The sequence below is a fragment of the Lepus europaeus genome, chromosome 9 (genome assembly GCF_033115175.1).
Source record: "Lepus europaeus isolate LE1 chromosome 9, mLepTim1.pri, whole genome shotgun sequence".
Classification (NCBI taxonomy): Eukaryota; Metazoa; Chordata; class Mammalia; order Lagomorpha; family Leporidae; genus Lepus; species Lepus europaeus.
Genome location: NC_084835.1, coordinates 94,860,277 through 94,982,172, shown reverse-complemented (window position 1 = coordinate 94,982,172; position 121,896 = coordinate 94,860,277). Strand labels below are relative to the sequence as shown.

At 55.0% G+C, this 121,896-nt stretch overlaps 1 protein-coding gene across 1 annotated transcript; it reads right to left on the bottom strand.

Annotated features, from left to right (window-relative positions):
* Positions 1 to 3,912: 3,912 nt before the first annotated feature.
* On the bottom strand, positions 3,913 to 107,604 carry ARK2C (arkadia (RNF111) C-terminal like ring finger ubiquitin ligase 2C). Its single transcript, XM_062200271.1, has 8 exons — positions 107,544 to 107,604; positions 19,050 to 19,365; positions 16,998 to 17,108; positions 9,480 to 9,609; positions 7,720 to 7,824; positions 7,360 to 7,455; positions 4,460 to 4,566; positions 3,913 to 4,030 (listed from the first exon to the last, which is right to left on the bottom strand). The coding sequence occupies exons 1-8, from the start codon at positions 107,602 to 107,604 to the stop codon at positions 3,913 to 3,915; spliced, it is 1,044 nt and encodes a 347-aa protein (XP_062056255.1).
* Positions 107,605 to 121,896: the final 14,292 nt, after the last annotated feature.

Here is a 121,896-nt window from a genome sequence, read left to right as displayed (position 1 = left end):
GAGTAATAAAAAAAATTAGTATCCTTTCTAAATAAATAAATTATAATTAAAAATGCAAAACAACTATAAAAATAATTAAATAAGAACCCACGATATCTACAAGTTAGTCATAAATTATGATTGTTAAATATAAGGCATTTAAACTCACAAAACCCTGTAAACTAGCAACGTGCCATGTTTTTTGTTTTTTGTGTTTTTTTTTTTTTCATTTTTGTTTTTCTATCAGCTGAAATCGCTCTAGCATTTGCTCTACGCGCGCAGGAGATGAAACACGAGGGGACCTGACAGACGTTGCTACAGCCCCACGCGGGGAGTGTTTGTCCCGCCAGCAGGCGGGGGGCTTGGGGGATTTTTTCAGGAAAAAAAAAAAAAAGTCTGGTGCTTTTTTTTTTCACCATTGAAAAAACTGTGCTTGTTCATTAGGCGTAGAGTTAAGAATACTTGCACGGAGGCCGGGAACATTTGCAGAAGAGGAGCTGGAGTTATGCCACCCTGGGCAGGGGTGACAGGGCGCCACTGGGGGTCCTGGCCAGGAGGGGGAGCCCGTGGCCCCACCCACGCTCTGTCCGCCTCCAGCCAGGCTCACCGCGTTGGGTTGATTGATTGGCGTCCTCGGTGGACCCGCTGCAGCCGTGGCTGCTGTTAGGAGGCCCAACTTGAACCCTGGGGCCGCTCTCGCCCCAGAAGGCACTCATGCGTCCCAGTCAAGAAGGGGTCTGAGTCCCTTGAGTTGAGCAGAAGGAGGAGTATGGGTGGTGTCCCCTCCTGGAGGTGGTGGATGTGAGATGCTGAGGCCGGATCCTGCCTCTTCTCCACTCCCTGGAGCTCCCAGACCAATGGGGGTGGGTGGGGGGGCGCCTTGAGGGAGCAGAGCCCGAGCTTGCTCCTCTCTTCCCACCCAAAGGGCTGCATGGCTGAGGGAAGGGGCAGGGGAGACTCTGAGCCCACATTCCCTCCAGTCCCTGCCTGCAGGGTACAAGGGCCCCAGAGAGTAGGGCGTGGGAGAGGGCCTCAGGATCTGCCTATCCCCCACCCAGTCCCTAATGTTAGCCTGGGTGCCCAGGGAGCCTGCAGAAAATTGGGAGGGAGGAGGGGACCGGTCCCACTTTCTCACTCACATGGTGCCCTTGGCCTCTGGCACAGGTGTCCGTGCCCAAGAAAGTCCTTTTGCACAGCCTGGTTGGCACACAGCTCTACCGACTTGAAAGAAGATGCGTGGATGTCAGGAGAACCCAGAGTGTGGGTGTTGGAAGGAAGTTTAGCAAGCAGCCAGTCCAACCTCCTTGTGTCACGGCTGAGGAAACAGGCCCAGAGAGACAAGGGGAGGGGACGGGTGCTAGCGTTGCCCTCGCTGTCAGTGAAGAGCCAAGGCTAGAACCTAGGACACCAGCTCTGGTTCCATCCCGGCCTCCCTGCTGCCTTGCTCTGCTGGGCAGTGTTTCAGACCAGCCTCGGAAGCAAGCGGGCTGGGCTAAGATGGTGTGACCTCCCCACACCATCCCAGCTTCCTCGAGGCCAGCGTCATCTTCTGAGGTCCTGGTCTTGACCCAGCCACTGGGGAGGATGGGGGAGAATTCCCAACTTCCTGTGTCTGTTAGCAACTAGCTTCCCCCGAAACCCTGGCTCAGCTGCCCTCTGCTCTCTGCCCGCAGCCCTGGGGACAGCGTTCACACGCTACCGTCACCAAATCGGACAAGGGAATGCTCGCTGGTCCCAGCCCTGACGCTGAGATTGTTCACATTTTTACACCCCTGGATGCGGCAGGTCTCCCCAGCTAGACTGCGAATGCCCGGAGGCAGGGACATTGTCTTCCTCGAGCTGTCTTTCCCAGCACCTGCCCCGGCAGGCACTCAATAAAGATTTTATGAAACACCAGGACACTGGTGCTGGAGAGACGTCCCTCTGAATGCGGTTCAGCGTAGCCTCCTGTCGAGAGCCCACCACCTGTGCCTGCAGATGTGTGCTGCGCCAGCCGTGTGACAAGGCTCTGTCTCAACCCTAAATGAGCTCCCTGTCATTTGGTACCCTTGGAACCCCGGTAGCAGCGATACAACTGAAACTTCCTTTAGCACAAGGATGTCTTCCTATACGTGCTACGTATCCCCAGTCTTACCGATGGAAGGGCTTTGAGACTGGGCTTAGCGGTTGAGGGCAGCGGAAGACCTTGAAGGCAGTGCAAGCCAGGGGAGAGGAGGAGGCGGGTGAGGGGCACAGGAAGATCCCAGAATTCCCTCTGGCCTGGTGTTCTCCACGTGTGGATGAAGAAAGTGGTGTCTGAGTGGGAATCTGGTGGGTTTTCCTCCCCAGTCTTCCATCATCCCATCTCTCTGCTCTCTTTGGGGTTCAGAAAAATCGTTGGGGAGGTGGCGGTGCTGAGAGACACACTGTATATTGTCCCTGGGAACTTTGCCCGTTCCTATACTCTGGGGGGTTCCCAGGAATGAGCACAGGTATGTTGGGCAGAGAGCAGGAATCCTCACAAGGCCAAGGTGAGGTAGCGGGAGCGGAAAAGGGGGGTGCACTGGTGTTTCTCCCCACTCGAAGGAGAAGGAAGCTGAGGCACAGAGGAAGAAAGGAACTGGCCCAAGGTCATTGAAGAATCACAGAAGGAACAAGAGGCCAGGGACACGGGGCTCCCCGACTCAGCCAGTGTGGTCATCTCCGAGGGACTGGATCAGGACATCTCGGAGGGGAGCTCCGGTTCCCCCTCAAGGTCCATGGCGCTTGACCTCGGCCCTGAGCACTAGCCAAGTGCACTTTGGCCAAGACCAATTGTCCATCACCTATGCCATCTCGCTGTGTCTCTGGCTAGTTTTTTGCATAGGGAGGCAGTGGCTACATTGCCTCTTTGTGACAGGGCAAGAGCCCGGCCAAAGGAAGGAGTCGGCGTGAGCATGGGCTCTGGCTGCAGAAGCACAGGGACTGCTACAGCTGGGGGCTGCGCCCTCCCAGGTTCCGTGCAGAACAAGGGGGCAGCCAGGCCCGGGAAGATGAGCCCTGGGATGGGGAGCCCCCGCAGTCACCGTGAGCCCCTCGCCTGTTCCAGCTCTACCTCCTCCCCTCGCTGAGCCCCTCTGAGGCTCCCTAAGTCCCCACTGGCTCCTCTTCCAGGCAGTCCACCCCATTCCCTTCCGTGCATTGTAAACATGAGAAAAACACAAGCCAAGGAAAAAAACAAAAATAACAACAAAATGAGACCCTCCCCTCTCCCCCTACCTCCCAACCTGGGTGAAAAAAAATCCCTTTTCACGGTAAACAGGATTTGGCTTTTTTTTTTTTCACCTTGGATTGCTTTTTCCTCTCCTCTCATAAAGACAGGAAGATTGGGGCTGTCGTTGGTTGGTTCAGTCAGGCACCAAAACAAGAAACTCCATGAGAAATATTTGGTGCGGATTCGGAATAGCGACATTGTCCACCACAAGATGACGAGAGCACCACACACGACATTTCTTAAGCTAACATGCTCCGGCTGTCACCCACAGAAATAGCTAGAGACCCCTACGTGATTTCTACGTGGTCCAGAGGTATATACACAGTCCCACGGAGGAGGGGATCGAGGGGCCGCTCTGTCAGCTAGGACCTCCGGGCTCACAGCTAGGTTCCCAGCAGCCTGGGCGCCCCCTTCCCACCCCGGCTCTGGGCACGGCCAGCTCCCTCCCTCCCGCGCAGCTAGGAGGATGGAGGCCGGTGCCCTTCTGGATGGCGGGGGGAGGGGAGGGGGGAGGAGGGGGAGTCCTCCCCACCCCCTGCTTTCCCTCAAACACGGATACCACCAACTCCTCGGTCCACAAAATGTGCTTGCAGGTTTTTCCTCTACGTCAAATGGCTCAGAAGGCAAAGTTTGGCTGCAAGGGCTATGGCCGTGGGGGGGCCTGGTGAAGGAAACGGGGTGTCCACTGGCTAATTCCTCCCTCAGCTGTCGGCTCCCAGTTGTGTCTCAATGTCCACTCGGCAGATGGGGCATTTCTTGCTCATGGCGAGCCACTGGTCCACGCACAGCTGATGGAAAAGATGCATGCAGGGCAGACGTCTGGAAGAGAGAGCCTGAATCAGGCGCCAGCGGTGAAGCAGGGCTGCGCCAGGAGTGGGGGACCCCGAGGGGACCGGGAGACATGCAACCTGGGACCACCTGCCAAAGAGAGACCCGGAAAGCCTGCTCTGGAGGGAGGAATGGTGACAAGTCACAGAGCCTCAGGATCCTCCTCCACGAAGCTCTTTCAGATCAGCCTGGAACAAAGCCACAGCTTTGTCTTAGACCCATCCAAGCCAAACCCCATCCTGCCCTCCTACACTCGGCCTCAAGCCCACACAGCGAGCCCTGGGCACCAGGCGGCTTCTCAGAGCAGCACTCACAGACCCATGCAAGCCTGCACCCCCGGCCCTGGGCACCCAGCACAGTGGTTGGTCTTCAGTACCCCCAGGGGGAAGGGAGAGAGTCGGTCAAAAGGGCTTCTCCTACCGCACATCTTCTCCATCCTCCAGCATAGACAGACAAATTGTGCATTTCTCATCGGTGTCCGACTCCTCCCCCTCGTCCTTCTTGCCCTTGCCGTCCTGGGGTCTTCGCTACGGGAGGCAGGGAGAGGAGGCTCGGTTAGCCGGAGCACACCCACCTGGCGGCCGGGGCTCTTGTCTTTCCCTGGAAGGCGTTCTCTTTCTAAGTTCTCCTTCCCAACCCCTGCCCCTTGCTGCACCAGTAGGAGACCCTGAGACAGAGTTGGAGCCAAGGGAGGAAGAGGCCACGTAGACTTTATCTTTGCACACCAGGCACTTCCCAGGGGCCCAGAGTTTGGAAAGGAACTGAGCTCCTAAGGAACCGATCCTTTGCAAAACTGTGCCTCGTGCATGGACAGCTCCCTGTCCCCCTCGTGCTATCCGCTGCACCTGGCACACTTCCCAGGCTGGGAGACTCCTGCCTCACGGCTTCTCCCTTCACTCTCAGGTCCAGCAGACTTCATTCAATCATTCACTCACTCAACTAATGCCCATTCACTTAGCCACTAAGCACTCGATGAAGGCAAACTTCCTCCACTTGGTCTCCACTCCTGTCCCTTGCACCATACTGCTATGAATTACTATATATGACTGGATGCCTCTGTGTTTCTAGAAAGTTCCTTCAAGCTAGGCCCCAGCTCCAACATGAGGTTCGATACCATGCAGGCACTCTGCGTATACTTGTTGATTTCAATATTCCTGTTTCTAACTCTAGGATAATTATCTGAGAATAGTTCATGCCTCTGTAGAAAATTTCAAGTTCTCGAATGGTGTGGGCAATGGCTTCCCTTCTTGACACACTGCCCCACACTTGGCCAAGTGTCAGGCACCTCACTGTTGCTTAGTACATACTCTGGAGAAGGAATCTAAGCAGTGCACGAGATCAGCCCATCACAAGTTCCCGTCTCCATGCTGTGCAGTCAAATAGTCTGACGATAAGCATGGAATCAAACTGCCTGTGCTAGCCCCTCTCCGGGTAAGTGGATTTAAGGCCAGTTTGCAAAGAAAGAAATGCAAAGAGCCACAAAAGGAGTTCCACCCAGAGATGCCCTTGGTGCCAGGCTCAGACGCCAAGTCTGCCTACTCTGGTCCTAGCTCCGGAGTCCCTGGGCCTGATGTAATTTAGGGAGTACGGCAACCTTGCTGGAAAGGACAAGACCAACGCTTCCCTCTGCTCTCAGCCTCGCTGGGCCCTATACACTGCACTGCAAACCACGCCACACTTCTGCAGTAAGTTTCCCCTTGTCCAGAACTCAGGAAATCAGAATCACATCTATAGCCCCACGTCATTTTAGGGATTTCAACTACGATGATGGTTTGCCTGCTAAAGAGTTCAGCTATGCTTAATGGAGGACTGGTCTTCTCTAGTTGGCCATGCTAAAGAAAAAAAAAAAAAGAGGAAGTCTAATGCAAGACACCATCAAGACTCAGCCACTTGCTTGCTTCCTCTTGATTTTCCTCATCAGTATTCGTGATTGCCTCTTACTTAGTAGTTTCAGCTTAACACTTCCTGGTTTGCCTATGTGCAATCGTTATTTCTTTAAACTGTTTTCCCTTTTCAAGTCTTATCCTAGCTTCTATTTTGTATTTTTAATCTTTTAGATCTTCTGGCTTTTCCTCTCTTTTCATTATTTATGTAACTTTTTTTAACTTTAAATTCTTTTAGTATGTTATTTAATATTTTATTCCTCTTGCCATTACCTTCTCACTTTGTTAATTTTCCTTTTTAACTTTGATGTGGGGCCAGCGCTGTGGTGTAGTGGGTAAAGCTGCGGCCTGCAGTGTTGGCATCCCATATGTGTGCTGGTTCGAGTCCCAGCTGCTCCACTACCGATCCAGCTCTCTGCTGTGGCCTGGGAAAGCAGTGGAGGATGGCCTAAATCCTTGGGACCCTGTACCATGCGGGAGACTCAGAAGTAGCTCCTAGCTCCTGACTTCAGATCTCACAGCTCTGACCATTGCAGCCAAATGGGGAGTGAACCAGTGGATGGAAGACCTCTCTCTCTCTCTCTCTCTCTCTCCCTTTCTTCCCTCTGTGTGTAACTCTTTCATACAAATAAATAAATTAAAAAAAACCCACTTTGATGTTTTACATGCTATTTTCAAGTCTTTTCCCAGTTATTCTTTTCATATTTTTCTATTCTAAGTATATATAGTTTTCTGTATTTTTATCCTTATATCATTTTAATTTTCACTTAGTAATGCACACTGAAGATTCTTCCATGTCTTTTCATGGCCTGATAGCTTATTACTTTTTATCATGGAATCATATTCCATTTTACAGATTTACCATGTTTCATCCTTCACCTATTGAAGGATATCTTGGTTGTTTGAAAATTTTTTCATTTACTCTCATTTAAAAACGTTTGTAAAATCTCAGATTCCTGGGCAGTAACTCTCAAGAACCTACCTCTGCAAGCTTAGGCTAAAGCCTGTGTGGCTCTGTGGCTTTAAAAGCTCCCCAGATAATCCTGATGCACAGTCAGGTACATGGAAACTCCTGCTTGGACTTGGAATTCTTTTTTAAGGCAATTCCAGCCTTCTGTGCAGGACTCCCTCTTGCTGACCTCATTCAGATACAAACATTTACCTGCCTGCACACCTACACGTGCACACATACACATATGCTCACTAACACATCCACATGCACTCACACACGCAGCCCTTCTCCTTTACTGATGAGAGGCACCTCTTCTTCTCTCTTGACCGTACCTGGCACAGGCAGGTAAGAAGACCCTGGAAGGGTGTCACAGCTTCTGGATGGTGGACTGTGCCCCTCTGCAGACAACCAGGCCAGGCCAAGCAGACAAACGGACCCACAGCCCTCTCCCTCTAACTGCAGGACTAGGCTTCTGGCAAACCCACCTTCTTGTACTTGTGGGGGAAGGTGAACCTCTCAATGGTGTTCTGTACAGCTCCCCGAGTCACGTTTCCCAACCTGTCCTCGAGCTGAAGTAGCTCCTGCAAACAGGAAAATACAGACGTGTACTGAGCAAACACACAAACACACAATAAAGACGAAGGGCCCTGGAAGACGCCAGCAGGAAGAATTTCTCTGAGGCTGGAAGGCTGTGGTACCTCTACGCATGCCCTCTCCTGATTTCCTACATTCACCCGGGGCTTCTGCCACCCCTGTCCTACCCACCAGCAGGAGGAGGGGAGACAGGACCATGAACCATCATGGCATCTCCATCTACCAAGGTGGTACCCGACAAAGCAACATACCTCGTAGCTCTCCCGCACGGCAGAGGTGTGTCTGCTGGGATTTAGTCCCTGGAGAGCAAGGAAGTGAAGCTGAGGGTAAGGGTAGTTTCGAATTTCATGGACGACCTGTTGGAGGGAGAAAGTGCTTTGGATAGGGCAAGGATTCCAGGCTTCTGGGTGAGCCATGCATGCAACTCCTCCTCCCACAACCAGCAGCCAGCACGCCCTGAGATGCTGCAGGTAGAAGGGTGTCTTTCCTGCTCTAATGTCCCCTGCTCCTTATCTAGAGCCAAGCCTGGGGGGCAGGCATTTAGCTCAGCGTGTAAGATGCTAGTCAGGACGCCCGTGTCCCCCATTGGAGTGTGTCGGTTCCATATCCTATTCCAACTGCCGACTCCAGCATCTTGCTCTATCTGGCTCCCAGCTTGCACCCATCCTAGTCCTGGCCATTGCAGGCATTTGGAGAGTAAACCAGTAGACAGGAGGTCTCTCTCTCTCTCAGATAAATTTTTTTTTAATGAAGTAAAATTGGACCCTTACTTCAAGGCAGCCGCTGTTCTAAGCCCATCACATGACTGACTGAATTATCTTGCTTGTTCTAAAATGCAGGTGCAATTGCTATCCCATTTGGCTGATGGAGTAAGTGAGGCACAGACAGATCAGGGAATTAGCTGAGTTATGTGACCTAGAGACATAAGCAGGCAGCTGGGCCCAGAATCTATCCCTTTAACCCCTACGCTGCACTGCCCCACTGAGCAGCACTGTTAAGGGCTTGGGCCAGGGCCAGGGTGAATTTAAAGGGGCACTGAATAATAGAAATAAGTCATATTATAAAGCAGTATTCCTTTAAAGTCAAAATGAATGCCAAAAACATCCACGCTGAGCACAGTATCAGTATCTGAAACAAACTCTGGCCTGTGCTTGTGTGGGCCTGCCTAGGGCTCCTCTCCTGATCCTGAGGGGCCAAGGTTTCCGTCATAGCCCCTTAAGCTACCACATGTCCCAGGCCCAGTTACTTAATCTCTCTATGCCTCAGTTTGCCAATCTGTATAATGGGGATAATACCCTTTCCTGTAAAGTTACTGAAAGAATGAAATGACCGTATCTATGTGAAGCATTTAGATCAGTGCCCCGTGTGTGGTACACACTCAACGAATGTCTGCTTCTTTAATTCGTAGCAGGTGGTGCTTCACACACCAACCATGGGACCCTAAGCCCCTCATTATACAAACAAGGAGATGGTGTGGGGGGCCAGTGGTTAAATGACAGGGACAACGTTAGGGAGGGTGGACCGATGCTCTAGAGCAGCAAAGCAGGAGTGTCTGGAAATAAAGATTTCCAATCAGGCTTTTGCCGCTTTAATGGACCTTCTTCATTTTTCATTCCACGTGGCCGGCAATGCAGAAGCCCAAAGGCCCCCACACCCAACCTGGTCTTGGGGAGGTGCTCACTCCAAGAAATCGGCTGAAGGAGGTCGTCGGAGGTATGAGAACCGCCCTTGCCGACGCAGCCCCGAGCCTCTCCTGCGCCGAGACCACGCTGGCCACACTGCACGTTCCAGCCCAGCGCCCTTCCCTTGCACTTGCTACTAGTCCAGAATGGGAGTAGGGCTGCGGGGAGGAGAGGGGAGCAGGTGGGCTGCCCAGGAGCCAGGACACAGGGGATCTGGGACACAAGACAGCCGGGGGTCCCGGGGCAGGGGGAAGCCGCAGGCCTCAGCCCACCTGGGGCACCGATGGGCAGCCGGGGAATGGGCTCCCTGGCAGAGCCCTGTCACTCACCATCTGCGTGGAGGAGGAGTTTCTGGGGAAGTGGTGCATTCGAGGAGTTGCCAGGTAATGCTGATAGTGCTGAGGGATGGGCCGCACCTGGAACTGAGCAGGACTCAAGCCGGCGTCCACACTGAGATCCCTGCAGGGACACAGCCCCAGTGAACCACGGGGATGGGCCGCTATGGCCCGACAGGCTGGGAGACCCAGCCCTGCCCACCCGCACCCCTCCCAACCCACTCCTAAAAGCACTGGAAAACTTTCACTTCAACATTCATGGGTTACATCGTAGAGGAGCAAATGGCTCATTTCACACCTGGGGAGAAAGTATGCAAGGTGAGAGCGAAACATCCTATCAAACTGAGCTACCAAAACTCCACTGGAGCAGGAGCAGCACCGTGGCGCATTGTGGTTGCCGCCTGCAACGTCGGCATCCTGTATTGGAGCTCTGGTTTGGGTCCTGGCCACGCCACTTCTGATCCAGCTCCCTGCTAACGCGCCTGGGAAAGCAGCGGAGGATGAACCAAGTGCCCGGGCCCCTGCCACTCATGTGGGAGACCCAGATGGGGTCCCCGGCTCCTGGCTTCAGCCTGGCCCAGCCCCAGCCATTGCAGCCATTCGGTGGATGAACCAGTCATGGAGGAACCACCATGGAGAGGAACCACCGTGGAGGGGCTCCCAGCGGGCGGTTAGGACAGTGGTTAGGACAGCGTGCCGTCAATAGCCAGCATTCCATCGCTGAGATGCAAAAACAGGCGCGAATGCATGGGCGTGAAATGACGCTGGGGAAAGTGATCCTCTCAGAAGAATGCGGGGAAACCACACTTCATTTCCAAAACTAGTAAATAAAGGGAAAGAACCAAACATTTATCTTGCCGCTCCTTTATTAACTGCACTTCAGTGTAACTAGATGGTTGATGAGGGGACGTGTCTCTCTACAAAGGTTTCCCAGCTAATAAATGAAGGCGCAATGACTGAATTATTTGTTAGCAATTTGCAGTCCCTGAGGAAATAAAGGACCTAGGCAAAGATCATCAATTGATGCCAACCTCACAAAAGGAGACAGCCGGGCACCGCGTGCCTTCCGGTAGAAGGACACACCACCACGTCTGGAGGGTTTTCACCGAGAATCCACGCTGAACCCAACGGTGGGCACTGCAGTACAGTGGGCTAAGCCCCCTCCTGGGACACACGCATCCCACACCAGAGCGCCTGGGCCCAGTCCTGCCTCTGCTTCTCATCCACCTTCCCACCAGCACGCACGCCAGGAGGCAGCAGATAAAGGCTCAAGTACTTGGGTCCCTGCTACCCGCCTAGGAGACCTGAATGGAGTTTTTGGTTCTTGGCTTTGGCCTAGCCTAGCCCCAGCTATCGTGGGCATTTGAGAAGCTAATAAGCAAATGGAAGATTCTCTTTCTTTCTCTCTGCCTCTCTCTCTCTCTTTTTCCCTCCCTCGCTCTCTCTTTCTCTCTGCCTTTCAAACAAAAATAAATACATTTTTAAAAGGAGTTCAGCCTGAATCTGTTCGACCTTTGATCTAAGTGCCAATGCACAGGGAGCAGAGTTAACCCAGGGAACACCTTAAATGATGCCACCAGAGTAAGACAATAAAAGGCAGATATAAGAAGATGCTACAGGAAGAGCAGCCTGCTTTCTGCAACGAATACACTTATTAAAATAGAAATTAAAGGAATTTCTGCCTCCCGCTGTGATGGGGTAAACAGGAATTAGATTTACTCTCCCACTGCAGGCCCCCAGAACACAGAACAGCATGTATGAAATATCTGTTTTCAGACATTGTGTAATAAGCAGTGCAGAGCTGTGATTCCTGGGAGAAGGGAGACATGAGATGAGCCCACAATCACCCCCGCCCCGGGCTTTTGGCATAAAGGTGCATTCTAGCAGGAGCAGGAAGGGGATCAGCAGAGCACGGCGGTCTCCATCACTTGAGGACTTGTTTCAAGGAGGCTGAGGGTTCTGTAAGCTGTGCTGCAGCGTTTTGAAGAGGAGGAAGGTGCACAGCCTGAGAGCTCCAGAAATCTGCATCCGGGGCTCCCTTGAGTCTTTATTGAATGCTGAGACAAACGTGCAGGGGGGTGAAACTCCGCCAGGCGGAGGGAGCCACGAGCAACCGAGGACTCGAGAAGGGTGCCCAGAAGTTAGACAGGGTTGGGTCGCAATTGCATCCCAAGAAAGCAGCGTGGAGAGTCCTTGGTGGTCGCTCAGGGACTTGAGTAGAGACCCCGGAAGAAGATTTTGAACCTTGATTAGGGGAGGAACAGGCAGACGTTGTCCTAGCGATGTTACAGACCTGCTGAAAGAACAGGCCTCGGAAAGATCACACAGAGCTGCAAGTGCTGCTTGCCAGAAAAAGCCCAGCTTTGTCGAAACCAGGGCTGGGAACCTTTTCTCGCCCAAGGGCTGCTTGGATATTGATGACATCTTTTGCAGGCCACACAAAATCATCGACTTACAAATCAGCCTGTTGTGGATGTACTGAATTTTGAGTTCCATCTGTGGTTGCCTTGGCAAAGCCAAACCACATGATTTCCTGGCCTGGAGGCTGGACGGTCCCCGTCCCTGCTACATGAATCTGACAAACCTAACTACTCAACAATGTCCAATTCATGATGTCCATCATTTAATGAAGAATTACGGGACAAGTCAAGAAAGAGAATGATATTTCCCTTAATCAGGTGAAAAGTCAAATAGTAGAAACACCTCAAGACACAGAAATGACAGGTATGGTGGAATTAGCAGAGAAAGATGCTAAATAACTATTATAATCATGCTCAAGAATGAAAGAGAAAACACAAATGGAAGAGACTTTTAGAATGACGCAAATGGAACCTCTGGAGATGAAAAATGCAATGTCCAAAATGGCAAATTCATGGCATTGGATTAGCAGCACATTAGATTTTACAGAAAAAAAATCAGCGGGAGGCAGCAGGTGACGGCTCCATTACTTGGGTCCCTGCTACCCAAGTGGGAGACCCAGATTGGGTTCCTGGTCCCTGGCTTTGGCCTGTTTCAGGCATTTGGGGAGAGAACCAGTGGATGGACGAGCTCCCTCTGCCTGCCTCTCTCTTTCTCTTTCTGCTTTTCAAATAAAATTAAAATAGATAAATAAATAACTTTAAAAGCCACCCCAAGGTACATATAATGAAATTCATGAAAATAATAATAAGGATTTAAAAAGGACTCATTAGACACAGAGGAACATTGCAAAGACATAGAGTTCTCGTTAGAAACAAAGCAAGCCAGAAAATACCGGAACACCGTCTTTAACTGCTGAGGGGAAAACTGTCAATTTATAAGTCCATGCTGAACACAAGTATCTTTCAAAATGAAGGTGAAATAAAGACTTTTTCAGACAACTCAAAGTTGAGAGAAAGTGCTGCCAGTACTTGGAATGTTAAAAGAAGCTCATCAGATGGAGGAAAAAGAACACCAGATAGAAACTTAGATCCACTCAAGGGAAGAAAGAGTGCCGGAAGTGATAGCTATGTGGGAACAGAAAAGATTCCTTTTCTCCATTAAAGAAATTCTTTGAAGTTTAATTAATTGTTTGAAGTGGAAATTGGCAAACTTTCTCTGTTAAGATCAGATACTAAATATTTTATGCTTTAAAGCCATACAATTTCTGTCCTAACAACTTGAATATTCCTTGTAGTAAAAAGGCAATTATAAACAATATGGAAACAAAGAGGTGTGGCTGTGTTCCAATAAAACTTTATTTACAAGAACAAGGAGTAGACCAGATTTGACCCATAGGCCAGAGTTTGCTGGTTTAAAGCAGAAATGAAAGCAATTTTTTGTGATCATTATAACATAGGTAGAGGTAAAACCTACAAAATGAATAGCAAAAATGGAAGAGAGACTATGAAAATGCACTGGTCTAATAGTTTTACATAACAAAGTGGCAGGATTCTATTTTAGCGTTAAGTATGATAAACTAAATATGTGTATTATAAGCCTCGTGTATTTACAAAATAAAATGTTTGCAATGATTATTACATCAATATATAATCCTGAAAACACTGAACTGATCCAAAATTAAAAAGTAATTTCTTTAAAAATGGGACCAATGGAAAACAAAGAGCAAGATGGTGTGTTTAATATAAACCATATGAATAATTACATTAAATGAAAATAATTGAAGCACCCCCAAGTAGCAAAGTTTGACAGCTGGAAAGCAAGAGTCAATGATATGCATTCTGTAAAAGAATCAAATATATAGAGAGGAATGGGTTAGAAATAAAAGAAGAAAAAGATACAATATGCTAGGAACAAGGGAGACAACACAACTTTCCGGGTCAATATTAGAAGAGGGGACATCACTACAGATTCTACAGAAGCTAAAAAACAATAAGGAAATATTATAAACATCTTTATGTCAATAAATCCAGTGGAATGGGAAAACTCCTTGAAAGACATAAATTACCAAAATTAACTCATATAGCTAGGAAAAGCCTGAAGAGTATTACACTTTTAAAGAAATTAAGTTTGTAATTTGAAACTTGTCATGCCAAGAAATCTCCAGGCCCAGATGGCTTCCCCTAGTGGATTCTCTGAGACATTAAGATAAGAAAAAGATGTCAGTCCTGTACAAACTCTTAGAAAACAGAGTAGAAAATACCTGCCAACTCTTTTAATGAAGCAAACATTGCACTGATTAAAAAAAGACAAAGACATTTCAAGGGAAAAAATAAAGCCCCAAATGATAGATCATTATCACCCAGGAACAATGATGCAAAAGTCCTTAACAAAATTTCAGCCATTTAAATCCAATAACGAGACAAGTGACAAATCAACCAGTCACAATGTAGGAACTTTATTTGGATCTCCATTGGTACAAACTGTACCAATCAGAGAAATTTGAACATTGATTGGATATTTGATTATATTAAAATAGTTTTTAATATTCTTCAGGTTTAATAGTGATACCATAGTAAGGATTTGCACAAGAAGAGAAAATACCTCTCGAGACACATAGCGTAATATTTACAGATGAAATGACAGGATATCTGGATGTGTTTCCAAATAATAGCAAGGAAAGTCACATCCGCGAACTCCAAGCTAAATAGGCACACACCTGCAGAAGGGCACAAGAACCAAAGCGCATGCGAATGCCTGACCGACAGCACCACTGGCAGTGTGCTGAGTAGGTCCACACCGGAAGTGGGCCCCGGCCAGCAGGACGTCGCTTCCTCTGGGATGAGAAGGCCCGGTCTGGCCCTGGAAGCACCCAGACAAAGGCCAGAGTCTCAGATGGGACAACCTCAGATCCTGAAGGGGCAGAAGGGCAGGAGGCACTGAGACTTTGAGACTTGCCTGCCTCATCCCGCTTCAGGCAGGCTCGGACGATTAATTGTCCATGCTGAGCCTGGCCCCTCACAGCCCCGCTCATCGTCTCATCAGAAAAGTCCTCCCTGCACACAGGATCCCCAAGAATTCTAGATGGGGGGGCTGCACTGTGGCGTAGCAAGTGAAGCCCTCGCCTGCAGTGCCAGCATCCCAAATGGGCGCTGGTTTGAGTTCCTGCTGCTCCACTTCCAATCGAGCTCTCTGCTGTGGACTGGGATAGCAGTGGAAGATGGCCCAAGTCTTTAGGCCCCTGTACTTATGTGGGAGACCCGGAAGAAGCACCTGGCTCCTGGCTGCGGATCGGCTCAGCTCCGGCTGTTGAGGCCATTTGGGGAGTGAACCAACAGAAGGAAGACTTTTCTCTCTGTCTTTCTCTCACTGTCTAACTCTATCTGTCAATAAATAAATAAATAAATAAATAGAAGGAGGGCTTGGGTGCAGTGATGGTGACCACAATTACAAAATCAAAAGCCCTCATCCCCGCTTCGCTGGCCCTTGCTGGATCAGAGCTAATGGCAGGAGGGGAGGGGGAGACACTGTCACCTCCTGCCCTGGCAATGGCTTCCTATGTGGAAAGTGGGGACAGGACAGCAGTCAGGGCTGGGGGCGGGACTCCCATGGGACTCATGGCCTCATTAGGTTTCTTGGGGCCAGCAGGGCCAGGAACACAGAGGGTTTGAAATGAGGGAGAGGGGGAAGGAAGTCTGGCTACATGAAGAAAAGCCAGAGACAGGGCTAGCCTGGGCACTACTGTGTCTCCAGGATGGTTCCGCCTGGGTCGCCTCGTTGGGCCTGTGTGTGTGTTCAAAGCCCTCAGCCACATGAGGGGCTCTCGGTGCTCCGTGCCCAATGAACTGAATTAGATGGAATTGACTTGACTGCTGAGGGACAGAATTTAATCCAAACTGCAATTAAATCTTCCTAATTTGAATCTGCTAATTAGAAAAGGCTGGGCTCAAGTTGGCAGTGGTGCAATTTACCTTTTAAGGGGTTGTATAGCACGGGCAGGGGCTGGAAACAATGGGACGCTCTGTCCGTACCTGGAGGCACCCAACCTAGCATTCATGGGGGGGGATCTTTTTTCCCATTTTCTAAAAAGCATTTTTGATCTAAAGGTTGCAAGAACAGCATAGAGAATTCCTAGATGCACTGCACTCAGATTCCCTAAACGTCACCATTTTACTATCTCACTGCATTTGTTTCATCCCCACATAACAACAAACATACATATACACGTGCATCCATGCATATTCACACCCACGCACACATACGAACACATCTGCACACATGGACACGTGTGTGCATACACATGTGGGTGCACAGTTACACAATGCACACACGTACACACCCCGTGGATGTAGACACACACATGCAAACAGACACAGATAGTTTTTTCCATTGAACTATCTGAAAAGAAGCCGCAGGCATAATGCGCTCTCTCTCCATCCATCCGGTCACCTGCACACCACTTAAAGGACTGTGGGGTTCTGATTAGACCCTAGTGAGATCCACTGAACCAGAGAGCTGGTGGGACCAGCTCTGTGAAACCAGCAACCCTGCATCCCAGAATGACAAGTGCCTCTGTCCCCAGTAAGGACATCGTAAGAGGACTTCACAGGGCCCTTTGCCCACAAAGGTGCATCAACCATATGTTCAACAGAACCTTCATCACCTGCTTGTCACTAATGTTTACCTCTAACCCATCTGGGTTCTTCAGGCATATGAGAACTGGGGATTTACTCCAACCACCCACCCCTGGCATGCCCTGGTGCTTCTCTGTGGATCCCTCAAAAAATACCCCCTCCAGGAAGCCTTCTCTGATCACTCTAGTTCCTGGGCTTTCTTCTTTCTCCTCTCCCCCTCCCTATCCCAGGAACCACTGGTCCATAGCCCTCATTGAGCTGGAGAAATGTTTTGTGTCACTGTCTCGCTCTCCCCTCTGCAAGGCCATGAACACTGAGCCCTGGGCTGGGCACATGATGCTGCCAAATTATATTTGAGCCGATCACTGGAACCAGGCCAGGCGAAGCCAACTGGGCCTGAGAATGGCTAACAGTAGGGACAGGCTGGGGGCTGAGGACCAGGCGGCCGACATCAAAGTAAAGGAAACCAGGGGCTCCATGGATCCGGCGCCCTTCTTCCCCAGGGACCCCGAAGACTCACCAGTCAGTGCCTTCAGCCAGATACCTGGGCTGAGGCGTCTGCAGTTGGTGGCTGAAGTCGAAGCTGGGGTGGAGGCGGTGGGGGTGGACAGACACGCGCTCCTGACTCCGCCTGCGGAGAGGAAGGAGGGCCTACCACATCAGGGGCTGCCTGGGTGAGCCCTGCCCCCGGGAGCTCTGAGTGCCCCCAGCCAACCCCAGGAGGCTCCACTCCCGCGGACCCCAGCCCCCTCCCCCGAGACTGAACCCACAGCCCACCCGGCATACTCCAAAGCAGCACCACAGACTGCAGCAGGTGGCAACCCAGACCTGGCCACTGTCTCTGGCTAGCCATGGCAGTGAGGTCTTTCCTAAGGTGTGTCTGCTGTATGTGTGTCACCTGGCCCCAGCCAGGCTCTGCTCCTGCCCTGCCCTCCTCCTCCTGTCCCTCTCTGTCCTAGGTGGTTCATCTTCAAGACACACAGCCTCGTGTCGTGTCCTGCAGGCTGTTCCACCTCTGGGCATGTCCTCTCTCCTGCCACGCTCTTCTCTTCCTCTTTTTCACATTCTCAGCAGCTTTCACGCCCCACATCAAAGCCCGCCTCCTCCAGGAAGAGCTCCCCGAACACCCCAAATGAAGGTAAGCTCTCCTCCCTCTGACCTCCTACAGCCCTCAGCTCCTGTCTCAGGCACCAACCTCCACAAAACCATGGATACTCTGGGCCCTAGAGCACCCTTGGGGTCCCTGATACCTTGTCAGGTGGTGGGAGAGGTCCAAACCATCTCCCGTACAGTACTAGGTCGTTATTTGCCTCTCCACTCGCCTCATCTCTCAGGTGGGCAGCGGGAATTTCGCGTGCCCTGTGGTTCTGTAAGACTCAGTGTGGAAGCAGACACAGCAGAGCGACCTTCTATGAAGCCGTGTAGTAGAGAGAGCTGGAAATACGCTTTTTTAGAAAAAGCCTTGCAGGGCTCGTGCTATGGTGTGGTGGACAAAGCCGCTGCCCCCAGTGCTGGCATCCCATATGGGCACTGGTTTGAGTCCCAGCTGCTCCACTTCCAATCCAGCTCTCTGCTGTGGCCTGGGAAAGCAGTAGAAGATGGCCCAAATGCTGGACCCCTGCACCCACATGAGAGACCCGGAACAAGCTCCTGGCTCCTGGCTTCAGATAGGTGCAGATCCAGCCACTGTGGCCAATTGAGGAGTGAACCAGTGGATGAAAGACCTCTCTCTCTCTCTCTCTCTCTCTCTCTCTCTCTCTGCTTCTCCTTCTCTCTCTGTGTAACTCTGACTTTCAAATAAATAAATAAATCTTAAAAAAAAAAAGCCTCGCTCCTCACTAAATTTATGTTGGTTATTTCTCATGAATTAGATTACTGGTGCCAACATACAGTGAGCTTGCTATTTCTTAATGAATTGATGATACTTGGAAATTTCTCGGGAGTAATTTCTCATATGGCTCACATCCATCATCACAGCCCACAGAAACAGAATCTCTTTGTGGTCCTCATTGATTTTGGAGGAGTCAAAGGGTCCCAAGACCAAGAAGTCTGAGACCCACTGGTCTTGTGCAACTCAGAGAGGCGTCGAGAGTTGCCCAGGGTCCCCCAGCTGCCTCAGACCCCTCTGGTGACTGCTGTCTACTTTTACCCTCCCTGTGTTTCTTTGAGCAGGGCTGGCACCAGGCACCTCCTTTCTTTGGGGGCCCCGGGCATTAGAATCAGGTGGTCACGAAGCTGCAGGGGACAGGAGGGGTCCCCTAGTGAAAACTCCTTCCATGCAAAAGTCCACTGTGAGCATCGTGGACCACCAGTTCCTCAGATGAGCCTGCGTGTGGGTGATGTGATGTCGACGCATCTTCGAGGGGGCTGCAATGGGTCAGGACAGCGCTCCCTGTCTGAAACAAACGGGTCCAATGGAGGTGAAAAGCACCTTGTGAGGGGACCCTCTGGGTGAGTAATGATCCAGCTTGAGTAGAAGCCAGGTGTCCTGGCCCGCGGCCCAGCCCCATCCTGGGCTCCGGCCCCGCCCCTACTGCTCCCCCCCCCCACATCAGCTACAGGCTGCACCCACCTGGGGTGCGAGACGAGCCTGCGGTGCTGGGCTTCCAGGAGCTGCTGCTGCAGGAGGTATTGCTGGTGCAGGGCCTGAGGTAGGAAGGAGGGACCTGTGACGTCCTGGAACTGCAGGGTGGGCAGCGGGGTCAGCGACTGGTGCAGGGCGCCGCTGTGCTGGTGGGCCGGGGCCATGTGGGCGCTGAGGCCCGGCTGCGGCTGCACGGGGTGGGCCAGCGGGAAGTCGGCGGTGAGCGGCTGCGGCTGCGGGGGCCCCAGGTGGAAGTGGCGGCAGGAGGTAGCGTGAGGATGCTGAGACCTTTGAAAGGGGGCACCTGCGGGGCAAGGACAGAGAAGGCTGGGTGAGGACCCGCGCCCCGTGCCAGCCGCGCTCCGAACTGCGCTGAGGCCATGGCCAGCCGGACCCCACCCACAGGAAGTCTTCATGTGCCGAGAGAAGGCAGCGGAAGTCGTTTTGCATGCAGTTTTAAGAAAAAAAAAAATCACACAAAACATTTTTTAAAGAATTAAATAACTTATTGTAATATCATAATTTATTTAAAAGCAGACATAGCCAGGTATAAGCTGGGCTCAAGCTACATGTAATTCAGGCCCCCATACTTTCCTAAATGCAGTTGAACTTGATGACAAGAAGCCTTCTCTGTAAGCTAAGATCCAGCCCCAGACCTTGGCGTGGAGTCCAATGAGTCTGATGTCTGGTGTGGAGTCTGGTGAGTCCACAAAGCAGAGCCCGCACTAAGAAGGATGTACGGAGCACATTCAATGCCAGGTGTGCTGGTCCCCAACAGGAGGCCAAAGAATAGAGGAAGATAAGCAGACGAGATGCAGGGAACGGAAGTGACAACAGCAGGCAAGCGATGACAGGAGACTCCGGGAAGGTGGAAAGCAGACGGAGGAGTTAGGGGAGCTGAGACTGGCAAACCAAGCTCCCTGCACAGGGCGGGAAAGGCCAGGGGCCAGGGGACCTGAGAGGAGGGAGACTGGCTGCCAGTGTGGGTAGGGGGCAGTTACGCCCAGGGCTCCTCCCCCTCCCCAGGCTTGGCAGTGATTGTCCCTCCCAGAGAGGCTCCCATGGGGGATGTGCCGGGAGACATATACAGGTGGGTTAAGCAAAAGTCTGGGTGTGGAACTTTGGAAGCCACCGTCTTCTTCTGCCACTTGATTCCAAAAACAGTCACCGGTGTGTGTCCCTGCCCTGCCTGCTCCACAGCCCTGGCCTAGAGACTGGGGGGAGCTCTTCAAAGGACCAGCTGTGGCTCTAGGAAGAAAGCTACGTGTCCTTCGGGTTGGGCGCGCACCAGGAAAATGGCCAGCATTGTCACACGTGCACCCAGAGCTCTGGCCCACACTTCTACATGAACACACAACCCCAGGGGATAAGTCTCTCAGGGAGGGTTACAATGTGAAAAGACACGGAACAGGGAACAGATTTTTAAGAAAACCCAGAGGAGAGACAACACAAGGATGAGAAAAATAAACTTCAAAACACTTTAATTAATATCCTCAGAGAAATAAAGTGTTGGATATGGGAAACAGCAGAAAGCTCTTTTAAAAGGAGCCATGAGGGATTGGTGTGGTGCAGTGGGTTAAGCCACTGCTGGCATCCCATATCAGAGCACTGGACTCCCAGCTGCTCTGCTTCTAATCCAGCTTCCTGCTAATGCACCTGGGAAGGCAGCAGAGGATGACCAAGTCCTTGGCCCCCGCCTCCCATATGGGAGATCCTGATGGAGTTCCAGGATCCTGGTTTTAGCATGGCCCAGGTCCAGCTATTACAGGCACTTGGGGGACTGAACCAGCAGATAGAAGACCTCTCTCTCTCTCATGAAATTAATAAATAATTTTTTAAAAAAGGAACAATAGGGGCTGGTGCTGTGGCTTTCCCTTATGGGCGCCAGTTCATGTCCTGGCTGCTCCTCTTCCGATCCAGCTCTCTGCTATGGCTTGGGAAAGCAGTGGTAGATGGCTCAAGTGCTTGGGCCCCTGCACCCATGTGGGAGACCTGGAAGAAGCTCCTGGCTCCTGGCTTCGGATCGACACAGCTCCAGCCATTGCGGCCAATTGGGGAGTGAACCAGTGGTCGGAAGACCTCTCTCTCTCTCTCTTTCTCTCTCTCTGTAATTCTACCTTTCAAAATTAATAAATCTTTAAAATAAAAAAGGAACAATGAGAAAATAAGAGAGAGCTCTTGGAAATCAAAAGCACACAGGTGCGATCTCAAATCCAACAGCAGGGTTGAAGGCAGAGCTGGGACCATTTCCCAGGGAGCAGGATAAGAAGACAGGGAATGTGCAAGAGAGGAGAAAAGATGCAGACGTGGAAGGACCCGGTCAGACGAGGCCACCAGTGAGAGAGAGAGAATGGAGGAACAACAGGAGGGAAACTATGGGAAAAGATTGCGAAAGTGTCCCTCAGCATTGAAGTTCTGCATAGCTAGACAGACAGGACCCTTGAGTGCCCAGCAAAAGATGGGGGCAAAAACCCCACCCCCAGGCACCTCCCTGTGCAAGTCCGAGCAGGCAACTAGACAATTCCAGCACCTTCCCGAGAGAAGGCCAACAGATCACGTCCAAAGGGTCAGAAATCAGAATAGTGTGAGATCGTTCAAAAGCAACACTGGAAGCTCAAAAACTAGGAGTGACCCCCTCCAAGGCACTGAGAGGGGAGAATGATTTTCAGTCTAGACTTCCATGCCCAGGCAAACTTTGAATCAAGCGTGATGGTAGAATAAAACCGTTTTCAAACAAGCTTGGGTCTCCAAAGAATCAGCCAAGAATGAAGAGCAGTGACATAGGGGCCTGCACCCAAAGAGGTGGGGGATTCCCAAGCACCCAACCCTGCAGCGACTTTGGCAGAGGAAAGAGCTGTAGGAAGATGAGAGAAGTGGCAGACAGAAATGACTTCCCAGGAAGGGAATGGGGCGAAAGGGGGAATTGGAAAGACTGAACTCCCACTGCCCACTGGCATTATAATGTGAGCCATTTAGGTCCTGCTAAATTGCCTGGTAGACACAGGTGAAATTAATTGAAATACCTGGCTTCTGTAACTCAGTATATCAGGAATGTTATATGTCAGCAGGTACTCCACATAAAAGATCATTGACTGACATTCCTTTTTTCATGCTAACTCTTCTATATCCGGTGGGTATCTCGCGCTTGAACACATCTCAGCATAGACCAGCCACGTTCCCCGTTAGTGGCTTCCATGTTGGACAACACCACTCTAAAGAAGAAAAGCCAACCGCACGCACAGAGCAAGCTTTGTGCCAAGTCCCCTGGTTGGTCTGCCTTCAGAGGGGAAGCTCACCGCTGCTTATGGGTGAAATCCAAAGCCCGTCACCTCCTAGCGCAGCCCCGTCGTCTTTCTCCCACTGACACCATCAAGCCACCCACAGGGGTCTGCTTGAAACCAGACACCCACATGCACCCACAGGGGCCTCTGCTGCCTTCTCCCCAGCTGCTTTACTCATCTTCGAAGGCCCGTGTCACCTCTCAGCTCCTCCAGAAATGCCCCCACTGCCCACCAGCCCCAGGGGTGGCCTCCTGCTCTGAGCTCTGCAGAACACCCTCTCTCTCCCACGCACTCGGCACCTGGCGGTGGCTACCTTGAGCTGTCTCTTCACGCTCATCACCCCGCCTGGCTGAGCTCCGTGCCTCTGCTGTTTTTCCAGACACCCCCACCCACCCACACACACACTCCTCGCTTGGAACTGGCATTGCAGTAAATACCTGGGTGTGTGACTGTTGGTGGGAGGGAGGGAGAAACAGGGGCTCAGAGGGACCCAAGTACTGAGGCTGGCTGACGGCCCACTTGTTGGCACTTGAATAGGAAAGAGTGGCACGTAGAGCCCAGGCGAGCTCTGAGATTTCGTGCTGCATTGTGGCAGGGATGGGGCAGGTGGCACTGATCAATGTCCTTCCTCCTGCCCCAGGGTGCCCGCTGTGCCCAGGGGAGCCTACAGGTGACACGACACAGGTGCCCCTCGCCAGGAGGGGCAGCAAGAGAAAGGTAGACAAAAGTGTCTCTCTGTCCCCTGACGTCCCAGGCAATGTCTACCCGCAAAAGTCCTTTGACTTCCGGTCTGACACTCTGCAGCCCTGCTCTGTGATCCCCATTCCCAGAGTGGCCCACGGTCTTATCACACTGCTCAGAAGGGAGCTGAAGCCCTAAGACACCCGCCCTGGGCCCCCTGGGCCTCTCCTCGGCCCCACCAGGGGGATTCCAAAAGGCCCTGGAAAGTGGAATTCAAAGAGAAGTTTATTTTGGTGGCCACAAAATTCTTTGGGAATCCATGTATAGGGAAGGGTCTTCAAAGCATTCAGGGACAAAATGTGTGTTAGGAAAAAGCTATTCATGGATTTCAATGTTTTGCACCAAAATCAACTTAGGTGTTAATTCCTCAAAGTGCCTTGGGGTCTCAGGTGGGCTCTGTGTCACATCAAGGAACCGGCTAATAGCTGCTGTGTTTGGGATCCAAGCACAGCGAAGTGGAGCTCTCTGGGGAGAGTGTCTGTCTGACCAGCGCCGACGGCCCTGTCAGTAGACAGCCTGCAGTTTTCCCACCAGAGTCCCTCCTCCAGGTTAAAACACCATCTCCAGGCGCCTCTGACTTGTTCTGCATCTCTCACAGCTCCCCAGGGCCACGACACCATCGTGGAAAGATTCATCATGCACTAACTCGTATTTCCAGGGAGCGGGGAAGAAGATGCTCCCGGAAACAAATCAAGTACTTCATTCAACAAACTTATCCGTGTAAAACTCAAATTAGTTTCAGAAAAAAAAAAAAAAAAAAAAAAAAAAGAACATGCATCTAAGAATACTAGAAATTGATGCTGAGGATTAGTGCCTCCTGGGAGTTGGCTGGGAGCAGGGCTGGGGCTGGGGCCTGAGCAAGGTGGGCATAGGGCTGGGGGTGGGAGGCCCAGGTCTAGCTCTGCACAGCTGGCACAGGGCGAGTCTGTAGGTACGGGGCTCACCTGGTACCCACCTGGCAAACACAGACACACAACAGGTGCTCCACGAACACTGGGGGCTAGTGGCCGCTTCATTGCCTTGTGGGCAAGGAGCCGGATGAGGTTGGCAGTGAGGAAGTTGGTGGGTGGGAAGATGGCAGGAACCACACAGCCCCGTGGCAGGGGGTGGGGAGAGGGAGAGGGAGAAGCTGAGAATGCAGGACCGAGGGCTGGGGGAGGCTGGGAGGGCTTGGCAGCCCTGGGTCTCCGAAGGGTCACGGGCTTGCCTCGAACACTTGTCTGCCAAGGGACAGTGTGCAGATTTGAACCTGGTTGTGCCCCAACAGCCAAATGTTGATGGGAGGGAGGGGATAGGGCACAGGCAGTGGGACACTTGGGAAAGCCAGGGCTGGCCCTTGGGACTGCTGTGGCTGACTTGTCCATGTCCTCCCACCCCGCCCCCACCCAGTGTCCATGCTGAATCGAAACCCCAGGATGATGGGACCAGGAGGTGGGCTTGGGGGTGATTAGGCCAGGGGCAGAGCACACGTGAACAGCCTTGATCCTGTAAGAGAGACCCTAGGCAGGACACAGCTGGGCGGCACAGAGGCCCCCAGGCCCTCAGTCGGCTAAGGCCTTGACCTTGGACTTTGCAGCCTGCAGACCCATGAGTGGTAAGTGTCTGCTGTTTGTAAGCCAGCCCGGCTCTGGTGTCTGCTCATGGCAGCTCCGATGGTCCAACACTGGAGGCTTCCCGAGATGGGAAGGGGTCTGGAAATGGGGACACCAAGGACACACCCGACACAGGCTGGGGTCTCCTCTGGCCTGCTGTCAGAGCTGGGCATGAGCAGAGAAAGGTGTGGCCCAGGTGACAGAATGGCAGAGACCATGAGGCCTGCAGAGGCTGCCCCAGAGAAGGCTGGGCTCCTGAGCTAGAGGCCCTGACACACACATACACACACAGACACACACTCACAGACACACACACACTCTGCCCTGGGGAGAAGTGGCCTGTCATCATGTCATCCTCAAGATGCCAGGCCTGGGTCCTGTGGCACAGCAGGTTAAGCCACCTCCGGTGATGCTGGTATCACCTGTTCAAGCCCCTATTGCTCCACTTCCGATCCAGCTCCCTGCTAATGCACCTGGGAAAGCAGCAGAGGATGGCTCAAGTGCTTGGGGCCCCTGCCACCCATGTGGGAGACCTGGATGGAGTTCTAGGTTCCTGCCTTCAGCCTGACCCAGCCCTGGTCATTGCAGTCATTTGGGGAGTCAACCAGTGGATGGAAGACCTCTCTCTTCCTCTCTCTCTGTAACCCTGTCTTTCAAATAAACAAATCTTTAAACAAGTAAATAAATACATAAGCTGCCAGGCCTGTGAGGCAGCAGCTTCAAGCTCAGACTGGGAGGGCTTGGAAAGGGACAATAGGCAGCATGGCCGGGTAGCCTGCCCCAGTGGGGCCTCAGGCCCAGGCCTGCCTACAGTCCTCGTGGCACACTCGCCAGCAGCCAGGGCCAGGCCTGCCCTACACCTCCTGGGAGCTGCGAATGGGAGCCAGACCCTCCTGGCTTCCAGGGAAGGGAGACCAGTTCTCAGAGTGTCCCTTGGGGCAGAGCAGAAGGCAGGGGGAGGGGAGGGGTGGGGTGGGAGGAGTCAGAGGAAGGGGAGGCAGCAGGGCTCAGTGAGGAAGAAGGCCAGGCCAGACCTCTGCGTTCACTCCTTTGCGGGCAGCCCGGCCAGCCACAAGGAAAGCAGCCTTTTGGGAACTGGATGTCTGCCCCCAGGGGCACTGAGGAAGGCCCACCTCCAAGGGGCACCAGGGCTGCAGCCAGGAGGCCGGGACAGGGCCCCTCCTCCCCCACCCTGCCCCAGCCACCATGCACTCCCACACTGACACCTGATCCTGCACACCTATTGACATCTCTGCTGGCAGGGGCTTCAAGTGGCTCCAGCCCCTCATCTTATTCACAGGGAAGCTGTTTGTGAACTGCATGTTGTGACTGCCCCCAGGGCCCCACAGCTGAACAGGCCAGGTCCCTGTCCCCTGCTCCCAGTGGCCGAGGAGATAAGCATTAAGTGCGGCGCCACTATGCCCAGCTCCAGAAGTGGGCAGGCACCCAGGAGAGGCGACACAGACCAGTACTGACCTTCGAAGTGCTGCTTCCAAACGTGCCATGTTCAGGTTCCTAAAGCAAGGTTCTGAGCAAGCCGTCCCCTGCCCATGCTCCCTCCCAGCCCCTCTCCCTCTTGCTGCCCTGGTGGCCTCCCTCTCACCCGTCCCACACCTTGCACGTCTGCACCTGCCAGCAGATGTGGGTCCTTGGCCCAGCAGCCCCTCCCCCCTCGCAGACTGTCACATCCCCTCCACCTTTGACTGCCCTGCGCACATGTTAACCCCTCTTGGAACCCTCCAAGTCCATCCGAAATGGATGAAATTCCACCTCCCCACTTGATGTGTGGCATTAGCCTATTACACTTGGCATTTTATTTGTGTACAAATTTTATTTCCTAGAATAAGCTGTGAAGTGAGTGTTCGCAGGGAAAATCCATGTGGCAAACGTTCTTTGTTCTTAGGAGGGGCTTAGAAACATTCCAAGGGAGGATCGGTAGTGGGAGAATGGGGGGAAGGAGGAGAGGGGAGGGGAGAGGGAGGAGGGGAAGTGGGGGAGAGGAGAGGAGGAGGGAGGACGGCAGGAAGGAGCGGGGGAAGGAGGGGGGAGGAAGAAAGGCCTTCGTTATCTTAGACAAGCTAAGTATTAAATTATTTGCTAGTAAGGAGATTGAGTTCTTTAGGGCATCATCAAATATTCAAGCTCACCGAGCTCAGAGACTGTGAAGGAAGCCTTCATGCTATCCCCCAAGGACAGGCACTCCATGACGGCTTGACCAAGGGCCCTGCAGTAGTAATGGCGGAGTTGCAGCTGGAGGCCAGGCCTCCTGGGCCCCAGCGTGCTCCCCGCTGCCAGGCCCGTCACCGAGCCCCCGCTACTCCTTCACCCATACATGGCCACACATGGTCCTCCTGGAGAGAGCCCACTGCCTCAGGGGGTGCTGAGTGGGAATGCCAAGTCACAGCACTGGGGGACCCCTCCCCCCCTCCCAAGGAATAAGCCCGTTCCTGCCCCAGGAAGTAGCCACGAAGCAGCGAGGCAGCCGCTGCTGGCATCAGGGGAGTGTTTCTGACTCTCATCTGTGCTGGTGTGGCGGACGGCCATGGTGAGTGGCAGTGGATGGCCACGGTGAGCGACAGTGGACGGCCATGGTGAGCGACAGTGGATGGCCACGGTGAATGAGCTTGCTTGGCACAGTCTGGTCTGCCTGGACTGATAGCCTCAGGCCCCTCCCTGCTCTAGGAACAAGTCAAGGAGGTGCCCCAGTTTTAAGACTGGGCTGAGGAGGAGCTGGTGCTGTGGCATGGCAGGTAAAGCTGCCTCCTGCAGTGCCGACATCCCATGTGGGCACCAGTTTGAGACCCGGCTGCTCCTCTTCCGATCCAGCTCTCTGCTATGGCCTGGGAAAGCAGTAGAAGATGGCCCAAATCCTTGGGCCCCTGTGCCCATGTGGGAGACTTGGAGGAAGCTCCTGGCTCCTAGCTTTGGATCAGCCCTGCTCCAGCTCTTGCAGCCATTTGGGGAGTGAACCAGCAGATGGAAGACCTCTCTTCTCTCTCTGCCTCTCTCCTTCTCTCTGCCACTGTTACTCTGCCTTTCATATAAATAAATAGATCTTAAAAAAAAAAAGTGGGCCGAGGTGCTTCCAACCCACCGGGGGCTACTGTGGTGAGACAAACCCTGCAGAGTCGGGGGAAATGTCTGCTTGAGAGGCTGTGCATCTTGTGTTCCACGGGGTTAACCTATGAGAAGAAAGGAGGAAACTTCCGGGTCCCAAAACCAATCGGGGACACCTTAGGACAGATGCTGGCAACCTGGCTGCTGGTGATGGGGAGTGGGCTGTGACATGAGGGACAGCCGGGGAGGCTGGGAAGAGCAGAGGGGACCAGGGACAGGCTCTGGGTTCTCCTCCACAGGGCCCCGAGGAGCCTCCCTTTCCCTCCGGCCCCGTACAGCTCAGAATTCCACCTCTGACACCTCCCCCATCACACCATGGCCCTCGCTGACCTCTGCAGCCTGGGAGCCACTGAGGCCCCTGGGACAAAGAATGTGCCCTTTGTGCTTCATTCAAGAGGCTTAGGGAAGGGATACAGGAAGGGTGGGGTAGGGGATGCGCTTGGGGGGTCTTGAATGGCAGAACTGGGGGCCCGGGGTGCACTTCATGAGCTAACTGGCAGGCTACAGACCTGGAAGATCAGAGAGGAAGGAATGGAAACTGGGCCGCCCAGAGCCTAGCTTTCTGGGCTTTTCTTCCTGCTTTCCTTACCTCCTCCTGGTAAGTCTGTTTAACCTCTTTTGTACCAAAAGACCTGGTCCCTGGCTTGGGTGTGGAGTGCCATACCTGCCTGCCTTCCTATCTCTCTGTATTTTGGTTTCATCCAGCAGAGGACACGCAGGCCTAGGCAAGACAGGATAGGCACAAAGGGGTCCCTTACAGCCTGGAGCCCCTTTATCAGGCTTCCCCAGGGCCAGTCTCTGATCTCTGGTGAAAAGTCCTCCAAGGAGCTGAATTCCAGTTCTCAGAACTCTGATGGGAGGGGGCTTGCACCCTGAGGAAGTCTCCTTGCCCATGGGCCTGAGCCAATCAAGCAGCCAACAAAGGGCTGGTGTTTAGCCACCATTGCCCACGTGGACCAGGAGTGGAGGAAGTCACCTGGAACAGGCGCTGGATAGACACAGGGTGCAATCCTAGCAGAAAAGCCCTTGGCAATGGAACAGACGTCCGGGCATCACCCATCCCAGAAGATCCCTTTTTCTCCAAAGCTAGCAAGGCTGTGATAATATTCCACCAGGGACACAGGGCTTTTTGTGAAAGGATCTGAGAGCAGAAGCCCGCATACTCAGGGCAGGAATTTGGTGTAGTTGTTCAGACGCTGCTTAGAATACCTGTCTCCATATCGAAGTGCCTGGGTTCAAATCCCTGATCCACTTCTCATCCAGCTTCCTACTAATGTACACCCTGGGAGGCAGCAGCGATGGCTTAAGTGCTTGAGTCCCTGCCACCCCCAGGGGACCAGATTGAGTCCCAGGCTCCTGGCTTCTGTCTACTGCAGGCCTTTGTGGGGGGGGGGGGGGAACCAGTGGATGAGAGATCTCTTGCTCTTTGAAATAAAATAATATGTCAATAAATACAACTTTGCAAAAAAAGACGACCACACCCTCTACAAAGCAGGAGTCCATCTCATTCGCCCCTGGTGCTGGTGCTGGTACAGAGACCTCACTAAATGGATGGGTGCACGACCCAGGTAGTGTGCCAGCAGCAGCCGGCCAGCCCCTGAGCACTGGGCAGCTTTGCCTGGAGGCAGAGGAACAAAGGAAGCTCAAGCTGTAAAGTGCGAGGTGGAAGAAGAACCCGAAAGCACTGCCCACAGGGAGGCGGAGAATGCTGGCCGCGAGGACAGGGCCCAGTTACAGGTCCAGCACGGACCGGGGAGGCCCAGCACACGGGAGGTCAGCTCGAGCCACCACCTGCAGAAGCAGAGGAGATGGCCATGTCTGACCCAGCGCGTGCCCTCCTCCTGGCGGCCCTGCCCAAGGGGGGAGCCTCTCCTCCGAGCCCGGCTTTGGTTAGCGTCTGTAAACCACGCCTACTTCCTCTTTGGTCATCAGCTCGGATATCCACCGAACGTTGCACCCTTTACATAGAGACTCAAGTAAATACATTAAAAAGTTCAAAATCAAACTCGCAAACCTCAAAGACTTTCCAGAAATGGTCAGGTGGCTCCCTGGGTGCTGCTCGCATCAGCACCGCCTGGTGTTGCAAACGGGCAGCCCAAGTTCAGAAAGCCGCTCCCTGGGCCCCTGCCTCTGGGGCTCTGCAGGGTACACAGAGAGCCTGGGAGCGCTGTGAGCAGGGCAGAAGCTTCCTCCTTCTGCCAGCGTCGCCCTGGGGGCTCCTGCCGACCTCTTCTCCCTGTGCCCAGCCTGCTCCCAGGCCCTTCCCTAGGGGAAGAGTGTAGAGTGGACCCCGGCTTTGCTCAGGGGCTGGTGTGAGTTCAGGAGCCGAAGGTCTAGTGGTGGGATTTCAGCCGGCAGCTGAGTCGGGCCCTGGGGGCGTCCTTGACCGGCCCATACCCCTGACATCAGAGCGCATCAGCGGGTGGGGGTCTGCTGGCCTTTGGGGGGCTGCAGCCAGTTCAACTCCATCTCCCACCATAGCTGCTCCACCCGTACCCAGCACTCCAGAGTGTGGAATGTGCCTGTGTGTGTGCCTGTGTGTGTGTGTGTGTGTGTGTGTGTGTGAGAGAGAGAGAGAGAGAGAGAGAGAGAGAGAGAGAGAGAGAGAGAAAGGAAGCTGGTAGAAACATGAGTGAGGAAGGAAGGGGAGAAAGAAGCTTGGAAGAGAGAGAGAACCGGAAGGGAGACAGCAAAGGGGAGACAGAGGAGGGAGGAAGCACGGTGAGAGGACAGCAGGCGGGGAAGATGCCTGGGAAAGGCTGAGCTGTAGCCTCCTCAAAGCTGACAGGTCCCAGTGCCCCACAACCAGCAAAAGCCCCCTCTCAGGTCACTTTCTGTGATCCACTGGTGCCTCAGCTGCCCTGGCTTGGGTGGTGACAGCTCCTGCCTCCCCAGCCCTGTCCACCTTCCCTGGGGAGGTCTGGTCCAGCAGCGTCCCGACCCATGTGTGCAGCACTGAGAGTCCTGCATGGTTATTTCCGGTCAGTGTCTCTTCGACCAGGTCACCCCAGCTGGACAGAGAAGCCCCACAGGCCACGCCTTATGCATGCCCCCAAGGAGGCGAGCCCTGGGCAAGCCCTCAGGGGAGCAACTGGGCTTCCTATTGGGCTTCAGTTTTCCAATCTGCAAAACAAGCAGGTCGCACCCCACCTGCTCACCCAGCTGCAGAGAGGGGGCGCAGTGACTTGCTGCAGTTGGAGACACTGCCACAGTATGCGAACACCTGCGCAAGCTCCCACTCTTGGGAGACTCCAGCAGGGGAAGTAGCCAGGGCACCCAGCACCTGGCCACCCGAGAGCACGGTGCCCACAGCAGCCCCTGGCCTGAGCCCTGTGACAGCAGAGAGCTTCCTGGTCCAATAACTTCATTCCTGCCGGAGCCAGAAAGGCACCAGGAGGGAGTCGGCGCTTTGGATACAGTGTTGCTCTCGTCCCCTTCTCCTCCGAAAGTGCAAGTGCGCACAAAAGGCCACTGCGAAGTCCAAACACTCAGTGTGCATGAACTCATAAGGCTTCCTGTCTGGTCAGAGAGACTGGGAAGCCGTGCAGGTGCTGCATGAGTTGGCACGGCCAGGAGAGAAAAGCTAACCTATGCCCTTCAAGTTCTGCATGAGCAGCCCAGAGAATGAGCAGGGCCAGACAGCAGCTCTTTGCTGGGTCTGAAACTAATTCATTTTTATTTGATAGGTGTAGACACACACACGCACACACACACAGAGGGAGGGAGGGAGGGAGGGAGGGAGGGAAGGGTGGGGGAGACAGGGTTCCCATCCACTGGTTCATTCTCAAGTGCCCGCAAAAGCCAGGCCAAGAGCTGGGAACTCAATCCAGGTCTCCCATGTGGGTGACAGGAACCCAGTCACTTGGGCCATCATTGCTGCCTCCAGCTCTATATTAGCAAGAAGCTAGAGCTGGTAGCAGGGCCGGGAACCAAAGCGAGGCACACCGATACGGCATGTGGGCTTGTTAGGCTGACTGCCCACTTGCAGGGTCTGAAGTCTTCTTGCCATAGAGTTTCATTTGATTCCTATCTGGATGTACTCGTTTACCTTCCTTTCCCTACTATGCGCCACCATGGTGCCAGGTGCCAGGGATGTAGAGTCGTGGATAAAACATGGAATGGAACTGGTCTGGCTGTGCACTGGCCAGGGTGGACACCATCAGCGTTAGCTGGGCAGCAGGCTTCAGAGACTTCATACGAAGCAATTCAAAGATAAGGAGACACTGATTAAGTAATAATTAATTAAATGTTGGAGTGACACAATTTTGGAGATAGTGTATTAAAGTACATTTTAGGTTAGATTTCACCTGTTTCTTTGTACCTTTTTAGTGTGAGATTAAATTACATATGTGTCATACATGACACTTCTATTGGACAGCCCTGGTCTAGACAGTGAATCAGCAGATATGAAAATATGTCATTCATTCATGACAATGATAGAGCGATGGATTAACTGAAGCAGGAAGGAAGGATGGGTGTGGAGAGGGACAGTTTTTATTTTAAAATAGGATGGCTGGGAGGGCCTTCACTGTGAAGATGGCTTTTGCATGAAGAGCTGAAAACAGCCAAGCAGGCGGATATCCAGGCAAAATGCTTCCTCTGCAGATGGAACTGCAAATGCAAAGGCCCTGTGGTGACAGCACTCCTGGTCTGTTGAGCGACAAGTAGTTGGAGTTTAAGTGAGACAGAGCTTGGGGGATGGAGACACAGGTCACGCAGGATCTCAATGGTCATTATAGATGTTGACTTGGACTCTGAGTGAAACCAGGAGCCAAAGGAGGATATCTAACCTGAGAAATGACAGAATTTGACTTGCTCTGGCTGCTGTGTGGAGCAAAAGCCACATGGGACAAAAGGAAGAAACCAAGTAAGAGACAATGGTTTCTTAGACTAAGGTGACAACAGGGAGCGGGGAGGAAGAAATGGTCAGGTCCCAAAGATACATCATTTCAAAGGTAGAGGTGACCCAGTCTGCTCATGGATTGGCTGTGGAATGTAAGAGACGGAGCACAGAGAGGCTTCCAGGTCTTCTGTGCCGAGCTACTAGGATGATGTGGTTGACAGCTCACAACAAATGGCCACACCCCTCCCCTCCCTGGATGCTCAGCCTCCGTAAGGTGGCAGTGCAGCGTCATCAAGGCATCTAAAGGCAGAGTCTATTTTCTCACCTCTTGAACCTGGGCTTGGCCCAAGGAATGTAGCAGGAGTGGCATCATGGAAGCTCTGCACCTAGGCCTCAAGAGACCTTGCAGATCCCACTCTCTCGCTCTTGGTCCCGTGCCTCTACCGTGGCACAAGCCCAGGCTAACTAACCGGAGGAGGGGAGGCCATGCGAAGCAGAGATCAGCCATCCAAGCCGAGGCCATCCCAGGTCATCTGTCCCAGCTTCCCCAGAGGAAAGCAAAAGGACTTCCCAGCTGAGCCCAACCCAAGTGACTAACCCACGGAACTGTGAGCTGAATAAAGAGTTATTGTTTTAGGGCCAAGTTTTGAAAGGGTTGTTAGAAAAAGCTCACTGATACAGATGGTGCTGCCATTTGTTGAGGTGAGGACTCAATTCTGAGTTATGCTGTAATTGTTCTGAATGTGAGTCTGAATGCTTAGGGAGCAAAATCCTTGTCTTCACTTCCCAGAACCCTTACAGCACCCTCAGGACAGGACTGGATGGAACCTGGGTCCCCGGTGAACACTGGATAAATGGATGGACAGATACAGGGGTGAGTGTATGGATGGATGGGTGGGCGGGTGGATGGATGGATGGATGGGTGCATGAGTGGGTGGGTGGATGGATGGATGGACAGACAGATGGATGGATGGATGGATGGATGGATGGACAGATGGACGATGCATGCATGGATGAATAGGCAGTAGGTAGATGGATGGATGAGTGAGTGGCTGCACAGATGGGTGGGTGGACAAATGGATAACCTATATATTGGTTCCCAAATCGTGAGCCATTTCCTCGTGTCACCCTTCTCCTGACAAAACCTGAAGGGTGTTAACTGCTCCCCCTCAAGAACTTGCAGGTGCACCTTGATTTCCTAGAGCTGTCCCCAATGATGGTAACAGAGCCTTGAAACCCACACATGTGTAGCACTACATTTTAGCCTCAGTTTCGACCTCTCACACCCAGCCTTTTCCCAGATGTGCTGGCAAATAGACAAATCGATTGTGTTGAGTTTTTCTTCCTCTCCACCCCCTGACATGTTAATTAGCAGTGGAAATGCCAGCAGCAAAGTCAGGAAGGCTGAGGACGAACCCCACTGCTGAGCTGCCAGCTGGCGCTGCGCTGGGCATCCTAACTCTTCCGTCCAGAGCGGCTTTCCATTTGCAGAGCCCCAGGCATGCATTCCTGCCTCCCTGGTCACCTTTCCTCCCTCGGCAGGTGCTCCAAGTCGCCCATGAACTCTACCTGGGCCCCGCGGCGATGGTCTCAGTAACGACTGTGGGCCACTTCAACCTCTTACAAAGCTTCTCCCAAATTCAGCCCCACAACTCTCCAATGCAGTGAATTATGGAAACTGTCCCCATTTTACAGACAAAGAAACAGAGGCCCAGGGGGTTAGAAAGATTTGCTCAGTCCCACTTGGCCCAGATTGGGAACCTGGAGTCTGGTTCTCTGATTCCAGGTCTGTGTTTCTTTTGCTGTCAGCACCATCAAAACCCAAGCTCCATAAAGGACCAAGCGTGCCCCTGAGGACGGAAGCTCCCAAAGCAAATTGCTGACAAGGTCACCCTGGTAGGTGTCACACGGGCATTCGTGTTTAAGAGGTGTCGGTCGAACTCTAGCCACAGTCATCCAGGCGCAGGCATGGGACAGCGAAGAGGCCTCTCCCAGGCACTGAGCCTGCTGCTGCCCACAGGCCAATTTGGCTTCTGCCCTGTCCTGGGCCAGTCTCTGGGCTGGAGGTCCAGATGTCCTCCGAGACTAGCAGGGGGTCCAGGAGCTGAGAATAGAGGCCCAGCAGGACTTGGGCTTAGGCGAGCCTCGGATCCCACCACCCCTGCTGTGAGTTCATGCTCCCCATTCACAATGCTGCCATGACACAAAATGAAGATGTGTCCTGGGGACACAATGGCCCCTAACAAAGCTCAAATGACCTCTCCCATGCCCTTCCCAGCTTGCCACTGGGGCAAGGGGAAGGCCTGGGGATCAGAATTCTACACGCTGTGCCTGCGCTTCTGAAATCTGAGGGCTGTGCACAAGTGCACGTGTGTGATGTGTGTGAATGCATGTGTGTGGCATGTACATGCACGTATGACTGTGCGAGTTCAACTGTTGGGCTCGTGTGTGGTACAGTGAGTGCATGTGGGTGTGCATGTGTGTGGTGTATGCACAAGGGTTCTTGGGTGTGCCTGTGTGTGTGGTGTGAACATGTGTGTGTGTACATGTAGAGGGTAGCTACAGCCTGAGTCTCCACTTGCCCCATGGCCTGATGGGATTAGTCAGGCCCACAGCTGGCAATGCCTATACAGAGCCCTGGTTTTTTTCATCAGCAATGATTTTTTCATCAACACTTGCTCAACACAATAGAGGGAAGGCGTAGCATTTTTCTTCGAGGATGCCCTGGGATGTACCTGCCTGGGGAGTCCAGTCTTACTCACTCAGCTGCTGTGTGACTTTGGGCAAGTACGCTAGCCTCTCTGGGTGTTCAAAAGAAGACTGAGGATATAGCCGTCCCCATCTCCAGGACTGCCGTGGATTCAGATGCGAGGTGCTGCAACAAAGCGCTTTGAGCATTGGTCAGTGATTGACACATAGATCTGGTGTTGCTCTCACAGACATGCAGAGAGGAAGCCAAGAATGCTAGACCAGCTTGAATTAAATAGTGTGGTTTAGACTCGTGTGTGTGCAGCCAAAGCAAATATTCAGGTGCCTTCTGGAAGGATCCATGAGACCTGACCACAGTGGTTCCCCAGGAGGGGAGAACCTGGCAGCCAGAGGTGGGGGGGGGAGTGGCTTCTTCTGTATTTATATCCATTTGTATCATGTGGATTTGCACTGTGTGTTTAAATTATGCGGTTTTTGCAATACATTAAATGGCTTTTAAAGTAAAATAAGAAAGCAAGGACAGCAAAAATGGAAATGCTGGTGCTCCCTGCCCTTTCTCATGCCCACACCCCTCACCCCAGGTGCTCGGGCTCCTCCCACAGCCTCCCTCCCCCCTCCCCAAAGCCCAGCTCTCTTCTCCCCAACTAAGAGATGAGTAAACTGAGGCTCCACAGGAGGCAAACACCTGCTGTGGGGTTTCCCAGGTCCCAAGAGCACTGAGCAGTACCAGGTGGAGTTGGGTCTGCTCTATGACTCTATGGGGCTCCAGAGCCAGAAGTGTCCCCTTGCCTGCTCTGACCTCACGGCAAAGCTAAAGGACCCCGTGGGACAGGCCAGCGCACGTGTGCTTAGGAGTGGGAAGTCTCCGCTGGGTCCTCATGCAGAGAGCTGGGCTCGGGTAGCGCTGGAGCATCCTCCCCAGGGGAGGGTCGCAGTGCCTCATTCTGACTGCACTGGACAGGGAAGCGGTCCTGGCAGTCCCTGGCCCACAGTGTTTCCAGTTTTGAAAATTGAGTTCAAGATCTGTCACCCGATCACCAATCTGAATGGAGTCTAGCTCCCCAGCTTGTGAGCCTGGCCCAGGCAGGAAGGCTCGGGGCCACCCGCAGCTCCTCTGAGAGGGGCACTGGCTGTCGTTTCGAGACACAGCTGCCCCATTCTTTGCATCTAAAGGCCCTGAGAATTCTGCAGGGCCTTGAGGGTCCCGGGCAGGAAGAGAGAGAGGATCTGCCAGTGACGCTGGCCAAGGGCTCCGCTTTGGGTCTCTGTGGGCTCCTCTGCCCTGTGGTGGCATCTGGCCTACAGGTGTGCCATCAGGAGCCCGGAAGGGGCTCACTCCGAGCTGGCTGCTGGCACCTCCACTTCCTGCCTGAGGCGGCCTTGTCCTCCAAGAGTGGTCAGGACCACCAGGAATTGCCCTCCTATCTGCCCTGACCGCCTGCAGGGGGAGCACTTCTCTGGCTGGGAGCCGGGCAGAGGAAGGAGCAGTGGGAAGAAACAGACCAGCTGGGCAGCCTGGCAGAGCACTTGCCACCCCAGAGCCCTGGTCACCCCCTGGGATGGCACTCGGTGAGGGGCTCAGCTCTCAGTGGGACATTGCACAGGAGGGTGGCCGCTCTGTGCTCTGCTGGAAGCTGCTACCAGCCACCAAAGACTGCAACAGAGGGGAAGGCACACGTGTGTCTGCAGGCCTAGGGGTGAGCCCCGGGGGGCTGTGGGCCTGCTTCTGGCCAGCTGGATGGCCACCCCCGTCCAGGACACGCCCCCTCACCCCGCAGCCCCTGGAGTGGTCCCTCCCCAAACCAGGACAAGTGGTTGTGATGGAATCCATGGGCAGTTGCCCCTCTGGGGTCTGATTTTGAATGAATGGGGGAGGGGAAGGGCACCCTTTGGGGGAGGGGCTGTACTTTGATTCCCAGCGCTCCCTCGGGGCTGGAGATCAGCACTCTGGGAAGAGAGGGTGTTTAAAAATAGCACCGACTGACTTGAATACCTCTGCTCCCTGCCTGCTGCAAGTCAGATCCAATTACGCTGCTGACAGGAGGCTTTTAGCCCAGGGAGCCTGGCATCACTGATGCCACTCCAGGCAGCTGGGCTCCATGGTGCCTGGCCCCTCCTCCTCCCAGCGGACGAGGCCCAGCCCCAGGCCCTAATTCTTACATGTCCAGCCACTTGCCCCTTCGCTCCCTTTCTTTGTGACAAGGGAGCCATCCCCAAATATCTGACCCATGCTTGAGATTCCGCCCGGAGAGTCCCAGTTCTGCAGAATATGAGGACTTGTTTAAGGACACCAGCAAGAGCCAAGTGCCCTTCCCTAGGGTGGGTTCCTGGTCGCAGGTGTGGACACACACATCGAATGCTGGCTCTATCACAGTAGGAGCTTAGCAAGCATGTGATGAAATGAATCCATCAGGAGTAAAGGGGACTTGGCAAGACTCAAATGGCTCCATGCAGTTCCCTCAAGTGCAAGGGTGGAAAGATAACCAATTGACTGAGAAGCACGAATCCCATTAATGAAGTTCACATCATTGCGTCAACGAAGGCCTAGTGCCAAGGCCCCCAGGAAATCTGTCTCTTCCCTTTCTCCAGCCAACGCTGCTGTAGTTAGCCTTCAGCAGACTTGGCCAACCCAAAGCCACTTGTCCGTGACCCCAATCACCAGCAAACACCTGGAACTGGGGCTCCCTCCTGCAGCCCTCACCCTCCTTCTCCGTGGAGTGGCCCTCTCCTCTCTCCTCTGCCGCCTCCCTTTCATTAAACTCTCAAAATCATGGGATGCTCTGGGAATGCAAACTAAGAGAGCTGTCACACGGGGGTGCCCAACTCCATCAGGCAGGTGCCACTGCCTTGTTATGACACTTGTCACTTCCCACTCTGTGTTTTGTCGCAGGAGCCTTGTCATCCGGGGGCGGAGGCAGGGTTTGGTCATCTGCCACCCATGCACAGCCAGCACCTGGTGTGCACAGGGGGCCGGGAGAGGTTTGATGAATGAATAAGCCTGGGGGCGTGGGCATGTGTGAAGAATCCAGGGATTACTTGCAGACCACTCTTGTGAGCCCGGACAGTTAGGAATGTGATGCATGGACCAGCCCCATGGGTGGTGAGGACCAAGCGGCTCTCCCCATCACGGAGCCATGCTGACACTCCCATTGTGTAGAAATTCACTTGTTTGTCATGGAGGCCTTGTCCCTCAGCTAAACCCACAGATGGATGGCTGTTAGTCATAGATTTCAGTGTGTCCAGGCACGGTGCCAGGTCACAACCGAGGTCTGGTCCCCACCAGCACCTTCCTGGGGGTGAAGTCACCATCAAGAATGAGGAGCCTTGCTTCCACGGGCAGAACGCTCTGGGCAAGGCTGCTCCATGGGGGTTCTGTCCCTCCTGGGACACTCGCAGCTGGCTGGCCTGGCTGGCCACTACCACCTCCGCCACCCTGACTGTGGGAAACCTGTTCTGTGCGTGCTGAAGGTGGAGTAATGACAATTACAGACATAGCACTGGTAAGACCCTGAACACCTGCATTTCTCTCTCTCTCTCTCTCTCTCTCTCTCTCATTATGGGATGTTAGCGAGCAGAAAAGAAAGGGTCAGCAGAAGCAGCAGAACTGATGTGCAGGGAGAAGGACAAGAAGCCAAGCCTGTTAAGTATTTGGGGCCTCAGAAAGGGAAGCAGAGCCCTGTGCCCGTGAACCTCTAACCTGGAGGTTCTAACCTTAGAGGTGGAGCCATCACCAAGCCAACCCACTCCTCATCACTGAAGCGAAGCAGCAGGGCCCACGGCTTGGCAGTAGCATCAAATTGGGTGCAGCCTCCGGGGAGACTGATTTGACCATGGCCATGAACATCACAAATGCACAACTCCTGTCAACTGGCAGCTCCACTTGGCATCTTAACAATACCTGCATGCAACTCTGTAAGGAAATACGTGCAAAATGTGCACAGGGGCTGCCCAGGGCAAGAGCCTGGAAACAGCCAACCGTCCACCCGGAGGGAGGGTGCCTTCGGCAGCCGTGGTCTCCAGGACGCCGTGGAGTGAAGAAAGCTCTGGAATAGCATCTACTGCAAATCACCCACTTCCTGGAAGGGGAGCTGAAGATCCAAGGGAGGAAAAGAGGGCAGAGAGTGGCCGTGGTGGCTCAGGCAAGTTCAGTGCCAGGAGTGAGGCTGCCTGACTCCTGGTTGCAACGTCCCTCCTTGCTTTAGTCAGTTTCCTCCTGCTCTTCCCTGGCTGAAGCAGGGGAGAAAGGGGCACCCTCTGTGCCTTGCAGATGTCAACATCGAAGCACCCAGCGAGGCTGCCCTTCCCTCTGACGATCCCACCCATCAGGAAGGACTTGTTAATTCTCCACCACAGGGCCTCTCCCTCCGACAGTGTTCTGAGCTGGTCAGGGCACCTCACCTCTTTAAATGGAAAATAAACTTTCAGGCTGTCTTCTCTTTGAGCCATCATTCTTTTTCTTGCTGTCAAAATCTCAAAGGTATAAGAATGGCTAGCACTTAGATTGCACCCACGGTACGCAGACACCAGTAGGTGCTTCGTGTCCATCAGCTCATTCGAGCGTCAGCTCTCCCTGGTGTAGCTGCCATTGTTATCCTCACTTTCCTAAGGAGAAGTCCAAGGCCCTGAGAGGTCAAGTACCTTGATCGTGGACAAACTTTAAGAGGAAAGTGGCCTTATGGACAGCCAGGCAGTGGATAGGGAACAGAGACTAGACGCAAACACCAGAAGCTGCAGCAACTATGCGGTTCACCCGACATGATCTGAGCTCCAACTCTGACACCAGCTCATCCTCGCCCATCTGTCCCAAGATAAGGCCCCAGACGAACAGATCTGACAACAGTTCTGTGTGTGCTGGTGTGTTCTGAAGATAGGACTCTGTTCCGGCAAGCCCCGCCCCCAGGTCTACAAACTCTGCCATTAACTCTAGTCCCAAGCCCTATAAGTGGCCCCTGCTTTCACACCTGCACTGAGCTGTCCCTGTAGTTTCCATGGTGTGTGCTGTCCCTCACTGTAGCTGGCTAAAACACCTAACCCCACTTGGCTACGGGTGTGCTCCTGCTGGCCCTGGGCTGATGGGCTTCCATGGATCAGAGATAGAATCTGAATCTAGCAGTCTGCTGCTGTGTGCGGAGTGTCTAGGCTCTGTACTCTACTGCCTCCATGCTGTCATCATAGGTGCACGTACTGAGCGGACACCATGGAGATGGGCTCTGGGTGGAACAGAGGCAGGTGCAAGAGATACCAGCAAGGACGGCCCCTTGGCAGACTCCTTCCCTTCCCAAGGGCCCCTTCACTGTTCCTTAAATGAGACCTAAGACCCTGCTCGCCCACCTTCCTCTAAATCCACAGCCTCGGTCATGCCATCTTTATCTGCCCCCTCCACAGTCCCCGCTTCCTCCAAGGCGCACCCCCAGCTGCCAGTCCCAGCTGACTCCACCCGCTTGAGCTACTTCAGGCCTCCAGATATACTGGGGCTCTCCTGCCTCCAAGTAGCTCCCCAGCCTTTTCCTTACCTGAGACGCCCTCCCACCCCCATCCATCTTGCCCAAACTGACCAGGACTTCAAAGCTCAATCTACAGGCCACCTGCCCCAGGAAGCCTTCCCCAACCATCTCACTAGGTCTTTGCTAGTCTCAATTCCTGAAGACACCAGCAGCCTCTGCGCTTCAATAGTGCAGGTTCCCCAAGCAGCCTGGCGGCATTTGTGATGATGTAATACCTGCGTGGGTGGATCTTGTCACCCCAACTTGAATGCAAGCTCCTTGCAGACAGGAGCCACCTGACAGGCCTCGAGGCACCCAGCCCAGTGCCAACTCCCACCAAGTGCTTCCCGGCTCTTAATGTTAAGAATCTGATAAGGAACAACTCTTGTGATTAATTTTTCCCATGGGAGCCACTGTTAGGGTCTAGAAATGTCTTCTGCACTAGTAGGGATTCACATCCAACTTCAAAACAGTGAGCGACACATTCGGCCTGCCGGTTAAGACACCACGTGGGGTGACCACATCTCATAGCAGAGCACCCAGCTTTGGTTCCTGGCTCCAGCTTCCTGCTAATGCGGACCCCAGTAAGCAGCAGTGATGGTTCGGGTGATTGGGCTCCTGCCTCCCACATGGGAGTCCTGGTTGTGTTCCTGGCCTCCAACTTTGGCCCCTGCTGAGGGCTACTGCCAAGCATTTAGGAAGTAAGCGATGGAAGGGAAGTCTCCCTCTGCCTGTCTGCCTCTCTGCCTCTCAAATAAATAAATAAAAACTACAGGAGAGAGAGAGAGAGAGAGAGAGAGAGAGAAAGAGAGAGAGGAGGGAGGGAGGGAGGGAGGAGGGAAAGAAAGAGAGAGAGAGAGGAAGGAAGGAGGGAGGGAGGGAAAGAAAGAAAGAAAGAAAGAAAGAAAGAAAGAAAGAAAGAAAGAAAGAAAGAAAGAAAGAAAGAAAGAAAGAAAGAAAGAAAGAAAAAAAGAAAGAAAGAAAGAAAGACCTCATCTGCCTAGGGGGAAGATCTAGAAGGCAGAACCCAAGCAGACTAACATGGTCCTGCTGGGTGATCGAATTGGAAGCGGGATTTTCCAAGTCTCTTATTCCATGATTTTATAATGGGAGAAGGAACAAAGCTGTATAATAATAATAATAAAGTTCAAAGACAGAGTGCACATGAGAGCAGCAAGGAGCAGTCAACCCCCAGTGTGGCATCCTCAGCCATGCCAGCGGGAGGTCAGAGGCCTGGGTGGGGGAGGAGTGGCAGCTCCGAAAGACTTGGTGAGGGCGACACTGGACTCTGAGGCCATTCGTGGACTCCCACGCTGCACGGCGGCGACTGTACTGGGCTGGAGAAGGAGGCAGCAGCTCTGGCCATGGATCTCAGGGCTTCACAGAGATCTCAAACACAGGGGAACGCAAGGCACATCAAAGGAAGCCCCACTTGGTGCAGCAGGATGTAATTTATAGTGCTCGTTCGGTTTCCCCCAAGAGGTGGTAGAGGCAGGAGCAAGAGTCAAGTTCAAGAAGATGTTGGATAACTCTTAAATAAAAGCTCCATAAATAGACACACACAAGGAAAAAAAAAAAAGGAAACCAGGCTGTTGGGAGAGGCATGACAAAGATGACGTCAGGAAAGATAGCCACCCTTTGCCCCTGTCCTTGTGTGTCCCTGACAGGGTCAGAATTTGGAGCTGGAGAAGAGAAAGCCCGGGGCTGCCTGACACCTGCCCTCACTGTCCACTCCCAGCTGCCTGCCACTTGCCCCAGTATAGGCCAGGAGCCCTCAGGGGCCCCCAGGCCACATCCGGCTACGTGGCTGGTGGGGCCCCTGTGCCTGGCCCTCACCACTTGGGCCCATACCTGATCCCTCTGCGGGCCAACTTGCCAACCACACTGAGGCCCCTGCCCTGGTGTTCCAGCTCCAGCCTCCCACTTCCTGCCAGAGTCCCCCAAGCCTCAATGTTCTCATCTGGGCAATGGGCCAGAGGAGAGGCTTTCTTGGAACTCTCCTGATTCTGAAATTTGTGACACTGTAAGGATGTCCTGGCCTGATGTGTTCTAGGGCTGGGATGAAGAAGACTAGGGGGGCTTCAGGTTCCTCGGGGTCTGCCTCTGGTCAGCCAGCCCAGGCAGCACCCATGGGGTCTGCGGCAGTGGGGGCTGGGAGCCAAGGCTGCCCCAGTGCATGTGGCTCCTGGCGAGGACCCCTGACTTTAGGCAGCAAGGACTGTGGAAGAGGGCAGTGTATGCCGTGTATCAGGGTCCGAGTGTGTGCACACACGGGCAGTGTGGGGGTGAGCCCCGGCATACGTAAGGGAGTGAGCGTGTATGTGTGAGGGGAGAGTGCACACGGATGCGTGAAGGGGCACACGTGGGTACAGGTGTGAGCTCGTATGTGAGCACGTGTGGCACACCCAGGTGCAGAGTCTCTGCATGACAATGCGGTGTGCGTGGCCCCTCAGGGAGGGTTCCCACAGGAAGGACTGACAGAGCCCTGGAAAGTGGCTCCCCTCTCGGCCAGAGCCCCGCAGCTCTCTTGTCTTCCCCAGATCTGCAGGGGCCCTTTGCAAAGACGCCCCCACCTATGCAGGGGACTCTGCCAACCCAGAGCAACAATGTGTCCCCTGCACCTGCTCCTCTGGCCTTACCACTAGGGGCACACGGAAGTCAGGTGAGAGCCTTGAGACCTCTCCTGGCATTTTCCCTCTTGTTCTCTCTTCCCTTCACCCTTTCGGCCCAGCCCTCCACCACTTCCGCTGTTCCCATCACAACCCCTGGTCCCATCCCACTAGCTCAGCTGTGTCTACGGCCCTCACTGGTCCACCTCCTCACACACGGCATATTGCAGCTGGGCCACCCTCTGAACACTAGTCCTGTTAGTCATGGAGGGTCCCTGGCTCCCAGCGGCTGCCTGGACAACCTGTCTGGCCACTCCCACCTCCCACAGGCCCTGCTATTTCTGGGGAGTCCTCAGAACTGAAGAACTGCTGAGCCCTGAGCTAAAAATTTTGCCATGGGTCACTCCTGGGAGCCTACATAAGAGAAATCATACCATGAGCCTTCGCCAGCCAAGCTGGGCAGGAAGGGAGTTGCGGAAGTATCCACACCCCAGTAAAAGGAAGGAGAGGAGCCAGAGTTCAGCCTTCTCTGAACTTCCTCAGCCTCAGTTTCACCAACTCTAAAATGGGGCTAATAATCCCTCCCGTACTGAGTTTATGAAAGTGAGATGACAGAATGAATACAGCTTGCACCACATGCTTGACACAAAACGAGTGCTTCAGGCCTGCTAGTGTCTTTCTGTCACCCTTCTTCCTGTCCTTGACACACCCCCATCAGAACTGCTCAGTGCAGGGGCCGGTGCTGTGGCGTAGCAGGTAAAGCTGACATCTGCAGTGCCAGCATCCCACAAGGGTGCCGGTTCAAATCCCGGCTGCTCCACTTCCGATCCAGCTCTCTGCTATGGCCTGGGAAAGCAGTGGAAGATGTTGGGCCCCTGCACCTGCATGGGAGAACTGGAAGAAGCCCCTGGCTCCTAACTTCAGATCGACACAGCTCCAGCCATTGCAGCTATCTGGGAAGTGAATAAGCGGATGGAAGACCTCTCTCTCTCTCTCTCTCTCTCTCTCTCTCTCTCTCTCTGCCTCTGCCTCTGCCTCTCTGTAACTCTGCCTTTCAAATAAATAAATAAATCTTAAAAAAAAAGAATTGCTCAGTGTGAATTCACTAGATGAGGTGCCCAGGGCGAGCGAGCCACCCGGCACACCAATTGCACCCATATCTCCTGCTGCACCGCCCTGGGAGGGAACTCACGCCTGGGACCCCAGAAGCACTGAGGGGTTTCAGACCGTACAGTGTAGTTGAATTCTCCTACATGGAAAAATGGTGACAACTAGAGCCTTTCCAGCGGACCAATCTGTGATATATTTTTTTAGTGCTTCGGGATCACTTGGAAAGGGGAGGGCGAGCCGGAGGGAACCCACAATCAGCTGGGGCCAGGAGATCTCCCGACATGTGAGCTACGGGGAGGCGTGGCCTGGGCCAGTGGATGAGTAGCAGCTGAGCGTGGTGGGCCTGGTTTGCAGCAAGCAGGCAGCGCACGGCATGCGGAAGCATGCAGGAGCCACTGGAACAGACAGGTCAGAAAACTGAAGACAGCTGCTATGACACGAGTGTAGACAGAGATGGGAAACGCAGCCGAGGCGCTGTGACGATACGCAAGGGGACTTCGACAAATTCTGGGAAGATGGACTTAAAAGATAATGTGTATTTTCCACAAATTTTTGGAAGCATCCAGGTCTCTATCACACTTAGGTAAGCTGGCCCAGTAAACGCGGGTTGCGGGAGGAGGAGGCTGGTTCTCCCTGGGAGCACAGCAGGGGCTACCGAGCGTGGCCTTGTGCGGGTCCACATTTCCACCAGCTGCGTGACTGGTTTGTTTGCATATATGCTAATATGAGAGGGAGAGACATCTTGCTAGGTGGCAGATTCTGGCTTCCATGGGACTCCAATGACCTAGAAACACAGGCAGACCAAGATGAAATATCACAGAGATGGAGAAGCCGAGAGTTAGCCAAGTCCTGTGCCTAAGGCCTGCCTGACCGCAGCCTGAGAGGGAGTCGTGAAGCTTGAGAGTGACAGCTCGGCCAGAGCCGTGAGGGGCTAGCACAGTCCTAACGCCATTCATTAAACTCCAGGCACTGGGACCTGAGGCGGCGCTGGCTAGCACCCTGAACAGCAGCCAGGGGAGGTGCGGAAACCTGCCTCCCACACCTTGCCAGAGAACCTGAGTCCCACACGGCTCAAAGGAGTGCGCGAGGCATTGGCAGAGGCACAGGATGAGGACAGGAGTTTGGCCTAGCAGTTAAGACATCCCGACCCCATTTTGGAGTGGCTGGGTTGGGGTCTCAGCTCCTGACCCCAGCTTCTTGCTAACAGAACCGAGAAGGCACAAGTGACTGGGTTCTTGCCACCCACTTGGGAGACCTGAATAGAGTTCCCAGCTCCCGTTTGGGTCCTGGGCCAGCCCAGGCCATTGCAGGCATTTGACGAGCAAACCAATAAGCGGAAGTACTCTCTCTCTCTCTCTCTCTCTCTCTCGCCTGTCTGCCTCCCAAAACACATCAAATGTCCTGTTAAATTTGAATTTGGCATAAGCAATGAATAATGTTTTTAGTGTATGTCCCACAGAATATTTGAAGCATAGGCTTACTAAAACAATCATTTGTTGGTTTTCTTTGAAATGAAACTGTACTGGGGCGTCCTGTATTTTATCTGGCAGCCCTGTTGCAGGGAAGTGAGAATCAAATATAGGAGGCAGCTTTCAATGGAATATAGGATTGTTAACAGTTCCCAGCATACAATAAGTAGTTGATCTAATAAATCAGTTCATAAATGGGCAAGAAAATAAGCCCACAGGGAAGAGATATGTTCACAGGTATATAATTGGGTCTCAAATCATCCAGAAGCACATTTGAAATGTGTACACTTTGTGAAACTTCAAACCTACCTCCATAAATCTATTAAAAAAACAAAAACAGAAACCAGAGAGATGGACAGCACTCAGAGAAAGCTCATTCCCAGGCTTCTTGCGAAGGCAGTGAGAAGAGATTCTCTCTTGTATCAGATTTGGAGTCTTCCTTTTCAAATTTTTATTGATCTATTTCTTTTTATTTGAAAGGCGGGGAGACAGAGACAGACAGAGAGCTCCCATCCTTTGCTTCACTCCTCAAATGTCCACAACAGCCAGGGCTGGGCCAGGCAGAAACAGGAGCCCAGAACTCCATCCAGGTCTCCCGCGTGGGTGGCAGGGGCCCAAGTAGTTGAGCCACCAGCTTCTGCACCCCACCCCACCCCAGGGTGCACTCTAGCAGGAAGCTGGACTCCGGAGTGAAGCCGGGACACAGAGAACACGACCGACATAGGATGTGGCCATCCCAGGTGGGGTCTTCACCACAGAGCCGAACACCGCCCCAGATGTCTAATTCTCCATTTCTTTTCCTGTAAATGCATCTTCCTGACAGAGCCCCTGCCTGAAGTGATGAGAGCTGATGGAGCCCCCCCAGCCCCCGTGCCCAGTGTGGAGCCCCTAGGCCTACAGCAGAGGGTGCATCTTGTCTGCCAGACTCCCAGCCCCCAGATGCGCTGTCGCAAGGATCACCAAAGGCCACACCCCTGAGGCGGCCTCAGTTCTAAGGTTCCAGGCCCCAGCAGCTCCAGGGAGAAGCTTAAGCCTCACACGACTGACTACAAGATTTACATTCACTGGACAAGCAGCCCTAGGCCAGGCTGGAATTGGTTCATGAAGCCTTAGTGGGATGGCCACAGATGGAGCGAGACTGGCTTCATCCGTGAGCTCCTTTGCTCTGTGCGGTGACCCCTGTGGGGTCCAGGCCTAGCCAGGCCAGCGCGTTCTCCAGGGGCAAATCACTCTGTCTCTCCAAGAGAATGAGGCCTTTGCTAAGGCCCTTGTGTGCCCTCACGTGCTTGAGGCCATTGTAGAACCTAAATACACGGAACCTTCCATCTTAATCGAATGAGAAATTCCACAGGGTGCAAAAACATGGCCTTGCCTGACAGCCAATGAGGGGAGAGGGGGCTAGGCTGAAGGGTGCATCCCCTGCCCGGGTCAAGTTTGCACTGCCTGGGAGCTCACTGGCCACAAGGCTGTGCCCCACCTCCCCCTGGGTCCTAAGCTCCTGTCCCACCTATCCGGGCTCTCCTGGCCCTCATGGGAGGGTTTGGCCTCCCTAGTTTTCCCGACACTTGGCCCAGCTCTGGCTACTCCTGGATCCTGTCTCTGTCCCCCTTCTAGCTGTCTGATCAAAACCCAGTGAGCTCGGGAGCTTGGGCTGTCAGTGCTTCCGTGAGGCCTCACCCTGGGTCCCTTCCCAGAGTGCTGCACCCCGACAGAAGACCCTGGGGGATGCCAGAGCAGTGCAGCAGCTGGTGTGAATCAGAGCCGAGGTGAGGTGAGGGTCCCAAGGGGCCTGCAGAGCAGAGGACACAGGTCTGCTCCCAGGTAGCACCTTGCTAACCCCGAGTCTGTCTGCGCATCTGTGAAAAGGACTCAGGTCACTTGCCCTGTCTCCTTTCGGAGACGGTGCAGGCTGGTGCGCTCTGGCAAAGTCAGCTGCAGTGTGGACGTGAGGAGGGGAAGACGGGGAAGGAGTCAGAGACGAGGGGGAAGAGGCCCGCACAGCCATGCTCCGGAACCCAGCCCTGAGTGTGCGCCCTGAGTCGGCCATGCAAGGTGGGCGTGGCCTCCGGTGAGCCTCCGCTCCCTCCCGTATGAAAAGGCTTCCATGGAAAGCACCTGCAGTCCAAGGGCTGGGCTGGCCCTCTGAGCAGACAAAGGGAACGAAGCCAAGATGGACCCCCGGGCCTGGTCACGGCAGCCCTGGACGTGGGCATTGCCAGCCAACCCTTCCTGTCATTGCCTCCCCCTTCTCTCCTGTGAGAGCCCACCCATGCCTGTCCTGGTCCCCCAGGACTGGACAGCCCTGCTGTGCATCACGACAGCAGCACGGGCAGGTGCGGGGATTTGGGATATTTGGCCTGTGTGGTCACTCGTGTCAGATCCCTCCATGCTGGCAGCCTTAAGACCACGGGGGCTGGACCATGTGTGCCCTCAGCTCAGCAGCAGGCAGCTCACACCAGGACCCCCAGACAAGTCAAGACCCTGCCTGACTCCCCTGCTGTGTCAGCTTCTAGCTGCCACGTCCATCCTAGCCAGGGGGCTCAGCTGTGCTGCACCACCCACAGCTCAGGGATTCAGGGCCCCAGATAGACACTGGACATTTCACACCTGCCTCCTGGATTGGCTCCTCCTCACTCCCTGCTCCCTCACCGCGACTGCCCCCGACACACACACACACACACACTCACACACACGCTCACACACACACTCCACCCTGTCCCAGGGACTGACAAAGCAACCTCTGCTCCATCACTCCCTGAGAAACCGCACACACTGGTCTGACATTTCCTGATCTGATGGGAATCCCACTGCACCTCCCACTCCTGACTCTAGGAAGGCTGAAGAGGGGGAACGAAGAGAGACAGAGAGACAGAGACAGAGAGAGAGAATATGACATCTAAGTAAGGCAGGAAGAGGGCACCTCCAGCCTGCTCGCCCCACCCATTCCTCCACCACCAGCGGATGACTCAGCCCCCTGGGGACTCTTTGGCCACAGCCAGAGACATCTGCGACTGTCACAGCTGGGCCAAGGGTGCTATTCAGCAGAGAAGTCAGCAGAAGAAGAAGGGATGATATTCCAGCCTGGCTGGGGTGGGGCTGAGAGCAAACCTCACCGAGTCCTGGCAGGAGGCAGCTTCCTGTTTCTAAGAATCTGGGGCTTTGAAAGACTGCTCAGCACCCCGCCACCCTGACCCGACAGCACTGTGGGTGATTTCAAGACCAGTCTCAGAGTTCCCCTCCAGGGCTCTCAGGCTTGCAGAGGGGAAGGGACCTGCTGCAGGGAGTCGGGGGTTGGGGTGGGGGTCCAGAATCAGCAGAAAATCCACCCACCCCACACCATGCCCACATGTTGGAAATTCACAGAGACTGGCCTCTGCCACGCCCTCCCTTGATGGCTCAGGCTGTCACGGCACAGATGTGGTTTGCACCTGCTGGCATTTCCCTTCCCTCCCTCACGGATGGGCCCTGGGCTTCCAGGGGCTTAGCAGAAGGCAGATGAGCACTGTGAGAGAACAGACACAAAAATGGCCTGGATCACCCCCTCGATGTGACATTGCAGCTCCCGCCATCAAGAGGGAGAGTCCTTCCCCTCCCTTGAATCTGGACTGGCTCGTGACTTCCTTTGGCCAACGGAGGGTAAGGCAGAAGTGACTGTTCTTTTTCCAGAGCACCTTGCACGTTCTTTTCTTTCAGATCCCTGCACGCCGGGCAGCATGAAGCAGGCCAAGTCAGCCCAGTTTTCCTGGCCAAGAACAGCCAGCTACACACGCATGAGTGGGCCCTGATGAGCCCAGATGAAGCCTGAAGAACTATTGAGCATTTCCTGGCAATGGTGAGCAACAGTAAATGATTGTGGTGCTCAGCCACTGGGTGTTGGGTGCCTCATTACCTCGCATTATGGTGATAAGAGAGATCAGTACCAGCCCCCAAACCAGCCAACCTCCTGCAGGAGGGAAGCAGGCTTGCGTGCACCCAACTGCTTCCTCCTGTCTGGAAAACTTCGGAGGGGAGAGAAGTCACAGGTTGTGACCCCTGCGTGGAACACCGTGGATTAGCTCATGTCTCTCAAACCCAAGTTCAAGTGTTTTCCCAGGAGAGCACCAGCTGGGATCCTGGACCCTGCGGAGCTTCTAAGACTAAATGAGATCTTATTCTTTGCAGCAGGAATCACGGCGCTTGGGCTCAGACAAGCTCTGCCGTTTGCTAACTGAAGATCAACTTACTGAACCTCATTCAGCTCTAGCAAGTTCATGGGCAAGGCAGAGACAATCACCAAGCTGTTTTGGCACTGGGCTGCTCTGAGGACTCTGTGTCATGATGAATGAAGACAGCAGTCCTGGGGTGGGAGTGACTCAGCCCCCTGGGGACCATTTGGCCATTGCTGGAGACATCTTTGACTGTCATAGTGGGAGCAGAGGAGAAGCCAAGAGTGATATTTAGCAGCCTACAGCACACGGGGTGCCATGCCCCCCAGGCCCACCCCTACCTACACCCCCAGCAAAGAAGTATCCAGCCCAAAATGCCCACTGTGCCAAAGTGAAGAAATCCAGCCCCTGCCACACAACAAGCAGCAGTGGAGATGGCCACATGGTCCCCTGAATTCCCCCTGTGACAGTAAGGCTCAAGGACCTTGCACCCAGCCTGGGGAGGCCAGAGAAACATACTCATAGCAAACCTGGTGCCGACCATGGCTGACTCATCTTCCATCCTTCCATGCACCTGCCCCATAGCTTGGTGAAGGGGGCGTGCAGCTAATCTGGGCAGATTTCAGCTGTAAGCTTGAATTCCAGCCGACTGGGTGACACTTGAGCCCCTGGCAGCCAAGAGGGAGTCGACCCACCAGCTAAGGGCAGCTTCGCACGGAACTGCTACCCTGCTGCGAGCAAAGACCTACACGTATAAAAATTCACGTTCATCGAATGTTCCAGATCCACAGAGTTAGCCGGCATCCTCTCCCAAGGCATCTGTTTACAAAGGACGAGTCTGTAATGATGTACACTGCACCTTCCTTTGTTGACTCAGAAAGCCTTTGGCTTGGCACAAAGCCCCCTGGGGCCATTATTAGTGTCCACAGCTGTCCTTGCCTAGTGGTGGGGACATGGAGGGAAGCTCTGGATTTCCTGCTTTTGGGATTTGGGGTACTACAGGGAGGGGCCTGGTGGGGCCAATTTAGAAGTCACCCCACCAAGATGGCTTCTTTGCTATGGTCATACTTCAGAAAGTCAGCTGACACTGTGTCCCAGTCGATCAACTGGACAGCCCCGGAAACTGCGTGAGCAGCCATGAGCTGAGGGCGAAATGAGCAGGAGGGCCAGGCCTGCCCTGGAGGGAGGTGGAGGATGGAGAGGCAGAAGTCCCTAAGGGGCACGCGGGAGGGAGGGGAAGGGTCGGGCATTTCCACAAGTGACCTCATCACAATTTAACTCCAGGGACAGCTGGCAGCTGAGGGGCAGGCAGCTATCCCAGGCCTGGGCAGGGGACGTGCCCTGGGAGTTGGTGCAGGGGCTGGGACACAGCTGCAGAACCCCCCCCCCCACCTGGAGCTCTTGCTTTGGCCCAGGGAAGATGACACGTCCACAGTGAAAACCCTTCAGGCCCATGATTTCACCTGCTCAGAGCCTGCCCTCTGCCAGGGGGCCCTGTCTGACTCACTACCTCTAGTCGCTTGCCCCAAGAAGGAGGTTCTGGAAGAAGAAAAGAAGGGAGAGTGCGGTCTGCAGTGGCGTGTGCGGCGCCCAGCAGCGGCAGGATGCTAGCAGAGAAGGTACAGTCGCCTAAGGAAGCTCTTCCCTCTTCCCACGATGCCAGGAGCCAGTCCCGGAGTCCCACCAGATGGTGGCCACCTTATCCCTTCTTTTTGTAAAGATTCATTTTATTTATTTGAAAAGCAGAGTTACAGAGAGCAAGGGAGAGACACAGAGAGAGATCCACTGTTCACTCCCCCAAATGCCCACAGTGACTGGGAACAGGCCAGGTCTAAGCCAGGAGCCTGGAGCTCCATCCAGGTCTCCCATGTGGATGGCCGGGCCCAGCGTGTGGACCATCTTATGTTGCTTTCCCAGGTGCATTAGCAGGCGGCTGGATTGGAGGCGAAGCAGCCAAGACTCAAACCAGCTCCAATATGGATGTAGGCAGCAGCTGAACGCTGCCCCACAATGCCAGCCCCACCTGTTATCCCTTCTAAGCCTCACATCAACCAGGATTGGGAAGGAATAGGTAGCCACTCAGCTGGGAGGTGGCAGAAGCAGGCCGCAGGACCCAGCTGAGCCGGAGCTCTCATGACCCGCAAGCTCCTCCAAAGCCTGAAGCCTTGTCTTCTCCACGTAGTGGACCACGCCCTGCTGGCCTCTGCAGAGCACTGGCAGTGGGTACAAGTCTTGAGACCCCTGGTGGGCACACCAGGCTTTGACTGGGGGTGGTCAGGATGAACCTAGTGGCCATACCTCCTTGCTGGGTGAGGGTTATAAATCCAGACCCAAAATGTAAGCAAATCTGACCCCTGGGTCCTGGAACTGGAGGAGCTGATGCAGCAGGACACAAGCCCCTACGTCCCCAGGGTTTGTCCTGCCTCTGAGTGGCCGTGGGACTGTAAGTCCCTGCAAGGGGGGCTCTTGGGGGCTCTGGATTGCCCCAGCTCCTGTGTGGCGTTTCTTGGGTTCTCGGAGGCTGGACACAGAGAAGGCAGGATTAGGAGACCCTCCCTGAAGGCCAGGAGTGCATCTTCTCGATGTCAGCTCACATCCACAAAGGCACAGTGTCCTCCTGAATGCAGGGACAGTAGCACTGGAGGCCTGACCCTCACACGGGCCACCTCCAGAGCTGGGTACCTGGCAGGGGCGCAGGAAGTACTGAAGCCAGGGCACTGGTGCTCAGAGTGGGGGCAGGGAGGGAGAGCCTGAGAGGCAAGGGGACAGTGTCACTCTCCACCCTGAGGCTGGGACAGCATCCACCAGCTTGACTGTGGGTCTTCCCCAAGAGACTGGCCCATCACTGCTTCCATGGACTTCTGAGAGCCGTGTCTCAGTAACTGGCCAGCAGCTGGCAGGAGCTGGCAAGCAGTACAATACTGAGTCCTGGCCCACTTGCACCAGATATAGTCAGCAAGTGACCAGAGCAGGGCACTGAGGGCCCGAGCTGGAGGAGCTGAGAGCTGCACACCAAGGGCTGCTCCAGACATCCTGGAACCCCAGCCAGATCCCGCCAACACTCCCCAGGTTCCCCCAGCACTCCCCGGGTCCCCCCAGCACTCCCCGGGTCTCCCCAACACTCCCTAGAGCGCTCACTAAGGGGGCACCTTGGGCCATAGCAATGCCAGCACCTCTGGGAAAGAGGCAGAGCTAAGTGAAGGGAGTGAAGGAGGTGATAAAGGAACAGCACAGGGAGCAGACGGGAGGCAGAAGTGCACAGGTGTCCATGTATGCCCAAGGGCCCGTGTGTTACATGCATGTGTTGTATATGTCATGTGTAATTCCATTGTCTATCACTGTGAGGAAATACCCGACACAGGCTACATACAATGGAGGTTTGCGTAGCTCACGCACTGCTCAGTTCTGGTGAGGACTTCCTGGTGGGTGGTACGTGGTGGTGGCAACAGTGAGGGTGTGTGTCGGTGCCAGCCGTCACATCTCCAGCCAGGCGCTGAGAGGACAGTAGAGGCAGGCTTGTTTCTCTGTCAGTCCTCTCTCACAGGCTCACAGGGTCTCCCAGGAACTACCTACCAAGAGCAGTCCTGTGGGTAAGGGCTGCCCATCTGCTACTACTGTCACCCAGGGCACCACGCCTTGAGCTACAGTGGACCCTCAGGAGACACTCAGATCACACCGGATCCTCAGCGGCGGGTATGTGTGTGTTGTTGATGCTTGTGTGGAGTGGGAAGGTGTTGTGTGTGTTGTGGGCTGGGTGGAGGGGGGACAGGCCTGGGAAGGGAGTGGAAGCAGAGGAGGCTGTCTGGAGGAGGACATGGCCCACGCTCTTCCCCCGTCACACTGCAGGGAAGCGGCAGGCAGCTCCTGGTCAGCAGTGTGCACACCTGTCTCGACGTGTCACAGAGCAGCCTGCCCACACTAGCCAGATAGCACAGAGCACAGCAGGTGGCACAGGGCGGGTCCCGCAGACAGAGACAAATGAGGGTGCTGGGGATGGACCAGCAGCACTCACACCAGCCGTGTCACTTCCCTTCACCCAGAACGTGCCGGGAGCCAGGCACCTGCTCAGCTGCTGAACCTCGCCACTAATCCCCAGGACAGCCTGACCGAGCCATGCTCCCCACCATTCCTCTTGGCAGGCAGGCCAGGTACAGACCTGCTCCGTGTCACACGCAGCCCGTGGGGCTGGGTCTAGACCCCCAAGCCCTGCCTCAGAACTCAGCACATTCTTGTGGAACACAGCCCACGAGGAAGTGCTCTCTGGGCCGTGGACTGCAAACAATGAGTGAAGAGGTGGTGACCCGCCCCCCTTTAGAGCCACACAAGTGGCCACCATGTTATCCTTCCCCAGGGGAGGCAGGGACCCCTCCCACGGTCACGCTGCTGGCAGTCTCAGAACCCTCTTCAGTCGGGCTGGCCGGATGTTCAGGTCACTATAGAGTGTGGAGGATTTCCATGTTGCTCACTGTTTTCAAGAAGTTCCGGGCTTATCTCCACTATTCCGAGAAGGGCTTGGGGTTCCATTTCACAGAAGATGAAAACTCCACAAGCTCCAAGTTCAAGTTCACTGACAACAGAGCACATAGGCCAGAGCGTCTATGAAACCAGCCACAGCACCACAGGGCACAGAAGCAACGTGAATCTCCAACCACTGTCCTCGGCTGTCAGGTTGGGGTTGCCAATGGCTTTGGTCAAGTAGCCCGCGAGCCCCCTCCCCGGCTTCACCTCCACAGTGCCCCATTGCTGTGCTAGGGCCACCCCAGGGACAAGAAGAGGAAAGTGTCGCAGGGTCTGGCGATGCATCGTGGCCGGGGGAGATGGGGACGATTTAGGCAGCAGTGGGAGGGAGGACCTGGCAGTCTGGGTGAACACCCGGGCAGGAGTGATGCCAGCCTCGCCCAGACTCTGCCAGCCTGGCTCAACCAGCCAGAAGGGATGAGGGGGGTCAGGTGGGCACAGGAGCAGGGAAGCCTGAATAGTTTCTGAAGACCCATGGAGATACCTGTGAACCACATGGTCACAGGGTAGAAATGGCCCTTTTACTGTCTTGGAAGGGCTGCTCTGGCTTGAAGGAATGGCCCCAGGAAGCCCCCACACCCGCTGGATCCCACACCTGCAGCCTGGCAGTCTGTGTTTGGAGCAGCATCAAGGGCTGGGATGCGGCAGGTGTGATGATCCACACCTCACAGTCACCTTGGCCCATAGCCAAGGCCAAACCAGGAGGGGGACTGTCCCTGTCCGCATTGGTCAGGTCCTTTGGGTGGGGGGAGGCTCCCTCCCACCCCCACAGAACGCTATTTGCCTACAAAACGGAGGGGTTGAAGCAGCTGACTCTGACACGCTTTGTTTCCTGTAACATACGATGTGTCTCTCCCACAGGACTTTATCCAGAACACTCTGAACCTGCAGCGAGTGCTCTTTCATTGATTGGCATTGTTGGGGGAGATCCACACCAGTGAATTTGCTGAGTAATGGGAACATAACCACGGAATCTCATCCTTAGGTATGGAAACCGTTCCCGGATGCTCGCGCGCCTGCAGGGACGCCATGCAGCGCCTCCTCGCTGCTTTCCTTGTGGTCCCCATCACCTCACTGAGTTAAGAAGTAGGCTCGCGCTGGACCCGGGGCTCCCACGCATCAGTGCCGTGGTCCCTAAGCCTGTCCTCTTTCCAACGGTTTATTGCCAATCGGTTGGCGACCTTGAGCTACGACAGAATGAATTCTGGTTCTGGTGGAACTCTCTGTAAACGAAGAATCGGGAAACTATCACAGAAATTCAACACACGCCAGGAGCTGGGGGCAGGAGCTTCCGGGCAGCGGCGCCAGCGTTTCCCGTGTCCACTTCACCTCTGCACGCTCAGCTGTGGTTTTGAGCACCCTGAAGCAGGTGTTAGAGCTTCACTCACAACCCCCTCTCCACACAAACACGCCTCTCACAGTTCTCTGGGTCCACCCCTCACTCTGAGAAATGAGATTTTCTTTTGGCTAAAAACCGTTCTCCCAAAGAGCCACTTTTTCTTGTGCACTGGGAATTGGTGAGCAGGGCCAGGCCCACCTCACCGGCCCTGCCCCTCTGAGACCCTAAACCCGAGTGAGAAGCAGCACAAAGGCCCAAGGCTCCCCAGACCCCAGCTGAGGGCAGCTTTCTAAATGTGTATTCACTTATTTTTAGTTATTTGAAAAGTAGAGTGACACAGAAAGAGAAATTATGTATCCCCTGGTTCACTCCCCAAAGGCCCACAAGAGCCAAGCTGGGCCAGGCTGGAGTTGGGGTCCTGGGATGTCCCAGGTGGACGACAGGAAGCCAGTGACCTGGGTCATCGTCAGCTGTGCTGTAGCAGGAAGCTGGATTGGAGGTGGCGTTGAGACCCGAGCCCAGGCACTCCAGATGTGAGATTCAGGTGTCTCCAGTAGAGGCTTAACCTGCTGCGCCACCACATCCGGCCCTGAGGGCAGCCCTAGTGCTGAGCCCGTGCTCTTCCTGTGCCCTTGATCTTAGCCGGGGCAGACCCTGAACGGAGACCGAGGGCCTCTGGCCTCCTGATGCCCTGCTCACTGTTCAGGCCTCAGGGTATGTTTCAGGAGCAAACTGTTCTGCAGGACTGAGCAGCGTCTGTGCGTGTCCCCGGACCAGATGCTGAAGGGAGCACAGAGTCTCTAAAGTTAAGCAGGGGTGGGCGTCTGGCAGAGCGGTTAGGACACTGGTTAGAACGCCTGCATCCTGTATCAGAGAGCCTCATTCAGTTCCTGGGTCTGATTTCCGCTTCTTGCTAACGGGGACCCTGGGAGGCAGCAGTCATGGCTCTCAAGTCTTGGATTTCTGCTACTCCCATGAGACTTTGATTGCATTTTCCAACTCCCAGTTTCAACCCTAGCTAAGACCCAGCCCAGCCCTGGCCACCCAGGGTGTGAACCAGCAGTTGTCTGCATGTATGTGTGTGTGTGTGTGTGTGAAGTAATTTAAAATAAATAAATTAAACAGGTGTCTTTCCTCTCCTCTCTCTCTCTTTCAGATAAATTTAAATAAATAAATAAATGAAAATTAAACAGGTTTCTTTGGGCTGATCTTTCCTGAACACTCACAACCCTGTGTGAGTGATGAACCTACAAGATAGTAGGGTCTTCCCTCACAGGGCCTGTGTAAGTTACCTGGCTGGGAACCCAAGGTCCCTTAGAAAGTGCAGCCTCCAGTCACCTCCCAGCTCTGTTCTAAGTAACCATGCGATCTTGAGCAAGCCACCGTCCCTCTCTCAGCTTCACATTCTTCCTGCGTCAAATAGGGAGTCAGTCCAGATCAGGGATAGCAAGGAAATTTAAATGGAATTCATATGCCAATTTGAATCTGGAAAGTTCCAGCCCACAGGGATGTGAATAAGAGAATTCTGTTGCTGCCTGCAGGCTTCGGGAAGAAGCTGCCGTGGCTGATCGGGCATGTCGGCCCTGGTCCTAGGATCCAGGCTGGCAGCCCACGTGCCCCATCATGGCCATCCTGTATTACATGACCCCTAAGGTCACCTCTGCTTCCGAGTCTGATTCAAGTGCCCGCAGATCCCTGGCCTGACGCTGGCATTTCAGAATTCACAGGGGTGGCGACTGGAGGCCTCTCCCCTCTTGGCATCTGCTTCCACAGTGGAAGTTGATCTGCTCCCATTCAGTGGCACCCTGGGGCCCTGGGACTCTCCGTCACCTGTAGTTTGGTCCTGGATCTCCACTTTGGGGATGCTGTCCTTGCTTCCCACCCTCCCCTGAACTCAGCGGGTCCTCAGGAGCACAGGGATTCCCATACTTCGCACAGTCTGGAGGGGAATCTGGCGTCAAGGTTTCAACCAGTTTCTCTCCTAGGAGATCTGGAACACAGCAAGTTCCATCCACGTCCGGGTCCCCAGAGCCAAGTGCTGAACTGTCCTCATGCTGGATGCGTTCCCGAAGACCGGCCCATCCTGAGGACAGACCTCTCCTTACCTGAGAGTGGTCCCTGAGGCCCACACAGGGATCTGGGAGAGGTGCAGACACCCCCTGCCCACATCCACTTGCTAGGCGGGGCTCTCTGGAGGAGGACCCTGCTGAGCCATTTATTTTCACAAATGCCTCGGCTGCTTATTGAAGTTTGAGAACCATGAGGCATGGAGAAATCTGTCTGCCGAGCTGGTCAGATCAGGACCCTCTGTTGACAAGGCACGTCAGGGCCTGAGACCTGAAGGAAGTGTCGGTTCCCCCTACCTGCCCTCTCTCCCGGCTCACCTGTCTGTGCACCCAGCCGGCCACCCCTCCACCTCCCAAATCTGCACATCGTGCCACAGGTTCTAGAAATCAGAAGATGGAGGACACCCAAAATGGCCTAAATCCAATCTGCTAGGGGCAGAAGGGAAGAGGCAGCAGTGGGAAGTGAAAGCAAAACGTCCAGGCCTCCTTTTCACTCTGGCTCTTCCTGTCACTATAGCTTCAGCCAGAAAGAACCTCCACTGGATGCACGGCTCCTAGGGCCAGGGAAAAGCTCCTTTGTTGTTCATTACTCTACCATTACCCACGTGGCTGGGGTGGAATGGACACTGCATAATCTGTTGGTTGGTTGAATGCATGGATGGATAGATGGTCACGTGGATGGATGGATAGCTGAATGGATAGATGGATGAACAGGTGGATGGGTGACTGGAGAGAGGGATGGATGGATGGATGGATGGATGGGTGGATGGATGGGTGGATGGATGGGTGGATGGATGGATGGGTGGACGGATGGATATGTGGGCATGACAAATGGCAACTTGGAAAGAAATCTGGACTTTCATCCTGGCCTTGGAAGAAAATTATTGTTAACCCCTCTGAGCCTCTGTTTCCTGTGAAGTGGTGACTGCTACACCTGCCCCAGCTCCATCAGAGGGAGCATATGGCACAGATAGAATGACTACGAATATGACGGTACTGCTTGCATGATTGTACAAATGTCAGAAGTGATGATGGTGGGGAGAGCAACGCTGAGGATGAAGGAGTAGCCAGGATGTTGGAGAGCCCACGCATGCTTGCACACGGATGAGAAGGCTTTCCATTTAGGCTGCCTTACAGTGAGGCAGCCAGGAGGAGGAACACCCTCAGCACAGGGGCTACCCAGCAACATCCCCCCCGAATGATGGGCCAAGGCCTGTGGGTGGACCCCAGAACCCCCTGAGAAAGGGGCCCAGATGGCCTGGAAGCAGCCCCTCCTGCAGGCAGGGGGTTCATGGAGCCCGGGCATCAGAGCTGGCAGACACCACCGTGAGGTCCTGCAGCGCCACCCCCTCATTCTACAGAGACAACATTGCAGTCTTCTTGGCACCACTTAATGAAAGCAACTCCTCCAGCCCCAGACACCTCACCAGGCTCGGCTGAAATACTTATCACATACAAAGGAGGGAAAATCATTTTTCCAAGAGGCAAGCGCACAGAGATGTATTAATTAATTACCTCGAGGGGTCCTGCCTAACCTGCAGGCATGGAGCGAGCACCTGGGGGAGGTGCAGGGAAGCGCTGAGAGGAGCAGGGGTGCCCAGCTCATGCTCCAGCCTGAGCGCTGACACTTGCAGAACAGGGGCCACGGGGCTGGTGTGAGATTTTCTCTCTGCATTTTAAAGCAAAGCTTGTTCTGCACACAGAAGCAGAACTGAGGAAGCTGGAGGCCCCAGAGGCTGCTCTGTGTCCACTGGGAGCAGCAGAGCCACTGTGGACAAGGTGCCAGTGGCAGCCTGGTTGTGCCTGGGCAGTACCATCCCCTCCCTATACATGTGTGTGCACACACGTGCACACACACACACGCACACAGAGTCTGCTTGGTGCCCAGAGCTCCCCAGGCAAGCCAATCTGTGACCAGTCATTGACATCCACTTTTGACCATGAACTCCCCACCCCAGGCTACTTTCATCTCCCAGGAGAACTTACAGTGGAACTCCCCTTCCTGTGCACTTGGATTCGGGGCCTAGAAAACAGCCCTGCTATAGATGGGGCAGGAGGAGTTCCCCCGGCCCCTGATGTCACTTCCACCAGGCAACCACATTCTCCCACCCCAGAGCCCAGCACAGGCGCCTGCATGGGGAGCAGGGTCTAGAACGTGCACCAGCACAGGCCAGCCTCCCTTCTGTCAGGGCCTTTCCCACCTTCAACTGAAAGACTGAACGGAGCCCAGGAGACCACCCTGGACAAGTCTGGGGGCAGGGACTGGGGACCACCATCCATATGCAGCAAGGGGTGACGGGGCTGACCCAGTCACACGTGGGCCCTGGCTCTGGGCTGCACCTGTTGGGGCAGGAGGATCCATTTCCCAGTTCTTGCAAAGGAGCAGAACGCAGCAGCGGTGGTCTCACAAGGGAAGAGCAGAGATAGGGATGAGTCCTTTTCTCCCGGGAGGCTCTGTGTCTTCCTCAGCACATCTGAATGTGTGAGTTTGCTTATGTCGTGTGTGCACCTGGGTGGCAGGGATGGGGAAGATTCTAGGGGGAAAATTCAAGCAAAGACCAAGGGATTTGGGAGAGGATAGACAACAGAGGCCAGGGGTATTTCAAGAAAGAGGGGGCTTGAAAGTCCCTATGACAGGCCGGCGCCGTGGCTCAATAGGCTAATCCTCCACCTAGCGGCACCGGCACACCGGGTTCTAGTCCCGGTCGGGGCACCGATCCTGTCCCGGTTGCCCCTCTTCCAGGCCAGCTCTCTGCTGTGGCCAGGGAGTGCAGTGGAGGATGGCCCAAGTGCTTGGGCCCTGCACCCCATGGGAGACCAGGAGAAGCACTTGGCTCCTGCCATTGGATAAGCGCGGTGCGCCGGCAGCAGCGTGCCTACCGCGGCGGCCATTGGAGGGTGAACCAACGGCAAAAGGAAGACCTTTCTCTCTCTCTCTCTCTCTCTCTCTCTCTCTCACTGTCCACTCTGCCTGTCAAAAAAAAAAAGTCCCTATGACAAAGAGGAAGAGGAATCACAAGTCACAAATATACAGGCACCTATGCACACATGCGCACACGCCACAAATTCACACACACACACACACACACATCCTGCAGGTCCCCAGCAAGATGGCCCCCATAGAAGCCCCAAAGGAGGTCTTAGGCATCTCAGCCGCTGGGACTCAAGTCCACCCTCCAGTGCCCAGGTGGAATTCTAAGCAGGAGGAGGGGTCAACCAGAGGGGTCAGGGCTGGAAGCTGGGCCCGGACAGTGGCCTTGGACGACAGCTCTGCTCAACTAGCCCTGCCTTGAGCTCTCTCTGGCAGGAATCTCTCAGTTTCACCCCAGCTGCTTTTGCCAGCCGTTAAGAAAACAGCATCGAGAACTTTGGAACAGGGCAGAAGGGGATCTGTGTGACCTTCCAAAGCCAGGCTAGCACACTGCCTCCCGCCAAGTGTCAAGAGCAACATCACTGCCGGACTTCCTGCCTAGCAGGGCCCAATCTGTCACCACGGAGATGTCATCACTGGGAAGCCGACTCAGCACCCGATTTTTGTCCAGTGGAGAACATGACACCCAAGATTACAATGTACTGCCCGGCTGGACATTAGCCAGCTCTGTACCTAATGGAACAACCTTACCCCGGCATGTTTTCCCATTACCGCTGTTTGTATACAAACAGCCGCGTGTCGCTAATGATGTGTACCAAGGAATTCGTGTTAGGTGATCCTGTCATCGTGCGAACACCACAGAGTGCACTTACACAGACCTAGGGGGACAGTCCTCTACACACTCGGGCTCTCTGTTATACACACATGGCCTAGCCGACTGCTCCAAGGGCCCCAGTGACCAAGGTGGCAGAATAAATCAAGCAAAAGAGAAAACGATGCATTCAAGAGACATTGTCGCAGTCGTTAGAGGTGGACCAGTTCCTCCCACCAGCTCCTCTCCCTCGGGAGGGCCCTGGCAGCAATCTGCACAATGGGCGAAGAGCAGGAGGGCTGGGGTGGGGACACGCCAGTCTCCCACCAAAGCCGCCATCCCAGGCCCCTCCTGGGACCTGTAGCCCTGTCATCAACCTGCAGGTGCAGAACCACTTTCAAACCAGCTCTCTGCTATGGCCTGGGGAAGCAGTAGAAGATGGCCCAAGTCCTTGGGCCCCTGCACCCACGTGGGTGACCCGGAAGAAGCTCCTTGCTCCTGGCTTCAGATCAGCACAGCTCCGGCCATTGTGGCCATTTGGGGAGTGAACCAGCGGATGGAAGACCTCTGAGGCCGCTGCTGCAATAAAGCACACAGCCTTATAGTCAATGTACTTTATAATTAGGAATAACGATAACGATGAAAGTATAGTACAGTAACTTCACACGTAAACCAGTAACATAGATGGCCATTGGCATCACCACCACCAAGGCTCAGCAGCTAGGCGTGACTGTACGTGTCTCTGCTATGCTTCTACGTGACTGAGAGCACAGTGCATTCCACATCACTGCTAACACGTGAGCAACGCACTACGCTGTGACGTCATGAGGTGACACCATGGTGGATGACAGGAACTCCTGGGAGCTGTCGTAATCTCACGGGACCCCTATCCTACATGTGATCTGTCACTGACTGTAAGTCATTGCGTGGTGCGAGACCATACTCCCCACCCCCGTATTCTTTTTTGAACTAGCTGTATGATCCTGCTGGTTCCCTCATTAGCAGTTTAATAAAGCACTATGTGTTTGCAAGGAATTACGCTTTGGCTGTTTTTGGAGTGCTGACATTGCTGCTGTCTTGGACAGATCCCCACCGTCCACTTCCACCTCTCTGGATGGAGCCTAATGCTGTCTCTGTCTTGGACACCTAACATCTGGCCCGCATCCAGCTCACCCAGCCAACATCTCTCTGAGCCTGGCCCAGGCCTTCAGCCTGATCTTGACCTCGCACAGAAAGAAGAAGAAAGGCGTGAGGTGGGTCACATGATCCAGCCCAGCTGACCCAGCAGGCTGGGATGTGCTTAAGGTTCCAGATCTGGGGTGGGAGGTTGCTGGGAGGGAGGTGTCTCAGGTTCTGTTGTCTCCTCCCCACACAGAGCCAGCACACATGCTCCATGGGCCTCCCTTTCTCTCCCTGCACACAGAGCAAATGACACCTCCGTGGCCTCATGGGACTGCAGTGGCAAAGGGAGGAGACAGCTGAGCGATGGAGGCTGCTGGGAAAATCAGGAAGCAGAAGATGCACACGCACCCACAGGATTCATGGGAAAGGCAGGTCTTCACCTTCTGCAGCACGTAAAACAGTCCGTGGGAAAACAGGACAGACAGGTGGTGAATGTACTGATTTTTAAAACGTCAAGTGCATGTGAGGGGAGGGATTCCTTTGTTAAGAAAAGGAGATAATAAGGCTGTCTGTGAAAGCCACAGGTGTGCAGACCCTGGTCCAGCAAGGACCCAGGGGGAGCTCTGACCGCTGGAGCAGCCCTGAGCAGACCCTGACAGCATCGAACCCAGGGCAGGATCCTGCAGGGCCCAAGTCCCTGCCCAGCCTCCAGGGGGCCACAAAGGATCATGCTGCCAGGGACCAAGCTACCCAGTCCCCAGAACCTGCATGGTGACACCCTATAGCCCCTCCTTTAAAAGTTAAGCCCTGCCCTCCCAAGCCAGTCCCGGCTCTTTGGGATGCCCAGCACCACCCACAGCTGTCTGTCTCCCGCCGCTGGCGCAGGGCTCCTGGGGAGGGACGCTCTGCTGGGGCTGGGCTAAACCATGGGCAGAGAGCACGGAGAAGTGCCTGTCTCCAAAACACCTTCTCCCTGCTGCAAGCCACCATTTGAGTTTTGTTCCTGAGTTTTGAAAATATACTCTCCCTGCAGCCCAGGGGGGCTCTCTGGAATAAGGAGGGCCCTGAGTGCAGCCAACACCTCTGGGAACCCCAGGGCGGGGAGGGGGTAACCCTCTCTGCCTGGCTGGACAGGCGTGGACGAGATCCCTCTGTGTGACATGCGGTTAGTGCTGGCCAGGCATGGAAGGTTCTGGAAGGAGGAAGAAAGCGGAGAGCATGGAGTGATCCTGGCCTAGGTCTGTTTCCAGGGGCTGGGCCTGCCTGTGGCTTCAAAGGGGAGACCACAGGGAGAGCAGAGTCTGGATGGGAACCGGGCCACGGCCACAGTCGACAGGACGTGCCTGGCTCCCCACTAAGTCCAGTGGGCAGGAAGGGCGACCCTTCCTCACCTCCGAACGTTGCTTCCCTGTACTCAGTCTCCATTTTACAGATGGGGAAACTGAGACCTGGCCCACGGCCACAGCTGAGGCTGACATCACAGCTTTCAGTTTCTGCTCAGTGAACCCAGACACAAGTCAGATCCTGAGTCAGCCAAGGAGAAAGGCAGGCAGCCCACCTCCAGGCCCTCAGCCACACAAGCCCCAGGAGAGGGCCCCGGCAGAGCCAGCCAGCAACAGAGCCCCTCAGCCCCAGATTTCCCACGTCACGGTGGGGGTAAAGGGAGGCAGAGGTGAAGCGGGCGGGGGAGGGCAGAGGCGCAAGGCCCTCCCCTCTGCTCCTGATGCACGGTGAGCCAGTTGCTTAACCCAACAGCACAGCTCACTGAGGGAGGCAGCGAGACAAGAGGTCAGCAGGGATCTGGGACAGGGACGGCCTTGGCCTTGGGAGCCTCATGTCTCTTCTCATACTCCCGTGCTACTGAGAGGAGTACACCAGGCAGGGGTGAGAGCAGTGGGCCAGGGACCCCCGAGCAGGGCAGGCACACAGATGGCTTCTCCGGGTAGAGGTTTTATCACTGATACTCAGAGAGCCTCAAAGCTTCTCAGGAAGGGGCCCTGAAACACAGCCTTGGCCTCAAGCTCCTGCTCCCCCGTGTAAGGAAGCCCCGAGTGGCTTTGGACTTGGAAAGGCCATGAATTTCCCAGGTGGCTGGCTAACCTGTGGCCACCTCTGGAAGGGCTGTCAGTTCACAGTTGGCAGGGAAGCACCCAGGGAGAATCCTAAAGTAGCCGAAAGGAGGGGCAGGACAGGGAGCCGAGGGCAGTGCTGTTGGCCAGGCCCAGAGCCCAGATCACTGTGTGAGCCCAGGCAGGTCACTTGGCCCCTCTGGGCTTATTCCTTCATCTGCATGGGGCAGGGTTGGGGCAGGGGGCGGGAGGTGTGGAGACCAGCAGAGGCCTCTCCAGTCTGGGAGGGGGCGGCAGGCACAGGCCTGAGGAGAAGTGGCCCTTGGTCTTGGGAGACTGAGTTGTTCTTGGGAGTTTCTAGCTGAGTTTAAGGAGAGGGTCTTGTGTTTGTCAAAGCAGGGATCAGAGGGCCACCTAGCTTAGAAGCTTCTGGATGAGATGCCCCCAGAAGAGCATGCAGAGGGGTTCCCTAGACTCGGCGGCTCGCCAGGACAACAGCGTCTGGCAGAGGGGAAACCAGAGGTTGGCTGGCCGGGTGCTTCCAGCAGGGACACCTGTGCCTCCAGGCCTCCCTACACCATGTGTCCCGGGGACCACATGCCATCTCCAGTCCCCTAATGGAGCAGGGGAGCCCTGTGCGGGGCCCTGGGGTCCCTCCCTGTCCCTGTGACGAGTGTCAGTCCCAGCTGCTTTTCAGCTGAGCAGTGCTAGGGGACAGGTGGGTGGCAGGGTAGGCACCCAGCTGCAAAGTCACCTCAGCATGCCACCCCAGGCCCCCTAAATAAACCTTTCCAATCTAGGTGGGGATTTGTACAAGGGGGTGTACAAGCCCACCACTCACCCGGCCCCTCCCATGGTGTTCAGGGGGACGAATGTTCTGGAAGCTGTGCCCCAGGCTGCACAGTCCAGAGCCACTTACGGCCCTGATGCTGGTCCTAACTGTTGTGAGGCTGCAGCAGCTGCCCAGCCTGCGTCTTCACCTGTAGAATGGGCAAAGGGAGAAACCACGGTGTGGTGCCGTGCAGATTACAGGCAGGCCACCTAGGGGACGGTGTGAGGGCGTCAGCTCACTGCTAAGCACAATGACCTTGAGCTTGCTCCTCCAAAGCAGTTGATTAACGCCGGGGGAGTCACTGGGAGCATTAATGGAACCTGCACTGGGATCCGGCCAAGAGGTTTGCCCATTGCCAGCCCCAGCACCATCCTCCTCTCTCATTAGTTGCCAAAACCCACTGCCATCTTCTTACATGCCCCTTGACCCCAGCCCTCTCCCCATTGCTGGCCCTTCCTTGGGCAGCCGCCTGCCCAGAGCTTCCTCTCCATGTCTGACCAGGCCAAGTCCCACCCCCTCGTACCCATGGCCCTAGACCCGGGAGCCTGGATGCCACGCCCTGCAGAGACTGGGCATTGATTGGTTCATGCCCTTCCCTCTGCCCAGAATGTGCTCAGCCTGGGCTCAAATTCCTCCCCAGCCCACAAGGCCCCCGGTGGCAACCCCCTCCCGAAGCCTTTGTCTATCCCCCGTGCCTCTGCCCTCAGGGTTTCCAGCCTCCGTGGCATCCCCGACAGCTGGCTTCATCCAGGCCTCTCCCTCCACCCGAGACCCCTCGTCCACCCCCACCTTCACCTGACACCCACTGTCCCTCCAGTCCCCTCGCACAGTGCTTTGTCCTCTGTCACCGCCTGCCCAGGTCCCGGGGAAAACAGCCTCCTGCGGCTCTCACGACAGGGACTGCCTGCCCAGCCTCTCTGGGGCTGTGATGACATTGCCTTCTGCTTGCCTGCCCCCATACTGCGCTGAAAAACACACTCCTTGTGGGTCTAGCACAACGCCTGGCGCACGGGTCCAGTAAACACAGCTGGAGGGAGGGACGGACGGATGGAGTTAACGATAACCCTCAAACGTCCTAAGCTTTATGAAACACTCATTTCATTAGAAGCTAGACTGGAGATGTAACCTTAAAAATGTGACTCATTTTATACCTTCTTAAGGTTCTTTCTAGAAACACGGTCGCCATTTAGCATAACCCGAAGTCGGGCTGTGGGCTGCTGAGGGGTCCTGACACCACGCAGCGTCTCGGTACCCGTGGACTGCGCTGCTGCCGCCTCCCGCCACCAGCCTGCTCCCTGGCCAGGGCCTGGGGTTTGCCTCTTTGACCCTTGCACAACCCCTGCAAATCGATGACTTAACCGGGCTTGCCGGGTCAGCTTCCAATGAACTGAATGAACCCCAGGACACATGTGCTTCCAAGCCCCAGACAAACCCTCGCAACACCCCTCACCATGTGGTCTACCAGTCCAGGGCACAGGTGGGGACTGGGACCCCATCAGGGGGACTTCAAGAGACCCACAACCAAAAATGCCATCAGTCTGCACCTCCCCCACCAGGAACTCAGGTCAGCACTCAGCAGGCCAGGGCCAGGATGTGGCCCCAGTCACATCCTGACTGTGTTATCCTGGGCATCCTCCTTAACCACCTTGCACCTCAGTTTTTTCATCTGTAAAGTGGGCGTGTGAACATTTTCTCTCATCGAGATTCTTGACACAGAGAAGGGATCCAACCCACGGCAGTCCCCACCATGCTGTGCGTTTAGTTTTTAGCGAGGACAGGAAAGACAGGTGACCACCTTGCTGCAAAGCCAGGGCCTGCCACGGGCACAGAGGGGCACCTGTGGGCCCCTGAGCCACAGGTGAGGGTGGCACTGAGTATCCTGTGCTTCCTGGGCCTGCTCTCAGCGAGCAGCCAGGCAGATGAGGAAATGGGAGCCAAAGCAAATGCAGTAAGTTGCCCCAGATCAGTCTCGCTGCGGGCTGGGACCAAGCCAGTGTTGCTGCCAGGGCTTTCTTAGCGCAGGGCCCAGAACCGCGACCACTACAGACGCCTGATGCACGCAGACTCCATCGCTACTACGGCAGATCAAGGGACACCCAAAATTCCTCTGCCTGCCGTGTGACTCCGCCCTGTAACACGGTCCCCCCCTTGCCTGTCCTGTGCGCTGGGCCTTCATGGAAAGCGCCTGGGCCCCAGGAATTGCCCTCCAAACACAGATCTCCCAGGCTGCAGAAATCCATGCAGCCACTCACACAGCAGCGCCCTTAACCCCAGGCAGTGAGGAAACGGAACCCAGCACGGGCCACTCGGATGAAAGGGAAAGGAAGTGTCCCAAGTCAGTATGCAGACAAGGCTGATGGGAGCAGGACAGCGTGGGGCCGGGGCAGCCTGGAAGCAGCTGGGGCTCCGAGTGCAGGCAGAGCGGGGGGGAGGCAGGAGGCGAGCCAGGGGGACTTCCACAAGTGCCAGAAGAGACGGGGATAGACGCAGACAACCAGCCTGGCAGAGCAACCCCAAATCCCCCAGGCCAACCGGATCGTCCTACCTTTCCCTGGACCTCCAGGTGGATTAGAAGTCCCTGGGGGTCTCACTGGGGTCCAGAGACCGGGGACATTCAGGAGGGAAGCTGAGGGGGCAGTGGTGGGGCGGCGCGGACCTAGGCAGACACCGGGCTCTCCGTGCCAGCACAGGGACTCAAGGGACTTCCGGCCCACGGCCCAGCACCAAGCACCTGCCCCCATTTCCAGGCCATGCAGGTCCACTGGGGGCCCACAGCCCAGGAGGACCTGGGAGAGGTCTCCAGTGATGCCAGAGTTGGGGTGTGGGAGCCCCAGACTCACCCAGCTCTGCCAGAGGACTTCTACTTTTGTGTGCCCCCTGCACTGGGGGAGAAAAGGCTGGGGAGGAGAATTCACATGTCCTATTTGTTCTTGCTGTGTTTTCAGTTTTAAAAATTGAAGAATTAGAGCAAAAGAGACACACACACAGCCCTGGCTGGGGAAGGGGACTGACATGTGCAGCTTTGTGGATAAACTTGCAGGCTCCGTGCTGAATGGAATCCAGCACACACAAAAGACACCTGTCACACGGCTCCCCTTCCACAGGGGCCAAGGGCCAGAAAGGGGAAGAATGGCCAGGGGCTGGGGGCAGAGGGGAGTGCGGAGTCCCTGTTGACCAGGGACAGGTTCGACTGTGGAAATGAGGAAGTGCTGGGGAGATGGCCGGCCATGACTGTGGTGCCGCGAGGGTGGCAGCCTTGAACGCCACTGCATTGTGTCACAGATGGCAAGGGCAGATTCTACCTTCTACGTAAATGGCCACAGTAAAAATTAATTAAAGCTCCTTTAAGAGGAACAAAGTCTCCTGCCTGGTGCCCGAGGTTGTGCGTGCCCAGTGCAAGCTGCCTGGGGCCTGGGGGTCTCGTTCACGAGGATGACCCCAGAAGCAGACCCTTGGTGGGGAGGGGAGGCAGGGAGAGGAGGAAGAGGAGCCCCGCCAGGCTGTGCCCGTTGGCACCGTGGGAAGAAAAGAACACCAGGAGTAATTAGACACACGAGGCCCTGCGCCTGCCATGGGAACCGCAGCGCGGGCGCCACACAGCCCCTTTGTGGGAGCAACTGTCCTGCTCCAGAGAGCCTTCTGTGGCTGCCAGAGGGCTCCCGCGGGGGCACCACGTGGGAGGGGTCTGCAGGCCGAGCCAGCCCCGGCTCCACCTCGCTCGGGCGCTGAGCCACGCTGCTCTGCTTCCCCCACGTGTGCGGTGCAGATGACAACACCCCTGCTCCCTCAGGGATCCCCGGAGGGCCACATCCTGGCCTGAGCCACAAAGGGCCGGTTCCCCATGTGTCGGCCCCAGGCTGTGCTGTCCCTGGGGCTCCTGGGGGAGCCGCTGCTGCAGTGCGCAGCCCTCTGTTCGCAACAACAGGGGTTTCCGAAGCTCTGGGAGCCCACGTCCAGGCCTTGTGCTGTCTCCCACTACCACGTTTGCTGTCAACCGGGCCATCCAGGGCAGAAACACCACTGCGGGCACCTGCTCTCTGGGATGTCCCTGGCTAGGCCAGTTCTTCTGTCCAGGACCGACACAGCGGCTCAGGAGGCCAGGAGAGAACCCACTTCCTGCAGGCCGCTCGAGCCCAGTCCCTCAAGTCCATGCTGACCCTTGGCTCCCTTATCCGCCTGGCAGGCCAGCCGTCTCCCCGTGACTGCTAGGATGAATGACAGAGACGGAGCCTTGGAGAGCAGGGGCCAGGCTCGGAGCGCGTGAGCCTTGTCATTGTCCCCCGCCCTTGCTGAGCACTGGCTGTGGCAGGCCAAGTCCCTGGAGGCCCTCGGCGGAGACGGCGCCTTGCAGGCTGTGGGCCCAGGGCAGGAGGCTCCTCTGCTCACCTGGGTGTGCGGAATGCGGGTGAGGGAGCCCTCTCTGTACCCCTGGCGCACACACACACACGCGCACACACGCACACACGCATGCACACACCCCTTCTGGTTCCAGAGCAGATGGTGCATTCGGAGACTGAGGGAAAGAGGGGAGAAGAGGGGGTGGGGGGCGCAGGAGTGGAAAAGCCCCTGGAGGCTTCCTGGACCCCACACGGCCCTTACATAACAGCGCTGACAACATAACAACCCTGACCAGTCGCGGAAGCGGGCCAATTAAGGCCCTCGCAGGATGTGCCAGGCTTAAGGGTTAGGATAAGACAGCTTGACCCAAGGCAGCAGAAGCTCTTGGCTCAGTCCCTCCCCACGCCCAACAGCAGACCCCCAATACCAGCCCCACCAACAGCCTAGCAGGGTGTGGCGTCCAAAGACCTCCTGTTAACCCCAGTAATGTGGACTTAGGGTCCCCACAGGGTGTCCCCTCCCCCAGGCCTGCAACAAACTAGACTGAGGGGCGAGCTGGGAGTGAGCCTAGTAAGGAGGCCCCACACAGGGTGTGACAGAGACCCAGGTGGCCCCTGTGTCACTGAGCTCCGGGGATGCTCTCCCAGTGGGACGGCACACGGGCCTATGGGAGGGGCCGAGGGGAGTTCATTGCCCACAGCTGAGTGGTGGTGGAACCGAGACGGGAAGAGGGGAGCAGCTTGCCTGAGGATGCACAGCAAGTAGACCCTCAGCACCCACATCTCCACCTGCGTTCTCACCAGAAAATGCCACTGCCGCTGCAGTGAGCTCCCTGGGAAGGGCCCACGTGAGGACTCTAGTGGGCCCTGGGGCTTGGCACTGCTGAGACACGGCACAGTCCAGCCTCCAGCACTGCCATCCGGTGCCCTTCTGTGTAGACACCAGGCCGGCCAGGTCTTCAGGATGGCTCCCGACACAGGGCCCCGTGCTCCGATCTCCGAAGTGACACATGACACGCTAGGTGCAACTAACCAGCTGTTGGTCTAACAGGTGTGAGAGAACAAGGAGCAGCTGGGGAGCCGGCCGTCTCTGAGCGTGTGTCTGGGAGCAAGGATGCCATGGATACGGGAGGAAGAGTCCAGACACAGGCAGACTCCGCCCAACACCTCACCGCGTGTGGCTTCAGTCTCTGCTTTCCCCATCTGAGCCACTGGGAAAACAAAGCTACCCACAGTGCAGGAACAACGGTCAGGTAGGGACCAAGACTTCACAGCGGGGTCCCACCCGTTGTCTGGGCTCCTGTTTCCCAGGGAAGTCCCCCATCAACACTAACAGCTGCTGTCTGCTGGGAGCCAGCTTTCCGCCCCCACCCCCATTCTCCAACCTCCACAAAGACCCTGTTTGGGTGGGAATCTTTCTGAAATGTTGCACCTTCCTTAACCACAGGACGTCGCTGAGTCGTCCTGGGGGGGCTGATTCGGCCAAGACCTAGGTCACCCCTCAAAAGCGGTTCCTTTTTTTTTTTTTTAGATTTATCTGTTCATATGAAAGGCAGAGCCACAGAGATGCCGAAAGGCGAAGTCAGAGGCAGAGAGAGAGAGAGAGAGAGGTCTTCCATTCGCCAGTTCACTCCCCAGATGGCCGCAATGGCCAGAGCCGAGCCGGTCCGAAACCAGGAGCCAGAAGCCTCCCCCGGGCCTCCTACATGAGCGCAGGGCCCAAGGAGTTGGGACATCTTCCACTGCCCTTCTAGGCCATCAGCAGGGAGCTGGATGGGAAGTGGAGCAGCCAGGACCCGAATCGGCACCCACACGGGACGCCGGCTTTAACCCGCTGTGCCACAGTGCAGGCCCCAAATGCAGTTTCATCATCAGATCGCTGTCTCTGGCCCAGCTGGGGTGACTCTGCCCCCTCGGCAGACCCCACATCCCTGCCTGCAGTGGACATCTTCCTGGCCGGGGACATGTTGGGTTCATGCCAATCTTCCCTGACCATCTCTCCCCCAGAAAGTGCCCCTCCTCTCTTTACCCAATTTCTCACTCCCTGAGCTCCAACAGGCCCTGTGGCTCTCTGGGATGGCCTCCTGCCTGGGGTGAACCTCTGTCTCAGCACAGCTGACCACTGAGTCTTACCCCCTGAGGGTGACTCACGGGGACATGGACAGAGACCGCTTCTTCTCCTATCCTTGGACCCTCTGCGCTCTTGGTGTGGCTCAGGGTCTGGGAAAGTCCTTGCCGACACGGATTGGCCAAGCGCGGCGGTGGGGAAAGGGTGGCTGAGGGGTATGACGCAGCCTGGGCCTGGGCACACCACGATTTTCCCCTATGGCCAAGGGCACACTCATTCCTGTCTCTAAGGGCCCTGATTTGAGGTAGAGTCTCCGCACACGGCCATCCTTCCTCCAGCTCAGCTGCTGGGACCAGGGCTGTGCCAAGAGCTGCTTGAGGCACGTGCTCTGTGCTCTGATGTCCTTGACCAAATTCTGGCTCAGCACCTTAGCAGTTGCCCTGTCTCGGACCAGACCACCCTTCAGAGCCTCAGTTTTCTCATCTGTCAAATGGGGAAAATGGTATCTCCCCGCCTCTCCCCATAGAGATGGTATAAGGATAGCCCATGAAGCTCTTAGCACAAGACAAGGCTGGTCCAGTATAGTCCTCACAAATGCTAATTATGATGTGTTATTTCTTTATTTCTTCCTTCTAGCAGAGCAGGTGAGGAAGGGTGGACCCCAAGGTCCAGGTAGATGACCCTGGACAGAGAGGGTCCAGGAGAAGAGGAGCAGAGAGGCCTTCTCAGCTCCATCACCTTGACGGGGTCTCAGGCAGCCAGAAGCCCCTCTGGTCCCCAAGGGCCCTGCCAGAATCATTGCAAGTCCAGGGTGTGTGTGTGTGTTGAGAGAGAGAGAGAGAGCGCACGCATAGGGCCAACAGCTCTCCCAGGAGAGGTTGCTTGGTGTTCGTTTGTAGCAGATGGGCCTAAGAGGTCCTGGGCCACCCCACGATACCCAGACCGCAGGAGGAGACACAGCAAAGCCTGTCCCAGCCTCTCGAGGAGATGAGATGAGTGTGCAAAGTTCCGCTTCATCCTTTGGCTGGCTGGAAAACGCCCTCACTGCCCGCAGGCCAAGACTTTCTGGCTAAATTGTGGGTTTGGGAGCAGGGGAGGGACTCCTGCCCTGCACTCTTAAAGCAGAACCTCCCCAGCCAGCTGAGAGCTGGGGGGCATCCACCCCTTCCCAACTCCCTTCTCTTCGTGAGGGCCCTGGTCTATCTCACCCCCTTTCCCACACAGCTTCCTCCCCATCCTCTCCACCTCCACACACACCCTCTTCTCAGCCCCACCCTCCTGCTCCTCCTACAAGTCCCTAACTCAGTCCAGCCCACGGGATGCCACCATCCTGTATCACCCTCCCAATGGTTCCTGAGTCTCCATAAACACCCACACACTGCTTCTAGATACAACTGTTCCTTGTTTTTGTAGAGTATCCTTGTGGGGGGTGAGGGGCAAACCTGGATTTTCAGGTTGGGGAGGCCCCCACTTTTGATTATTTGACTTGGGAAAATGGCTGTGGGTCTGGACTGTGGGTCTTTGGTCTCAGTATAACACTTAAGCTGCACGAGAAAATGACACCAAACAACCTAAGTATCAGTGCACCTGGCCCCTGGAAATGATGATCGTGACCATTTACTCAGCAATCCTACATGCCATGAACAGCTGCAAACTTCATTTGTATTAACTCTTGTAAATTCTCCCAACAACCCTAGAAAGTGGTACATAGTGGCTGGCGCCGCGGCTCACTAGGCTAATCCTCCGCCTTGCGGCCCCGGCACACCAGGTTCTAGTCCCGGTCGGGGCACCGATCCTGTCCCGGTTGCCCCTCTTCCAGGCCAGCTCTCTGCTATGGCCAGGGAGTGCAGTGGAGGATGGCCCAAGTGCTTGGGCCCTGCACCCCATGGGAGACCAGGAGAAGCACCTGGCTCCTGCCATCGGAATGGCGCGGTGCGCCGGCCACAGCACACCTACCGCGGCGGCCATTGGAGGGTGAACCAACGGAAAAGGAAGACCTTTCTCTCTGTCTCTCTCTCTGTCCACTCTGCCTGTCAAAAAAAAAAAAAAAAAGTAGTACATGGTACATATTATAATCATCCCATTTTAAATATGAGGACATTGAAGTTCAAAGAGGTTAAATGACTTGCCCAATGCCACCCAGTTAGTGAGAGCAGAGCTGGGGTTTGAACACAGGTGCACTCGCTGTGGACTATGATCTCAGCTGTCGCACTGGACTCTAGGTACGCGCCAGGCTGCCGTATCCACAGACTCTGGCACACGGCGAGTGCTTCACCACCTCCCATGCAACTGAACAAGACTCAGCTCCGTGGAGTCATCCAAGAGAGAATGGAATTGAGTGGCCTCAGGATGAGGTGTGGCTGGCTTCACCTAGGTGGTCGATAGGGACAGGGACAAAGCCCAGGCTAAACTGTGACCAAGGTGACCTGAGTACCCTGGCCCACAGAGAAGCAGGGGACACTCGTGGACTTCGTCCTACCCTTCTTTGCCACGACAGAAGTCCTGGTTCCCACCCAATAGCCCTGGGGATCAGGGTAGTGATGGACCCAGGGTGGAAGAGGGAAGAAATGCAGATGAAGAAAAGGTGAATTTTTTAGCTAACATATGGAATTCTTTTTTTAGCCCTCCACACCATAAACCAATTGCACACAACACTAGGTAAACTCAGCCTCTCTCTGGGAATGAACTTCGACCTGGGAAGGATTTCTTTGCTCAAGCACAAGGGCCCATGGGAGTCCAAGGGAGCAGACAAGGTCTAGAGCAGTGGTTCCCACCATCAGTGTGCAGCAGAATCACCCATGCACAGGCCAGCCCGAGATTCTAATTCAGTAGCTCTGGGAGAGGCTCTGGGATTTGACAAGCTCCCCACAGAAGCTGGGGAAGTTTGACAAGGAGCACACACAGAGATTCACCGGCCTTAAGCAGCTGTTCTCAACCCTCAACAGGCATCAGAATCACAGAGGTGATTCGGAGTACTGGTGCCGGCTCTCTCCCCAGACCAGCCGCAGCGATGATCAAGGAGCAGAACCCAGCAATCGGAGTTGTTTAAAGGATGGAATAGATCTCCACGCCACAGAGGCTTTGAGGGCCATGCCTCTCACCTGATATTCGGAGACGCTGGGGCACGAAGTCCCAGGCTGCTGGTGGAACCGAGAGCAGTGAGGTGGGGCATGTTGCCCAAGGTCATGCAGACAACTTGCTCCGTGCAGGGAGCTTTGTACAATATGGGTTTTAAGGCCCAGCTCAGGGTCCATCTTTTTCACTGAAGCTGCAAGGGGTCCAACAGCCCTGTCATTGAATAACCAACCCCACCCTGCTTCAAAGAGTGTCCACGCAAGGCTGAAGGGAACAGGGGCCACGTGGTGAAGGTGACTGAATCCAAGCCCCTTTTCCTCCAAGCAGGAGCCCACTTGTTCCAGGTCACCATCAAGCACAACTTGTTCCCCACCAACCACACTAAGCATCCATCATTCATGCAACGCTCCAGTTTGAGCTCAGTTCCCAGAGCACCCTGAAAATCCCTGCATTGCTGAATTGTAGATCAGATGGAAACCTCAGGAGCCATCTGGTCTACACAACATCTGGAGAGGCAGGTGTGGGAGCCAGGGTGGGAGGGGAGGCAGGGCTGAGCCAGTTGAATGAGAAGCTAAGGATCCCATCAGGCTCTTGGAAAGCCCTCAGAGCTCTGTAAGAGGACGTCCCTCGTCCTCGCCCCTTGCCCCTCGCCCCTCGGCAGATGGGCAGCCTGGCAGGAGCGCCTCATCCTCCCGGCCCCAGCGTCTTCCTGTTGTGTTTGCATTACAGGTCCACAGTGTTGTTTTGCTTGGTGATTTATCTCCTTTTTCTTGGAAATTAAGTATATGATGAATTTCCTCTTGGTGTGAATCCCAGAAGTCCAACCAGAGGATTGGGCCCTAAGCCAAGTTAGAAAATCCATTCTCTCCAGCAGGACCCAGAAGGCCTTTTGCTAGACTTAGCTTTTCACTCTCTAAGAAGACTTTTTTTTTTTTCTTTTTTGCTGTTGTTTCCCTAGCACCTAGCACAGTGTCCGACTTCTGCCGCCTCCCACGCCATGCACACCCTGCCCCCCACCCAGCTCCAAAGAGAACTCCGCTCCCCATCACCTAACAGGAAACAGGAGGCCACCTGGGGAGGACAGGGGAGGAGAGACAGGGAAAGGTGACAAAGCAGGAGTGATGGGAGATGCAGGCACACAGGGCATTGGAAGCAGGCAAGTCTCAGAGACCCTCAATCCACTCTTCTCCTGTTCAGGAGAGAAATACAGACCCCTGATAGCCTGGAAGGGGTGCAGCCCAGACCACAGGGCCCAGTTCTCCTAACATCTGGGTCAGGACTCCTTCCCCCGCCCCCAGAAGATCCCAGAAACTTGGTTGCAAGCCTCAAGCCCATGGAGGAGCTTGGAGGAGCCCTCTGGGCCTCATTGCCTGACTGTTATGTGCTCTCTTATGACCACGTGGTCTTCAGGAAGAGCCACCAGCAACCCTCACGGATGATCAGGGGGATCTCAGGGGTAGAAGTGGCCCAAGCAGGGTGGCGCTGTGGCATAGTAGGTTAAGCATCTGCAGCGCCAGCATCCCATATGGGTGCCAACTCATGTCCCGGCCATTCCTCTTCCGATCCAGCTCTCTGCTGTGGCCCGGGAGTGCAGTGGAGGATGGCCCAAGTGCTTGGGCCCCTGCACCCATGTGGGAGACCTGGAAGAAGCTTCTGGTTCCTGGTTTCAGATTGGCTCAGCTCAGCCCTTGCGGCCATTTAGGGAATGATGATGGAAGACCTTTCTCTCTCTCTCTCTCTCTCTCTCTCTCTCTCTGTGTCTCAAATAAACAAATTCAATCTTTAAAAAAGAAAGAAAAGAAATGGCCCAAGCAACCTGTGAAATCACCAAAGGAGCTGCCCCAGCCTCTCTGGCCACCTCTGAAGACAACAAAAGCCAATTGTAAAACAATCCGACAATGGCGGCATTAAGCAGTGGATGGAGAGGAGGCGTCTTACCATTAGGGGAGGGGATGGCCTGACACTGCATGTCCAGGTGGTCATCGTAGCTGTGTGCAAGGCAGGGTGATGGGGGGAGGGCTCTGGGGACCCCACAAAAGAAGCGTCCTCTCCAGTTACATGACAGTCAAGTTCTATGTCTCTCGGACCACACTGAAAGACGTCTTGTTTAACGTTCTTAACTTTTGTGAGTTTCTGATCCAGGCAAATGTCCAGTTGGGGAAGAAGTGCACCAGGCAGGGTGGGCGGAGGGAAGCGGAGGAAACTCTGGGAGAACTTTGTTCCCTGGAAAAGCAGCTCAAGGAGCAGAGCCTGGGCCCTAGGCCCTCTGAGAGCTGCGTCTCGGGGTCACACTCTCCATGGAGGCCCCATTGATTTCGCGCCACCTGTTCAATTCTGCTCGGAGAGTTCAAGGAAGACACAAGCCAGGGAGGGATGGTGCCTGCCCTTCTGGAGAAGACAGTAGGCTGGGCCGACAGTGAGGCTCATCTCTCAGCCAGCCCACACTCACCCACAGGCAGGGCTGTGACTTCACCACCTGCTGTCACCCAAGTCCCCTTCCCCGGGCCCAGGACAGGGCCGCACACAGAGTAGACTCCACCAGCACGTAGGATGGAGGTTTGTGGCATGGAATCAGGGGCCCAGAGACCCCAGGGTGAATCCCAACTCATGGATGCCTGGAGTGGAGCTCCAGTTCGGCTGCTAAGAGAGGCTGGCCCAGGCCCCAGCTGCGGATGGGGCACGCTGGCAAAAGCTACAACTTCGCGAGCCACGCAAAGGCGGCGAGCTCCTTTTGCTACGCGCTGAACATCTGGCGCGGAGCCGCAGGAGGCTGAAGTATCTGGCATAGGGTGATGAAGCCTCGGGCTCCGTATCCTCTGCAGCCAGACCGAGGCGGAAGGATTAAGAGCGCTCACCTTCAGGGCCTCACCCAAAGCCCAGAGAGAGAGGGGGCGTGCTGGGCTGACACGGCAGCAAAGCGGCACTCATTCAGCCTGAGGCTGGGCCGCAGCCCCCACCCTGAAAGCCCACGAGTGTTTATCTAGCACTTCCTACGGGACCGCACCGCGCCAGGCTCCCGGGGAGATGGAAGTGAAACAACCAGGCCAGCTGCGGGCGCTCTGACGGCAGGAGAGGCCAGCCCGGGTGTGACTCCACCACACCCCCTTGCTTCCTGCAGGCGGGAGAAGTTCTCTCTGTGGACTCAAGGGTCCTGGGGTCTGGCTTCGGCTTTGCCGCGGTCTCATCCCCTTTGTGACTCAGTTTCTACATCTGTAAAATGGAAAGCCTCAGCAGACACGGCTCTGAGTCTGACTCTAGGTTTCTGCTGCTGAAGGAAAAACACAGCAAAGAGGGCTGGCAGAAAGCAAGCATCGGGCAAACGTGGTGTGGCTGTCTCGGTCACTGTCACTTGTTCCTGGGATTTCGCTGGCCAAGGCTGAGATACCCTATGCCTGCAAATAACAAAGCTTGGAGGCTTGCTCAGTGCACACAAGAGAGGCGTGGCCATGCCGCCCTCTATTTGGGCAGCTTGTATGTATGCTGCTTTTCAGGGTTTCAGGAGCAGAGAACCCCAAGGCACAAGGGAGCTGTCCAGGGTGCAATTCCAGGCTTTGCCACACCGCACCGCAGGCACTTCGCCCCCTAAACACACACCTTCCTTTGGGCAAGCATCCTGTGAAAATTCTGTCATTCTTTTTCAGGAGTGCCTTGAAGTCCTCCCCTTCCTGACTGACAGTGAAGTTGGGCCTCAGAAATTTCAGATAGGATCCAGCTTCCTGAAAAGCCCTTAAGGGAAAACCTGGCCTCCCTGAAAAGCCATCCCTAGGCCTGTGGGAGAAAGCCGCCACCTGCTGAGCCTCTTGTCACCTTGCACCTGCCCCCACGTCTAGAGGCTGGGGCCTCCCTGTGGCTTCCCTGCATGGGGGTGGGAGGGGGCCCCTTCCCAGAGCTACAGCTGAATTGAAGCTCTCTTTTGCCTGCAATCTGGAAATGCCTTTGAAATCCTTCAGGGACATAAATGAGCTATTATCTCCAATGCTGCCCTATTTCTTAATTTCTTTAAGTGGGGAAACGGGGCATGAAGTAGATAATAGGATCATGGAAATTTGAGCTAAAAGGGATCCTCGAGAGCATACCGCCCAACCCCCTCATTTGCTAGGGCAGGAGATGAAGGTCCGGGGAGGGCCAGAGAGGCGTTCGCTCAGGAGCACACAGCTGGCAGGGGCGGGAGTCAGCGCTGGCTCCCAGCACGCCCTGGCTTGCTTGCACCCGATGCCCTGAGCAGGGCGGGCTCCTCCCCAGAGGGTCAGCTTCCTTCACTCTCCTTCCATCATCATGAATATTTAACGACAGTCCTGAGAATAACATCCACAGGGATCAAGAGGAACGGATGGGATGAGCATGACAGTCTTTGGAAGGATCCAGAAGAAACTGGAGGGCACTTGGGTGACTGGGCACAGGGGAGAAGGGAGCCGGGCACCCTGCTCTGCCCTTCCCCTCGGGTACCGTATCACGTGCCTGCAACACTCAAACATTGCTATGCCTATGGGTCATGTCTAAGCACACATACACACATGCATACAACGACACGAGCTTCATAATCTGAGTACTTGCAAGTTCCCCAGGGGATCAAGGTGACATTTCGCTTTGGCAAGCAAGGCCAAATTCACCCTCCTTTGTTTTCACCCATGGAGATGGCTTAGGGCAGCCAAGTGTTGGCGGGAGCCACAGAAGCCAACCAGCTGGGGGACAGCAGGGTATGGGGGGGGGGGCACCAGGACAACATATTCAGAGCCCAGCTCTGCTGCCCAGCCAACAGCATAGCCTTGGGCACGTCTCCTTCCTCTTCCCACTCTACGGCCCAGCCCCTGCTCACTGCAAGGCTGGCTGGCGGTTTATGCCTTTTCCAAGTGCAGGCAGTGTTCTGTGGGAGCCCACTGGGAAAGTGAATGGAAAGTTGCCTGTGGCAAGGCTGAAGTCCCAGCCCTGGGACCCATGCTGCACAGCTGTGCAGTGCCCAGGGCCCTGAGAGCGGCTGAAACCCCTCGAGGCTGGAGAGAGCTTGGTTCCTCCCCCACTGTAGGTTCTGTGACAACACCTGGGGCTGCACCTGTGGGTATAGAATTCTGCACCTCCACCTTGTGGGCTAGCGTAGGAAGGGACAGGTACACCTGCGGGGGCAAGTGGTGAAAGCATTCCTGGGGGCTGCTGGAGTTCTCCCATAGCACCCCCATCTCCTGACCCTAGTGCAGGGGTCTTTGTCCCGGTGCTGTCTGCTGCTTTGACTCACAGTAAGAGGAGGGACAGACTGGAAAGCAGGGGTTGCCATTGAGAAAAGAACAGAAGGGTTTGTTTGTAAATGAGATGTTTGGAATTCCAATCACGTTTTCCTTAGGAACCCTGAGTTCCCAGGCTAGCCCACGGAGACACATGACTTCTCTTCCCACTCAGTAGTCTTTTTTTTCTTTTTCTTTTCCCACCTGTAGTCTGCTGTCTATAGGACAGCGCCTGCTGTGTCCGCCATGGCCAACCACACACACATTATCACTGCTTCCCTTGTCCCAGCAGCAGGAGTAGAGAGACCCTCAGGGCCCTTGGTGGGGTATGAGGGTTGGAGGCTAGCCCTTGAATAAACCACACCAGCTATGGAGCTGGGAGGCCCTCCATGGAGCCAGTGCATGGACTCACTGTGCATCTCGCAGTACTCAGGACCACAGTACCCCTCATCAGCTGACAAACTAAACAAGGTAGAGGCTGGGAGCTGCCAGACAGTATGCTTCTCTACCTCTCTCCATTATAATAGAACCCCTCATTCTTAGCTAGTACATGGATATCCAGGATCCAGATATGTTCCCAGCATCCCTTGCAGCTACCTGTGGCCACCTGCCTAAAATCTGTCCATGTACATGGAAATGGAGCATGCAGTTCTGGGAAGCATCTTAATTTCAGTGGGCATTCCCACTCCTTCGTCCCTTAGATGTGCTGGAGCTTCAGCAGCTGTCCTGGGCCATGAGTGAGTTTAGGAGCAGAAGTCGTGAACAGCAGAGCAGTAAGTAGACGCAGCCTGGGCCCCCGGCACAGAGGCTCCACGCCAGCCCTGGATCACTACGCCTTTCCTAACAGATGAGAGGAATACGCTACACACTTGCACCCAGTGGAACGCCACCTGACATGATGAGGTTTCAAACGGGGCCCTGCTAGTCCCTGTGGCCTCCGTTCTCCATGCGGTCACCCCCGGCTGCTCTGCTCCTAGGTCAGACCCTGAGCTCTGGCCTCCAAGATGCCCATCCTTTGGCTCCTCCCTTTTGCCTGACACGTGTCTCTTCGTCAACCAGCCAGCTCCCCTCTCACGTGCCCCCTCCTCAAGCCAGCTGAAATCCTTTCTATGCCTTTCCGAGAGTGGCCTGCACATCCCCTTTGCAGCATTCGTCACTTGGTAAACTCCCTGCCATTCTTCCCAGGAGATGGACCCTCAACCCTGCAGCAGGTGGCAGCCTGCGTGCCTGCGCTGGGTCCTTGAGCCCCGGCATGGTGTGCACCTCACTAAGCGGGAGCTCAGGCTGTGCCATTCCAGCTTTCTCGGCAGCTGTTCACGTTTTCCTCTCATGTAAGCCCTGGGAGACAACTACTTCCTCAGGAAGGGGAAGTGACAAAGGGATGGAAGACCTGCAGCTCTGCAGGGCCAGGGTCCCGGCGTCATGACCGACAGAGTTGCTCATCTCACTGGGCTCTTTGTTTAAGTGAAAACCAAGTTTTTGGGGAGTGTGTTTGGCACAACAATTAAGATGCCACTCGGGGCCAGCATTGGATTGCAGCAGGTTAAGTCACTACCTGCAGAGCTGGCATCCCATATGAGCACCTGTGTGAGTCTTGGCTGTTCCACGTCTGATCCAGCTCCCTGCTAACGGCCTGGGAAAGCAGCAGCAGATTGCCTGAGTGCTAGGGCTCCTGCCACCCATGTAGGAGACGTGGATGAAGCTCCTGGTTCCTGGCTTCTGCCTGGCCCAGCCTCATTTGGGGAGCAAACCAGAGGATTCTCTTTCTCTCTCTCTCTCCCAGTGTGTGTATGTGTCTCTCTGCAGCTCTGCCTTTCAAATAAATCTTAAAAATAAAAAAGATGATGCTTAAGACACCTGCATCCCACCTGCCTGGGTTTGAGTCTCAGTTCTGCCTCTGATTCCAGCTTCCTGCTAATGTGCACCCTGGAAGACAGCAGGTGCAGTTGGGACCCTACTGCCTACGTGGAAGACCCAGATTGAGCTGGAATGGCGCAGTTCAATTCCATTCAACAGCCTGAGCTCCCGCTCAGTGAGGTGCACACCGTGCTGGGCTTGAGGACCCAGCATGGGCACGCAGGCTGCCACCTGCTGTAGGGGTGAGGGTCCGTCTCCTGGGAAGAATGGCTCAAGTTTACCAAGTGACGAACGCTACAAAGGGAGCGTGCAGGCCACTCTGGGAAAGGCATAACAGGGATTTCAGCTGGCTTGAGGAGGGGGCACGTAAGAGGGGAGCCAGCTGATTGATGAAGAGGCATGGGTCAGGCAAGAGGGAGAAGCCAAAGGATGGGCATCTTCCCAGATGCCAGCTTCAGCTTGGCCCAGCCCTGGCTGTTGGCGGGCATTTGGGGAGTGAGTCTGCTCTAGGCCCCAAAGACCTAGTGATAAATGAGGCACATGCCATTCCACCTACTGATTTCCCCCTGAGCACAAGGAAAGAGAAGAGACAGGAAGAGAACTGGTCAGTGCGGGGACAAGCAGGAGGGGAGGGGACCGTGCTGGGTCTGCAGCCTGCCATAAAGGACCAGGTTCTCTGGGATGGGGGACACGTGTCAGCTCATCCCACAAGCCCAGGTGACAGTCACGCCTCTTCCTCTGCAGGCACCGCACCCGGCCTGGGGGAGCTGGGATGGTCACAGAGGAAGCTTGGTCCTCCCTCCCCCGCCACCAGAGCCCCATGGCTTCCTTTCAGGAAGGAACAAATTGGTTACCTGTAGGAGGCACTGCAGGCCTCCTAATTGCCATGGCCATGGCTCACTAGACTCACAGAGCCAGAAGGCGACCCTGAGCTCTGTAGAACCAGCTCCTGCGGCTGCGTGGGCTCTGTGTGGCTCTGCCACCACCATCTTTGACTCATTCGCTCGCTCACACACTGCCCTCGTCCCCTGCGCCTCACTCTGGGGAGGTCTCCCCTTCCTGGAGGCTGCTGCCCTGCCCACCCAGCCTGCTGAGTCCTGTGGCCCTCACAGGCTGTCCCGGTACCTGGGCCTGCAAAAGTCATCCTTGCTGCAGGCTGAATTGAGTGACCTAAGAGATAGGTCACGAAGCCCTAACCCCCAGTACTTGTGCATGTGGTCTTCTTCAGAATTAAGGTCTCTGCAGTTGGAATCAGCTAACGATGAGGTCACGTTGGAGTGGGAGGAGGGTGCTGTGACAATGACCGGTGTCATGGTAGGGTCAGGTGGAGCAGACACCACGTGATGACAGAAGCACAGACCAGAGTCACGCATCACTAAGCTTCGGAGCCCTGAGGACTGCAGCCATCACTGGGAGATAGAAGAGGCAGGGAAGAGTCTCCCCTGGCACCTTGGGAGAAGGCATGGCTCCGCCCACACCCTGATTCCAGTCTCCAGCTTCCAGACTGGGCGAGGGGCGGAACACAGTTATGCTGTTGGAAGCTACCTGTTAGTGGTATTTTATAACAGCCACAGAAAACCCTTACAGTCCTCGTTACACGTCCCATGGCGACCCCTAAGCATCAGGTGGGGTCTTGCTCCCCTCTGCACCCCATGCATCGAGCCTGGTGCCCCTTGGTGCAAAGTGAAGAAGAGGGACTGGCAGCTCAGCCAAGGGCTCTGAGGCCCACGGGGGCTCCTGCCTAACCAGCTGGGGTTCTGGAAAGGAGATTCAGAAATCTTCACCCTGTCCCCCTCCCGCTCCTCCAGCACCGCCCCCTAAAACCAGGCCAGCCCTGCTGGTCCCCTCCTGACACCTGCTCTTCTCATTGCTGACCCCGTCTCCTTCCAACTTACATATTTGCCTGCAGATCACCTGTTTACTCTCAGCTGCCTCCACTGGGTCTGAGCTCCCAGAGGGCAGGGGAGTCGAGGCACTGCTCAGCACAGAACATTCCAGACCCACACAGTGCTCAATGCTTCAGCGACGGCTACCTCTGGGGGAGAGGCCTGAGGGATAAAGGCACACAGGACAGCAGGAAGATAAGACTACTCCTCAACCACGAGGCTTCCGGCCGGTTTCTGCTTTCCTCTGAGCATTCTCCTTCTTTGATGATGAAACAGTGAGTTCATGCTTAAAATTCACAAATCCAGGGGACAAGCACATGGCCTAGTCATTAAGATGCCACTGGGAATGCCCACATCCCACATCAGTGTCTCTGGGTTCAAGTCCTGGCCCCACTCCAGATTCCAGCTTCCTGCAAAGGCACACCCTGAGAGGCAGCAGGTGCTGGTTCAAGTAGTTGGACCCCGGCCACCCATATGGAAGACCTAGACTGAGTTCCTGGCTCCCGGATTCATCTGGACACCCCCCCCCCCAATTATTGCAGGCATTTAGGAAATGAACCAGTGGATAAGAACTCTCTGTGTGTGTCTGCAATAAATAAAATGAATAAATCAAAACTTTACACATTTCAAATACAGACTCCTGCCTCAGTTTGGAGTCTGCGAATGTGGACTTTGCAAGCTCCTCGGGCAGCTCTGATGACAGAGGTGAGAACTGGAGCCCCCGCTGGGCCCAGATGATGTGGCCTTCCAAGCGGGGCTCTGTCTGGCTCAGGAGGAAGGCTCTCCAAACGCTGGGGTCTCACTGCCACCAGAATGTAGACAACCTTTCACCTGCACCCTGGCGGGTAGTGACCAAGGTCTGGAAGGTAAGGTAGGGACAGTGAGAGGAGGTGACACGGAGAGGAGCAGACAGGCTCGGGGCAGGGGCCCTGGAACTCAAGCCTCAACTGTCTGTTCTTGAACTTGACGCATGGGAACCCTGACAGAAGCTGAAGCCATCTAAACACAGTCGTCCCCTAGGATCTGCAGGGAAATGGCTCCGGGAGACCCCCACAGGTACCCAAATCCAAGGAGGCTCAAGACCCCTCCAGTGTTTGCAGAGAACTGCGCACTTCCCTTCATCCCCTCTAAATCATCTCTAGGTTACTTACAATAACTAATACGATGCAAATGCCGTAGAAATCAGTTACATTGCATTGTTTAGGGGGTGACAAGAGAAAAAAGGCCGCCCATGCCCAATGGAGACCACGTTCGCCTGGTAAGTATTTTCCAGCCACTGTTAGTTGAATCCATGGCCAGGGAAGCTATAGAGATGGAGGCCACCTAGACCATGCTCTCAAGTGCCTTGGTCAGCGGAGGGGAAACACCCACGCCATGCTGCACCTGTGATGAGGAAGATGCTGCTCCACCACCCGCATCTGCTGGGCTCCCTCTCCCACTGCCCTCCAAAACTGCTGGGCTCTGGGAAACCTCACGTCAATGCCAAGGATCTCCTGAGCGTCCCTTGCAAAACAAGCACCCCTCCCCGCCGCCCCCAGCAGCAACCCCTCCCCCTGCACTGCTCGGCACCTGGCATACGTCGACCTGCTGCCTTGTGCAAGACCTGCCTGCCCCACGGCATCGTTAGCTCCATAAAGGCAGAGCGCCGCTGCTTCCCCAGCACCCAGACCACGCCTTGAGCCAGTCGGCTGGCCCCTCAGTTGCAGGAGGAAGGGAGGAATGAGCACACGCGTGGATGAATGAGCAGTAAGGCAATTTTTTCCTCGGCTTCGGCACAGTTCCTTGCACGCGATGGAGGTTTCATTGGTGAATACGGGAGAGTAAGGGAGGAGTGGTGGAAATTTGGACCAGGGGCCTGTGCTGGGCCAAGCTTGTCCTGGCCCAGGGCCATGGCCCAGGGGGACTCTGCCAAGGACCAGAATGGCGTCTCAGCAGCCCCAACACCCGGCCACATGTCCACCCCCCCACAGAGCCCTTCTGTGTCATTGTCATCATCCATGGAGGCCACATACCCAGTGTGGCAGAGCTGTGCTGGACACTTCGCTACAGGGACACAACAGGGCCATCAGCTGAGTGAGGGATGGCCTTGGGGCAGGGGCAGGGCAGCTAGGCACAGGAAGGGAGGAGAGATGGAAGTGGCAGCCAGGGACCCGGAGCCCTGATGGCGGTGGGGGCAGGGGACATTGAAAGCAGGGGGCAGCAGAGGTGTGAAGGGACATCCGGGGAGGGGCCTTGGAGACCTTGGCTACTGGAGGAGCCAGAGTAGCAGGGGTCCGCCTTCCTGAAGGGGCGCTGAGAGGAGGAACGGTGTCCAGAGACTGGAAAGGGCCTGCACACAGCCAGTTTGGAAAGAGAGGGAAGGTGGAGGAAGTTCGTGCTTTTTCTAGAACCTTAGCTCGAGGGCACTTCTGTATTTCGGAGCAAGTATCCCCTGTGATGGTCTCCAGGGCCCAGAGAGAGGAACAGAAAGAGATTCCTCAACCCACGGGCCACTGAGGAGCCCCAGGCCCTGCACAAGGAGACCCCAGGGCTCCAGAGCTGCCCGTGCTCACTCCTGCTTTTCAGAAGCGCTCACACCTGCGCCCTTGGACGCAAGCAGTCTCGCCACGAATCTTAAAAACAAGATGGCACAGAGAAAGTCTACAGGGAGAAAGAGACCCAGATCTTGGACGGCACAGAGCTGGCACTGGTGTTTGTCTTTACGGATTCTCCCCACTTGTTGATGGCCCCCAAAGCTTTGTTGTGTCGAATCCATTACAAAGGGATGCCAGATGTCATTCCCCTAAGAGGCCATCAATTGCACCATCACTTTAAGAACCACAAAAAGATCTCCTAGAGGCCATTAAACTAAAACACGCTGTCGTTTGTAAGGTGCATCCCAGTTTGAAACGTGAGCGTGTGATTTTCAGAATGGTGCTGAGGCTGCGGCTCGCAGGGGAGGCGTGTCCTTGGGCCCTGGGGACTCTACCACCTATCGAGTCTCTTGCAAAGTTGCCCTAGCTGGACCTCTAAGAGAGAAGATGGTGTTTCATCTTATCAATAGCACTGTCGTGTTGGGCACCTCCAGACCCCGGTCAGGCGCCTTCCATCCTGCACTTTCAGTGTGAGGACCTTGTCTTCATGGTCTGACCGTATGAAGGTCCCTGGCCATCCCAAACCTGCATCAGTTCATCTCCACCTCACACTAGCAGGTGTAGCCGACGTTGCCCATCCTCACCCTTCGGCACACACCAGAGAGCTGTGGAGCTGGCATCGGAGCCCAGCCCGCTGTTCCGTCACCCTGCACAACTCCCGCCCCATCACTGCCACCTCTCTCAAGAAATGGTCTCCCTTCACCAGGTGCTCCTGCTACCCTACGAGCCCTGCTCTGGGCCTTCCTGGACTCTGTAACTGTGGTGTGGGAGCCGACAGAGTCATTCAACATTACAAGCAGAAGGAAGAGGAAAGAAGCTGGGAACACGTGCCCTTTAGCTCCTGCCCTTCTGCCTTAGGGGTGAGTGGACACTGAAATGCGAGGGCCAGGGTTTTCGTCCCAGTTGAGTGTCCTTGGCCACATCCCTTCCCTCCCTGTAAAATGAGGAGGAGGGCGACAGGCCACGTTTCTCCAGGGTCCCCTTCCAGGTTTCCAACAAAAACCCTGTGAGTTGTGTCTTGGTGGACAAGGAGACAAATACCTGGTCTCAGCTGGGCCACCCTCCCGCAAGAGTCCCTGCTCCACCCATGCTTCTCACTTCCTGCTCGGGATTCTGTCTCTGCCTGGTTGGGTGAAGGCACGGAGGGTGTGCGAGCCCCATCCGTGGTACCACTAAACTGAGCGGGGAGAACACAGGGCAAGGATTAGCTAGGTCCATGTCTTTGCACGTCTCTTCTGCAGAGTGCATCTCATTTCCCCCAAGAAGGGGGGGACCAAGGCTGGAGCATGGGCTCTGGGCCTGACGTTGGGCTAGGGGGCTGCAACTCTGATCCTACACCTGCCAGCAGCTGTGTCCCTGCCCTAAGACCCTCAGAGACCTCCCAGATGCTTCCATCTGTAGAGGGATAGAGTGGAATTCGGGGATTTTTAGGTAACTTCCCTTACCCATGGCAGTGGGGTATGAGACTGGAGCAAAGTAGAGCTCACGGAATGCCGAAGACTCGCTGGGCATCTGTGTTAAAAGCTACCGGATCCCACTTCCCTCTCCCAGCAACTGCCCAGGGGGTTCCAGACACTGAGCAGACGCTTCCTATGGCTCGCACTGCATCTCGTCCAGCAGCCGAAGGGCAACATCACGATCGCATCCCCATTTCTCAGCTGAGCTCACGGAGGCACCGAGATTCAACACCCTGCCCAAGAGCGTGCAGCTTTTGTTGAGGGTCTGCTGACATCACTCCTGGGCTGGGCGCGTCACAGCCATCGTATTTTTAGGTCTAACATTTCTGCTAGAGTGTTGTGGATGAGATGGGGAACGCAAGCTTGTCACAAGGACAGGAGGATGTGCAAGCAAATGAGTGGTCCCCGGAGGTCAGAGGAAGACGGCTTCTCACTTCCCACTCAGGATTCTGTCTCTGCCTGGTTGGGTGAAGGCACGGAGGGTGTGCGAGCCCCATCCATGGTACCACTAAAGTGAGCGGGGAGAACACAGGGCAAGGATTAGCCAGGTCCGTACGAGGCCGGATGTGTGGGTCCTAAGAACCAGCTGAGGCAGAGATGACTGGTTCTCCCCATCTATGTAGCAGAACCCCCAAATTTGGCTGGCTGGGCCTTCCCGAATACAGAACACACCTCCCCATGTTCTTGTCAACCAAGCATGGTCAGATGACGCTGTTCAGACAAACAGCATGGGAGTGAGGTGACCTGTGCAGTGTTGGATCTCTGCTCCTTCCTGGGCCAGGCAGGCAAGGGTCACTCTCCAGGAGGCGCAGGAGGACACGAGAGGAGGCCCCTAAGTCCCTGACGCCAAGCACCTGCTGCTGTGCCAGTCCAGAACCAGCGGCTCTGGGCTGTTTTGGGAGCCGATAAGCCCTAAGCCACTTTTGCACTGGGTCTGTCCCCACAGCCAAACTTACATCCTAGCCGATAATCTGACCATGAGCCTAGGACATAAGCGTCTATGTGGCAGGCGTTATCAGATTTGGTCACATGAATTAGCTTAACAGCCGAGGGAGGTGTGCCCAAAACACCCTAGGCAAACTTAGGCCACATTCATGGATGTGCAGACCCCTGACAGGGAAGGGGGTCTGCGGGTTCTGTTCTTCTTCCTTATGGGTCTTGACCAGCTCGAGTTCATCAAGGACTCCTGAGAAGGAGCCGAGGACAGGTAGCCTGGAGGATTCCCAGATGTCCCCAGCAGGTCCTGCAAAGGCTGCTGAGAGCCAAGGGAGAGAAAGAGAAGGCCAAAGCCCCCAAAGGCTGAGGACAGGGAGTCCCCATCCCTGGGCACAGGCCCATGTAATGCAAGATGGTAGGCAAGGGGCAGGGTGGACATCTGGGCCGGAGGCTGCGTGGGAGTCACACAGGCCCTCCTACCCCCACAATCACCTCTCCATTGAATCTCAGCGAGGGGCCTGCCAGGTCCCCAGTACAGAAAGATTCTGTTGCCTCAGAAGGCCACTCCCTCCAGAGCCCCTGGAGAAAAACTGCTTAGGGTCATGGGGCAGGAGGGTGTCCTCTACATGTCGCCCTCGCGGGGACCCCATCCCAGCTCACCCAGAGTTTTACTGCCGGCAGAAGGGTGCGGTGTCTGTGTGCATGGACTCCTGGCCCGGCGTGGCCCCCACAGCGGGAGCACCGCCCCAGCCATGGAAGGACCACGAGCCGATCTAAACCCCAGCTTTGGGGCAGACGTTCAGGGCAGCCATGAAGACGCCACTCGGGACACCAGCTTCCCATTTCAGAGTCCCTAAGTCCAAGCCCCAGCTCTGCTTCCAACCCAGCTTCCTGCTAATGAACACCCCGGGATGCAGCAAGTGGTGACCCCAGGACCGGGGCCCTGTCACACAGGTGGGAGCCCCAGGCTGAGTTCCAGGCTCCTGGTTCCAGCCTGGCCCAGCCCTGGTTGTTGCAGGCATTTGGGAAGTGAACCAACAGATGAAGACTTGTGTGTATGTGTGTCTACTTTTCAAATAAATAAATAAGAATTTAAATAATAACAATAGATAAATCAACTCCAGCCTCAGTTTCCAGACCAGGTAACAGAACCATTTCTTGCACTACCTCATTTCTTTTTCCTTAAGATTTATTTGCTTGGGGGCCAGTGCTGTGGTGCAGTGGGTTAACTCCCTGGCTTGAGGTGCTGGCATCCCACATGGGTGTGCTACAGAACATTCACTAGGGGCCAGCACTGTGGCATCATGGGTAAAGCCACCACCTGCAGTGCATCCCATATGGGTGCTGGTTCTAGTCCCGGCTGCTCCTCTTCTAATACAGCTCTCTGCTACGGCCTGGGAAAGCAGTAGAAGATGGCCCAAGTTCTTGGGCCCCTGCATCCATTTCGGAGACCCGGAAGAAGCTCCTGACTCCTGGCTTCAGATTGGCACAGCTCCAGCCATTGTGGCCAATTGGGAAGTGAACCATCAGATGGAAGACCTCTCTCTCTTTCTACCTCTCCTCTCTCTGTGTAACTCTGACTTTCAAATAAGTAAATAAATATTTTAAAAAGAAAGTCAGAGTAACAGAGAGGGAGAGACAGAGCAAGTGATCTTCCATCCGCGGGTTCACTCCCCAAACCAGGAGCCAGAAACTTCATACAGATCTCCCATATGGGTGCAGCAGCCCAAGAACTTGGGTTATCCTCCACAGCTTTCCCAGGTGCGTTAGCAGTGAGCTGGATTGGAAGTGGAGCAGCCAGGACTCGAACCGGCATCCACATGAGATGCCAGCATCACAGGCTTAACCCGTTATGCCACAATGCTGGTCCCTGAAGCCTCACTTATATTTCAGCTGAGTTTACTAAAAATGAACCCAAAAGCCATCGTGGGACAATAGATGATGCCTCTAATGCCCCCAGCATGACCCTCACTCTCACGGCAGCTGCTTCTCTCGTGCATGGCAGGAAGGGACCTGCAGCCAACTAAGGGTGGACAATGGCAGGCTGCGCCCCGGGTGGAACCTGACAGCCTTCGCAAACCTTACCACTTCCGCTCAAAGACACAATTCCCTTCCGCCTTTTGCTCCAGGTCTGTGCTGTGCCAGCCTTTGATCTCCCTCGCTCCTCAGAGAGCCCAGAGAAGGGAAGCACTGGCTTGAAGAAGGGAGAACCTGGAGACACCGTCCGGCCTGCCCCACGTGCCAGCCCTAACCCCTACCCCTGCCCAGGCCAAGCCTCTGGGAGGCAGGTGGCCTCCAGTCAGGGAAGCCTGAGCAAGCGCCAGGCGCCCAGAGTGGGGGACGCTATGGGGGCTGAGGGCAGTCTGTATCCAAACAAGCTTCTGCGTGACTCTCAGGGTAGACTCCAGAGCGGGGCAAGCCCTGGAAGGCGGGTCTCCAGGGTCTCTCCGCGCATCCTCGCCTCCCTCCCTGGCTCTGCAGAACGGCCCAGCTGTCAAGACACCTGCCTCGCGCACATGCGCTCTGGGGCCTGCCACTCAGGGATCCCCGGGCCCTCTGGTCCCAGCACACTGCCAGTATGGGCTGTGATTTATGGCTGTGACTCCACACACACACGTACTCCAGGAGCACAGGGGCCCGCACGCTGTTCGCAGATTAAACCCGGCCCTCCTCTCCTCCCAGGTGATGGGCCCGGCTGATGATGGAAGAGCTTATAAACAGCTATCGTCCAATTAATCTCGATGTCGGAGAAATGATAGCAGCCATAAATAAGACCGAGCGTGCCAGGCTCATCAGCTTGTTAGGACGTTTTATAGAACGGCGCAGCGACGTGAACGTCATACGGTCTCACTCGCCCAGTGCCTGGATGACAAGCTGAACAGTAGCCAAGGGCTCTCCCAGCTACTGATGCCCTGGGCCAGTGGACAGGGCCACTGCCCCACGTGACCAGAGGGGACATGCACAGTGCAGGGCTGCTGGCCCCTTCCTAGTCCTGCCTCTTCTTCTGCCTCTACCTAGATTGTCTCCCTAAGTGACACTTGAGGCTGGGGCTACCAGCCACCACCACTCTTTTTTTTTTTTTTTTTTTTTTTGACAGGCAGAGTGGACAGTGAGAGAGAGAGAGAGAGAGAGACAGAGAGAAAGGTCTTCCTTTTCCGTTGGTTCACCCTCCAATGGCTGCTACAGCCGGCGCGATGCGGCCGGTGCACCGCACTGATCCGAAGGCAGGAGCCAGGTGCTTCTCCTGGTCTCCCATGTGGGTGCAGGACCCAAGCACTTGGGTCATCCTCCACTGCCTTCTGGGGCCATAGCAGAGAGCTGGCCTGGAAGAGGAGCAACCGGGACAGAATCCGGCGCCCTGACCGGGAGTAGAACCCGGTGTGCCGGCGCCGCAAGGCGGAGGATTAGCCTATTGAGCCGCAGCGCCGGCCACCACCACTCTTGATGCCCCTCATACAGCCCCCACACCTCCACTGTGTCCCTTTGCTCACCTCCCATGGACAGAGAGCCCTTCCTTCAATCCCAGCTCAAGACCACCTCCTGCAAGAAGCCCTCCCAGACCACCCAGAATCCAAAAGGGAGCTTGTGGTGTGTTTTATCCATCAGAGTGAAGACTGTACCAGATCATTTCCCCCTCATTACCCACTCCCCGGCCGCTGAGCCTCAGGAGGGGCCTGTGGAGACAGCAGAACCAGCGGCGGCCAGCCTGGGCACACCGGCAGTCTCAGACCTCATGGCAGGACTCTGGCTAAAGGCCCGTGGCAAGGCGGAATGTCCTCACGCAGAGTTCACGTGTAAGAAACCGAATCCAAGCCTGCAGCGCTATGAGTCTTGAGACGCATCATTATCCTGGGAGTGGGTTCCTGATGAAAGGAGAGTTGGGGCCCCTTTCCCTCCCTCGCACCCTCCTTGCCCCTTCGCCTTCTACCACTGGGATGATGCAGCCTCACCAGGTGCCACGCCCCAGCCTCCCGAGCATGTGCAGAGCCAGTGTTGCACCAGCATCTAGCAGGTGCATGGGACTCCCTTAGAATAGCACAAAATGGATGGACAGGGCCGGCCTCCACCTCCCTGCTGGTCTAATTATTTTATGAATGCGGTGACACTGCAGTGGGAGCCCCACTGGAGACAGGTGACACATCAGGAGAAGACAGGGGAGTCCCACGTGGAGACATTTAAGCTTGGGTTTCTGTGGACGGTGCTGCCCGGAATCATGCAGTGCACGTGTGCATGCAAGTGGCCCATGGTGTGCATGTGCATTCATTTGTATCTGCAAATTGTGTGTGTGCACGTGTAACGTGTGCTGTGATCTAGGGCAGGCACCTGTGTGTATGGGGCTGAGTGCTGGCACCAGGAATGCGAGTGGGCTGCACGTGGTGTGCAGACATTCACAGGGGTCATGGGCAGACAGGCGTGTGCACTGGAGTGTGAGCATCAAGTGCGGTGTGCATCCAGCAGGGGAAGAGAGAAAAGCCAGCCCAGGATCACCCACAGAAGGTAGAATGGGGGCCGGCGTCGTGGTTTAACACGCTAATCCTCCGCCTTGCAGCGCCGGCACACTGGGTTCTAGTCCAAGTCGGGGCGCCGGATTCTATCCTGGTTGCCCCTCTTCCAGGCCAGCTCTCTGCTATGGCCCGGGAAGGCAGTGGAGGATGACCCAAGTGCTTGGGCCCTGCACCCCACGGGAGACCAGGAGAAGCACCTGGCTCCTGGCTTTGGATCAGCGAGATGCACCGGCTGCAGCGGCCATTGGAGGGTGAACCAACAGCAAAAAGGAAGACCTTTCTCTCTGTCTCTCTCTCTCTCACTGTCCACTCTGCCTGTCAAAAAAAAAGGTAGAATGGGAGCGGGAAGCCCTGAGCCGAGCAAGGCTCTAGCACAACACCAGGCTCCCAGAGGCACTGGGACTGAGCGGCCATCTCTCCCCTGACCTCCAACCCTGGAATCTTCTCTTGAGCAGCCACTGTGGTCTGGCTGGCTGTGTCCCCCAAAGTTCCTACACCGAATCATAACCCCACAAGTAACGGGCTTAGGCAGTGATGTCTTTGGTCATGAGGGCAGGGCCTTTAAGAATGGGCTCAGGGCCCTTTTAAAAGAGACCCTCTCCCCTTGCACCAGGCAAAGCGACCTGCAAGACAATGACCACGTGGGAACCAGACCCTCCCCCGACACTGTGTCTGCGGGGCCTTGGTTCTGACTTCCCAGCCTCAGAACAGTGAGAAACAAATTCCTGTTTACGTGAGCTGCCCCAGGCCCTTGGAGGTCTTTTTCCTGTCTCCCTCCCCCTTGGTGCAAAGGGAGCTGCTCTGGGCCAGTCTGGAGCTGGGTGACCCAGTTCCCAGGCTGTGCTCCCTGTACCAAGTGTAAGAGGTGTTTCCAGAAGCTTCTCTCTAGCTCTCTCTCTCTTTGGCTCTCTCTCTTTGGCTCTTTCTCTCTCTCTCTCTCTCTCTCACACACACACACACACTTCATGGTTCAGATAGTTTCAGGAAACACAGCTAAAGCAAAATCAAAGGGCTTTTTTTAAAGCAGGCCTTATCAGAACCTTTGTGGAGCTAATATGCGTGGGGACTCTTCAAGCCGGGGTTGACTGCACAGCACTGCCAATCGTTGGACTGTGCAGCCCTTGGGAAGAAGTAACATTCAGCAGCTCAAGGGGACCTGATGTATGGCTGGCCAGCGTGGGAAATGCTGCCCCAGGTCCCTCCTTCAAGGGTCGGCCCCAGGAGGTCTCCCACAGGACTCTCCACTTCCCCTCGTCTCCCCTCCTCCCACCCTCCCACCAGCACCCAGACAACCCTCTGACTATTGGGGTTACGGCCCTGTCACTGCTTCCTGCAGTGTTTTGGGACTCCCACCTCGTTAGCACCCAAACTATGCCCTCAGCCCTTAGCCCAGGACAAGCCAAGGCTCTGTGAGCTTGTGCGAATTTTCCTCTCAACAGAACCATCCAACCAGCAAGGCTGAGCAGTAGGCAATACTGCTACATTGACCACTAGGGTTGACCAAACCCCACTCGGCCACAGGACATTAGCCCTGAAGTTCCTCCTCTCGGCAGCCCTGCTGCATTTGGCCGGGCAGCCGCTGGGCCTGAGACACCCCTCCCCCACCTCCTGTCCTGGTCACTCAGGCAGCAGATCCCAGGCCTCACCATCTCCAGGATGTGTCCCCGGGAATAAGCACACCCCCAGCACATACCTTAGGGCCGCACGTTCAGATTCCACGCATCGGCTTCCCACGAAGCTCAGTTTCTTTATGGCAAGTAGACTGTTTAGGTGAGTGCCACGTGTGCACCTGCTACTCCTCCTGCCATTGCTACCATTATCCTGGTGTCCCCAGGGCCCGGCACAGGCCTGGTCCAGGGCAGGTGCACATCTGAGACTCGAGCTGATCCGTGATCACGTCCCAGCCTCATTATAACAGCATCGGGGGGTTACTATGATCGCTCCCACTCTGCAGCTAAGAATGCTGAGGCTCCGAGTTCTCCCCCTACCCTTCGTTTCCCTTCCCAGGTTCTGGGCGCCTCTGAGGAGCAGCAGAGAGATTCTGCAGGTGGCGATCCCCACTAGCAGGTAGGCACACACAGGAAGAGCAGCCTGGATCTGTGCCAGGGCCATGGTAGGGTATTGTCTCCCCTCTCCCACTTAATCTTCACTCAACTTGACAGGCAAGCAGCAGCACCCTGAGCTTCAGAGAGGGGAACCCAGGCCTCAGGAGGGCTGTGCACTTTGGAGGGGGGCCGTGAAGCCCCAGCTCCCTCGGGCAGCCTCACCCTCCACGTGGCTCTTCCAGCGACTGGTGCATCTGCCCATCCAAGCATCGGAGCAGAGGGGTTAGGAGAAGAGGCAGAGGGTCACAGCGGACACGGCCAGGGCCGGGGGAGGGGTGGGGAGGAGGGGATCTGGAATGGGTGGGATGGCGATGAAATGGGAGGGCCCAATGCTCCAGAAAAGAAAAAGGAAATTCAGAGGAGGATGACAGCCACAGGACTCTGACATTCACCTCTTGGATCAGATCTGGGCCGAGGTGGGAGCAGGCAGGGGACAGCGCAGACCCGGCAGCTTCCACGGGCAGTGGAGTTGCAGACCTCCCTCCTCGGGAGCTAGCTCCAGTCCCACCTCCTCTAGGAGGCCCTCCTGATTTCTCAGGCCTCAGGGACCTCTCCCCATCCCGTGTGCCAAGATGCCTCCGGGCACGGCCGCATCCATGGGCTTGGCCCTCGGGGAGCCATGTCTGTGCATGCTCCACCCACTGCAGGGGTGTCCAGGGGGCTTCCCCAGCAGGTTGCGCCCCAGATGCCCCCAGCCCCCCGTGGAACACGCTGGGCCCTCCCCTACCTCCCAGGCTCCGGTCTACCCCCTGGTAAGAGCCCTGAGCAGGCAGGGGGTGTGTACGTATGCATAGGAAGAGGGGTGGCAGGTGGGCGGGAGTGGGGAAATGACCTGCTTTTGCTAGGCATTGGCCAGGATTTTGTGTGTGCCCTGTACTGCGTATGTGTGTTAATTCGGTCACTTCACACCCTTGTCACACTGAGATTAATGTCAATCATCACCATCTCTGAGCCTGAGCCTGAGAGGTCCAAAGTCAAGTGGCCGGGAGGTGAGCAAGCCAACGATGGCAAGTCTGATGGCAAAACTGGGCATCCTCTGCTTCTCACCTCCATCCTACCCGGCCCCTCCAGGGCCGAATCTTGCTCCAGGGGACTCAGCAAGTCCAGCCTTTGCTCTGCTTGGGAGCAGGCCTCAAAGGCAAGAGAGCACTTAGTTTTCATTTGAGGTTGGGGGGCTTGGAAAGTGGTGATGTGGCCACACAAAGCTGTGCAGGCAGGCAGGCAGTGCCACTGGCCTGTGCGTTGGACAGTAAATATGGCCCTTAGCAAACCAGGGGCAGCCCAGGCTGGGTATACCCTTCCGGAAGGCTCCCCGCAGCCCTATTCCAGGGGTCCATCTGCACCCGCCCCCGACGCCCCCAGTCCTGGCCTCAGCTCTGCCCTCCAGGGTTCTGAAATGCCATCCTCCTCTGCCGTGCTTGCCCACAGAGCGGCCCCCGGCTGCGTCAGTGGCTGCTGCCCGCTCAGTCCACATCCCACGGCCCTGAGTCAGGACCCAGGAAGGCCACCGGCCCTCAGAGCTAAGAGACCCAATGCCAACTCTGCCCAGGCTCTCGGGGCCAGCTCTGCAACTCCAGGCGCCCTGGGCAGCTCAGATCTCCAGGGCAGGGAAGAAGGGGTCTTGGGGTGGAGGTGAGGCACCCAGTGTGTCAAATGACCTGGGCAGTGAGGCCGTGGCCTGCCCTGAAAGTGACCTCCAAGTTTTTGGAGTCTCACTCAAAAGCTCACATAGCAATTGCAGCTGGAGCCCAAGAGCTCCCCATTGGAGGGAATCCCGGGAGTCCCACTGTGTCCCCTGTGGGAAGTCTAGACCCTTTGCTGCTGCACTGGCCTTCGAGCACATCTCTGGCCCCCCAGAGCCTGAATGTGGCAGAGAGCAGGTACCCCCTCTGGAGACCCCCCACGTGCCTCCTCTTCCCTCTTCAGGCCCCCTCCTTCCTGCCTCTAGCTCACCCGGAGGGGAGCTTGGGCTCATCTGGGGCCATTCAGGATGGGACAGGGTGGGAACAGGGCAGGGCAACACTGCCCCCGGTTGATGCCTGGGCCCCTTCTGCCTTCTCAATCCCACCCTCACCTCGCCTGCCCAGCAGACCCCAGCACCCCTCACCCCAGAGGACCTCATCCCTCAGGCTTCCTGCCACTGCCCATTCTCCCCCTGGGGGAAGGCCAGGTGCCCTCCCTCCTGCCGCCCCTGGCTCTGTGGCAGCGCCCGCCGGGGTCCAGCTCCCCTCCCGAGCCAGCCCTGACTGGGCCTCCGCTCACAGGCCTGAGGGACCCAGCAGGCCCCGGCTGAGGCCGAGGCCTTGGCATCCCAGCCCAAGGGAGACGAACGTTGATGGCACTGGAGCCCAGATAGCGCCACCTCTGTGTGGCCTCCCTCAGCAGGGGCCGGACACTGACATGGCCCGGCCAGGGGCAGACGGGCAGTGCAGGGGGCCTCGAGAAGGGGGCCAGCTGGCAGGTGGAGGGGGTAGGGAGACAAGAGCAGTGGCCTTTCCTGCACGCTCCCTGCCCACCCTCCAGGACCTGCCACAGAGGCTGGGGTGGGAGGGGGAGCGCTAACCCATCAGCCAGCACAGCACGTGGCAGCAGAAGCCCTTCCAGGAGGCCGGTGGGTGGTCTCTCAGGAAGGAGGTGGCATGGGGGCCCTGGCAGCGAAGGGAGGGGAGCTGGAACCCAGCCAGGGGCTTGGGGGGTGGGGAGAAAACAGGGAGCGGGCCCCGCCCCTCCCTCCCACCAGCCCAGAGGGAGCAGCAGCTGTTGCAGCTTCCTGCCCCTTCTGGAGACAGGTGTTGGCTGAATTCTCACTTCCTCCCCGGCTCCTCCGCCCCCCTCTACCGCAGGCGGCAGTGCTGACTCAGCAGCCCCACTTCCGCTCCCAGGGACGTGGAGAGGCCACCCTGCGATCTAGGGGATCCAGCAGGCCGTGTGTGGGGGTGACCGTCACCACCCCTCCTCATGGGCTGGGAGGAGTCACGCAGCTCAGGGAACTTCCTGTCTGCAACGTAAGTTTGGGGTCAGGAGCCCGGAGGGCTGTGCCCACTGGTGTCACCCATGCCCCAGAGAGACCCCCACCCCACCCCTGGCCACACACACACACCCCCCTCGGGCACAGGCTCAGTGGATGCGGCCAGGAGAAGGTCAAGCCCTGAGTGCTAAGGGGCCTCTGGCTGCTGTCCCCATGAAAAGACAGGCAGGCAATGGAAATGAACTTCTCATCAGGAGGAAATCACAGCTCTTCAGAGCAGGAAGGGGCAATTAGTCCAATTATCTCCCTTGGCAGACAGGAAGTGAAGCCTCGAGCCTTGCACAGGGGTGTCAGAGCAGGACTGGAAGCAGGGCTGTTTCCCCTGCACTGCCTGGCCTGTGGGTGACACTAGTCACTGCCACTGCTCTGGCCTTGGGCTGACTTCTCGGGCCTTCCATGGACATCACTTCCTGGGCCAGGTTCTGCGAAGCACTAACCACGGCCGAGCCATTTGACTGGCAGGGAAACTGACCTGCTCAAGGCCCCAGGGGAACCATGTGGCACAACAGGGAGCAGAACCAGGGCACTGTTCATCTTCCTCCTCCCCCAGCCCTCTCCAACCTGCCTCCCCCACGCCTTAGCCTCTGCTGTTGGAAGGAGCTGTCGGAGTCATTCCACTGACTGCCTCCCCCCTGCACAGAGTGTCCTGTGACCCGTGACAATCGAGAGCATCAGGCGCCACCCGACCTGAGCAGGGAGCCCCCCCAATTCGGGCAGACCATTACGCAGCCGTTGAAAATGGTGTTTGTGGAAACACTAGCACAAGGCGAACACGCTGTGACATATGTGAAATAAAAAGTGGAGGAGCGAGGGTGGAAGCGCGCGTTGTTTGAGGCTCTTGAGACAAACAGCACATGTATGAACAAAACGTGGACACCACACGCTTTCCTTTGGTTTAAGTTTCCGAACTCCCCCAAATGTGATTCTATCACCCCCATGAGAGAGAATTTGTGAAGGCATCAAGATGACCTAAGAACAGGTGCACAAGGTGTTCATGACCTGGGAGGCCAAGTCCATCGTCTCTGTGGCAATCAGTCCTCCCCCAAGCAAGTGATGGCCTGGGCGCCTCTGAGCTGCTACCTGTAGCTAAAAAGCTCAGCACTGGCGGAGGGGGGAGGGGCTTGCTCGTTTCCTCCTCAGGGGGTCCTCGGTCCTCCAGGCACCCTCCCTGTCCCTCTGAGTACCCCCTGTGGGCTGTGCAGAGCTCCCCATTGGGAACTTAGACCCCATGGTCGCTGAGCAGGCCTCGAGCTGGACAGAGGCCTCTCCCAGTGTGCACAAGGAGCCCAGCATTGCAACTCCTCAGAACTGGAGGCAGGGATTCCATTCTATGGCTTGTCTTGATCTTGTGTTCCTGACAGCCTGCAAACCATGAAGCATGGAGTAGGGGGCGTGGCCGAGTCCCTGGTCACCTGGGCTCCGCGTCTGGCTCAGACACTTACTAGCTGGGAGGATGGCCAAGGCTATCACCACACTAGACCTCATTTCCCCGCTCTGATCCTGGGATCAGAGCCCTCACCACCATGGCCACACTCTGACCCTGTGTTCCCTACCCCCACTCTTCTCTCTGGGAGGGCTCCTCCAGCTCCGCCTTCCTTCTCCCACGCATCGGGATGATCCTTCTGCAAACTTTGGACTTGTCTGTGTGGGGGTCTGTCTTCTCGGGACAGGTACCATGCGACGACACCAGCTCACACGGAGGTATCAAAGGGGTGAGAACCCGGAGAGATGTTGCTGGGAGGGTGACCTGAGCCCATCTTGGGGATCCCAGGCCTGGAGACAGTGTCTGGGGCAGGGGAGGTCATGTCCATGTGAGGAATTTTTAAGACTGAAATGCCTTTCCTAGCCCAACCAAGAATCTGTATTTTAAAGAATTACAGTCCCACGGCCACTGTGGCATCTCGATTCTCTATGCTTATCTGTACACAGACTGCATTTCTCCCCAAAACAGCCTGTTCCTCCCACCTTCCCTGTGTGTCTTCATGGTCTTACACTCTGCCAGGCACCCCAAAGCCCTCCAGCCTCTCGGCCCTCACCATATGGGCACGTGTGCTACTTGGTAAGGGGCATGGTAAGGCCCCTCCAGCACACCTTCTCCTCTCCCCAGGAGACTGGCTTACAGCCCATTCTCCCCAGGGTGCCTTTAAAACCTCTTCCAGCCTTTTCTGCATCTCCACACCTGGTGCTCTCAATGCCTGGAGTTGTGCTCGCGAGAGAGTGATTCACAGGCAGGAAGACAGCCCCCTGCACTCTGTAGCTGTGTAAAGCAACAGGTGCACATGGGCCCTCGCACACACGCACACACTCATGCACACACTCACACTCCTCCCTGTTCATATGCATTTCTGCTCTTGCCCCATCAGCCCCAGTGGGGCTTGGCCACCATCACACTGGTTCCCCACCCTCAGCGAGCTCTCCTCCTCCTCCTTCAGGGATCTGTCACAACCTCACCTCCGTACCAAGGCCATCGCTGACTTTACTTGACCCTGGGGCAGTAAACACCTACAGCTGTGAAGCAGAGGGGCACTGGCTGCGTGCCAGGTGCCTTCAGACTGTTTTATCATAGTCATCAGTCATCACTCAGATGATATGCAGAGCGCTGGCCTAAGTTCATCCTTCCAGGTCAACACAGGGCTCAGACTGCCCCAAGACAACCTCGGCAGCCAGGCTGCTCTACCCCTCACTTGGGCACAGAGCATCTTAGCCAGCATCCAGCTTCCTATCAGCTTCCTGTCAGTTGCCTGTCAGTGCCTGCCCCAGTCAGGTGTTCCCTAAATGCACAGTGAGTGAACAATTGACTGAATACATGAAGGCCAGGCGCTGTGCGTGATTCAGCAGTGGGGTCATGAAGGTTTGCTTTGTGTTCTTATCCCAAAATCGGAGTCTGCAAGGTAAATCCTCCCCTGCAAGGTAAATCCTCCCCAGCAGCTAATAAATACTAATTTGCACCTGTACACTGTGTTAACCAGGAGTCTCTGAAAAGCTGTGTAGACCCACAGGGAAAGTCAGGCAAGCGTCCTGTACACTTGGACAATGTGAGGCCAGGCAGGACGGAGAGAACCAAAGTCTCTCCCTGGATGGGAGTCATGGGCCTGCTGTCTCCCGGCCTTCGGCCTAAGGAAGGCCCCCACAGCACCCCCAGGATCCAGCCCTGAGCCCAGGAACCCCTGAAGTTTGCCACTGTGACACTGCAGAATCCTTGTTTAAAGGTAGGAAGGCTATGGCAAGGGGTAGGGTAGGAGGTGAGCAAAGCAGGAGGGAGAAAGGCCTGGCCCAGTCTCTGTCTCTGCCTGTCGGGGGCCTCCGCACTCTCAGTGCCTCCCTCTAGCCCTGAGTGGCTAACGGTATCTGAGGGTTCATGGGAAAGTATTATTTAAGAAAACTCATGAATTAAATGGGGCTTGTCCAGAAAGAAGAGCTGTAAATAAGACCCGTGTTCCACCTTATTACCAAGTCTGTGGGTCGGTTTCCCCCAGATCCTGGTATCAAAGTTATTCAAACAGATAGGTTGGATGGTTGGGAGAACAAACAAAGTCCAAGGGCTTTGTAGTCCTTGAAATGTCCAGTCAGGGGGAAAGTCTCCTTAATATGTAAATGTTGAGTTCCGACAATCTGAGCCAAACAGCAAGCACTCGATAAATGCCTACAATAGGATTCTCCATTAACCCAACAGCTTTATATATTATTACTAGGTCACTAACCTATCCTTGAAACACACTGTCAAACGATTCTGGCATACTTAACGCTAATTCAGAATAATAAAACCTTGGAGTTGGCGAATACTGATCTAATGAGCCACTGCTCTTTAGGACAAAAGCGAGAGCAATCATTTGACCTGGGGGAGTTTTATTATTGTTGAGGTTGGGTTGGTGGCGTTATTTGGCTTTCAGAGTTTGGAGCAAAATTAAAAGCTTCATGGAAACTGAAAATGTGTTTAAAAAGAAAGCAAAATCCTCGAAGGATCAGCTGTATAGACCTGCATATCTCCTCTTGCACAAAGTACTGCAGGAGCCTCTGCTGGAGACATCCACGTGTGTCCCTGTGTCACAGCAAATCAGCTCAGCTTTCCCACTCTGCCTGGGAAGAGCAGAACAAAGGCCCAGAGCAGAGGAGGCAGGCCTGGGGGGAGAGGAGGGTCTCCGAAGCCACTCAGCAGACCACTGAGCTCAGTGGTCAGGGAAGGCACCCAGGTAACCCCGGGAGACAGCTCCAAGCGAGCGGCTCCAGTACGATGACCCTTCGAAGGAACCATGAATTTCTCTAATCAACTGATTTCCTCTGGTGACTAAAACGCCTCATTTAGCAAGGCTTGTTCTGGGCTGAAATTGAATAGGTATAATTGACAAATGCTTGAATTTGGGTTCCACTCTGGGCAGGGGGAGGAATACGAGAATACCTCTCCACTGGCTTCTCCAGTGCAATTATGGAAAAAAGACACATTTTAAGGGTTCTTCTTCCAATTGTTTGGAGGCAGGTCTAGACTTCTCTCCAGATCTCTCGCTCTCTCTCTCTCTCACACACACACACACACACACACTTCAACTGTGGCCCAGAGCTGGCTTCCTTTCTCTTAAGAGAGGCTGCAAGGCCACAGCTGAAGCAGCTGTCGGGCAGGAAGGCTATCTTCCGCTTTAGGGGGTCGTGGTCTGCAGAGGACAGGGACCCTCTTATTCCCAGAGGAACGCCTCCAGCTACTAGTGCTGGGACAGGGGTGGGAGTGGCCTCAGGTGGTTTCTGTTTGGAAAATCTTCCTTACCCAGAAGCTCCATGCCAAACTTACATTGCCCATCCCAAGAACCTAAATATTCCCATGCAAGAGGATCCTTTAACATTCCAGATCATGGCTCCAATTACATGTCACATGTCACCCCCAGCATGATTTATAAGGACAGTCAATCAATGAGACAGTAAACAGAAAAGTTGAAACACAACTCAAAATGGGTTTTTCAGGCGAGTCTGAAATGCTACATGATTGCTAGTTAAGAACAGTATCCCTTTTCTCAACCTAAGTGTTACACCCCCTGCCCTTGGCCAGCATCATAAAGCCAGTGCCCATGTAATTTGGAAACTAACATGAAATGTGGAGGCTGCTAAACAGACAGGTGGCCAGAACCAGGGGCTCTCTCTGCAGCTGGGCTGTTTCAGTGGAAGGAAGACTGACCCCGCCCATCGCCCCAGACCGCTATTGTGAGTAGATAGGGACTGGATGAGATTAAAGCCACCATATCTGTACCAACAACAACAAAAAGGGGGGGAAAAAAGGAAAGTAAAAAGAAAAGGCATTCACTCGGCTCTTACAATGGGAGGTGGGTGAGGGTGGGGATAGAAAAGCAAGGGAGATCTAAACAGCAGGATACGACAATAAATGGGAAAACAGCAAGAGAAAAAGCACACTAGGTTAATATAGGAAAACTAGTTCTTTATTGAGAGATTGTATATTAGTATTAGTGGATTCTGTGTGTAACAATGTCGTCATGCACACGGTACAAAAAAAAAGGCTGGGCCCACCATGCTTCGGAAGAGCAACAACAGAACAAAAGCAGCGTACAATGAGCAGATGGCCCGGGGTACACGAGCACAGTACGGTTCAGCAGGGTACATCTCTAACCGAGCGCTGTACATTGTCAACTGGGGGATGTAAAAAAATACAGATCATGCTTCAGTTTTAGTACAAGAAAAGGTGAAAAAGATACACAACCAAAAGGATATTTGATACAGAAAAAATTACCCACAAAATAAGAACAGGAAGTAATTCAGCACAGCAGAACACGCTACCCCTGTTTAATGGAAAACCATTTTGCTGGGATTCTTTTTTTTTTTTTTTTTTTTAATCTCGGTCTTTTCAGATTGCCAAGGGGCAGTCTGCGGAGGCTCCTTGGGATGTTATTTTGGAAGGGCCCTGGAAGCAGGGGCCTTATTCTTTCACGATTGCTGCTGCTGCTGCTTTGGTTCCGTTTTCAAGCAGGGCTGGCTGGCGAGGCAGCAGAAGGGAGCCGGCTGTTAAAGGGGCAGTTCTGAGGGCCAGGCCAGATGTCCACAGATACTCTTGACATTGTACCATTAAACAATTAAGACACTCTGGCCATGGCTTCCCCCTAAGCCGGGACCTTGGTGCACCAAATTTTCAGGGACTATGTTATGGCAGTAAGTACCATTTCATCCAAGATTGTCTTTTCATATAGATGTATAGATATTTAATATTTTTGCCTCCGATGCCTATAATCCGCAGTTATGGTTGGGTGCTGCCAGTGGCCACCCAGACAACTGGAAAATGGGGTGCCGCAGCCTCCAAGCCAAGGCAAAAGGAATCCACTTAACAGGGATTTACAGTGCAATGTACTCAGCTAAACAAGATGAAGATACAAAAATGGTTATTTCTCTACATCTATTCTGAAATGGCCTACAACCTACACTACTACAATGGAAACTAAAAAGAACAGATTTAAGCTGGCAGACTAGCTCAGTTTTACAGGAAGATTGTGGCTTGGGACCTTGTCGAAGTTAAGCTTTAGTATCCTCTATCGGAAGGTCATGAATTCTTAGCACACTGTGCGGAACCTTACCCTCAACCCAACTCTCGCCCCTTCCTCCTTAAATTTCCTGTGGGCATGTTTGCCATGAAAGTAAACTTGGATGGATGGGCAGAATTTGTTTTGCTGGATTTGGGGGTGGGGAGGGGCGTATTAAAAATAAAATTTAAAGGCAGCTGAACAATTTGAATTTCAAAGCATGGAATCGGCATCCTGCGATGGTATTTACAGATCGGTGGTATTAATGAGGATGATAATGATTTAATCAGCACAATTATACTTTCAGGCTCAACATCCTTCTTAATCATTTTTGAATTTCTGCCTAGTGTAACGTTCCATACCCGTTCTCATAAGAAATGCCAAGTAACTTGCTTATGGGGGGGTCGGCATTTCCAGGAGAGAACATTTGTCCCCCATCCCTCTTCTTCCTCACCCCTCCCCCAGCTAGGCTGGCCTGAGATAGGGGATACTGCCGCTTAAATAGCAATGCCTTCCTCAGATGGAGACAGGAAATGGTTAAGAGGGGTGTCACAATACAGCTAAATGCAGAGGCGGGAGGGCCACAGCGCACACAGCAGCGAGTTGACCATTCACTGAGCTACACAATGAAGAAAAAAAAAAGATTTGATAAATGCAGAATGTCATCATTCTATCATCACACAAAAAAAAACCTGCGGTTCCAACAGGCCTAAGGGGGTCAACCTTGCCTTTTCGATTCTGGGGAGAGGCGCAGGACTGGGGACAGCTGGGCTGGAAGAGGGCTGGGCTTCCCTGGCCTGGCCCAATCGGGCCCCTGGGGCTCACTGAGGAGCTGGCCCTGCGACCCCACCCCCCCGGACTCAGTGGAGCAGCCCTGGTCCCTCTGGGGAAGACATCACTCCGTGTGGGAGGGAGTGGGCAGGGGGAGGGCTCGGCCAGCAAGGATCTCAGCAGACGTGGAGTGGGAGAGGATAGAAGAAACATTTCCAAGAAGAGAAATGTGAGTCCAGAGGCAGAATACAAAAAAAAAAAAAAAATGAATCTAAATGCATCTAGGATTTGCTTGGGGAGGGTGGGAATTTCTGATTAGAAGAAAATGGAAGAAATGTGGGGTGGGGAGGGAAAAGGGGGACACCAAGCTATTGTGGTGTGGCAGGATGTGAGGGGATGGGGACCGTGCAAACACACCCCATAGGTCACAGTTAACGTAGACCGCGCCGGCTGGCTGCCTGGTCAACCGCGGCCGGGGCAAGGGCCGGGCGCGGGGGCGGCTCCCACCTCCTTCTCCTCCTCCTCCTTCCCCACCTCCTCCTCCTCCTCCTCCTCCACCTCCTGCTCCTCGAACAGGCAGCCCGGCAGGCAGCGCACGCCGGAGTCTCGCGGTGCGCGCACGCGCGCGCACACACTTGCACCCAGGCACACACACTGGCACACACACCCAGGCATCTCGAACCCCTAAACGCAACTGTCACACCGAGACAACTGCGGGGGCGGGGGAGCAGGGCCGCAGCACGAGGGCGATGGCACAAAAGGGGTGCAGGGGAGCAAAGGGGGGGCGGGAGATGGTGGATGGTCCGAGTGCCCACGGAGGATGGGGGCTGGGGTGTGGGACAGGGCAGATACCCGGGTCCCAGCTAACCAGCCATTGGGGTTCACGGCCAAAAAATGAAGAAATGCAAAACACATGTACCACAAAACATATACAGCTCCAAAAAAGCCAATCACGGAGAGCCAAGTATATATTCATATTCTCTCTCTCTCTCTCTCTCTCTCTCACACACACACACACACACACACACACACACACGGTCGTGCATCTCTCATGCACTCAGGGCAAGGTATTAGGGGAACCAGGGAACCGGCTGTAATTTGGGAGAACCACGTCCGCCGCAAAGAATAAAAAGGGGGACCGGGGCGGGAGGGACCCAAATCCACCAAACCCTAACTTCACTACAAAAGCTCCCACGAGGGCGGCCACCCCGACACTCGGGGGTCCCCCAGAAGGGGGTGGGAAGAAGCCACCGCTCGCCCCGCGTCCCCGCGGGTGTGCCCTGAGCCCCCGGCTGCCCGCCGCGCCCGCCCCCGCCCGGTGCCTGCGGCGATCCACGCTCCGAAGCAGACCCCGAAAGGAAAAAGCGATACCTCTGTTTCGCACAGAGCCAAACACTGGAAGCACGAGATAGCCGACGTGGACCAGGACCATCCTGGCTCCTCGCGCGGCGGCGGCGGCGGCGGTTGCGCGCGGGCCCTTTGTGGCGCGGCTCCGGGGCGCGGGCGCGGGCGGCGGCGGGGCTGCGGGAGCCGCCGGGGCGGGAGGCGGAGCGCGGGGCGCGGGCGGCGGCGGGGCGGCGGCTGGCGGGGAGACAGATGGCCCATGGAAAGGCTCCCTTCCCGGCCCCTCTCGACATTCAAAGGCGCTGGGGCCGCAGCTGCCGCCACACAAAGGCGCGCGCAGCCAATGGGAGCGGAGCGCAGCGCGGCGCGGCCTCGCCGGAACCGCGGGGGACAGCGGGGACCGCGGGCGCGCGGGTGGCGGGGGAGGGGGGAAGGGAGGGGTGCAGGCAGGGAGGGAGCGGGCGGCCAATCGCCGCGGCCCGCTGTGGGACGCAGAGGGAGGGGTTAGCCCTCCGGGGCGCGTGGAGCCCCGTGCGGGTCCCGAGCGGCCCGCGGGCTGGAGCGCGCGCGCGCGGGCGAAGCGCCCCTGCACACAGAACCGGGCGGCGTGCACACGGAACGTGCACACATGGAGAGGGACGTGCTCCCAGACATGCGGAGGTGCGTCCGTTAGTGCGGAGAGCCGGGCACGAGCGCACCAAGTGCACACGACCCAGAGGTCCCTGCACCCCGCGCACGGGTCACTCGGGGACGTGCGCAGGGAGGCTTGCGCACGTGCAGAGCCTGATGCGGACCCAAGTGAAGCCGCCAGCGAGCCAGCAGCCGCACACAGGACCCAGGCGCTGTCCTACAGATAGGCACACATCAAAAGCCGCGTTAACAGCAGCACGCTTGGCAAGATCGCAGTCCCAAAGACACACAGAGGGACGCACAGAGCGCACCCAGGCAGAACAGGCACACGCTGGGCTCCTTGCCTGACCCACCCGGCTGTTGTTCCTGCAGAGCACAACGCTCGCAGGAATTATTTGCTGACTTGAAAACCACTCCTTCCCTGGGAGGTTCTCACGATCTCTACAGAGACACACTCCAGAAAACCCAGGGCTGCTTAGCCACCATTCGCTGCCCTGACAGGGGCACACCCAGCCATGTGCACAGACACGCCCACTACGCAGTGGCAGGCAGATATGTGACATCCCTGGCTCCTGCAGATTCACATGTAGAGGCTCAGCCACCACGTCACCCACGGCCTGGGCTGGCCAGCCTGCCACTCTGCTCGCAAGGCAGAAGCAAAAAAAAAAGAGCCTTTACCCAAAAGTCCTATTGTCAGGTAGATGCAGAGACAGGGTTCTCGCAGCTGCCCTGCTGTGAGAGCTCCCAGCACAACCTTCAGTCCCGGTTCACAGGGAGCCCAGAGGCTGGGCTCAGCTACAGGCAAAAAGGCAGCACATTCCCACCCTGGGACTTCTCTTCAAACCCAGGGGCTCAGCTGTTGAGTGAGTGGCAAGAACCAGCTGGTGAAACCACAGTGTGCAGGCTGCAAGGAATGGGATCCAACCTGCACTCACAGACAAGGAAAAGGGGGAGTCTTTGAATACACCCTGTGCCTGAGTCAGGGAACAGAGACCCCTACCCTTGCAGCCCAGAGGGGCTTCACAGAGCCTGCTCAGTGCAGAGGAGGGCAGCAGCATAGGATGCTGGGGAAGGGAGGCACCTCCAGGGGGCACCTAGCTTGGTGGTGGGAGGAGGGGGACAGTGGAGGTGCACTCTTTTCTCTCCCTTTTTTTTAAGGTAGAGAGAATAGAGATCTTCCATCCACTGGTTCACTACTCCCCCAAAGCCTACACAGCCAGGCGTGGGCCAGACCAAAGCCAGGAGCTAGTGACTCCATCCAGGTCTCCCATGTGGCTGACAGGAGTATGCGTGAACCATCATCCACTGCCTCCCGCGGTGTCCATGAGCAGGAGGCTGTATCAAGGATGAAGGAGCTGGGGCTCACGCCAGGCACTCGGAGCTGGGGACTTGACTGCTGAGCCAGACACTGGCCCCCAAGAGAAAGTGACTTCTAAGACTTTTGAAGGTTGAACGGCTAACAGGAGTAGTATGAAAGGAAGAAGCGACAGAGGGAAAGCCGTGGCCTGGCTGCCCTGCTCCCAGAGGCCATGGCGGGCAAGATTCCCCCGGGCACATTTTTCTGTCCGTCTCAAGCCCCTAGGTCCCTCAGAGCAAAGCCCTCTTCCCCAGCCTAAGGCCCCTGGCTGCTCCCAGAGAAGAGAGGGTTGAGAGAAAAGTCTACCAACAGTGCCAAGCCTCACCCACAATGAGAATTCCAACCCACTCCTGCTACGGGCTTGCTCCTTCTCCATAAAACCATAATGCCATCGCTCATAACAATTGGAAAAAAATGGAAAAACTTTGACAAACACTTAGTACTTAATACCAAGTACTAAGTAGAATTCTTCTTGTTCTATGTCAGGCTTGGCCACTACACATCTATATGGGAGTTATCATCATAACCTACATATTTTTTAATCCTGCTTTTTTTAATAAAAGATTTATTAATTTATTTGGAAGGCAGAGTTACAGAGAGGCAGAGGCAGAGAGAGAGGGAGATCTTCCATCTACTGGCTAACTCCCCAAATGGCCACAATGGAGCTTTACCCAGGTATCCCACATGGGTGGACGGTCCCACACACTGGGCCACCTTCCACTGCTTTCCCAAGCCATAGCAGAGAGCTGGATAGGAAGTGGAGCAGCTGGGACTCGAACCAGTGCCCATATGAGATGCTGGCACTGCAGGCGGCATCTTTACCTATTACGCCACAGCACCAGCCCCTAAATCTTGCTTTTTAAACTTAACATTTTGTCAGAAACATGTTCCCATCCTTTTACACAGTCTTTGTAATTATCATGGTAAATGTTTTCACAGCATTCCAACAAATTAATGTATTGTGAAATTACTTAATCATATGTTATTCCAGGACACTTAATTTGCTCCCAGTTTTCATTATTACAGATCATACAATAAACTTCGGGATGCTTTAATTGAAGTATAATACATTTCTAGGATTGGCATTCTTTGATCAACAAATATGGAAAACTTTATGGCTCTTGTCACGTGGTGCTTTATAAAAGAGGATGCTGCCAGCAGTATGTGGTGTGCCAGTTCCCCTGCAAACATGCTAGGTTTGGTGAGCCTCCTTTTTCTCCTCTTGCTTTGTACCAGAGCAAATCACCAAGGCTTCTGGCTGCCTGATCTGACCTGGACAGGAGAACAGTTAGAGGACAAACCCTGAAATCAGACCACCTGGCGTCACCTTGCAGCTCTGACACTGACAAGCTCAGGTAAGTTATTTAACTTTCCCAGGCCTTGGTTTCAGTACTTGGGTTCAGAATGGGCGTGATGATAGCACCCTTCCTCATAGGATCAATAAGAGGCACAGATGAGTTCGCACTTCTGCAGTACATAGGCTGGTGGTATCTGGCTAGTTAGTTTGCAGCTCCTTCTCTGTTACCTGTCCATCTCTCCTTGGCCCGCCACATCTTTGCCTCCTGCTACTGCTTGTGATGCCCTACTTAATGCATGCAGTGCAAACTGCATCCTAACGCAGAACACCCATCAAACAGTACTCATCAAAGAACACACCAGCAGTGTCCGCCTGAGGTCGTGAATCCAAATAGTCACACCTTTCCTATTCAAATATCAGAGGAACCCAAGTCCACAGTATCCCATATGCCAACATCCATGCACAGACATGAGCCTCCTGCTAAGAAGGAATCATTGTATATGAGAAGAAACAGTTTATTGGGCAAGCAGCTAACATTTCTCAGCCTCAACGCATCCATCTGCCTAATGGGAATAAGAGTAACCCCTGCCAGACCTTTCTGATGCATTTGTTATAGAGAACAAGTGAGAAGACCACTGAGGGTCTGAATTCTGGAGCCGCACACGCAGCGGTGTCTCTGAGAATGCAGTGTGATTTTTGTCTTGCTGGCTCTTGTTCTACAGATAAGGAAACTGAGGCTGGGAAGGAGGGCTGTGAACACTCACAACCATTCATCCCGGAGTTACAGCAGAACAGCCTGTAGTTTACTCTAGACTGGAATGGAAACGATGCAATGTTTCAAGTAAGGTGAAGAGGGTGCGTGGAAGTCACAGAAGGTTATGAAAGAAAGAAATTTTGGATACACAAGCTATTTCTCTCTGACATAGAATTAGAATCTGATTCTCTGTTAAAGCAATGAGTTAATGTAACCTATTATGTTCTCTTGATACCTCTGTTAAATTCTAATTGTTTTAAAAACAACTGAGTTTTTGGCCGGCGCTGTGGCTCAACAGGCTAATCCTCCGCCTGCAGCGCCGGCACACCGGGTTCTAGTCCCGGTTACGGCGCTGGATTCTATCCCGGTTGCTCCTCTTCCAGGCCAGCTCTCTGCTATGGTCTGGGAAGGCAGTGGAGGATGAGCCAAGTGCTTGGGCCCTGCACCTGCATGGGAGACCAGGAGAAACACCTGGCTCCTGGCTTCCGATCAGCGCGATGCGCCGGCCGCAGCAGCCATTGGAGGGTGAACCAACGGCAAAAAGGAAGACCTTTCTCTCTGTCTCTCTCTCTCACTGTCCACTCTGCCTGTCAAAAAAAAAAAAAAAACTGAGTTTTTTATTGGCGCTGTGGCGCAGTGGATTAACGCCCTGGCCTGAAGCGCCGGCATCCCATATGGGCACTGGTTCGAGACCCCGCTGCTCCACTTCTGATCCAGCTCTCTGCTATGGCCTGGGAAAACAGTAGATGACCCAAGTGCTTGGGCCCTTGCACCCACAAGGGGACCCAGAGGAAGCTCCTGGCTTCAGATTTGCACAGTTCCAGCTGTTGTGGCCATCTGGGGAGTGAAGACCTCTCTGTCACTCTCTTTCTCTCTGCCTCTGCCTCTCTGTAACTCTGCCTTTCAAATAAATAAATAAATCTTAAAAAAAATAAAAAGCCCAAAGGAGTACAATAGATTTGCAAAAATACTCTGTTTATTGGGGCTTTTTGTTTGTGTGATCTCCTCCATCCACTGCCAAAATCCGTATCTAGTGTGTGTTTGCAGGTTCAACATGTAAGACTCAGGAGGAGCTCTGCAAATATGAAAGATGAAGGCTAGAGAAGGCTGTATTTCCTGAGCCAAAAATCGACAAAATGGACAAGGATGACCCTGTGAGGTAGAGACAGCACTGTCACACTGATCCCTGACCCGTGCTTTGCTTCCTCACTCTCTCTCAGATCACCAGAGGCATTAGGTTTCTACAGGGCACCATGGTTCTGGGGCCCAGGAGCACCTGTTCGATGACAACTCCCATGGAGCCCAACAGTGTATCCAGGTTATGACCTCCGCTGCCCTGCAGTCAACAAGTCCACACCAGTCACGTACCCACCAACGACTTCCGGGGCTGATGGCAGAATTCTGCAGGCAGCGTTGGCATCAAGGAGACACAGTCTTTAAAATCTGTGCAAAACAACTGTGCTTCAATCAGTGAACCCACTGGCAGTGAGCTGGGGTTGTATGATCTAGCTCTGGAGAAAGGATGGGAGTAGGATGTTGTGGAATGGCTGTCTCAGAAAGCAAAGCTCACTTGGAAAATGCTAGAAATTGGTAAATAGAGGAAGAACCAAGCACGTGCCCTGCTTTTCCTATACAGATTCCGTTATTTTAAAGCAATGAAATAGTTGATGGGAGTAAATTTCTCTTTCTCTAGGTATTGGTTAGTGAATGAAGAAGAAATCAGGGAGTGAGAATACCATCCCAATGAAGTAATAGTTGTAGGCAACAACCATCTGTGGCTGCTATTATCACCAAAAGCGACCATGGGGCCTGACGTGTCTCCTGATACAGGAGCACACGGTCATCTATGGGATCACACCACATGAGTGTCTAAGATGAAACCCGAACCCAATTACACCCGTCTGTCTACTTGCCATTGATGGGAAGCACAGAAAACAGAGAGCCAAGATACTGTTGGGAGGCAACCAGCAAACTCCACATTGTAGAAATACTACAGGATAAACCACTGTTTCCTTGAAGAAATAAAGTATTAGGAGAAAAAACGAGATGCATGGGGCACCTGTAGAGTTAAAGGGGTCTATCAACCAACCGCAACATTCAGACTTTTGTGACTGTGATTAGAACGCATAAGCTTGGGCGGCATCGTGGTGCAGTGGGTTAAGTAGCCCCGTGCAACACCTGCGTCCCTTACAGAGTACTCATTCAACCAGCTGCTCTGCTTCTGATCCAGCCTCCTGCTGATGCACCTGGGCAGACAATGGATAATGACCCAAGTGTTTGGGTCTCCACCACCCATGCTACAGAGCCAGATAGAGTTCCAGCCTGGTCCAGCCCTAGCTGTTGCGGGCATTTGAGAAGTAACCAGCAGATGAAAGATCTCTCTGTGTGTGTCGCCTCTCTGTCACCCAGCCTTTCAAATAAATAAATAATAAATTTTTAAAAATGAATGAGCAGGGTCAGCACCGTGGCACAGTGGGCTAAGCCTCCACCTGCAGCGCCAACATCCTCATATGGACACTGGTTCGAGTCCTGGCTGCTCCTCTTCCAATCCAGCTCTTTGCTATGGCCTGGGAAAGCAGAAGATGGCCCAAGTCCTTGGGCCCCTGTTCCCACATGGGAGACCTGGAAGAAGCTCCTGGCTCCTGGTTCCAGATGGGTCCAGCTCTGGCTATTGCAGCCATTTGGGGAGTGAACCAGTGGATAGAAGACCTTTCTGTCTTTCCCTCTCTCTGTCTGTAACTCCACCTCTCAAGCAAATAAATAAATCTTTTTTAAAAAGTGAATGAGCTGGGGCCTGCGCTGTGGTGCAGCAGGTTAAAGCCTCAGCCTGCAGCACTGGCATCCCATATGGGTGCCGGTTCAAGTCCTGGCTGCTCCACTTCCAATCCAGCTCTCTGCTATGGCCTGGGAAAGCAGAAGATGGCCCAAGTCCTTGGGTCCCTGCACCCACATGGGAGACCCGGAAAAAGCTCCAGGCTCCTGGCTTCAGATCAGCTCAGCTCTGGCAGTTGTGGTCATTTAGGGAATATACCAGCGGAATGGAAGACCTCTGTCTCTCTGGCTCTACTTCTCTCTGTAACTCTGTCTTTCAAAATAAAATAAAATAATTCTTTTAAAAAAAGTGAATGAGCTGTAAAAATAATCAAATATATGCAAGCAATGGCTAGATATTAATGATGCTGAGGAATTAGGGTTTTTAAAAAATGGAATAATGATATTGCGATGCTTATACAGACAGCCCTTATATTGATAGATGATATTAAACTGTTCTGGAAGGTTCTTACTCCTCTGGAGGAGCAGGATGAGTAGGAGCATAGATGAAACCAGATTGGCATCAAATTGCTAGTCGGAGAAACTGGGTAAAGAAGACACGGGTTTCATTCTATTTTTCTCTCAACTTTTGCTTGCATTTGGAAGTTTTCTCTTTTTTAAGATTTATTTATTTATTTCAAAGAGTTACAGACAGGAAGAGGCAGAAGCAGAGAGAGAGAGAGAGAGGTCTTCCACCCATTGGTTCAGCCCCCAAATGGCCACAACAGCCAGGCCAAAGCCAGGAGCTTCATCCGGGTCTCCCAGATGCGTGTAGGGGCCCAAGGACTTGAGCCATCTTCTGCTGCTTTCCCAGGCACAAGGAAGTGGATCAGAAGTGGAGCTGCTGGGACCCAAACTGATGTCCACATGGGACGCTGGCACTGCACGCAGCAGCTACCTGCTATGCTGCAGTGCCAGCCCCTGGAAGTTTGCAAAACACAAAGAATACAGCTGGCACACGTCCTGTGTTCTGTAGGCACACAGGAAGGTCTTTCTCTGGGTGAGCAAGGTTAGAAAAACATACCCTCTGCACATCTGTCACAGTCCCACCAGGAGCTCGTCACCTGGGCTACCCTTGCCCTGCTACGGGAAGTCCTGGGAACACAGGCAGCTCTGGCGCGCCACACATGGTGACAGCAGTCTGCGCACTTCACAACCCTAGGGTGAGAGACAAAGGAATTCCTGCTTTGTTGGGACGACTGCGAGACCCTGGTCTCTGTTCACAGCTGGGTCTACTCCCAACTGCAGGTAGAAATGATTCCTATCCTAAGAGAGGCACTGGAAATACGGTGAGGGCTCCAGTCACGGAGGCGCCGCCTGTCTGCTCAGGTGCGCCGGGGAGCCCTTGCTTCGAAACCACCCCAGCACATGCGATGACAAAATGGCAGTGGCACACAGCAACACGCCTCTCCTGTCTCACGTGTGCGGACCAGCCAGCTCGGCTCCTGCTCCAGGGGAAACAGTGGCAGCTGCTTCCCGTGGTAGGTCCGTGTATTGCGTGTATTGCTGGGGCGACTTCACACCACGTGTCTCCCATCTCTCTCCAGCTGGCCAGGACACAGCCTTCGCCAGCAGCGGCAAGTGGACACCTGCCAAGCCAGTGACAGCTTATGTAGAGCCGCAAGGTGACAGGAAACAGAAAGAGGTCAGATATGGTGGAGAACAGAATGAGAGTGTGTGTGTATGTGTGTGTATGTATGTGTATGTGTGTGTATGTATGTGTATGTGTGTGTACGCGTGCACCTGTACCTGGGAAGCAGGCATTTATTTGGTAAGAAGTGGACAGCACTAAAAGTTTCTGAGCACCGAAAGGAAGCATAAGGAGGAGTCGTTACTGTGTATGCACGCGATGAACAGGGGTGGTGGGGTCGACACTAGGGCTGGGACGCATCAGTCATCAGAATGGCACACGGACCCTGGGAGCACACATGGCAAGGAGGAGCACAGGACACACCCGACATTTTTGAACATGGAAAAGGTTCTCCAGGCACCACTCCCCTGGTGATGATGTGGCATTCCAATAGTGGCTGTTAATCTAGTTGTTTCTTTTAAAGATTTATTTATGTATTTGAAAGGCAGAGTTACAGAGAGAAAGAAAGAGAGACAGAGAGAGATCTCTCAACCCCTGGTTCACTCCCCAAATGGCCACGATGGCTGGAATTGTGCCGATCCAAAGCCAGGAATCAGGAACTTCTTCCGGATTCTCCCAAGTGAGTGCAGGGAGCCAAGGACCTAGGTCATCTTCTGCCGTTTTCCCAGGCCCTAGCAGAGAGCAGTATCGGAAGTGGAGCAGCCATATGGGATGCCGGCACTGCAGGCTGTGGCTTAACCCACTGTGCAACAGTGCCGGCCCCAGGTTGCTTCCTAATCAAAGGAGACACCAATCAAAGGAATCCCACGTGCTCAGTCATTTTCAAGAAGCTTTCCTCCTATTCCCTTCACAATGATCTGATTCTTTGCTGTTAGGGAACCTGAGCCCAGACGATCTATTCATAAATCAGCTCAAATACGGGCTCATGCCCCAAGTGAAGGCGGACTGCGTTCACACCAGAGATTTCTGGCAGCCCTTTTATCCGTTCTGCCCTGCTTCCTTTGACTTTTTAATTGAACACACGGCCACCTGGAATGAAGACTCCATTTTGAGGGCCAGCGTTGTGGCATAGCAGGCAAAGCTGCCACCTGCAGAGCTGGCATTCTGTATGGGCGCTAGTTCGAGTCCTGTCTGTTCCACTTCCAATTCAGCTCCCTGCTAGTGCACTTGGGAAAGCAGCAGAGGATGGCCCAAGTGCTTGGGCCTCTGCACCAGTGTAGGAAAACCCAGAAGCAGCTCCTAGTTCCTGGTTTCAGATCAGCCCAGTTCCAGCCATTGTGGCCATTTGGGGAATGAAACAGCAGATGGAAAATCTTGTGCTCCCGCATGTGCTCACTCTCTCTCTCTCTCTCTCTCTCTCTCTCTCTCCCCCCCCCTTCTCTCTAACTCTGCCCTTCAAATAAATTTTTTTTTAAAAATCTTAAAAAAAAAAAAGATTCCATTTTCAGGTTACTTTGCAGCCAGGTGTAGCTGTGTGACTAAATTCTGATCCACGAGATGCAAACAGAACTTCCTGTGTGGCTCTCAGTGTTCTTTAGCATGAGGAGGTGTGTCTTTTTTCTCTTTGCCTTTTGTACTAATTGGAAGATGGATGTAAGGGTTGGAGCTAGAGCAGCCATATAGGATCATGAAGTGGACAGTGCATGCTGAAGATGCTGAAGAAGCAAGTCTGAAAGAGCCTGGATGCTCAATGATTTCAGGAGGCCACGCCAGCCCCAGATAGCTTCCCTATTACTTCCTTAAGATAGGGAAGAACTGGGGCAGGCATTGTGGCACACTGGTTTAAACAGACGCTCAGGACGCCCGGGTCCCCTACTGTGGTATTGGTTCGAGGCCCAGCTTCTCTACTCCTGGTCCAGCTCCTGCTCCCGGGAAGCAGCAAAGGATGGCTCAAGCACTTGAGTCCCTGACACCCAAGTGGGAGACCCGGATGGAGTTCCTGCCTCCTGGCTTCATCCTGGCCCAACCCCAGCTATTGTGCCAACTGAGAAGTGACCCATTAGATGCAATAGCTCCTTCTCTGTCACTCTACATTTCACAAATAATTAAAAAAAAAATAGCAAGCATCTTGAATACAGTGTCCATTATATAATCAAAAAATAAAATAGGAAAAGAATTTAATTCCCATCTCTTTGAGGCCATTGTTATGCCACCAAGCTCTCTTCCTTCCTCTGAGCCACAGCCAGGTGTGAAATCCCTACAGGAGCCCCGACTCCGCCCCGTGCGGGCACTCCGCAGAGGCGGACACGTCCCCAGTGTGATGTAGGACTTTGTTCAGGGTTACGGGCTGGGTAAGCTGCAAGTTCGTTCCTAAGAAGAGACACTACCTGAATGCACATGGAGAGGCGGCCAGGAAGAGAGAGGCAGGGAGAGAGCGGCCCTGAGTAGCCAGGGAAGGCTAAGGGCAGATTGGGCCAATTAGGTAGGACAGGGTGTGACGCGGTGGCTCTGGCCTGCAGGAAATGGAGCTCTTGAGCTCTGCATACGCCTTGAGCGGCTCCCCCCTGGCTGCTGGGAGAGGAAGAGAGGTGGACATCATGTGCACAGAGGGGCAGAGCAAGCCCCGGGTGCGCCATCCTTAGGCGGCGGTTCTCTCTCCTCTGTGCACACTAATCCCAAGGAGAACCTGCTGAAGAGGCAGATCCCAGAGCAGGCGGCGTGGGCATTTGGTGCAGCCGTTGGGGTGCCCACATCCCGCGTAGATGCCTGGCTCTGCTTCTGACTCCAGCTGTCCGCTAATGCACACCCTGGGAAGCCGCACTGGTGGGTCAAGTACTTGGGTCCCTGACACCCACGTGGCAGAAGCAGATGGAGTGCAAGGCTCTTGGCTTTGGCCTGGGCCAGCCCTGGTTGCTCTGGATATTAGGGGAGTGAGCCAGGGGGTGGCAGCTCTCTCTCTATGTCTCTGTCTCTCTGCATTTCAAATAAGATGGAAATACTAACTTCTTCAAAAAGGTAGAGAAGCCCAGGTCCCAGTCTTTGAGATTCTGACCCAGGACCCCAGGGCAGGGCCCAGGAACCTACATTTTAGCAAGTAGCCCCTTCTCTCACATGGCCAGAGCCCCTGTTTTAGAAACACGATGATGAGAGCTGGAGTCGCTGAAGGCAGGCTGCTCCATGCCGGCTTTGGTCACCACTAACCCAGCACCCTGCACACTGCCAGCACCGGGGGCCGCGAACGCCTGTCCACTGGCAGTGAAGAGCCACGTGTGTTCTTGAGCTTCAGACTGACCTACAGAAATTCCACTTCTGCTCTGCTGCCTGCAGCCTGCTGGGGAGAACAAAAGAAGTTTCTAACTCAGGTGGAGCGGGGCATTTTCTTTAAAAAATAAAAAATCAGGTTCTCTGGCCAGCGTCTTCATCCTGTTGCGACTCAACCTACTTTGCGGCTTTGCAGCCTGAGTGTGACTGACTGGCCCACAGCGCACCCTGGGTGCTAGCATGGCGTGCCTCATTCTTTTGCAGCCGGGGCCTGAGGCGCAGGTTGGGGGCTGCGGCCTGTGGCTGGAGCATCTGTGGGACTCCCAGCCGCGGGCTCGTTCCAGTGTCCTGGGGCCTTCCCACCTGCTGCTCATCAAACCTCCCGTGCCAGGCCCAGTGGACTGAGAAACGGCAGCTCCGAAAGTGAGGATACCTCATCCAAGTCAAAGATGCGAAATTCACATTTGGTGACGCACCCAGGCACGCCTCCCAGCTCCTGCCACTCCACTGGGAGACACCTGCTCATCCTGGCATCATGGGTGCTCTGTCCCAGCCCCCAGAAGCAAGGCTGGCCGCACACCTAGATGTTGGCCTCATGTCTCAGTGGACTCCCACCCCTCCCCTCTACATTGTCCCCAAGTCAGACCCGGTGCCTTACAGGACCACCATCCCTTTGGCTGCTGCCATTCCTTTAAAACGTGGCCTTGGGAAAAAGTGGGGAGCATCAAGTTTACACAGGAGCCCCCTTCTGGACCCGAGTCTCCCCATGGCTCAGGAGCACACGCTCAGCTCTCCTTGGGCTGGTGCCCCCTCCGTGGAATCCCAGGACTGCGCCTCCCAGGGTAGCCACTGGGCCTTGGGTCAAAAGCCTCAGATGGTGAAGGCAGAGTTTCAGCTTTGGACCAAGCTGAAGGGGTGGAAGTGAGAGGCGTTTGGTGAGGCAGACACTGTGGACTTGTCTGACTGGCCCAGGAGGGGGGAGGGAAGGGCTCAGGATGGACAGCGGGAAAGAGGTCAGAGGCCTGCCAGACCCCGCCCCCTCCCTGGGTGTCATATGCCAGGCAGATGTGGTCCAGGCTTCAACCTCTATGCGTTCAAGTTGCATCATTAGGGATGAATTGATGGTTGATTACCAATAATAGCTACGCCTAAGCAAAGCCAGATGGAGAGTATTTGAACTTAATGAGGAAGGAAATGAGCTACCCTCCACATCGTGGGGAGCCCTGCGTCAGGGACCCTCAGAACCACAAAGGACTGTTTCCAAAGGCCACCAATGACGCGGGAAGGAAATCCCCCTGGGAAATCCCCTGCGAGCAGCCTTGCGTGGCTGGGGGGCTCCCCCTTCACTTGGCCATCTTTCTGGGTGCCCTCCAACCACCTGTCAGTGCAGGGGTCCATCCAGATGTGCCGCACAGCCCCTGCCTGCCCCAGCACCGTGACTGCGGCGACAACAGCGATGGCTGCCAGGGAAACCGGAGGGGTCGGCACGGGCTGGGGAGGAGAGGGTGTCACAGTCATCCTCAGGGCTTCCAAACTGGCTGCCATGGCGAGGCCAGAGGTCAAGGGCTCGAGACACACCTGGAAATGACCTGCGGTGAGACGGCAGGGCACACGCTCTCGTTTCCTGGCAAGCTGCTGGGGCACGGGGTGGCAGAGGTGGGGTCTGGCAAGGACTGCGGGGCCAGCAGAACACTTGTTCTGTTTGGGTTTTGTCTGAAAGCTGCCTTCTCTCAGCACAGTAACCCCATACCCTGAGGTCTGACTCCCACAAGGGGTCTGAGTTGCTGTCCCTTTGGATTCACTCCTCTGCCAGGATGCCCTCCTAGATGGACACCCTGCAGGGCTGACACAGCTCACCCTGGGCTCATGGCGAGCAGGAGGCTAAGCCAGCCATGGGCTATTGCTTTGCTGGCGGCCCTGACTGTGTCTACCATTTTTGTTTCTCTGCAACACCTGAGGGAGGGGGTGACATATTGTCAACCTGGGCGAAATCTGATCCAAGCTGTTTTGTTTTAAATGTTGTATGCACTTGTTATCCTTTTATTTGAAAAGCAGACATATTTTTCCATCCTCTGGTTCACTCCCTCAAATGCGGCCACAGCCTGGACTGGGTTAGGCCAAAGCCAGGAGCCCAGAACTTAGTCTGGGTCTCCCAAATGGGCGGCAGAAGCCCAAGTACTTGAGTCATCACTTACTGCCTCCCAGGGTGCTGGGATCTAGGCCGAGGGGAGTCTCGAACCCAGGCACTCCGGTGTGGGAAGTGGGTGTCCCATAACTGTTATGCCAAATGCGTACCCCTTGTTTTGTTTCATTGTCAAGGGTAAAACATACATCACATACGATTCACCATTGTGAGCCTAGGAAGTGCACATCCCCATCAAGCCCACTGCCAGGGCTGCGTGTCCATCAGCCCATCACCCCAGAGCCTCTGCACCTGTTGGTCACCCCACTGTCCCCTCCCACACACACCCCCAACTTCCAGTCTGCTTTCTGTCTCTGTGAATTTACCTATTCCTCACATAAGTGGAATCATAAAACATGGATTCTTTTGGGTCTGGCTTCTTGCACTCAGCATAATGTCTTTAAGGTTTCTGTTGTAGCGTGGGGCAGAATCCCCTTCCTTGTCAGGGATAAAAACAGTCCTTCATGCATTCATCTGTCAACACAGACATGGGCTGTTTCTACCTTTTGTTGACTGTGAGTGATGCTCAGCGAACACAGGTGCACAAATACCTGAGT

Excerpts from the sequence above, each read along its gene's own strand:
- ARK2C (XM_062200271.1), bottom strand. The coding sequence starts at position 107,604 with ATGGTCCTGGTCCACGTCGGCTATCTCGTGCTTCCAGTGTTTGGCTCT. Across the intron at positions 19,366-107,543 it reads TGGCTCTGTGCGAAACAGAG|GTGCCCCCTTTCAAAGGTCT; the intron begins GTATCGCTTTTT and ends CTTGCCCCGCAG. Across the intron at positions 4,567-7,359 it reads TCCCCCACAAGTACAAGAAG|CGAAGACCCCAGGACGGCAA; the intron begins GTGGGTTTGCCA and ends TGCCTCCCGTAG.